The following is a 143,601-nucleotide window of genomic DNA, read 5'->3' on the forward strand; positions in this document are numbered from 1 at the left end:
GATGCCGCAGCATGAAAGAGAAATACCAGCGCGTGCAAACACACACACACAACACTGTATAATCGGTTCAAAGTTCAATTTTTTTTAATGTTTAGTTGAGTAATGCTCATTTCTCTGCTCATTTCTCCGTTAAAAAAAATCTTCAAGTTGAGGAACGAAGCCGTCTTCAAGCCTACAGCGCCATCTAGTGGAGATTATTCAGACTTCAGGCGGAGGAGAATCAGAACCGAGACAAAGACAATCAGAGGTTTTAAACATCTCATCCTTCCAGATGGAGGAGCTGTAGGAGGCGTTTCAGTTCCGACACAGACAACATAACAGACGAGCCTCACGGACATTTATGGTTAATAAAAATACATAAATGCATGAATACGTCAAGAAATACAAATCAGTTTAGTTAATACTTTTTCAATGAGTGTATTTCTATAATTTCATTTGTGCAGTGTTTTCGATGTTCATAGTTCTGTTTAATATGTGTGTGTGTACTGCTGCTGACAACACACTCTAAAAACTAATTCAGGTGACCTTTACTCATTACTCAAATAAACATGTTGTTGTGAAATCAAAAATCAAGTTCTGAGTTGCTGCTAGACTATTTACTTGCAAACGTTATTTTATTGAGCTTGGATGACACACAAATCATGCCTTTTGATTCAATATACTATCGTTGACTTGTCAGAGTGTAAAATTTTCAGTCAGTCATGAAATGATTAGATTTTAAGTTCTGCTAATGTAAAATACATTTTGATGACGTGTCAACGGCGCAGTTTCCCTCCGCGTGCAGCGGAAACGTTCACGGCCAGAGGGTGAGCACATGGTGGGCCCAGCCGAAGCTCATTGAAGCGCTGCAGTGAATGGTAAGTCATTTTATGCTTAATTATGCCAATTTTCATTTGCTCAGGATTGAGTTGATGAAACCGAATACTGAAATCTAGAAGTGGTGACTTTGAAATCTGAGCAGTGTTGGTAATGGTCTGTGTGCAGAGGCAGAGTTGGCTAGCTGATGCCAGTCATTGACTGAGGCTTAAATGCAGGAGTAATGGTTTACTTTCGGTAGGTGATTAACAAAATCTAAATCATAGTCTTACGAGGGTTATTAATCACCCATTGAAAAACCGAATTGTCCCGTATTGGATGGTAAGGAATGGTCTTTACGCCGTTTCACCATATTGGAGCAGCGCCGTCATTAACAGCAGGCAGCGCACACTTAAAGTTATCCCGTTCATTTCCGCATTTCATTAACCAGGTAAACATGCCAGGACCCCCATTTCCTCTCCGTTCAGAGTTTCTAAAGCCTTAGCTTGACAGCATAGCGCCGCACGTACGCGTTCTGTCGTTTCAGATTCCGTGCATCATGTCCCTGCACGCTGGGCTTACTGCATGCGGTGCGTGTCCACTGTCCAGACAGCGTGTCCGGAGCTGTGCGCCGTTTTTGAACGGGCGACCACGAGTTTTTTTTTTTGTTTGTTTTGTTTTTTTTCGCGCACTCTAAAAACTTTACCCCCTCATTCCACATTTTCCGCATTCTGCTCCCCCCCTGCAGCAAACAAGTTACTATTGCAATCAGTCGGTTGCAAAGAACCATATTTCATTTGTACATGTAAATAAATTAATATTGACGTTAAAACAGCTAATGTGAGAATTAATTAAAAAAGAGGACTGTACATTTATGTTTGAGTTGAAGTGATAAGTACACAGGCCATAAGAAAACTGGCATTTTGCATTGTATTAGAAAGAATAGTAATTAAGTAATTAAGTTCATTTAAATGTTTTGTAAGGTTTCTTATATGCATGTTTAAAACTGTGCTTTTACTTAATTTACTTATCCTTTATTTCCCTACTTAGGTCTTCAGCCACCTTCCTGTGGGCCTTGCGAGGACCAAAAAAACTGGCTTTGTCTTCACCTGGTATCCAGGTGTTGTGGATTTGGTTATTCTTCTGAAGTGAGTGTGAAGAAGTGTATAACTGTTTTTTTAAACCATTATTTTTCCACTGCTGATTGATTCAATGATTCATGTTTGGTTCTCATCCTGGTGTGCCCTGTAGATATGTGAAGAGTTCAAGAGGATAACAACAATCAGCTGTGAATCGACCTTTCTGGCCAAGCTGGACCAGTGCACCCCAAAACTGATAGCCTTGACCCAATCAAGAGGAGGAGCTGCAGGCATGAAGATAAGACACATTAAGGACATGCTCCTTGAGGTATAATCAACTTTGTTACAAATAGACCTTTATTTTAGATATGTGTCTGCTAACTGTTTCATGTTGTCATGATTTTGGGTGGGGCTTGCATCTTATTTTGTTTTTTTTATCTATTCTGTGAACCAGGACAACATGGTTGAAAAGTGGAGAGAAATTGCCATTTGCTGCCTCATAGTCGATCTTGGAGAGAAGGAAGAGGACCTTTTCAAACAGTACTGCGTAAGTACTTGATGACACTTGTTTTGAATCTTGGTTGAGTTGCTTGTGTAGCGGGTCCTGGTGGGTGTTCACTATCAGATATAGAGGTAATCCTTTGAAAGGAATGACCTGGAAACAGTGAAAGTGTTAGAGAAATCAGCGACACAGGACAACAGTTGCTCATTCTCCATCCATCCAGATTATGAGCTCGCCTTCACCTGGGCATCACTAAACCTAAACGATTAAAAGATCTAAACAGAAGCTGAAACATGAAAAAACAAAAAAGGAATAAGTTAAAACCTGATTCTAACACCTTATTGCTTCTGCAAGGATGTGGAGGAGCTGGACGAAGACCTCTCCATGCATGTGTAACCCAGGTTACCAGGCCTCATGAACAGTCCAGCTCACCAATTGATTTATTAGATCAATAAATTAATAAATTCATATTTTTCTTCATGTGACAAATAAGTTACAGTCCTGAATAAATAGTGAATAAATAGGATTTATGGGTAAAAATCATAAATATGTTAAAAGATTAAAAAGATCAACACAGAGAAGTTTATTTGTTTAAAAAAGAGTATTTTATTTCATTTCAAGTGTGGCAAAAGATGTGTGTAAAAGATTCGGGTGACATGAGGAGATGATGTAATGGTGTAACCAATCAGACGACAGCAGGGCGTACGTGCCTGAGAGCTTCCGGTTTTTTCTCTCTGTCTGCCGCATCGTGTTAGAGGCAGCGCTTGTTAGCTTCTGCTGCAGACTACGCCGGTTTTTTTTGTCTAAAAGAGCCAGATTTTCCAAGTCTAAGCCACTTTTATGGTTGGAGCAAAGAGTGGAGCCCTTCTCTTTTCATGGTAGATGAGCGGACCGTGTGGTTAACAACGGAAACGGAGGAGAACGTGAGTAGCATTTGGCGTTAGCATTCGGCGCTAGCATGCGGCGCTAGCTCCAGTCATTAGCCACATCCCAGGCTAAGCTGTAAAGGTTACACATTACTGAATCCTCATGTCACTTGTTTCTTAAAAGCGTGGATCCTGGACTGATGAGAGCCCTGTATTGTGCCTTGTGCCTGGAGTGTGTGTGAACTGTGAGCCTCTGGTGAGTAAATTTTGTTGAAGTTAGTCTTATGAATGGAGTGAAATGTGCTGTTTCTGTAAATGTTAATATGGATCAATGAGTTACTTCAATGAATGTGGTGGTTAAAATGTTTTGTATGACAGTGTTTGTTTACAGTTGCCCTCATTCTGTGTTGTTTTTTTTGAGTGGCAGTAGGAAAAGATAAAAGAGGGAAATGAAATGTTCAACTATTTTGCTTCATGTTTAAACTCAGAAATGTATTCAGTTCATTGAATTTACAGTAAAAGAAGTGGTTAAATTAATTATAAGAAGCTGTGTTAAAAAGTATTTGCATAAGAATGTGTGTTTGTATCTGTTTAAATTTAAAAGTATATTTTGTTTATGAGAACCACACATTGACCCTGTTCTTGGCCTTTACAGGCCGGGTCTTTTTCTTTTCCTCGTCTTTTCCTTTTGTTTTAATCCCCTTCCTTTGTTATGGACTCCTGTGCTGACCTTGAAGAAATCTTCTACTGGGGACTCATCTTGTGTCTGTAAGGTAACACGGGACCTCAGTGGTTGTGGCGGGCCAACCCAAGGAAAGAACCAGAGACTCTGATTTTGATAGAAACTGATTTATTTGCGGATCGTGGGTCATATTTCATGTTTGAAGAGCTGAAAAGCAGAAAGAATTGTTTTGTTGAATTTATTTTTTTTTTCTTCTTCTTCTTCAACTATTCTTGTTCAATACAATCATTTATCAACTTATCTTTGAAGTGTGTGAAGTTCTTTATTCCGTCACTCATTGCAGTTTGTCAAGCCTCCCTTTCTCCTGTAGCGACCTAGAACCTTCTGATACTGGTCCGTGAGGTAATTGATGCATTGATGGAAAAAATATCTGTATCTCCCAGTTTTTACCACTAACAGTTAGAGCTGAGGCAGGTTACACATGTGATGAAGATTGCCATCATTGGTAATGGACATGCAACCATCGTCAATGAGGGAAACAAGATCCTGCAGGGGATTGATGTCGCCAGATCCTGTGCCTTGCTCATGGGAATAATCTATGCTCTTAATCTTCATCAAGACCAATCTTCAGAGCAGAGTTCATCAACCTTGCTTGAGTGAGATGCTTACATCACAAACACTCACACCTGCTTGTTTTTTATTTCTGCCTGTGTTCTGTGACGGTGTTAGTGTATTTGCTGTTTGCACTTGTAAGGATTTATTGCCACTAAGGATTTATTGATGTTAACTTTAATAAATGTTTCTTATAAATGTGATTATTTCTGTCTGATTTTTTCTTCATTTTGAGCAGCAGGAAAGAATTCCTTAGCTGCTGGCCAGTTGCCGTGTTTTGACATCCCCTTCATGTTTGTAGATACGCCTAATACAACCGTTCAGAAGGTGTTTGTCATCTTCTTGCTGTCAGAGCTATTTTCCCTCACGCTTGCAGAGATCAACTGAATTAAGTTCAATGTACTAAGAAATGTGTTTTACTGTGGCCAAAAAGCTTCTTCAACTAACTTAAAAGATTCTATTGGATCAACTTAAACATTTGCATCCATGTTGACAATTATTAAATTCAGTGTACAAGAAATATGTTTCATTGTGGCCTAAAAGCTTCTTCACCTTACTTAAAACATTCTATTGGTTCAACTTAAATAATTGCATCCATGTTTATAATTATTAAGTTCAGTGTACTAAGAAATGTGTTTTAGTGCGTACTAAAAGGTAATTCAACGTACTCAAAAAATTGCTTTGAATTAATGTAATTATGCCAGCAATTGGTTCAACTTAAAAATTCTAGTGGAAAACGTTAACACAAGTTTTTGTGTTGGCACAGTGCTTTATTTATTAGAGTGCACTGTCACTTTCTCTATTGTGAAACATATAAAGATATAACTAATGCCTTTATATTTTAATCACTCACTGTCATTAATAGAACTATCTATCTATCTATCTATCTGTCTATCTACCCATCTATGGGTTATTCTTTAAATGCGGTGCCTTTTGCGTTCCCAGCCTAAATCCAGCTGTATTTTATGAAAATAATAGAATTAAAAAAACGTTCTATTTTAGTGAAATTTAAATTTCACCAATTATCTTTTAAAAGCACAAGGATATAACTCATAAAAGTTTTTTAAAATACCAGTTGAAAAATTAAAAATGTGCTATTTTGCCATGTCCCCAGTGCCCTTTGCACTGTTTCGTTCAAGAAAATTATGTTGTTGGGTTTTTTTTCCCCAAAATATTTATGGATATTTTTATTCAGCTATAAAGGGTTCTTTATATATTTGATAATTTCATCAGCAAAAAATTATATTTTTGTCCAAAATTGCAGTTTAATATTTGTCCCTGGATTTAGTGTCGACCGTGTTATCCTAAGTTACTGTACATTTAGAAGGCTCCACCCACCTCATCATGATGCAATCTTTTGATGTGATGTCATTCCAGAGGAGGGAAATTCAATAGTGGTAAGATTACTCACTTTTCTTTTGTTAATTTTATTATAGTTACTCTTTTATGATGAAGATCTAATGTGGTCAGTCATAAAATGTCCACCGTGTTATCCCGTTTTCATGAAGAAAATTATCAAATATCATAATTTTAAAAGGTTCCTGGGTAAAAATGTTGGTTTCTTGTCAACTATCCAAAGTCCTGTTAGTTTAAATGCTAATGAAGCTAGGCTGAAAGCTATTTTTGTTGTAAAATGTCCACCGTGTTACTGTCCATCGTGTTATCCTAATTTGGATAACACGGTGGACACCTTCATAACACAGTGGAATGACCCAAATCTTTTCAGAGTATAATTTCAGTAAGTATAATTTTTTTCCTCACGATTTTGAGAAATCATGTTAAATATGAATAAATGGAAGGAACAACTATAGTTATTTTTCTAAAACACACTTTATTTTTTATCACCAACATATTGTTCAGAGTGTAATGAAAAGGAATCATTTTAATAATAATCTTTGCGTTGGAGCAAATCATTGAATGTCATAACAGCAGCAGACCCTCTCATTTGAAATGACAAGGTTCTAATCAGTATAACAAATATCATCCTTTTTATTGGCTGTAAATTCAAACACATTTATGTTGATATTTTTTAATGAACAGTGTGGTTTAATGGGATTTATCGTCTAATACTTTGAAAGAGAAAACAGAAAAGTAATCATGTTGACACCAGACAGCATATTCTTCGTAGTTCATATTCTTCATACCTGCAGTGACGGCTCCTTCATCAGACATCCTGCAGGAAGCAACAGAGACGAGAGACAACTGGAGCATTAAAGAAGGTCTCCCAGCAGGATAAACCGAAATCAGATCAACTAGAAAGTGGTCCAGGGTGACTTGAACCAATCCTTACTGAAAGCTTTATTAAAAACAAAAAATAGCAGTTTTATTCTCCCACACTGAAACTTGGATTTGGTTCCACGTGAGAGGACCAGGTAGCTGAAACTCTAGATCTCATTATACTTAAGCAAAATCTACAAGGCCCCAGTAAGCAGCACTCTGACATCTTAACAATTATTTTTAAGATATGAAGGAGCCTGGTTGCTGGGATGTCTCACATGTGCTGTTCTCTCTTTGAATGGTTTATCAGCCTTATTTCCTGTGATTTTTCTCAAGAAGTGAAGTTACTGTCTTTATGCAAAGGCACACTTTTAGAACTGAACGAAATGTAAATTACAGTGAGAATATAAGCTACAGTCAACAGCTGTAAGTGACCTTTACCTGAACATATAAGAAGAAAACACTGACATTACTGCTGTGCTGCTGCTGTGTTTGATAATGAGTCTGGGTAAGATTCCGCTCAGCTTATAGGAGCTCACATTACTGAACATATTCTACATTGCAACACTATTTCAGATATGAAAAATGCTGCAAAGTCAGAAGAGAAACGGTTGATCACACTGAATATTGATTTGACCTAAACGTTGCCATTATCCCTTCTTTGACTCCGTCTGTACATATTAAAGGGCAACTTCGGTTTTTTGACATCTGGACCTTATTTATAGGTGTGTGCATGCTCATATACTCACTCAGACAAACATCGTGCAGCTCGGAGTCCTTCAGAAGTTACTAAGATCCAACCGATGTAGCCGCACTTAGCGGGGGCCACGGCAATGGAGCTTCAGAGCGGGACATAATCTCTGCAAAGTCGCTCATTTCGGCTGTATTTTTTCCTCCATCGGCGCTGGGTTGCCTTTCGGTCGGAAGAGGGGCCTCCGGCGGTGTCATGCGGCCTGGCTCGGAGCGCGCATCCGTCGGGCGGCGGAGATCTGGATTCTCCCGCTGAGGACAGAGCTCCGGCCGCGGCGCGGCTGGGGAGCGGAGATACGCTTCCTCCCGGCGAGGAGAGACATCCAGCGGCCCAGCGAGCCGTGCATCTTCACCGGTGTCCGGAGCCTCCGTGGAGCAGCTGAGGGCCATTTTCCAACTCGGCCCCTGGAAGTCAGACGCCGGGGCACCGTGACAGCCGAGGCCGACTCAAAGTGCCTCTCTGCTGGGGAGAAGAGCTCCGCAACGTTCCCATCTGAGCTAATTGTGGCTAAGTTAGCGAAAACTGTCAGCTGACTCACCTGAAGACGGTAGACATGCTGACTTTATGATAACACTGGCGATGGATGAAGAAATACAGCCGAAATGAGCGACTTTGCAGAGATTATGTCCCGCTCTGAAGCTCCCCTGCCGTGGCCCCCGCTAAGTGCGGCTACATCGGTTGGATCTAAATAACTTCTGAAGGACTCCGAGCTGCACGATGTTTGTCTGAGTGAGTATATGAGCATGCACACACCTAGAAATAAGGTCCAGGTGTCAAAAAACCGAAGTTGCCCTTTAACTCATTTTCACTTGAACTTGCTGCAGAACTGCGATTACAATTTTCTTTAAACAGTTTTTTAGGATTGTAGTTTTAAGAATAACAGAGACTAATGCAAATGTTAAGATAATGTTTAGGATAAAACCAAAAGTATCTGAGTGAAGACAGTGCTGAGCGGAGGAGATGAGCTTCTTAATGACAGTATTTAAACAACAATCTTGGTGCTCTGATCGTGAAACTCCCTGCACCCCAGAAACGAATAATTAGACCCTCATGAGCTCGACTGGATGTTTGTCTTGTCGAGAGCGCTTCATTTTTTGGAGGACTGTCATCGAGCTCTTGTCATTCATCTTCAGTATCAGTTAATCTAATTTAAGCTGGAGCTGATCTCAGCTGACAGTAAATTCAGACTAGAGCCTCTGCAGGCCAAAGTCTGTCAGACAGAGAGAGAGAGAGAGAGAGAGAGAGAGAGAGAGAGACTGCCACAAACACTTACAGGTACATTTAGGGTCGCCAGTTAAGACAGTGAGAGAAAATGAACACCATGCATGTAAAGAGAGAACATGCAAACTCCACACAGAAAGTCAATCAATTCTTTTTTTTATATGTATACCCTTTGTTTTCTCAGTGAAGTCTCGATTGTGTTTTTTTGTTTTTTTTTCTGAACTACAATGATGATTCAGAAATAAGCATGTTTTCATCTTCAGTGCTTATTTTATTCAACATAAATTAAAAAAAAAAAAAAAACAGAAACCGTTATATCCGTAAAAATCCGACTGATGCTTCACAGTGTTGATAACAGCCACTTTTGAGGGTAAAGGAGTAAATACAAACCAACGCTCACATTCAGAACAGCAACACAACGACAGAATCCGACTGCTTTAAGGTTTCTGTGGCACTTCTCTACTTGGCTTCTTAAAGAGGGAGACACCTCGCACGATAACTGTACTTTATATTACACATTTACACAGCACTGTCGACGTGGCGGTGTGGTACATTCAAACGCAGGAAACAGGGCGACGGAGCGGAAATACTGAGCGACGATTCAAACAAAAAGCTGAACGACAGAAATGATTAAACTCGGCTCAGGAGCATCTCGCTGCAGTGAGACGCCTGAAAGTGCAAATAAGAGTCCAGAAAGGGAGAAATGCTCTTGTTTCTTTTAGCCATCCAGATAAGAATTTATACATAAGAACTTTAGTTTGAGGCAGAAACACTTTTTGTTGGTTTTCTAACAGACTTAAGGCATTTTCATATGGGAGCTACCTTGAACTGGAAGCTTTGATACACGCTGACATCAAAATGATTATTGAGAGCTTCGGGATTTTCTTAAAAGTTTTCTTATTTTTCTGGCACCTCCACAGTCGAGTGCAAGTGTGAACAATAATTTAATTATATAGAATCTGCATTAGAATGCTGCCACAGTCTTCATGTGAATTACAGACAATTATTTAACAGTTGATATGTCACAGATAAAGACGAGGAAAAGTTGTTGTGCTGCAAATTAAACAGCAATTAGTTCAAAACATGGCGCAGATGCTTGTGTGCCTCTTTTAAAGTGATTATTTCCACACAAATACTTTGGGAATTGGACAAAAGAAGCTGGACGTGAGCTTAATTTCATCAAACTTTCTTTTTTTTTTTTTTTTTACCTAAAGTGAGATATAAAACAGGGCACATCAGAACTGATTGAAAACGACTGAACGTGCAGAGCTAACGTGAACAGAACTCTCCTCAGAGGCACTCCTGTAGAAGAAAAGGTGCTTCGGCAGTGACGAAAAACAAAACATCTAAGTGCTACTTTCCAGAAGGAACGCGTGCAGAGGCAGAGATGGACGGAAGTCTGTGATTGTGGCCATTAAATCAAACCATTTCCCCGATGATGGAAACACAAAACAACCGTCAGATGTAGTGACACAGCATGAAACCACAGAAAGAGGAGCTTATGGAAGACTCAAACTGGAAAATTTAAAGAGTCAAACTTCTGAACAGACTAAACTTCAGGTATAAAAATGGCAATAAAAGCTATAAAACTATCAGAAAAAGAGGACTGTCGGTATACTTCTGTGATAAACCTCTGGAATGTTTTCTTCACTGTGTAAAGTGACAGGATAAGGTCTGCGTTTTGGGATATGTTGTTGTACAGCTACATTTCAAGCATTTAACAGTGGGTTTGTTTATTTTCCGTCCCTCTTCAATCCGACTGGCCGTTCTGGCAGCCCTTCAGAGACAGTTCGTCCTGCGACAGCTGCCACTCGAAGGCGTCCGTGTAGAGGCTGCTGGTGCTGCTGCCGCTGCTGCTCAGGAAGGTGCCCACCGCCCGGCCCTGGCGGGCGTGGCCCACCGCGTCGCTGAACACTTTGTTGATCTGCTCCTCCGAAGGCATCCACCAGTCCGGGTTTGAGGCACAGTGCATCCGGATAAACTCTGCCGGGAGAGAGAAACGAAGCTTTCAACTCAGAATCTGGAACGTCACAAGATCTAGATCTAAAACCTGGGTGTCAAAAGGAAAATGAACCTTTAATTCAGGAACAGATGAAAGGCAAATGAAAGATTTTCATACACTAAAAAGAAATCTGTCAGTCAAAACACCACACAACATGGATTATTTTTAATAGAGAGGAAATTTGAATCCCATACTTGGCACCAGAGTGATCATTTAATAAAAAGTATTCTGCATTAAGCTTTGGCCGAAATGACTTTCTTCGATGTGAAACCGATGCTCAACCTGCTCTCACCCCTGTCTTGTGTTATGCCCAGTGATACATGCTTATTCTTCATGATTCATGTAAAGCATCTATATTTTCAGTTTTACCTGTAAAATGTCTTCATATTGTTTTCATAAAAAATACGATTAAGGACTGAAAATCAAACTAAATGATGAATCAAAACTGGACAGTGATTTCAGTTTGAAGTCTGATTGATTCAATGGTACTTTCTTACAGAAACAAAGAGCCAAAACGCTTATATACCCATCAGAAGTCCAGGGCGGGTGTTGTCTTGTTGGAGGTTTCTTAAATTTCTAAAATCAGACTGGGAAGCTGAGTCTGAGTGATCAGGCTTCTCTGATGTGGAATCAGCTCCCAGATAATACTACTTTCTGGGCTGGTTCACGTCATTTTACGTCATTTGCTTTATTTCTGACTTTTTTTGTGGTGATTTTAAAGTTTTGAGGTCGTCCACATCCTATTATTATTTGAAGATTTATGCACGGATTCTACTGTAAAAGCCCAGAAGACAACTGCTGCTCTGACGCCATAACTCACTGAGGTGGAGAGCACTAGTGAGGATGAGTCATGCAACATTTTATATCCCTGAAAAGTTCAGCGAAGTCCATATAATTCTCCAGGCAGGTAAATAAAGCAGGGTGAAGCGGGATGTCGCCTGAGTGAGAGCATTCGGGTCGCTCACCTCTGAGGCAGCTGACTTTGACGGGGTTGAGAGGTCGTCTCTCCAGGCCCGGGTCTCCTGAGTGGACGGAACGCTTCCTTTTGCCCAGACCGCAGGAGAACTTGAGCTCGTCTGTGGTGAAGACGTAGCGGATCAGGTAGCGCAGCAGCCGCCTGCCGTCCTTCTTGGAGGAGTTGACGGCCTCGTCCCACTGCTTGTTGGTGATGAAGAGGGGGTAGTTCTCCAGGAGCTGCTTGCTGCCCTGCAGGGAGAACAGGAAGAGGAGTCAAAAGAAGCTTTTCAAAACTGGATTTGAAGTTATTGCATGCTCTGGGTATGTAGTTTTAATTTCAGAGCATATTATTGTATAAAAGCCATAAATCAAGACACGAACCTCAAACACGGTCTGCCGTTCTTCTTCCTGTATAATAGACTCATATTTTAATTACACATTTTCACACACCACTTGATTGCATAATTATCACCGTGAAGGCATTTCCGAGGCATGATTTATCTAATTCGGTGATTTTTTTTACACCTTTAAATGTGCAACAGATAAAGCACGCTTTAAATAGCTGTGAGAAATGAGGAGGAGGAGGAGGAGGGAGAGGAGGAGGCTGTTTCCTTACCTCGGTGAGCGGCTCCTCTGGTAGAGGCTGGACCAGCTGGTTGTGAAACTCAAGAACAGTCTTGAAGTAGTCAAGAACATTTTGACAGGGAACTGCGCAGAAAAACACAAGCTCATGTGACCGGCAATAAAAACACACGGGCAAAATTCACCCCGCCCCAGAAAAGCAATGAAACACCCCATCTGGTGTGTGATTAAACAATAATAACCCCGAAACACTTTCCTCCCACCTTGAAGAGAAGATTCTGGCTCTAATGTCTGGTAATTATCAGATCGGATGGACTGTGTACAGGATCTCATGTGAGGGTGAAATAAGCTGCTGTGGTGGAAATGAGGTTAGTGTGACACTGGGGAGCTCAGAAAGCTTCGGAGCCTGCACGAAAGTCTGCAAAAATAGAGGCTCTAAAGAAAAATGAAAGCGTTTAGATAGACAGCTGGAGGAAACAGGAATCAACCAACAGTCTTTCTGAAAATTACTGAAAAAAAAAAACCTGCTTAATGCATCAAACTGCTTGATAATTAGTACATTTGAACATTGACAGTTCAAACTGTTTTTGGGCATGAGAGGTGTGACTGTCACTCTGGAGGTGGGAATTTGTTTGAATGTCTCTCTGTGATGGACTGGCAACGTGTCCAAGGTGATTTCTGCCTGGTGGGCAGAAGATAAATCAGATTGGAAGCATCTAAATGAACCGGCTTTTGATTCTTTTGATGCTTTTAATTTTCTCTTGTTGAGTAGCTAATAAATTGCTGAAAAAGCATGATCGTCAGATGTTAAAGGTTGGGGGGGTTTCTGCGTGGAGCATGAATAAAGACAAGCTTGTTAACACAATTAGGCGTGACTGGGTCTGATCTTGTGTCCTTTTCACATCAGTCCTGCGGTTTGAAGACAACCTGTCCATGCTGAGGGGCTGCAATTGGTTAGGTTAGGCATCAAACTGCCTGTAAGGCTGTAAGTTTGATGGGCAGACACTGCTCCGTGTTACACAGTGGATTTCCTTTGACACTGTCTTCAACTATAAGAATATGAGAGAACTCGCCCTATGTTTATCAGTGTAGTTTCTAAGAGGCTGAGGTTTGCTCCATCGTCGACGTGAATTACAGAACCTAAAGTCCCCTGAGAGTTTAACGACATGCTGGGAATCTCCTCAAGGGGGCCTCCTGCGCTCTGATTTATCTGACTGTCAGTTTTTAATCAGCTGAAATTTAAGGGGGGAAAAGATGGATGGATGGATGGATGGATGGATGGATGGATGGATTCTAAACCAGTCTGATCTTTAAGCTGGTATCTCCATTGTCACTGTGTGCCATCACTCCACCTGGGATATTCTCCAGCTTATTGCGCAGCTCCTCGTTTTCCTGCTGCAGAGACAGCACCTCCTGCTCCAGCTCCAGGCAGCGAGGGCAGCAGCTCTCCTCTTCCTCCTCCTCCTCCTCCTCCTCGGGCAGCGTGGACGACGGGTGGCCGTAGGACTCGGACGGGGTCGGGGAGCCCCAGCCCCCCAGGCTGTGTCGTGGGGGGGAAAGGCCCGAGCCCGGCTCCGCTGCCGGACACTGCTCGTCGTCCAGACGCTGCTGCTGCCGCCTGCGCGGCCCTGAGAGCAGGTAGTTCTGTAGAGAGTCTGTGAAGATGCGGAGAACGGCAGAGGTCTGCTGTTGGTTGAGATGGCTTTGCGGCGGCGCCTCCTCCTCGGCGTCCGTGGTGGAGGAGCTCTCCTCAGATTTGGACTTCCCCAGCGACGAGCACTGGGGACCCTGAGAGTCCCCCGGCCCGTCTTCCAGCTTGATGCTGGAGGTAAATGAGGAGGAGGGGGGCTCCAGGAGGCGGCCATTGTTGAGGAGGCTGAGGACTCGACTGCACTGCTGAGCAAAGGCATCCAAGATGAAGCGGTTTTCTACAACAAAGGAGGAACACAGAGGTGTCAGAGAGCCTGAAAACTCTCTAGATCAGCATCAATAAACTGATTCCAGCTGCTTTTTCTGGACTTATGTTCCAGAAAAGTTCATTCTATGAAAACAGCAGCTGACAAAACACTCAGTATAAGGCCCATTTATAAGGCTGAGGCTGAATCGCTGTGTAATCAGCGGACAAAACATCTCATCTCAGGCGGTAATTAATTCTCATTAGCAGCTTCAGTTTGTTCAGTTTCTGCAGGAACTTTTAAATCAACACCAGTGAAAAGTCCTGAAGGGATCTTTCCACAGCAACCAAACTTTAAGGAAAATGTTTTCTTTGGTGGCGACAGAATCAAGATCATTCCCAGCTCAGAAACACAGAACATTTATATAAGCCAAGCTTTTCGCAGTACAGACGTACTCATGTCCTCTTTCTGAAACCCGAACAGATGAAAGAAGTCTTCAGAAGCGTCTTCAGACGAGATGCTGAACCTCAGGTTGAATCTGCAGCAGTGAGACATGCAGTCTTCTCCTACTGGAGCTCATCTCTATATGTTTACCAGTGTGCTGGTAAATTTATTCCCTCTAATAAATGATAATGATCCTGGCTGTTGTGCCAAAGAGAACCCTGGGTTGTTCTGGTTTTCTACTCTTAAAGAGGAATAGTAGGCAGCTCCAGTTTTGTGGAGGGTTTTTTTTTTTAAATAGATTAACTCTCTCTAGGCAGTACGAAGCACTTGTAATTGAATTAGATTCCATTTCTTGAGTTTTCATGCAGGCTTCTTTAATGTTCGTGATAGTTCTAGATCCTCCTCTGAGTTGTTGCTTTTATCTTCAGGGGGGCAACAGAGACGAGGTGAGACTGCTGCTGACAAACTCAGCCTGAGTGGGGCAAATGCTTTCTACTGAATCCACGGCATTGTCGGACGGACATCTCCTGTCAAGACACTAAATCTCACACTGGCCATGATGAAGAGGGAGCAAGTCGGAGAATAGAACAGATGAAAAACAGTTCAAAGCAGCGATGAAGCCAGATTTGGATCTACATACTGAAAGTGCTCCTCTGGTGCATGAAACTCCAGGCGGAAGTTTTAGAACTCATTGAAATTCAGCTGAAAAGTTTAATCTTTCCATCTGTACATCCCAGTTTGCTGGTCATTTTGTCGTTTGAGTGTGTGGGTCTCGAAGCCAGATCACTTCAGAACCACTCATTTAAAATGCAAACTGATTTCTGAATGAATGAGGCGGACGCTGTTGACAACATCACCAACAAAATGTACTGAAACAGAAGTGCTCATTCTCTGTCACGCTATATAGCAACATTCTTACGTTGGTACACATTTCCAGTCTTTTTTTAATTATTATTATTGTTTAACACGCTCATCTGCAAGGCTCTGCTGATTGATTATCATGAAATGTGTTACACATATTAATCCCAGCTGGTTAATTGACTTATTGTGACTCTGACATTCAGCCTTTTCCTGTTGTAACTCTTCATTATATGTCTATCAGTGTGACTGAGTCCAACTTGAAGCTGAGAATCAGATTTGACTTCACTACATACACACTGATAGCATCTGTTATGTCCTTTACATACTTTATCATAATTTCACTTGTGTGTTTACAAAGGTGAAAAACATCACTTGTTATATTTTTTTTACGTGGACCTGAACCTCTCAGCTGTTTCTGGCTGATTCCAGCTCGGAGGTGGGACCGTCCGGACAGTAGCTTCCTGATATCCCAGTGGTGTGAACGCACCATGAGTCCAAGAGTTGACAGTTCAATTAGTCTGAGGAAAACATTTCAAGTGAAACAGCCCACAGAGCCAACTACACACTCTATTTTAACCTGAGAGAAAGGACGCTAGTTTAATCTTTAGTGACGCCTGTTTATACTGTGTTCTTGAGGTTAACTAATAACTCCATGCTACGACCGTCACAGTATCGTTTTTCTTTCCCGGATGAAGCATCTTGAAGTTAAACTTTAAAAAGGAGAGAATCAAATAGAGCTTCTTTGATGAGACTCACGTGCAGCGTGTTTCATGTTCACACAATTTTACTTGCCTTCCTCCCTCCTGTTTGTGTAGCAGGATTACAGCGGCATACAGTACAGTAGGCTCCTGTGTTCAGAGCAATCCCGGCTTGATTATGCTGATTTATTCAGATGTCAATAAATTCCAAAGTCACAGTATCTGCTGAGACCAAAGCCAGCCGAGCAAAGAAAATCAGCACAGGGAGCTATTGTCCACAAACAAACCTCGGTGTCTCTTTTCGCTGGTAGTCTGGGCACGTCTCAATGAGATGAACTCACACACCTCCATGTAATGATTATGAGTCCAGTGGCCTCACACACACACACACACACACACACACACACACACACACACACACACACACACACACACACACAAACACACGCACAGACAAAATGAGTTCTAGGCCGCCATTGCTGCGTTGCCACTCGCTCAGACGTGTCTATCAGCCTGGCGCAGATGTGTCGCATTTATTAATATGCGTACTGTCTCTGTTTACCCGCTGAGATGTATCTGATATCATTCGCCTTCACACAGCCCCCCCTCCCCTCCCCTCTGCCCCCCCACCCCACCCTCGTCTCCTCTCTCACCAGTTCTGTGGCTCTGAGAGCTGAGAGCCTCATAAAATTTCATTAAAAACAACACGGTCGGCAGAGGCAAATTTATGAGACCCATTTATTTTAATCACAACTCTTTGGGAAAGGCTTTTCAATGCAATTTGTGTTATTGTGTGCTGAACTGATTGCAGAGTCCCACGGTCTCTGGTGATTCTCTTCATAAGAAAGGACATCAAGTTTCTTTTTTTTTATTTCTCCCCCTCCTTTCCTCCCCCCCCAGCCAATGAGAGGAACATTAAGTTGTGCCCATTGTGCAGATAAAAACACTCTGATGTGTCATTATCGGCCCGAATGCCCCTCACGTTTAGCTGGGATTGGATGATGCATCTCCGGGCCAGATGAAATACAGCTGAGTGTCATTATTTCGTAAGTGACATTTGCATCACATGCAAACCACGGCTGGATCATCTGCTCGACAACATTGGAGGTTATTTTTTGCACAACTGAGATGTATAAATATATCTTTTTGTTAAGTTCACATGAAGCACAGATTTAGCCTTTCGTTTGTTTATTAGGTGATAACGGTGCAATCTGAGCTCAGGCTGAACACTTGATTGTCTGTAAAGCAACAATACCCAGCAGCAAATTGAGCCTGTGCTGCCAGCAGTGATAAAGAGATTAATATCTGATTAAAGGATGAGATGTCTAATATTTAATTTCGCAACCGCCTGGATTAGGTTCATTGCTTTCATCTTAATGTTGGTTCCCATGGACCCGCCCTCCACATGGGGAACACATTTCTTCCTGTACAGCCCTCTAATGAACCGCAGCTGAGGAGAAAATCTGAACAGGGAACAATGTGTTTCAACAGGATTTTTGTGTGTGTGTGTGTGTGTGTGTGTGTGTGTGTGTGTAACACACAAACACACGCAAGAGAAGGACACACAAGTAAACACACAGGCGCAGACAGACAATTACCCAATGTAATTTTTAGCACATGCACACTGGAGATTGAATCAGGACTGCTCTCATTACAAGAGCAAATCAATCACTGCTGACAGGAAGAGAGAGAGAAAAAAACAAGGGGGAAGAAACAGGAACAAAACAGAAAGCTCAGGTGATGTGGAGAAAACAAAAGAGATGCTGGATTTGTTTTTTGTTTTTTTTTAAGTTGAGTGAGTTTAAGGAGGATTTATACAAACAGATCCTGCTTGAAAAAAAACTACATGAAAAATAGAAAATTGATATTGGCTGTAAAAGTGTCATGACAAAAAGGCAGCTGCAGTCACTCTCCTCACTCACTCTGGATAAGTTTGAGACCCACCTGTGCTGATCCCGTAAGTGCAGTCTGGGGATAACCGGGGCTCCGCTCCGCCGCCGGGCTGGGTACCGGGACCGGTACCGGCGGACGCCGCCGCCGCCGCTGAGGTGGAAGTCGGGACCCTGCTGCTGGGCCGGGCCTCACTGGGGAGCCGATGCCGGGGCGCCTGGTGGTGGTGGAGCTGCTGCTGGCTGCTGCTGATCGCGACGCTGGTCTGCTGGAGCAGCTGCAGGCGCTGCTGGTGCTGATGGAGCGGCTGGAAGTGATGCGGCTGCTCGGGATGGAAAGTGAACTGCTGCTGGTCGCCGAGCAGCGGAACCTCCACCACGGCGGACCAGTCGAAGCGCGACTTGCCCGCGGAGCGCTTGCCGCTCTGGAAGGGCTTCAGGGTGCTGTAGGGACCCCGCTGCTGGCGGCACATCTTCGAGGCGCACGGCCCTTCGTCCGCGGGCTGCATCTCCCCCTCCATCCCGGCCAGGTGTCACCGCGCGGCGGATGGCTGCGCGTCGGCGTCGCGGCGTGCTGGTGTGACAGACAGCTGATGAGTGAAGGGGGGATCGGATCGTCACTGTCTGGCTCGGTTCCCCCCCCCCCCCCCCCCCCCCCTCCACACACACCCACCCACCCCCCCTCACACGCCGTGGGAAGGGTGGGCTAATTCACTGACAAGTCGCCGCTCCAATCCCCAGTCGGGAGCGCCGACAGTGAGACTCATCCGAAGGGAAATGCAGGCGGGACTTGTGCGCCACTGCCTGCCTCCTTTGTAGCCAACATCCTCACGGAGAACAACGGGGCGCTGTGGCAACTGTACAATCTGGAAATTAAAAAAAAAAGGAAAAGGGAAAGAAAAAAAAATCCTACAAAAGAAAAGGCAGAGGCCATTTTGCTCCTGAGCTCAACGCGTCATAGGAGCCAGATGAGCGCAAATAGATGGACAATGTTTACGCACGAAACGGAAGCAGAAAGAAAGAAAACAAATGTGAACAAAACGACTTTTGTCAGTAAATAATAACATTTTAAAAATAGGTAGAGTAAATACATAATAATGAAAGAAACAACCAACATATTTAGTATTTTAACTTCAGGTGAACCAAAGGCCATCACTGACATTTACAGACAAACTCAGTCCAAACGGGGGAAAATAGCCTCGTGCGCGTAATTTTAGAGCGGCTCAGGTCTCCTGATGAGGCTGAGAACTGGCCCCAGGCGCCAAAAGTTTGCAGCGCCACATGAGGGCGCCGCATCAATAGGTTTCACTCAGGAGGAGTGTGATGGATGGAAGGACCTGCTGCTGCTTTACCGCACGCGCCTTCTCCTCTGCTGCTTGGAAAGTCAGATCTCGGACAGGTCGGTGGTTTTGCCGCTGGGGGACGAAAAACACACATTCAGGTGCAGAATCGGTTCGTTTTGCGGTCACGGGTGTTAAAACCTCTCAGTTTGTCAGTATACTTCCCAGTATTGCAGGATTGTCCACAAACTGTAAGACAAACTTTTTAGAATAATTTCTTCTCCAGTGGAAACTTTTGTTTCCAGACAGTTTTTATTTACAGTTTTTTTCAGTTGTAGATAAAAAAAAAGTCTATTTGCACGTGGCTATGGCACAGATTGGATGGATGGATGGATCACATCTGAAACCACACCAAACTACTTAAACCCGTAACAACAAAACTCACGAGTGGACCGCTATGTTCATTCAATTTGTGGCAAATTAAAGGATGGATAAAGTTTGCGTAATGTTTCCGTTTTCTGTCGGAGGTCAACATGTTATCTGAGGACTTTCTTTGCCTTCATCAGTGAACAATTTGCATCCCTGCACCACCATCGCCGCCGGGGAACGTGATCGCGCACGTTCGCTCTATTTGGAGGGGGACGTGCGCGCGCCCCTCGCTCATAAAAACCTGCAGCTCTGCGGGAGGACGCACAACTTCTGCAACGCACGGTACGGACAGCGCGTAGCGCGAGGAGCTCCTGCCGATGACCAGACACCGCAGCGCGGTTTGTTCTTCGACATTTAGTTTCGAGACAGAAGTTCAGTAATGAGATTTTTGGAAGAGGCTGAAAGCAGAGCTTTGGACAAACCGGAGAGGACTCAGCTCAACTTGTTGGCGCGCGGCGGCGGAGATGCGGGGAAGATGACGGTGACATAGCTTCACGCGTTTGGATCGGACTTTCCGGGGTGTGTTTGGTTCTTTGTAAAGTGTCCTCACATGCTGAGTTGGTAAACCCGCTCTGCCTGAGAGGCTCCCGGTGGTCCCGGGGCTGAAGCGGCGCGCCGGGATGGTGCGCGTGCTGAGCTGCCTGCTGCTCGGATATCTGACCTGGAATCTGCGGATATCAGACGCCCAGGGAGAGTACTGCCACGGCTGGCTGGACGCTAATGGGAATTATCACGAGGGCTTCCAGTGTCCGGAGGACTTCGACACGATGGACGCCACCGTGTGCTGCGGCTCGTGCGCGCTGCGCTACTGCTGCGCGGCCGCGGACGCGCGTCTGGACCAGGGCGGCTGCACCAACGACCGGGAGGTGGACAACACCGAGTTCGCTGCACGTAAGAACAGAGTTTCAAAACTTTATTTTTTTATTGCATAGAGTGGAGACTTCACGCATCCTATACACGCTGTGACAGATCTGCCAGGAAGAGGTCAGAGGTCACTTGAACAATCAAGACACAACAGCAGGCTGATTGTCACTGCTTTGCTGAAGCACACTTCAGCTGGTTTTCTACAATCGGACCACCGATCCTTTCAGATGAAGAGAGATTTCTATTAAGTTTTGCTTTTTTTCCATTTAAAAAGTTTGTAACTCAAACTTCAGCAGAAGTTTCCCCTCTAGAAATAACGCCCATTGTTTTGGTGGCTTTAATCCACTTTTGTCTGGTTAAAAGTTAATTGCTTTGACATGATTATTACGCATCTATATTTTGCCAGTGTCTGACAGAAACTTGATTATTATCAGAAAGTTGATTTATTTGTCAAAAAGGTTTTCTTCATGCAGTTTCCCTCACTTGTCACTTTTAATGTCCACTGCGTTGCCTCAGTTTTGAATGTTTGGATCTCTCTTCACCCAGACTCCATCCTTTATCTCTGCACTCTCCAAATTTTCATTGGCCCAAGCAGCAGAACCTGGATGAGCATCTGATGACCCCCGGCCCCGTCAGTCCCTCGGCTCTCCAAACAAATCCCTGTCAGAAATTTTTAAGCAGAAATTAGTTCGAAACTCGATCGAGCCGAGCCGGATTACAGTCCAGGAATGTTTTCCACAGTCAGAACTGCCCTCGCACAAGCAGGCCTATTGTGCTGCCAAATAGAAAGCAACAGTCACTTTGACAGCTCGCTAATTTTCAAGCAGAAGTAATCACAACATCATGAGAAGGCAGCTCATTTCTTTAACCCTCTGTTGGTTGTGAAGGTTTTAATAATGGCCTGCTTTAACCCAAGAGGTCTTATCAGTTTTCTTTAAATTTCCTGAATAGATAAGCTCATAAGCGTTTTACTTAATGGACGGCACGCTCAGAATTTCCTATTTTCCCCACTGTGAAAATAAATAAACCGGTGGGTTTCCTCCCGGAGTGTGAAGGGGCTTCATGAGCTGAAACTGGAGATGTTTGTGTTTGCAGCAGGAATGCGTCTCTGCTTTGTTCAAAGGATTAAAAATCAATGAGGTGATTTGAAATGTTTAGTATTACGATTATATCCAATATAAATAACAGCTCTAGCTTAAACAAATCAAGACCTGACTTCTTCCCTGTGCGTAGGATTTATAAGCACTTTAAAAACTACCTGACGTCTCCTTAACACTAGGAATACCAGGATTTTCTGGCCTCCCTGGGAAACCCAGAGAGGCCAAAGTGGTCCAGTGCTTTTGAATACACAAGTCGTTCTCCTGCAGCCAGCCACCATTCATTTGTAAATGCAGCCGATACCTTCCAGTTAGTTGGTTCATGCATACCTCTGAGGGGGAGGAGGAGGCTTGAAAACAGCCAGGGACTACTTTGAGATGTCCTCCTGAGTTTGGCAGAGAAGATTCTTTCCAAGCACAATTAACTTTTTTACCCATCACAAATTGTGATGTAACTCCCAGGTGTTTGACTGGGACCCAGTTGAGACTGACAGGTTTCCCCCAATCTCTAATGTTTGGAGTTTCTTTGTTGCAAACTGCATTTGGTCCTACAATCCAGGCAGGCACATCACCACAGACAAACAGCTGTTCCCAACAAAATCTCAATGCTGTTTCTTGCAATACATTGCAACAAAACCAGACAAGGTTGGGATAAAGTTCTGGGTGGCATGTGACCTGAAGACTAAATATGTGTGCAACATGACCCCCTATGTTGGGAAAGACCCCAGCCATGCCAAGGGAGTGAGAGTGGGAGAAGATGTGGTGATAAAGCTGATGGAGCCGTTTCTGGACAAAGGCAGAACGGTAACAACAGATACATTTCTTCATGTCTCTGGCTCTCGCCAAACAACTCCTCCGACGGAAGACCGCCATCCTTGGCACAATGAATAAGATTCATCGGGAGGTGCCCGGATCAGCCAGGCAGACTGAATTCTGTGCATCATCAATAAATCACAGGAAGAAATTAAAAACATAAAGTGCGTCGACCTCTTACTTCAGTTTTACATTAGATGCTGATTCAGTGTTTTATTTTCTACAAGCACATTCAGCGCCTTGCAAAAGTATATTTCCCCCTTGAATTTTTTGGCCTTTTGTTAAATTTCATACTTCAAACATAAATATATAAAATTGGCAAATCGGCCAAGAAGGAAGATTCTTTCCAAACTCAATGAATTTTTTGTAATCCCAGGTTCTTCTTTCCTACCGATGAAACTCTTCCCCTTTTCCCCTGGTTTTCAGTGCACAGCTCAGCGGCCACTCACTGGCCTGCTTTTCTTTTGTAAACGCAGCCGATACCTGCCAGGTTGTTGGCTCATGCATACCTATTGGGGGGGAAGAGCCAGGAAGGAAGATTCTTTCTCCAAACAATGGATTTGTTTTTTGTGGTGGGGGTTTGGGGGCCAGAGTGTGAGGGGGAGAAAGGCACTTCAGTGCAGGAGGTAGCCTTATGAAAAGGCCACCTCAAACCTCACCTCAACAGAAGGGCTGATTTTGTGGCAAAGAGAAGAGTGTAGTTTTGCGTTTGTCACATCTGTTCTAAGACTGGATTGCACTCAGACTCTGTTTAGTCATTAGCTCAACATTTGATCATTGAGGAAACGATCAGACAACTTCTGAAGCCACTATGAGAAAATGGGGTGAATAATATTGCACATCCCACTTTTCAGGTTTTTATTTCTAAAAAAAAAGTTTAAATGTTGTACAAATTTCATTTCACTGCACTTGATGTTGGTTCCTCACAAAAAAATGCCAATTTTATAACTTAATGTTTAAAGTATGAAATTGAAGAAAAAGGGCAAAGAATTCAAAGGAGGTGAAGACTTTTTCAAGGCACTGTACATACTATGTTATAACAAATATTGTTTTCATACGCAGGACCCACAGATGCACCGGAAGAAATATATCTTATTTTTTTAACTATGAAATACACACTAATAAAATGTGCAACCCCCCCAATTCTCATTCAAAATGATACTTTACATCCACAACAAAGTTTTCTCTTCTGAAAATGGTCATTTGTGTAAAACTGATACAAACTATCACATGAAGAGAGTTTTAGAAGCATCAGCTGAACATTGGTGTGTGTGCTACACTTCTCCCTCTGTTTGGGCCTCATTCCTGCATGATGCATTGCGTAGTGGCTGCATTTACAAATGAAAGGTGGCTGGCTGGAGGACACCGACTTGTGTATTCAAAAGCACTGAGCCACTGTGGCCCCTCTATGGGTTCTGGGACGGGTTGGGCCAAACCGGCCCCTAGTTGGTAAACCTAGTGTTAATGGTTCAAATAGTGCTTTGAAAGTGAGTTTTGTAATAACTTCACACCGCAGGAAGCTGCCGTTTCTGTGCTGACCCGTTGTTTCCTCCCGCCTCAGAGCCCGTCTACGTGCCCTTCCTGATGGTGGGGAGCATTTTCGTGGCCTTCGTGGTGGTGGGCTCGCTGGTGGCCGTCTACTGCTGCACCTGCCTGCGGCCCAAGCAGCCGACCCAGCAGCCCATCCGCTTCTCGCTGCGCAGCTGCCAGGGCGAGACCATCCCCATGATCCTCACCGCGGCGCCGCCGAGCCTGCGCGCCCCGTCGAGGCAGTCCAGCACCGCCACCACCAGCTCCAGCTCCGCCGGAGGGGGCAGCTCCATGCGGAGGTTTTCCCTGGGGGGTCCCAGTCAGCAGCAGCAGCAGCAGCAGCAGCAGCACGGCTGCCTGGTGTCTGCCGCCGTCTCCTCCCCGGCCTCCAGTCCCACCCAGACCCCACAGACTCTACCCCCGCCTCCCCCTCCGCCCTACACGTCCCCCCCGGCGGCCCACGCCTCCACCCACACGCAGCTGCAGCTCCACCAGCCCTCCCACCACCCCTCCCAGAGCGCCGGCTTCCTCCTGCCCCAGCAGTACTTCTTCCCCCTGCAGCCCGACGCCTTCGCGGCGGCCAAGGGCTTCGCCGACTTCGGACAGAGCTGACAGAGCAACCGGGGGGGGCTTACCAGCTCTTTAGGACACGAGCTGGTGAGGACACACACACAGACACACACACACACAGCTGGAGAAGCAGAGCTGAAGCCTGATGCTTCAAATTCAGTGCACTTTGGCACCACTGAAGACCTCGCTGGTGTTTTCAGAGGGGATGTGGAGGAGCCATCATCGGACCTGAAGTGTGTGAGACTTTGTTAACAGGGACGTAATGGGATTGTTTTTGTTTCTTTTTAGACAATCGAATGAGACACGGAACATGTATGGAGCAAATGTGAACTTTTTCTGTTGTACAGACATTTCACCCAGATCAGGGTTTTATCGTATTGGTTCCTTAATTTACAGTCAATAATGTCAGTAACTTGCGTGCACTGATATATGTAAAAGTTTATTAAACGACATCCAAGCCAAACGCCGTACGGCCGTGAGTGGGACGGTGGGGGACGGGGAGAGGGGGGAGGAAACCGGAGCGGAGCTCACTACCTGTCGCTCATTCTTGCGCCAGACTTCCCAGCAGGAATGCGGCGCTGAGATCAGTCATTGTCAGTGCTCAATGAGCGTGGCGCCGCCACAGTGTTAGAAACAACTCGCCCCAGAAATAGAGGTTTGGGTTGCAACCCGGCAGGTATGGCAGAGTCCCAACAAGGCCGGCTCTGTTTTTTAAGGTTACCTGACTGTGAAATAGACTTGGCCCGTCGGCACGAAGGACGCTCGCAGTCTTCTTCGCTAAACAGGACGGGAGTTATTTAATTCCTCGCAGATGCGCCGACTTGCTCAGGTGCTGTTTATACTGTCAGCCTGAACGTCAGTATCGCGTTCCACACTGATTAGAGACGTTTCTAAATCATTCGGATGGGCCGGATTCTTTACATCTTCGCCAAGATTAAAAGAAGGGAGGGGAAAAAAAAAAGTTTCCAGCTTCTTTTCCAAGTTATCCTTAAAAGTATGATCCAGGTTATAAACTCCAGATACTGAATGTTTGTACGTCAAACAGTCATGATTCACTTCTGTTTTTGGACTTTTAGAAAGCCATTTCAAGAAAAACGAAAATCATTCTTACTCGATAAAGACATCAAAAACACACTTAAATTATATCTTTGATAGGATTTTTAAGAAGTCAAACACAAAATCTACGATTATAAGCAGTGTCAGGATAAGAGGCTTATACACAGTAAGCGTACGACTGCTGCTTTTCACTTTTCATTTCACCTTTATTTAACCAGGAAACCCCTTTCAGATTAGGATCTGTCTCCCAGCGGAGGCTCGGTCAGCGTACCGGCAGCTTTAAGCGACTTCTTTATTTGGTTCCTCTGTAATCAGATACAATCACAGGCTCCTCTGCTTCTTAGCAAATGTTTGTTGGAGCGAGAAATTGCACCGGCAGCCATCGCCTGTAACCGGAGACGCGTCAAACCCACAGACGGCAAAAATATTGAAAACTCTGAGCGGATTTTGGAATAATCTTCATGATTACCGACAAATTGTGAAGTCGGTGAAATCTTTAGATGGGAACGATTTGAAAAACAGAATCTTTGATATACTGATTCCTAAGGAAAACGGCTCTTTGCTGAACTGAGTCAACAGGAACCGGCTGGGAAGGATCCCAGGAGCAGAAATCTGACTGAACTCCACAATCATAACACATAAGGACTGAATATCTTGTTGTTATTCATTTGTTTGTCCTGTTAGCAGTCACAGTTGTCCCTGCCTTTTCCTGTTTACATTTTCTGCCCACCCCCCCCCCCTCCTCCCCCCTTCACATACACACATATGGATCTGCGCACACACGGGGAAAACAAATCAGCCCAGACGTTCACGTTGTTCCTTGATGATTGTAAAGTTTATTTCAGTAGTCCTTCATGGCAGTAAAAGACAACACTTATAAGTTTTGCAGTCCCAACATGCAGAACAATCATTGAACAAAATGACAGAAAAAGAAACAAATATTGGAAGAAAAAAAAAGAAAAGAAAAGTTAAAGGTGCATTTTTTTTCCTCTTTTGTAAAGTGATCAACACTCGAGGGAGAATCAAAGTAGTACAGTTAACACTTCAGAGAACAGTTTGTGTTTTCCATTCATGCAGCCGACGACCTTCACAGACAACGACGTGTGTTTTTATGTTTTTTTCCCGGAGAAAAGAAAGCAACAGTCCAGGCCTTCCACGAGGACGACATTCACATTCAGCTGTTTGGAAAGTGTTCGACGAAAAGTTGACAACCGAGCCGAGTTTCCACGCCGGAGACCGGCGTGAAAAAAAAGTAAAGGATAATCCTAAAAACGCAAGAGAGCTTTCCCGTGAAGCAGAGGTACACCGCGTGAAGAAAACAAGTTACAAACATGAACGACCGGAGAGAAGAAATCAGATAATACCAGAAGTCCACAGCTGGAGAAGGTACATGGAGTGCATTGTGCAACATCTCCTGTCGGAAGCAAGCTGAGCATCGGAGGACCGCCACGGTCTGGGCCGGGCCGGGCCGAGAGACCGGGTCCGGGTCCGACCGCCAACACACACACACAGTCACACCGGACGGCCACGCTCCCGTGTTCCCGTATGGGCCATGCATCAGCACACAGTAATACACCATAGCTATACCTGGAGTCGTGCAGACGGACAACTGGAGCAAGCGTCACTACACACACACACACACACACACACACACACACACACACACACACACGCACACGCACGCTCACAACAACAGAAACACACAGAGGCCCCAGAACTCCCAGTCTTGTGTAAAGGACACAGACATGCAATGCATACATTGAAGTTATCCACAGTAGAGGTGACTCACACACACACACACAAACACACACGCGCGCACACAAACTCTCCCCATACGTACAGCACATGCACATGCAGGCAATAAACCGAGACGCGCACACACACACACACACACACTCAAACCATCAGAAATCTGATCTCCCATAGGGAGAAGAAAGCAATCCCACAGACATTAAGTAGTCAATTATAAATAAATCAAGCTGTAACAATATTAATATTAATAACAAGACATTTAAGAAAGCTCCGTTTTCTTGTTACATCTATCCTGCCAGTTTATCAGAAGAAAAAAAAAACAAAAAAACAAAACAAAACTTAAAAGTTACAGACGAGTCATTACAAAGCCAGTCAATGCAAAATTCATACATCTCCAATATAAAAATACAAATCCACAAAATAACTATAGAGACAAAGTAGTTTCCATACTGTTGTGGAGATTCCTGGCTAATATTTTTTTCTCTCCCTTAAGCTAATGGCACTTATGTTAGAAGGATAAAATCTCCATTTTGAGGGAAACACTCCTGCCAGTGTGAGCTTGAAGGAGACCGTCGGAGAGCCTGCAGCCCGCCTCTGCAGGAACTGATCCTGCTCTCAGCTTCTGTCGTTTCCGGTGGGGAGACACCGACGCTGTCTTCGGTAAGTGTGTGTTTGTGTGTAGCACTGGTGTAAGCTAACTGGCTTTACTACTCTTGGCTATCTTTTTTTTTTCTTCTTCTTCTTCTAAGAGGGAAAAGTTGTACTTAGGCACCGTTGTGATTGTTGAGACAGGAGTGATGTGTGGAATGCAACTGTACTGGTGGAGAGCAATACTTATGCTGTAGAAACGGTGGAGAAAGGACGAGTGTAGGTTGCAGGAGGCAACTTCTTAAAATCCTAAACCAAAAAAAATACAACGAACGAAAAACCAGGCACGATATCTAAATACTTTAAAACGACGAGACGAAGAAGGACAAAGGCATGAGCAAATGTAAGGCTTTACACAATAGATGCTTCTTTGAGTGCAAAAAAAAAAAAAAAAAGAAAGAAAATGAAAATATTACAAACATCTGCTCTGAAGTGGCCTGTTGAGTGCTGGAATACACGCAGGAGTTTAATCACATTTGGTTCAATGTTTTCCGAATTCACGAGTACTTGGACGATTGTATCCGCGACTGCTCTTTGGCAATCCTTCACAGGTTCAAATCCTCAACCACGACTCGCTGTCCAGTGTTTTGACTTTAATAACAGTGTTTTAAGATTTTGATTCAATAATGATTTTTTTTTTTAAATTTTTTTAAAATTTATTTAGGCATTTTGGCTCAGTGCTAAAAGCTTCCTTAAATCAACAGGAAGGAGACGTTCACAGCGAGAACAGTGAAGAACTTCAGACCACGGACCGCTAAGAAAGCACAGTGCTCATCATGTCTGCTGGACACACAACTACAGCTGATAGTGAACACCGTTGTCTTTTGTTCCGTGTGGGGGTTTTTCTGTGTGTGTGTGTGTTTTTCTTGTTTTTTTTTTAATTTCTTCTCCCTTTTTCAAAGACTACACAACGTGACTCTCTGTCCGTTTCATGTCCATAAACGCCTCTCGGTGCTGGAGGCTCGGGAAACGGCTGCTGCTGCGGCGGCGGCGGCTCCGGGCTGGCCGGCGGCTCACCACTCGTTGGTCCTCTGTTTGGTGGTGTCGTACGCTCTGATGACTTCAGACTGAGACACCACTCCGTTCTCGTCTTGAGAGAAGGCGTAGCCGTCTGGGAACACAAGGAGGCCGTTAAAACGACGGTCCGACGGCAAGAAATGCGACATCAAAATGAAGAAATGAACAAAATAAAACGATGGAGGTTGGAAATTTTGCTCAAATAAAGTTCATAATAAAACCAAAAAGCTCATCGTTTAATCTGAAATAAGCACATTTCCAACCATTTTGATGATTAAAATAAACACATAAGCATGACTTCCCCACAGTTGCATCTGTTTTACAAAAAGCTGCGCTAAAATCTTTCACCTAAACTTTTCTACAGCATCTCCCCTGACCTCTGACCCCTAAACTCACCTTCAGGTGTCAAATGACTCGCTCAGTACCTGGAGGCCAGCGGGCAAGTTCAAAGGACCCCGCTGAGACCGAGTGCATTGTGGGGGAATAACAGCGCAACATTTCGTCATTTGATCGTTATCTGGCTCGACCGAGCTCGAGTCAGGAAGCAGCAAGGCACACGAGGGGAAGGACAGGAAGTCAACTACCAGAGGGGGGGCGGCGGCGGCTATAGAGGGGCTACAGAGAACTACAGAGGGGCCGGAGAGCTTAAGGAGGTGAGGTTTGAGTAATGAAATGAAAAAAAAAGGAATCACACAACAACGGTCTCATCCCCACCTATGAGACAAACAAACAAAAAAAACAAGAAACAAACAAATCAGACAAAAGACAGAAAAAGAACAGAGAAAAACAGAAAACACCAAACCAAACACATGCTGAGAAGAAGAAAAAAAATCACTCAAAGGATCAAATTCTGAAAAAAAAAAAGAAAAGGTCAGAATCGGCTGTGGCTTTAAGCTCCGTTCAAATGGGATTTACGGCCGTCGACGCGGTTTCAGTAACCGCCGCTCCGGCCGGTGGATTAATCCAGTGAGGAGCGCTTTTGTTTTCGCCTCCAGCTGAGAAACAACAGCGGCTCTCATTACTGACCGATTACTGACAGACTGACCGGGCCTCCGGTCCCGGGAGCTCCTGATTCTGAGCGCAGTGGGACAACAGACGGAGAAGAAGACCGCAGATCACAGCGTCGCTCGCTACCTTTGTTCACGGCGGCCAAATCGGTTTTATGATCAGCTGAGTGTCTCGGACTCAGTCTGACACCAGCAGAGAACCAGATGTGAAAGAAGCTCCGTGAACACGCCCGTGATATGAAGGTAAAAATATAATCCAGACTGTATCAGTTCATCTATCTTCCTAAGCTTGAAACAAACCCCTTAAATCATGCGAGTACTGTGTCTGATAGATTTATGACAGATTACAACACGGGGAATTTATGAGGCCGTTTGCTGAGCGGTGAAAGAAAAAAAAAAAAAAAAACATTATAAGTGAGATGAGCAGAGTGTTGCCGTCTCCCTGCAGACGAAAGACGAGCTACTCGTTCCAGTGGAGGAATAATCATGCTCCATCTCCTCCCCTGACGGCGCAACAACACAGTGCATGTGGGAGCAAATAAATCAGAGAGAGAGAGAGAGAGAGAGAGAGAGAGAGAGAGAGAGAGAGAGAGAGAGAGAGAGAGAGAGAGTGAGAGAGAGAGAGAGACAGAGAGAGAGACAGAGAGAGAGAGAGAGAGAGAGAGAGAGAGAGAGAGAGAGAGAGAGAGAGAGAGAGGGTGAAGAATAGAGGGACGTGTGAGGAATGATGCAGACAGATTGGTTGGAAGGAAGAGAAGAGGAATGAAGGAAAGAAGGAATGTAGGGAGGAATGAGTGAAGGAAAGTGAATTGAAAGAAAGAAGGAAAGAGAGGAGGAAAGTTTGTGCCACTCACGGAGCAGGTTCTGCTGCATGGATTCGGAGCGGTACAGACTGACTGTGCTCTTCTTGAAGACGTTCTTCAGGAGCTGGGCTCTCTCTGTCAAACTACACACACACACACACACGCGCACACAGAAACATGTAGTGTGTTAGCGGCACACTGCGCACCACAGGCAGATTTAATGACTCATACATCAAGGCTGTCCGAGCTCCTCCTGAGTGTCAACATCTCTACCTGCTGCTGCAAACACCATGTAGGGCGAGCGAGGGAGAGCGAGCACTTTACACTGCGCCAGGACCACGGTGCATTCACGGAAAGCTAATAAGAGAGTGTGTGTGTGTGTGTGTGTGTGTGTGCACTACATGCACATATGCAGACATTATTTATGTATTTGAGTGTATGTATCTCTCTGTGTTTGTTTCTACAGGCGTGTGTGCGTGTGTGCGTGTGCGTGTGTGTGTGTGTGTGTGTGAGAAGCCTGCTGGGTCTGGGCCTGCAGCCAGGCAGGAGGATCGCTTTCAGCCAGTGGAAGATCTCACACTGATGCCTGCTGCAGGCCTCTGACTCCAGAGAGCAGAGCGGACCTGCATCAGCTAATGCTTTTTCTTTTTCCTTTTTTTTTTTTTTAAATACGTATAATGTATGGCTTTAATATAGGATGACTGCTGCTATAAAATGAGACGTGCAGTATTTCAGACACAACCAATCTTTGGACATGATTGCTGATATTACAGTCAAACGTCTGCAATTTAGCAGCAATTTTGAGCTTTTTTTTCTCTTCCACAGAGGAATACAGCTGGCAGCGGAGCCCCGAGGATTTCAGACATCTGATGGATTTAGAAGGACACGCGCGATTCTCCCTCCATTCTGATGTTGAGAAAATGCCTCACATGTTGTGAAAGACAGGAGGGAAGATCGACCGTGCAGCCGTGATCAATTTGGGAGACATGATACTCAGAGTCAATACCGGTTTGTCAGCTGGCCGTCGTGTTAACGTGAGCCATGTGAGCAAATCAGACTGTTTTCAGAGGAGCTTCCCATCCACGCAGTGAACTACGTCTACGTTTGGACAGTTTTGTTCCAACAAAATATTTCCCATCACATTAAAAGACGAAATGCAAAACTCAGCAACGGTTTTAGATGTAATTAACAAATCTTCCAGCAATGCAAAAGCGAATAACTGCTCCAGGAGAAACAGTTTCCCAGTCTGTTTTACAGTAAATATAAACCATAAACCAACAATAGCTTCTGCTTGGTGTACTAAAAATAACTGTACTGGCACATTTTGTGGAAATCAATGTTACATCCAAACACAGAAGCGGTAAAATAAATGGAAGCTGTACCTCTTCCCATGCACCACTGCTCCAGGATCTTTGGATAAAGCCTCAAGCTCCTGAACTTCATCGACCAGGGTCTTGAAACACGCCTTCTTCACGCTGTGAATTTGGGAACATTTCGCAAAAACAGGATCACAGATAAGATGTCACAGAAAGTAAAACTTCAGCTTTTCTAAATCGTCCCCGACTCCATGAATATTCTGTCGACTGGAGTTACAGCAACCAACACTCCCCGTACAGGAAGATGCTCGAAGTCAGAACTCCTGTAGGAATTTCTGGTGCAGATAGAAGAGATTCTGGAGGAATTTCCTGTATCTGATGTGCGTCGGGCAGCCGGGGAGCAAAGAGGGTGTGGAGAGAACTCACACTTTGTAGGCCACGTCAAAGACCAGCGAGGTGACGGGGATGAAGAACAGGCCCATCCAGAAGACTCCTGACGAGAACATCATGTCCGCCTGTCACACACACACACACACACACACTCACTATTCAGCGGTCACTGTAGACAATGCAGAGTTCAACCAGCGAGGAGATAAAAAGAAGAGCTTTTAAAGAGAAGAAACGCCTGATAAGAGGAGCCATCCGCCGAGACGCCGCTAAACAAAAACAGCCCAAAACAAACTCCGCCGTTGTGAAAACTGATAGAAAACGGCTCCAGACAGTGTTCCCGTGGTGGTTCAAATCCACCGTGACTAAATGATACCATGTTTGTGTTTGGAGCGTCTCCGCCGCTCGGTCCTCCGGGGCAGAGGAAGTACCTGCCATGTGTTTGGACGGCGGTATCTCTTTCAAAGGGAAGCGGCTGAGTGTGCGGCGCGCTGAGAGTTCCTGTCACTTCATCGCGGGACGCCGAGGGTCGTCATCCGAGAGCCCTCTAATGATACGTTCGGTGCGGCAGCCGCTCAGCGTGAGTGAGTGTTGATGAGGTGTGAAAGCATGTAATTACCAGTATTTAAGTTTAATATTGGATTTCGGAGACGTTTCACAGAGAAGAAGCAGTTAGAACCCCTGAAAGCCAAAGACGAGCTGAGGAACTGTTTCGGCCCGGGTCCAGAACAATCGGTCAGTATCTGACATATATATTGCTTCGCAAACCAATCTGTAAATTCTTTTCTAGATTAAACGCCGTCCTAAATATGTCAATACTACACGAAGAGCCTGCTGCTGTTTCCCCGCACGTAGACACAAAGACCATGAAGAAAGTCTTAACAGCTCACTGTCTGCGGCGTTTCGTCATTGCGGAGTTGACTGAAAGTTCAGGCCGAGATGTTTTACTCCGCTGTCACATGCCTCCTTTAAATTACAAAGCGCTGTTTGATTCCGGCACAGTAAATAACAAATGTTCGCTTCTGACTTCTTGAGCGATGAGGCTGTTTTGGGTTCAGAGCGGCGGGGAGACACCGCGCGGTCTCGGCGGGGGCGAAGCGCCGTGTTTGCTTTGGCTCGCCGCACTGAAACTATCTGTCATTACATGTCAAAGTGCAAAAACTCACACTCCTCGCACTGCGGCGAGCCACTTCTTTCAAGCCCGGGCCCCTCGACGGCGTCCTTCCTGTAGCGCGACCCTTCGGATGCGCGCGGCGCGGATCAGCGTCGCGACTATCAAAGCACTCCGCTTCGGTCTAATGAGCTAATCTGTTCGCCATTACCTGTAAACGGACTTTGATGTCTGACAAAACACGGCGAGCGAGGGGAAATCCCAAATGACAGGAAATCAGTATTGCCCCCCCCCCCTCCTACAGTCTGAGATGGGACCCGAATGAATAAAGCTTCTATGCGTCACCTGGAGCCTGAAAATATATTAACAGGGATATTTTCATGTCAATTTTGAAATTACGCAGCCCCCGGTGGAAACATCTCTTGTAGGGAGCCAGTTTAATTATTTTCGTTTTCATTCAGTGTATCATGCATTTTAATGGGGCTGTTTAAGCTGTCTTGAGAGTCTTTGGAAAATAAACTCGGGGTGTATGCTCAGTATATTAAATCAAAGTCAAAGAGCTTGAAAAACAAACCATTTCAGTCTTTCACAAGCTCAAACCATGAACAATATTTATATGTCTCCTACAGACCGGCTGGGCTACAAATGATGTATATACAGGGTTGATACAGATTTATCAGAAAAAATAACTTTTGGTCCTCAATTATATGATTATTAGATGCAAGCTATAGAAACGGCGGAACGTCAACACAGTAAATCCACTTTCATTTATTGTTGTTTCTCGAATTTGACGTCAGTTTTCAAAAAATCCAAACGAATCCAGTAACAAATAACAAATGTTTGTCCTCAGGCATCTGGCCGGGCTCCGTGACTGCGAGCGGGGCCCACGGTGCCGGCGGACGTCGAGCGGCGGCGTTTCATACCAGGGGGCCCCTGGGAGCAGGACGGGGTGAGACAGGTCCGGGGAGCTCGGCTGTATTTTTAGGACAAACTAATAAACTTGTCTGGCCGGACAGACAGTAGTGTCCGCTGGCGTGGAGGGGAGTGTTTTGACAGGCCGTGACCCCCTCACGGCCACACACACACACGCAGACAGACGCGCACGCACGCGCACACGTGCGCACACACACAAATCTCAGCCGGTGCAGAAACTGCTTACTGCTTAACATCACTGAACAATTTTATTCAAACATCGATGGAAAAATGGGAAGGAATTCCATCCTTCTGACAGATGACGTTACTGAGACCAGATCTTTTCACTTCTTTAAAGTCGCCTCTGCGGCTGTGGAAAATAAATCTGATAACTTAACATCAAGTCACGCCACAACAAATTTTAATCTATGTTTAACTTCTCTGACATGGTCAAACAAACTCAATGTAACAATTCAACGTGAACGATTAACCCCCTATATTCTGAATTATGATCATTGAGGTTGAACACACATTAAGTGTTTATTTATGGGTTGTCAGTCAAAATATATCACCTGATCCAAGTGCAGCTAATGTCATGCATGGCTAAAGGCAAAAGCTTTCTTCATTAAAGCCCACTGTTGCTTTTTCGATTTCTCGCAAACTTTTGAGTGTAAAAGTATTCGTACACGAGGCATCTGACCCCCATTTACCTCAGAAAGCTTTTCAGTGGTCAAACAAAGGACTGAGGCTCTGTACTGAATGTTGCTGGTGTCTTAAGGAAAGAGGAGAATCCCTCATGTCTGATCATTTCAACACTGTGTAAGTAAAACCTAAAAGCATCAGAGGCGCAACTTTATTAAATGACATAAATCTGTTATGTATGGAAGAAAACTTCAAGGGGATTATTGTTACCAGACTCTCAAACGTTGAGTTTTTATGCTTCCTTTTCCAGGAAGACTTGATCAGCAGAATGCGGCACCTGCAGCCGACCGGGCCTCAGAAAGCCCGGAGTCTCGGCCGCTCGCTTTATGCTAATGCCGGCTATTGTGATGGTAAATGTTGGATGAGGACATTCACAACTTCACTATTCACTCCGCAGAGCCGGTGCATGCTATAGGTTTAGCAAACGAGACTGAAGAGAGAAGCCAGCCGCACAATGCTCTGGCAGCTGTACAACATCCCGGAGTCGCTCACATCCAGACGGGAGTCCCTGAAGCACACAGGGCTTCTTTGTTGAGGCATTTTTTTTTTCTTATTTGGAAAAGCACGAGGATGCTTTGCCCAACTGGCTTAACCAGACGACACGACGCATGTTCGCTTCATGCAGAGAAGGGAAATTAAAGGTGAAATTGTACATTTGGCAAAACTGGGCTCCGATCCCCAACAGCCTGCTCTGTGCAACTACGTTAGGTTCAACCTTGTAATGAATAAACGTCTGCCAAACGCAGCCCACTTCTGAATGACCAGTCAGCCGAGGATGACAGAGGAAGAAAAATGGAAAGGGAAGCCAATAAAAAGGGTCAAACAGGCAGCTTTCGCAGGATGACGGCAAATCCGCAGATTTGTAGAAACAGACCAGCCAATAACTGCGACTGAAAAAAGATCAGTGCAGAAAACAATGAGCGCTTCAGGTGGATTTATCTAAACGACTACAAGATACTGACTAAATATAAATACCGTGCAAATACTCTCTTATCACTTGTGTGATTTACGGTGTGTGAATACAGAATGTCAAACTTCTTCCTCCACACACACACACACACACACACTGCAGTCTAGGTCAGCTAGTACACTCTATTCACCATTAGTTACTACAGACTTAAATATATATCAAACTGATCTGAATAATAATATAATCAAGTGAAATAATCTTAAGTTCCAGTGTTGGATGCTTGTTTCAGTTCTAAACAGAACCCCGTAAAAAAAACTATGCAATCAGACTGAACAATAAAGCAAATCAGTGCTGTTTCCCATCTGTCCGCTGTTCAAATCTCTCTTTCAGAGTTAGTGTAATATAGCTTATAAAGGCTCTCATGAGTACAAATTCCTCCCCGGAAGCTTCTCTCGCTGGCAGGATTCTTGCGGAAAGGAGTATTTCTGCCAGATATCGCATTTCAAATACACTTTCAGGTAAAATGCAAACAAAAACAAACATTTAACTGAAAACTAAACAGAGATGATGGATAACCTTTCTCGAGCTGGTTTCAGCTTTCTAAGGTTTACAACACAGAAATGTACAGGCACCAGTGAGTAACACTGTTTAAAGCATGGAAATGTGGAAAACCACTGAAAAAGCTTTGGAAAACAGTCAACAATAATGGAATCAAAACGCTAAGTTAAAAGTCAAATATATTATGCACGGCTGGGTTTTTACCGATTCATATCCAGTCACCACCGACAGAATTCATCATAATCAGAACTACTCCATCGTCTTTGATATCTACAAAAGTCAAACACTAACAGAAAACAGAGAAATGAGGCTCGGCCCACTGGAATTCCTCAGCATCCACTCATGAACCACATTCACCAGCACGCCACATTAGTAACACGGACTTTTCAGTAATGTCAAAACACAAGGAAGAACAGCCAGATGTCAAAAGATGAACCCAACTTGGAAAAAATAGCAGAAGGACTCACTTTTTTCCCCACAGTTCTAATCTCTTGAAAAGGTTCAATAGTGTTAAAATGCTTTGTGATGTTTGTCTTTGTGAGTTTGCATGTTTTCCCTGTATATGTGTGTGTGTGTGTGTGTGTGTGTGTGTGTGTGTATGAGAGAGAGAATTGTCTCAACAGTCTCTTCCCATAGTCCAAAACCTGCATTTTCACTTGACAATTGTAACTGAATTTAAACAGTAAATCAGCGTTCACTTTAATTGAAACAATATTTCCATGTATGCCTCGTCTTTCTGATCTATATCCAACATGAAGCCATAAACACAGAAGTATTTATTCCTGGCGTGGAGCATTACCGTCGACCTTCTCGGTACACGGATTCCTTTCTGAGAAAAAGTTTCTTATCGCCAAGCAGGAACTGTGGAAGAACCTGAAGCGCTGGCCGGGTGCAAAACCCACATGCTGATGACAGGCACTCCAGTCTGACAGAGTGAGAAGTGCTTTGCTGCAGCTTGCATCAGAAACTGGGAAAAAAAAAAAAAAAGTAGCAAAGGTGTGCGTGAAAAGTGTGAGAGGACAGACGAGCCGCGGTGCAGACAGCTGTGCTGATAGCGGAGGCCGGGCGGCGGACGGCAGGTCAGCGTGACCGAGCGCGCCTGAGACGTCTCCTGAGGTGCGGCTAAGCCTCTTAGCGCGGCAGATTACAGAATAATCTGACGTGCTCTTTTGATACTTGTGTCAGACTTCTGTGAGGTGAGAATGGGATGAGATATGTGTTTTTGGGACCCAGCCAGTCTGAGAGCACCTTCTGAAAAGCAGACCAGCTGTTTTGGGAGCGATTCTGCCACCGGGCCCTGCACCTGCCTCGTCAATCGTCCCCCACCCCACCAAAAAAAAAAAAAAATATCTGGCCTGACGTTGATGAATGCGTCTTGCGTGAAGCCGGGCCGCTGCTTAACATCTCTTGTGAAAGGCGGCGAGCTGCGTAACGAGCGGGAGCAGAAACAGGAGGAGAGGAGCTGCTGTCTGCTGCGCCGTCGGCCCTCGGGGCGGTTTTTCGACGGGGGCAAGCGAAGAGAGAACAGAGGCAAAGAAAGTAGATGGGAGGACGGGGAGCGCAGGTTTTTTTTTTTTAAGCGAAGATCCAGGCACACTTTGGGGAGGCCGGGTGGAATATGTGGGGCTACATCGGGGTTGGGGAATAATCCCGCTCTTCAGAGGCTACAGGGTCTTGGAAGCAGAGGTTCGGCCTCTGATGCCTTCTCGGGTTTCAGAGAGATGTGTCCCTGTTTGATGATGTGCTGGCATCCCTGAGCTGGAGCTGGGCATAGGGTTACCAGCTACCCACAGGACACCATTACTGTCTCCAGTCAAGTGCTGCAGGGCATGGATGAAAGCACCGGGCTTCACAGACAGAGGAGAGGACAAAGCTAATACACCTCTCCTGTGTGTGTGTTGGTGTGTGTGTGTGTCCCAGAGTGAAGAACAGAGAGCAAAACAGTCAGTATTTCTGAGCATGTGCAGCTAGTTATGTTATTTATCGTGTCATGCACATACAAGCACCAAGTTAAAAGAGTCCAGGATCAAACGGGGGAGAAAACTTTTGTCAGACTGCGACAAAACTTACAACTTGATGTGATTGGCTACAAAATCTGTTTTTTTTTCCAAGCTGCAAAAAAAATATCATCATGTATTTGGCCAACACAACAAAAAGTCTCAGTCAAAATTGTCAGAAAATCTCAAGTTTTCATGTTCACGAGCAGTTTCTAGCACACAAAAATGAGGAAATTCTTATTTGGTAGAATATGATTCCTTTGAGGCAACAATGCAGCTTGGCAATGAATTCTATAGCATCGGAAAGTCTGATTATTTCCTTATGGGGAACATGCATTTGTGGGATGAGCAGCATCTCCTCCGTCAGCCAACAGTTGTGTTGGTCATTCTGGTGGTCTCCCTGTAAAGGTTGAATTTGATCCCAGACGGCGGAGACATATGGATCGCCACGGTTTGGAGAGGGTCGTCTCCATATTTCTCCACTCTGGGAGGTGCCAATTAAAATCCTGACAGAAGTGTTTGGTTTTACGGTTCAGAGGTTTCAGCTAATAAACCGAACAACACACACTGTGCTAATGAAAGAGCTTCAGAGGAGCTGGGACGTAATTATGTTACTGGCGTACAATATCACAACATGTTGGAAGTAATGATGCTAAACTTCAGCCAAAGCGTGTAAACATGGAATAAAAAGGGTTACAGGCCAAGGTTTCCAGCAGAACGGAAAAGCTCCTCTAGTTGAAAAAACACTTATGATGTTGGCTAATGGACCATCGTTCCTGTTTTATAAGAAATAATTGGAGTTCACCTTCATCTGAACTGGGCAGAACAGAGATGCGGTGAGTTGATATGTTCGATCACAGCAGGGTGTTTTCTCCAAATATTCTGGATTTCTCCGGTAGGTCAAAGACATGAAGGCTTATACTCCGACTGCGGCTGAGATCGTTCCTTGTTTGTGACCAGCAAGTGAACAAGCATGCTGAAAAGGCTTCTTCTTTTCTTTTTTTTAGAATATTTCCACTTTAAAGAGGCGATGAAACTACAGCGTGAAGTGATCCGTTTGCACAGCATCCCTGCAAAGACAATATTTGCTCTGAGAGGTTATTTTCCTCAGCAGCAGGCTGTGTAATGCCAGCCTCTCTCTTTGAATGGCTCCCTGCTGAGTTCTTGTGCGCCTATGAAAAGATGCCTCGGTCTCGGCCCCAGAATGCACTGAGAGATGTCACCTGTTTAATAGCTTCCTATTGGCCACATGTGGTGATCCAAAGACACATTAGTTACATTCACATGTAAATAACAGCTTCTGAAAGAAAAAAAAAAAAAAAAAAAGAGTACACAATACCTTAAAGGGCCCATTTGTGTATTTTGCTCTCTTTTTAAACATGTAATGAACTTCTACGGGCATTTTGAAGTAAATCTCTAATCCTGTGATGGTGCGGTGGGTTTTCAGAGCATTAGTCACCCCCAGCTCTCAGACTGCCCCGCTGTTTCAGTGTCACCTGTGGATACTCAGAGCCCAGGGAGGGAAATGCAACACAAACACTGGGCAAATTGGCCCAATTAAGTCATTACACAACACAAGCCAGAGGTCTGACAGTTTACACTCCTCCGGTCCTGCTTCCAGTGTAAAGTCTGAATTTTCCCACAAACACCACCGCGAAGAAAATGAATCGCAAGGTGCTACAAGTCTGTCAGTGACGGATGATTGTATCAGCAGTTTCTTTTAGTAATTCAGGGGGGAGGCTGTTGATGTGGGAGCGTTGGTGTGTGTGTGTGTGTGTGAGAACACGCCGACGTGTGTGTGTTTACCTCGCCTGACATGTCGGGTGCCAGAGGAATGAGGGGCCACAGAGAGGAGTAGATGATGAAAAACACCACCCACAGCCCGATGCTTCCCCAGATGGCGATGTGACTGAACTGTTGGAGGAGGCAGACGACTGTCAGTTCACAGAAAATGTTAGAATTTCGCTTTAAAAAAAACAAACAAACATTACTGCCTTTCCTAGAATGAAGCCTTTACATTGAGTGTCTTCTGATGGCTTAAAACTTTCACAATGCATGTAATGTCAGGGGGTTTACAGTTAGAAGACCTCAAGATCAAACCATAAAGAGACTCCGAGATAAGAAGAGGATGTGAAATATGTCATAAATATCAGCAAGTCTCGTAAAAAAAATGGAGAAACCGAACAGGGACAGCCGGACAGCTGTCCACTCACCATCGTCCACGACGAGGTTTCGAGGCCGGCTTTAAGACAGACCGTGATGACCACAAACTGCAGAGACATAAATCACACCGTCACTGAACCGGCTCCACGGGAAACACATCAAACACAGAAGATAGGTAGAGAATGGAATACACATGATGTGCAATAGAAGAGTGGGACTGACCGGCAGACAGAAGGAAAGGCAAAAAGACAACTGGTGTTTATTCACAGAAACCGGATCGCGCTTGGCTCCGACTCATGAACTCTCCAGCACAACAAAAACAGAGCCTGTCAGGAAGATTGGTGCACTTACTGTGTAAACCATGTTGCCCAAGAGGAGATAGTCTGGAGTTCTTCCGTTGCCAAAAACCGTATCTGCGAAGAGAATCAACAACAGGAGGCGTCTGGGGTCACTGCTCCCTCCTTCTTCCGAGCTCTCAGGGTTTCAAACGGCGCACATAGGATGTGACTTTAAGTACTGCTCAGTGTGAACTGTGCTGTAAAGTGATTGGAGTGGAACGGGGAACTCGAAGTGAAACCCAGCGTCAAACGCCTCTTCTGCAGTCATCAATCAAGAGAAGCTGGGAGGTTAATTCCTTCACAACGATTAGGAAACAGGGTTTGTATAAAAATCCATCAGTGGGAATGAATAGTGGAGTGCGTGGCCGAAAATGAAACTTTCTGGTTGATCTTTTTGCTGAGAAAAGGGCAGATGACGAATTCATGAGTAATGCCAAAGTTGAAAAGTTCCAACTGCCGAGTGAGGAAAATGCACTTGAAGGTCATTAAACTTGGACAGCGGGACATTTTGGAGCGCTCTAAAGTGTAAACTGAATGATGCTGAGTTTGTATTTTTGTACATGGAAAACAGCATTTCTTAAATTTGTCATTTGTAGATGAAATGAAAACAGACAATAACAAAATGATTGAAAATACATATTTTCATGCATGTGTTGCCCACATGGGTGGATTATATTATTAATATTCATTTACATGTGCACATTCAGAATGTGCTAGTTAGACTTTCAGAATTTTCCAGCTGCACTAACGCCCCTTTTTCTTTATTTTATTTTATTTTACTTTCCCAGACAAATTCAATCATGCTGACTTTAAAATGAACCCAACATTTTACTTGGAGCTTCCAAAATTAATACAATGGAAAAGCATATACGGGTTTGGACTGCGAGTATCATCAGGGTTCGACTGCCAATAAAGAAAGAAAAGAAAGAAAGAAAAGAGAGGCTCCTTTTCCTTTTACTTCCGGCTGGTCACATGTCCTCTGTGCGCTGAGGCTTTGCTGACAGGCTGTCAGTCAGACTGAAGGGGTTTGGCGCCTTTGTTTGGAGAGCAGGCCCAAGCTTGTGTGGTCCGCGGCTCCGGCCAACCAAGACTTACCGCCTCAAAGATCGCTATTCTCGGGGCGCGCGTTCACTCCGGCACACACGCACAAACCTTGCATCTTAATGTGCAAAAACATGCAGAGTCAATACTTCATCTGCATGGATCAATGGAGGTTTTGTGAGCTACATTTGAAATCAAGTGCAGAAAAAAAAAAAAAGTGACGTTTATCTGTTGGGATTAAAATATTTCTGCACGCAGAGGACACTGATCTGAGTGATTTATGAAAAAGGGGAGAAGTTCTTAAAACTACATCTAAAAGCTGTTTTCTTTCTTTGGTGCAAGCATGCGCCTGCTGGTGTCGCTCACACCGGGGCACACACACACACACACACACACACATGTTTGCAATTCATGACTGGACGGTTGAAGAGAGGAGTAATTAAGACAAAGTATGTGAGTTTGACTGTCCTCCCTCTTTATCCTCCGGGTCCGCTGAGAGCCGTGGAGCAGTCCCTGGGAGCTACTTACCATGCTGGAAGGCTTTAAGGGGGAACCAGAAGAGGATGACGGAGTGGAAGAGGCCGTTCAGACAATGGGCCCAGAAGACCTGCAAAAAAACAAGAAAGAGAGAGAAGGATGGAGGGAAAGGAGGAGGAGGAGGAGGAGGAGGAGGGGGTTGGGAGGCGGCAGGAGATTCCAGGAGGAGAGAGTGAGAGGGAGAGACGGAGAGAAGAAGAAGAAGGGAAAAAAAAAGCATGTGAAAAGGGTGTGGGGAGCTTCAGCTTTCCAAGTGACCCCTGACCCGGGCTCTTTGTGCCAGCCCAGCGCTGGGCTAAGTGGCGGTTTTGTCGGGGCCTCCTGGCTGAATAGCCACCCCGCTGACAGACACGTTGTATATCCTCTGTGTGTGTTATGGGGGAGAGAGAGGCTGCTGAGTGTGTGTACCGGGAGTGAAAGGCGAGCGGACAATATCGGCGTGCAGGTTTTAACTTGTAGTTTTCTCTCGAGATCAGCCGGTTTAGCAAAACAAAATTAAAGAAACCAGAGGGTAAAGGAGCAAAACCCACGTGCTTGACTCGATATTCAGAACATTGAACAGCGTCAGTGCTGCCAGGGAGCGGCATTCATCTCGTTACATTTCAGTCGGCTTCTGCCCTTTCATGTGAGAATTTTAACCACTGCAGTAATAAATGAGAAATCCATTCAGAGACACACATGGAGACTGACAGGCCTGACAGAGATTTAACTGCTTTCACTGTAATTATTAAGGGCCTGGAAAACGGCGGCGTGGACCGCAGTCTGCATCTACGTCTCCGTGCTAACTTTGGATGAGGCACTTAAATCAATACTCCCAACTCCGAAACCGTGTTGCTTCAAATTTACATTAGGATACGCCACAGCCAAACCAAACACTAATGGGCGATGTAGCATGAAACAGCCGTGAAATCTATTCTGCCAAAAAAATCCCTCCACGTTCGCGCCCCCCCCCAAATACCAACCCAGACGTTGGTGCTAACTTTAAAAGATGAAAATCTGTCAAACCCGGCGAGAGAGCTGCTTGTGGAAGTCGAACCCATCGCATTTTTAATCTCTGGCTTCTTTTTAATCATCGGCTCTTGGCAGACGGCGAGTTAGAGGCTCGCTTTCTTAAACACACACCTTTTTCACCAGCTTCAGCAAAGCTGTCAGTGAAACATTAAACACGGTTTATTCGAGACAAATTAGACATCCTGAGATGTGAAACTTCTTCGGATGTCTGCAGGTTTGAGTCATTTTGGAAGAACAATTACTGCTGTGGGCCGACGCCAAATATTCTGCCAGGAAAAGGGTGTGAGAGAGGAGGCGAAACAAGAGCCGGGCGAGGCAGAGCGGGGGACGGTGAATGAGAAAGTCCTGTTTCAATCTAGACTTTAGCTTAAGGTCTTTACAAATCCACCTCTGGCCGAGTGGCACAACTTCTCACCGCATCGGCCAACGAAACAAAGTCCAACAGCCCCACTCACACCCCCGCCCCGCACAGACACACCCCAGATTACCTCACCCTCCCGCTGTGTACACAAAACCCAATACACCGAGCGAAGGGGTGGCCAAAAGCTAAACCCCCACCCCCACCCCTCTGTCTCAGCGGTCAAACGCGTACTAAATCATCACTAATGTTACAGTCACATGTTTATCCCAATTAGCCTCCCACTGACAGGCTGAGCTCTCCATCAGCCTCCTGCCCGACTCTCCCGTCACCAACACCGCGGGGAGCGAACCAGCCCGTTTCCTCTCTGCGATAATGAATGTTAATGAAATCAATAAATGTTCATAACCGTTCGTCACAGTGGGATTCTGCTTTTCAGCCCTACAGCCGCCCGGCTCTCTCTTCTGTCGCTCTCATGTGGCCCGGCTGAGGATCCTCTCCCTATGAATGCGCGGTTTGTCCGGTAAAGATTCGGCCCTTTGTGAAAGCCCTAATTGCAAAAAAAAAAAAAAAAAAAGTGAAACGCATGAAAGCCAGTAATTAATATCGAGCCAAATATTTCCAGAGCTGCCCACTCCTTCCTGTTTCTATTTGAACGAGCAAGGTAAGCAGAGGGAGAAGGGAGTGGAAAAGGTGCTTCATAAGACGTGACAGTTGCTGGTGCGCTGCTGAAATTACTGCAGCCACTTAAAGAGAGCCGTGGTTTTATTAGGGCGGCTCGAGTGTCGCCGATATGTAATTAAAAGCCCGAGGCGTGGCTTCGAGCCCCGTCGCTCGTTCACTTTCCGTGCCCTCACTCTCTCCCCTTCTCGCGCCTCAACACAAACAGCTTTAATTCACAAAGACAGTATCTGTTGTGTACAAAAGAGCCAGGCGTGCAGAAAGAGCGGCTTCGAGGGGCCAAATTCCTGCTGGATTTTCTCTTCTCGCCTCGGGCCAGCTGCAAGGAAAATATCTCGGGAAAAGAGTGGACAAGCCAGCAAAAACAGCCCGCTGACCTGGCCGAGTCATCATTTATGGGACTTGGAAAATGTGGCCCAAACAAACGGGAGTTCATTTGCGTCTAACTATCAGACACATATTTGGGTGATTCGCTTTTGGCACACAAAAATAAAATAAGACTTGAAAAAGAAAAGGCGATGAAAGGGAAAATTCCCACAACAGCAGAAATATTGGATGATTAAACAGAAGCTGTGTGGTCATAACTTTCAATCTACTTTGAATAGAGTTTGTTCAGACATTTATTTTGAGTTTGGAAATCCCTTTGTGGTATTTAAGTAGAAAAAAAAACATTAGATGATTAAGCAATACAATGAATTTGAATAAGATTAATATTGTTTCTGCAAAGTTCCACTACTTCATTAAAAGTCCTTGTCAAATATGGAAATAATATATTCATACAAGGAAGACAAAATTAAATGGTTACACTATCAAAAAGGATTCAGGTGTTTCAAACCCATCAACGAAAGTTATTCATTGCGCATGAATCAAGCAAAACAAACAGTTAACATCTCAGCTCGGATTGTAAAGGTGCTTATTTGATGTTTTGTCATTTCAGCTGTCAACAAGGTAAATTGTGTCTCCCTCTGCAGTGAAAAAGTAATTAAGCATGGGGTTACGCAGAGCAGAAAGGGAGTATGTGCCAACATCTCATCGGGTAAATCGAGTGCTGCTTCTTAAAACTGCTTCTTGGACTTAAACAGAAAGCTGTTTATGGCTTATAGTGTCACATAATAAAGGCTGTCTGGTCCTGAGTGTTAAATGTGATCTGTTTGAGAACAAAACCTCCATTACTTCAACAAATTGCAATATTTTCCCTAACAAACGACATGACACAATGACAGCACGCTTCTTATCCCCCCCGCCCTGCTCCGATTCTTTCTGCTACATCCCCCAACCCATCTGACCCCGACTGCCCCCGACCACCATGGCCAATCCGCCTTTAATCCAGCTCCATGTGGCACTAACCAGGTCACCACGCCTGTGAGGAGGGTCCAGGAGTCTGTGGCTCGGCATGGAGAAAGGCGGAGACGACTTTATTACCAGCAATGGAAAGCTAGCAGACAGCCGGGGCAGCTCGACAGGACAGGTCAAGCCAGGCCAACGCCGGCTGAGAGCGGAGACACATGAGACCCTCGCCGCAACACAACGGTAACATCTAATACAAGTTAACCAGACATCAGGCGGTTATCGGCTTTATGACCACTTCAAATGGAGCAGCTGAAGAGTAAGTTCAAACTGAAGGCAAACTGTGAAAACATCACAGGCAGATACAGATAAGAGCTTCAACAAGTAGCATTTGATTATCAGTGGTGAAGAGACAGAACAAACACAAACACATATAATACATGTAAACATGTATCTGATAGATAGTAAAGTTACCTTGGTGTTAAAGCCCATTGCGTTCTGGGATGTTTTGTAGAGTTCTGGGTATTTCAGCATATTTTCTTTCCTGCAGGAGCGCTCGAATATTCCCAGAGTCAGAGGTGGCAAAGCAGTGAAGATCTACATGAAAGACGAACACAGAAAAACAGCAATGATTACTCTATTAAAGGATCTGACCTTGAATCATCTGAAGTGAGTCTGTATGAACTAAAACTTTAGCTGCATTTTACCATTTCCAACACCTCCATGTGTTAAACTGGTTGAGGGATTTTCTTCAGTCGGTTCTCCACTTGCTTCACCCTCAGGTTCACATCGTAGAAGAGCCTTGACCTCAAAACCCTTTGGGGTTTGTTATTTTGATTTGTCATGCTTCACCTCTGTTCATATGCAAAACCCATCTCCAATGAACATCTGCGACTTTCTTGACTAAGAAGCAGGTATTCAGGTCTGGCTAAAGTGTCATTTCTCGGCGGTGGTGTAATGTTCTGTGTAACAGCTGCTGGGAGAGGAGTGATGGTATTGTGTGGCCGAGGGGCTGAGCGGCTCGGGCGGTGCGAGCTCCCTGCAGGCCCATCTGGAGTGGGAGTCTGCCTCAGTCCACAGGACCGGCGGGCCACAGGACATGCTCCACTGGACTCCTTTCTTATTGAGAGCCGAGCCCAGGAAGATCTCCATTGAGGGGCGGATTTAGCCCGCTGCCTCTGACAGACTCCCACTGAGCCGGAGGAATGCCTTCACTTTTCAGATAATGTAAAAGACCCCGGTCTGGCTCCAGCCACCCAAGAAATACAGTTTAGCTCCTAATTTATGATGGTTTATTATGAAACTAATGTAAAGAAGCCCGCTTTGTGGAAATGCTTCACAGTTTGTCCCTCTCATAAATCACTTCCACTTGAGGCCGATCAGGAGTGCGAGGAAAACGTCACTTCACACTTCTCTAATTCATTTCTGCTGATAGAAGTGCATTTCTTTTAATAAACAGTTTAAAGTTACATCTGTGGTCGTCGTAGCTTGGTGTTAAAGATCAGAACACAGATGCACCTTTTTTTTTTCTGCAACTTAACTCATGACAGATATGAAATATGAGTTCATTAGGAGTGGTCCCATTACAGCGCCCTGTGGGATTCCCTGCCAGCACGCTTGCTGCTCCAGTCTTCCTCTTCTTTTTTATCATTCAAACAGAGCAACTCTGCTAACTACACTCTTTGGGGCAAGGAAAGCTGTTGCTCTTTCACATTCAGCGCATAGTTTCGGACACAGAGGGAATACGGACCTGACAGGAGGCCATAAATAAAGATGAACATTTTCAGGACGTGGATGACATAATCACGCAATGGAGAGATCCGTTTGGGGGCAACACGGGAAAAGCCGAGTTCCTCTTCAAAGAGGATATAAAAGTGAAGGAGTGAAGTGAAGCTGTGAGTACTCACCACGTTGTATAAGCCAATGCACCATCGCTCAAACAGAATCTGACCGGAGAATCCATTAACGAAAGCAAACCAGATCTAAAAGACAGAAAACACACAGAAAACAATTTGTTGACATAATTGTAGCATTATCAGACATAGCTCAGGGGATTGGCAGATATTTTAAAGTCGCATTACATTATTCCCTGTCTTGTGACTCTGAAACAGTAGACTAGTATCTACACAACAACACTCTCCCTATGAAACACAATGGAAGGAGAATGGCTCCTGCTGGTTTATCTCTAAAACAAGCCGACGAGGAAACATGAATGACGGTGGGAAAGCCGGGACCTCCAGATACCGCCTCCACGATGCAAATTACACACCGGATTCATCACAGGATTACCTTCAAACATTTATCTTACCAGCCGTTTCCCACTGTGATCTACCTGACGACATGTGGGTGACAGATGAGGTTAGCTGCAGGGCCAGAGTCAGGCCGCGCGTCTCTGAACGACGGACACTTTGATATATTGTGTCACGAAAGGGAGGCAGAGATAATTTAAACCATCTGTTGGATGGAAAGGGGGCTTATCAATCTGCTGATTAGTCATACTTATCTATACAAACATGGCCTCTGAGATCAGGACAGGAGCAAAGTGTTCCTAAATGAATTATGTGAATAAGTAAGCAGACCAACCGATGCATACAGTTTGAAAAATGTGAGCAAAGTACAATTTGTTCTCATCTCTAAGGGGATTTATCTGTGAGCTGAAACTAATAATAAAACTTGAAAATTGTTTCCCTCGTCTGAATCAGAAGCCTCCCTGCACAGAGTCAACAGTTGGCCGCGCTGCGGTCCGGGACGGGCTCTTTCCGATGCTAAAACTGTCAAGGGAACATCAGGGGTGCTGTGTTTTGGCCGTGGCCAACCAAGCATTTCCTCGCTTCATTTAACTTCATTATGAAAGCATGAACTGCTACAAATTCTGAGAGGGCCCCGCCCGCTGCTGCCACTGTCTGCACCACCAATACCAATCTGCCACTGGTCGCTCCCATTTAATGGTGTAAGTGTATGCATGAAGACAAACGTCACCACCCCCACTCTTCGTCCTCCTCATAAAGGGGGGGGGGGGGGGGGGGGGGCTGGAGGGGTGCAGTAGACGGAGTCTGAGTTTCTGTGCAGGCCCTCTGATGCTCCTGCCCCTCCACCCGCCCCTCTTCCACCACACCCACACTACACAGATCCCACCTTGTAGTCCATCAGCTGCACTCTATCACGTTTTTTTCGTTTTGTTTTTACACAACTTTTACCAAATCCGGGGCTTCGTGGCTTTAAATCCAAACACCTCAAGTATACAACAGTTTTAGATGTTTTAGCTTTGGCTTGTTGGGAAATACATTCAGATGCTGTTGCCATGGGTTATGAGAAGACGAAGTCCGAGCCATGAGGCAGGTTCAACCATTAGTGTGGTTCAAGCAACGGTAACGAGAGGCTAGCGAGTAGGTCAAACTGCTGAATTAATTAAAGCTCTGCTCAATGTGAGGCTCTGGGCCGATATATTGTTGTGCTAAGTTAAAAAAAGGCTCCTATTCATAGCATGTGGTAACTGCTTCTGTGTGAGTGTTTTGGCCTGGTCTTTTGGGTTCCCAATAGCTCCTCTCTCTTTCTCGCTCTTTCCGTCTCTTGAGGGACAGATGCATTGATTTGCTCATTAGGGGAAGTACCAGGCAGGATTTTTTCTTCCCCTTTTCTTCTCCTCATTGAGTGCCACTCAGTGGAGGGGTGTGGCTGGCCTCTATCCCCCACTGCACATCGTGAAAAACAGTGATGGAAGAAAAGCGAGAGCTCGAGAAAAAAAAAAAAAGGGGAGGAGGACTGGGCAGGGGCTAGCCGATAAGAAGACTTGCATATTCATCAGCGAATGGAAAAATCATTGATTCCAGGGGTACTCTGCAGCTTTGCTCTATTGTCTAGAAGTGGCTGGGGGGGCGGTGGGGGGAGTATGACATTTGTCCTCAACAATGTGAGCCCCGATTCTCTGAAGCTGAGCGCTGCAGAATCACCAATGGCATTTATGCAAAAAGCTCGCAAAGAAGGAAAGAGGAACGCAACGCAAAGCTGATAAATATGCTGGAAATATGTGGCGAAGCAAACAGAGGCTGGCTCACCACGCCAGACGGGGCGTGTGGTTCCATTCAGCGCTTCTTGTCGGCGGGCTTTGCTCTGCTACGCCGAGCCATCTCTGACGGCGCTGAGCCCCACAGTGAATGAGCTTTCATGTAATTGCCTCGTAAATGCCACTTGTCCATCAGGCCCTTCTGTAGCACCTTGGCAATGTGTCAATCAAACCTGAGAGGGCCAGCTGGATCGCCCGTTTGAATCGAGTTGCTATGGCGTCCTTTAGAAAGGTCCCTCAGCTTTGATGTGTCTGAATTCCACCCTTTGTGAGGCTGTGAGTTAGTTTTCAACGTAATTGGTAGCAGAGTCAAAGTTAGAAATGTCCGAAGTTCTTCCTCAAGTTTATTAAGCAACTGGGCACAACGCTTCAAAAATATTTAAGTCATTACAGCTGCCATTTTCAGTTACGTGTAACGTTATGCTTAGAGTGTGACCATGCTTCAACTGTTTTCTCAATTTTTTTTGGTTTTAAAAAGAAAGAAAATACAAAAACCGGGAAGAAAAGGATCAAAGAAGGGAAAAGAAGTGCTGTGAAGGAGTTCCATCTGTCATTCAATCAACCACTGGAGTGACAGCCTCACAATTAACCCTCAGTGAGGCTCTGAAAATGCTGCACTGCTCCAAGAGTTGCGCTCACATTCACATCTTTCACAATGGCCCAAGAATCCTGCGCCCTCCTACTCTATGTCTCTTATAAGGAAGCAAAGACTCAGTGGATGAAAAGAGGCTTAAACACAGAGTCTCCCAGCGAAGGCATTCAAATTGTAACGCACACTGTACGGGACAATGGCGCCGCCAACAAAAAGTTAAAATTCTCCTCAAAATCTGCGATTCTCTTTTGCAAGGTAACCCTGAGAGTCGGCGAGAAAAACATGCACGCTCTAAAGTAAACCCATTATTGCAACAAATGCAGCTTTTACTCATAGCCCAGGGTTGCTGGTGTGTAAGATGTCAGGTTCTTACAAAACAGGGACATTTGAAATACTGAAGCAGCCAAACAGTAAAGAAATGTCCTATTATCTCCTTCAGTCCCCTGAAGGAGTGCAGCACAGGGGAGGAGGGGAGTTATGTTTTCAGTCAGCAACAAAAGGTGAGCTGGAAAGAGGCTCGCCCTGCAGACAGAACTATAGATGTTATGTTCCAGTTGTTGAAAAAAGGCCTTTGAAAAGGGACCTGGAGTGTTTCAAATGGAAGCTGCGGTTGGACTGAAAAAAAGAAAGAAAAAAAAAAAAAAGAAGAAGAAGGATGCCGAGAAGGATTTTGACCCAAACTTTTATGTGATAATGAGCTCAGGTCGATTTAGAATTCAAATGAGGAATGAGAAACGGTGCGATCTGCCTTGAATCAAGCTGAATATATGAATTTCAAGTTGTTATTTTTAATGGACCTACACATCAAAAGCAGAGAGAGAGAGAGAGAGAGAGAGAGAGAGAGAGAGAGAGAGAGAGAGAGAGAGAGAGAGAGAGAGAGAGAGAGAGAGAGAGAGAGAGAGAGAAATAAAAGCACAATAAAGATTACAGATGATTTTAAAACAGGCAAACAACAGTAATTCAATTTCCTGGGAAGAGCTGAGGAAAGCTGAAATGTCAATTGGTTTTGCCAGTCGAGAATTAAATTAGCATCAAATTGAATTTTACCGTTAATTTGCATATGTGACTGGTATTTTACCTTATCTGGTAAAAGGGGAGCGCGATCGAACTGTTGCTATGAATTTATGGCCACATTCAAAGCCTGGCGAGAGACCAGTGACCCTCTCTGACTTCGGGCGGCGGAGCGCCAGAGGCAGACACGCTGGAATGCAGAAGGTAGTCTACTGATTTTTCATGGCATATAAACCAGAACAACTATGAAAAAGGGGATCAGAGGTCAGGTGTCGCAGACTGAGGATGAACACGAGAGAAGTTTAAAGGGCTCATATTTCTAATGCGAGGTTACGCGGTGATGATATTCTTAAAACGAAAAAACTGTGATTCCTTTCTTGAGCAAAGACACTGAAACAGTCATTTCTTTTTAACAGCTTTATCCTCATGAAGTGCTGCTGCTTTTCAGATCTTTACCCATCTGGATATTCTTAAGTAACGTCAGAAATGTGAAGCACTATTGATTGATGACATGGCGGGTTCCCTCCTAATGAATCCAAGAAATTCAAAGGCGTTTTGATTGTCAATAAGAGCGTATCAATTTTTTACAACTACATGACTTCAAATATTCAAAGCAGCACAGCACCTCATTAAACCCTCTGGCTGCGGGGCGTGCCAGGGAGAGAAACGCTCATCACTTGGCAATATCAGTATCTGATTTTGAGTTTTTCGAGAAGATTCAAAGCTTAAGTTGCTACTTTCATCAGACAAGTGCAGCGCCTGTAGATCAAAACATCCGAGCACCGCCAGCGATAAAGCTGCCGCTGATAGGAAGCACTTAACCTGTCTGGTCACCCTTGGTTATAGCTCTGAGGCTGCAATCTGCACTGGGTCTGGTATCTGTCAAACGCCATCAAACCCACCCCATGCAAAATGACCGACGCTGGGAGAAACCTACAATGAAATGAGAATCCGTTCAGTGACGAACTGAAGAAAGTCTGGAACTGAGTGTCTCTGAACTGATATCCTCATCCAAATGATTTTTAATGTTTCCAGAAAAACTCCAAAAAGTCTGACACTGCCTGAATAATTATCACCCGAATAGTGATAAACAGGTGCAGAGCTTAACACACCTCTTCACAACAACAACATGTAAGGATTCTGGGCTGCTGCTGCTCGGCGGGCTCTCCTGGTGCCTGTGTAACGCTTCTCAGAGTACTCTGACTCCTGTGAATTGGCGACTCCAAATTGCCAGTAGGTAGGTGTGTGTGTGTGTGAGTGTGTGTTTGTCCCATAATGGGTGTACCTTGGCCTTTGCCTAATGTAAACACCTTCAGGCTCTTGCCTCTGTTAGCCTGAATAAAGCAGACAGAGAAGACGGGTGGAAGATGCCAACCCAGCGTGAAATGGCGAAATATTATAGTTACAATGTGAAGCCTCAACACGACAGGGCGAGGTGTGTAATTCTGAGGACTTAGTTTCTGGTGAGTTCTTCCTAAAGGGCGGCCCTGCTGTTAATTATACACACCTCCCCCTTCATTACTGTGTTTCATTACTGTGCCAGTCAACAGAAATATAAACATGGAAACTGCAAGTCAGAATCTTCCCCTTTAAGGAGCAGTGTTATTCGAAACATAAATGAATCCACATCGTGTTAAAAGCTTGGATTTGAGTCTCGACGGCGTCCGTTTGAGGCTCACCTCGATGATGTAGAGGACGATGTTCTTGTAGAAGCAGTACAGGATACACTTGGCCACGCGGTTGTAATTCCAGGCTCCGTGGACGAGCAGCAGATTTTTCAAGTATTTGAACTGTGAGGGGAGTAAATGGAGGGAAAAAAAAAACAAAAACGACAAGATGAATGGACAGCGGCGGTCTTTGTGCATCGGCTGGCTAATGGCTCCTCATAATCAGAGATCGGGGTTGGAACAGTAAAAGCAGTTACAGGATGGCCAAGATTAAAGAAAGTCTTTTGTCAGTGTCAAGCAGGGAGCTAAAGAACTGATGATCCATTGTGGCTGCAACTCAAGCTAACACATTCCAGCCACGTCGAGTCAAAGACTGAGAGGCCGAGCTTTAAACTCCTGAAATTAGAAGGGTTGATATCAGGGCGGTGGTCTCTGAGGGGTAAGTATAACATCTAAATGGATACATGATTACGCCATGAGGCAGTGGAGTAGAATTGAAGCTGAGCTTTGGAGAGGAACACAGCTTTGTTTATTTTTGAGGCCTGCTCATCTTTCAGCTTCGCCGCGATCCTCCCGGGTGAAATAAAAGCACGGTGGCGGCCCCCAGTTTGTGTGACCCCTCAAACGTCTGGATCAAACATCAGTTCACGCAGACGGAAGCTGATGACAGACGGACAGCAGAGGTGCCTCGCTCCTCCTTTGCTCTCCTCTGAGCTTTAACAAAAAAAAAAAAAAAAAAAAAAAAAACTGACAGTTTGCAAGTTTTAAGTCTTAGAAACCAGCTGCCGAACATCGGCCCGGCGGCGTGCGGCTCATCTGACACTCCAGGGTATCAATGTAAATCATGCAATACAACAGGAAAAAAAACATATATACAACCTCAAGGGATTGATTTCAGTTTGCAGGAAGCAAATAACAGTTAAAGTACCATTACCTTTAATATATGGAAAGTACCAGTGGAAGCCTGGAAGTGTAATTTAATTTAATGCTGGGACCACGACCTAAATGGATTATAGGAGGCCACCTGACTTCGAAAGACACATATTGTGGATACGTCACGTGGACAAAATGAAGCACTTAAAGAAAAACCGAAATCTCCCTGAATAGTAATTGCATAGCAAAGTGCAGAGAGCGCACTCTCTCCTCGTCAGCTATTAGTTTTCCGAACTCTCCGGCCCCCCGGCTCAGAAACGGAGCCACGATGCCACACAGTTTGAGTTACAAACAGGCATCGCATATCGATCCAAAGTTGCAGACAAACTGGTTACTACAGTGTCATTAAGCATTTAAATAGCAGAGTGTGTTTTTCACAGTCATGGGGGGGATAAGGTGTCGCCCGATGCCTGTTTTACAGGTGTTACTACTTCGTTGCATGATCTGAAGCCCTTTAAGACTTCTGGCCCATTGTCCGGAGGAACAAAGCAACAAGCTATCAGTAACATGTGTTATACTTGAGAAAACAGTGGCAGGTCAATCTGTGGAAGCTCAGTTTTATAGGGCAGGGAATGAAAATCCCTGCAACGATGCCAAATTAAAGACACTTACAGACCCAGAGGAAGCACATTTTGATCAGTAAATGTTTATCTAATGTCTTTCTACTTGGTGATCAAGTCTTATTGTGGGATGATCAAAGCGCTCCGGCCGAGCGCTCGCCGTCACACTGACCTGAGCAATAGAGTAGTCCGAGGAGTTTGCAGCCTGCAGACCTTCGTTTCCTGAGATTCCCACTCCGACATGAGCCGTCTGGATCATTCCTACGTCGTTAGCACCGTCTCCGATGGCCAGCGTGATCACCTTCACCTGCTTCTTCACCATCTCCACCACCTCCGACTTTTGAAGAGGAGACACTCTGGAAAGGAATGAACGTCCCACCATATGCAATCAGTCAGATTCAAATAAAATCTGGAGAAGAATACTAACATAGCCAAGTTAAATACATAAGATGACGCTGAGGTGAGCAGATATTTACAATAGTAGTGCAAAAGGTAAGTTAAATAAACAATAAAACTTGGCAAACTGAAGAAATACACAATACTCCTTTTTTCTTTGGCAATTATGAGCTGGAAACAAGTTAAAAAAAAACCCTGACGTGATTGAACACCATAAACTCACCAACGCTTGTAACTTTTGCTATTTCTGAGCAGAGCACAATGCTGGCACACATATATAAAAAGACGGACAGATGGTCACGGCCCAAACCTGCCACTTCTCCTCTTGGTGCTCTCACTTCATGTGCCTTGAAATAAAAAACTCCCTGGAGATGATGCAGTAAACTGCATGTCTGTCTTTAGCTGTGAAGCGGTTAATGTTTATGTTCGCCGCGGTTTAAGGGGCCTCATTCATCTCTCGGAGTATCTCACTGCACGAGGCAAAGCCAGGTAGAGGTGGGGGGGGGGGGGGGGGGGGGGGGGGGGGTGACAGAGTAAATAAAATAAAAAATAAAACAGGGACACAGTGTGGCACCGAGAGGCTTGCTGCTGTTGTGAAAACCTGGTGCTGAGTTGTGGCCTCGGACCTCGTCACGGCTGCTTGAGCGCTTAAGTACTTGCTATTATTTATGTGGCCTGTTCAGGTCAACAGTCCACCTTCATCATGTTGAAAGTTTCCATTTAAATTTATGACTATCGTGCTTTTTAAAAGCGCCGCTGTAAAAAAAAACCCTGCTGAATGATCTCTGTGGCAAAGACGTGGGATTTTATAGTTTGACCACAAAGTCCTTCATTTCATTTGGGTTTTTTTTTTTTTTCTTTAAATCTTACCTGCAGCATATGACAGCTTTACAGGACAGGGCGAGGTCGAGGAAGTACTGTCGCACTCCGAACGTCAGGGCGTATTTGAGGGTCTTCCCGTCGATAATGAGAGCAAAGTCGTTTTCCTTGTAGAGGGCATCTCCCAGCATTCCACAGTGGTGACTGAGCGTCTCCCTCGTCGCCTGCGGGATGAGAAACGCAATTATGCAAACGCGCATTAGCAGTCGCAATCAGCTGAATTATTACAAAACCATCGCGTTGTCGAAGGAAATGTTCACTCTGGCCAGATAAACGTTTGTGTTTTCCTCGAGCGGATTGGCATTCAAAAACTTTGATTATGATTAATCAGAATTTTTCTTTTTAAATCTATAATAAAAACGACATCCGTTCTTGCATTAAGTAATTAAGTGTACGCACACGTCTATATGAATCACACATCAATCATGTCTGTAAAGTTAAATGAGAATTTTCATGAATAATGAATCAAAATGCAACGGCAGAATGTGAAACGCGTTATGAAAACATATTCTGGGTTTCAACTGCAGTATATTAGAAATAACACATATCAGTTTTTTCCCTGGTGAGATCTCACAACACGAGACTCCAGTTTCTGAGTTATGACGGCGTATTTTCTGATATAAAGGAAAACTGAATTCAATGTTTTCATTTCATTATTGTGGGAAATTCTCTTAATATCTTCTGAAATCCAACAGTGAAACGGCATCTAAACAGACCTGCATCACTGCCAGCTTCTGGCAGGATCGAATGACTCCACGACATTTTTATCTCCCAACAATGCCCAAATTTTACAGTCTTAATGCATGATAGGAAAATCTCCCACTGACAGCAGTGTAAAGTTGGCAGATCTCTTCGCCTCTGCAGAGCAGCTGCGGTTCATATTTCACATATTTATTTATCGTGATTCCCATATTTATTGCGCCGCAGCCCGGCCTATGGGCCGACAGTGCAGATGAGCCTGGCGAACGGATGGTGTTTGCTTTCGCGGTGTACGCGGCTGTGATGGTGAGTGATGATGATATTATATAAATATCAGACTTACAGGAAGATTAACCGTTTGCGGGCATGTGGGCCGGACGGATGGATTTAGCGGTGAGATCATTAATTTACTCTTTATTCAATCATCTTCGCCACAGATGGCGAAGTCTTCAGCTAATAAAACCAAATTCTGTATGCGACCATTATTTATGAGACTTCATAGATTTAAAAAAAAAATATATATATATATGTTTGAGAGGAATTTAGCGAACACTGTGCACAGTGAATATATATCGGGTGTAACTGCATTACACAGAATTATTAAATTAATAGAAAGATTGACTGTAATGTGTCAAGCAGATGCCCAAACAGCTGAAATCATTAAAATAAAATGGAGGCCGTTAACGGGAGCGAGCGCGGGAGGGGTCCGGCCCGGTGCCGAGGTCAGATGTGTCAGGCCAGTCGTATTGTACCAGGGGGACCGCGCACTGTTCGCTTGGCATAACAAAACTCTGAAACCCCAGCTTAAAGGAAATATTTGGAGAAAGGGGCTTTACGTTTCACAAAGCGAGAGACGGAGGGTGAGAGACACGCACAGAGAGAGATGATGGATTAACAGAGGAGAGAAACCCAGCAAGAGGATACAAGCGGAGAGCAGCTGTGAGGACTTAGCCATCCCTGACGGGGTCTCCGACACAGCACGAGATGGCGAGCGCTGGGCAGTGTGTGTGTGTGTGTGTGTAGCTTCTGATAACTATATTCAACTACAGCTCCTCCATCTGAGTAACCAGAGAGCTTTAAGATTACATCTCAGTTTCGGTGCCTGTTTAAAAGCTGGCAAACTAGAAGTACGGGAAGGAATTCACTTTGTTCAGAGCGCAATCTATTCATCACACAGACTGATAAGCAGAGTTTACCATTTCCTTAAGTAGAACAGCCATTTACCCCCTAATTTCCGCCGTGGAATTTTAGCAGTAATGCTGCATGTCTCTTCCTAAAGCCTCTTTGTTATGGCTATAATGACCAGTTTAGCCGATGTGACTGGCGAGTGTTTAGTTTTGGAGCGAGTGTGTGGCGTCCGTTCAGAAACGCAGGAGAGCTTCCCATCCAGACTGAGCTCTTTTGTTGATATAGACCCTTGAGTACAGCGAACAGGACATGACAGTCATGATGGGGAATCTGGACATTTGGATGTGTGTAATGCCATCATCGGTCTTGATGCGGGGTCAACAAAATGGGTTTGAAAAGAAGTTCCACCTCAGACGTGTGTGGACCAATACCAAAATCCACCTGATGTGTTGTTCTGTATTCCATGTAAAAGAAAAAAAAATCTAATCACATATAGAGTAATAATGGATGTACTCCAACTACTTTTTTTTGTATTAAATGCTTTTACAAACTAGTAATATTCTATTTATTGCAAAATCATTAAATTTTTTGTATAATCAGATAAAGCTGGACCTGTGAAAAGTGGTGGCAGATATTTGTGTATAAAGGAAATTATCCCAAAACTACACATGAGAATGTTCAATTTCAAGATCAATGTTGTAATATATATTAAAACAAGGAATATTACAGTATTTGTCACTGCTCCATCAGGTGTATCCCCCCTGATAGCTGGAAAAAAATCAGGCTGCAATAACTTGGAGTTCCTCAACTCACACTGCAATGGTGTTTTTCCACATGTTTGCAAGAAACATACAACCACTTCTACATACTGTCCAAAACGTGCAGACTGTTGCTTGTTTCTGGCAAATGAATGGATTCACAGTGAAAGCTACTGAATGTAAAGCTACTGTTTTTCTGTCTTCTGAACCCTCTTCCGGGAATCTCAGTGGGTCAGATTACAAGGCGCATATGCGATCAGTCAGATCTGACAGTTTTCAGTGCAAACACTGACCTGATCGACATTCTGTCATTTCCTAGGTGAAGATAACATGAAGCCAGTTACTAGTTCACCATTATTTACTATCTTCTTTTACCAGATGAATTTCAGGATTACTGTGTGAGTAGAACATATGGAATAAAAAAAAAACTGTCATACAGATATATATCAGCAAAAAAAAAAATGGCTGAAACTGTATTAATGAATCTGGTGCTACACTGGTTTCCAGTGAGGAGCGCGGTGGTGCAGTGGGCCGTGGGTTTTCTCAGGGTACTCCAGTTTCCTCCCACAGTACAAAAACATGCATTTAGGGTTAATTAGTCACTGTAAATTGCCCACAGGTGTGAATGTGAGTGTGTGTGACTGTCTGTCTCTGTCCGCCCTGTGATGGACTGGTGATCTGTCCACAGAGTATCGTGAACAGGGATTGGCCGCGGCGCCCCGTGACCCTGACTGGGATAAAGGGGTTCAGAAAATGGATGGATTGATGTCATGCTGACTGCCTTCCAATGGGGTGGGTGGTTTCTGGGCGTTACAGCAAGAGAGAAAACATGTATGTGCTCATTCAGTTTTACAGCTCATGACGTTTTCAAGAACTTTTTCATATAATATATATTCTATAGTAGAAGTAGACGTCAGTTCGGAGTTGTGAATAAACAATTCTACAAAGTGGTTTTTTTTTCCTGCTTCAGGAATTTTAGTTCAAATGAGATTCAGTATATTAAACATCAATAAGTCTCGCCATCTTTTAATAATAGGTTTGAAATGGAGCACATAGTGAAGACATGCTCCAATTACTCTCCCTCGCAGCACGAGAGCAGCCGGCCTGAGCCCCGCTGCCCGAGCCCTGCTCGGTCCTGGTGGGGAACTTTCTCCTCTTGTGTTTTAACAAACTGCCTTATGTAAGCATCTGCTCAGCCACAGCAGAATGGGACCTGACATTTCAAAGCGCCAGTCCGTGTGCTTTATGAATGCACTGTGCCCAAGTTTCTACCTCGGCTCCATTCATCATGCATAACGACTGGCTGACAGAGTGAAGGCCGTCCGTCATCACCTCCAAACGCCCTCCTCCTCCTCTTCCTCCTCCTCCTCCTCCTCCTCCTCTTTCATCCACTTTTTCCTCACCGTTTCCGCCCTTCTGCGTACTGAAATGCAGCGGAGTTTCTCTTCCATCGGACAGTCCTCGGCTTAGCTTTTGCAGGGACTTGGCCTTTTCAATTGCAGAAACAACAGACAAGGCTCTCCTGCCGGGGGGGGGGGTCAGCAGACTTCTCTGCTGGGAGTCTTAAAGATGTTGAATGCGGATTTCAGGACATGTGGTGGGTTTAGATGGAAGGCTCCCCGTCGCCTCATCCATTCAGCCTACAGACAGCTTTTTTCATTGGGATTGAGTGAGGATGTTCTCACGTCATATATTTTATTGTCTGAGAGCAACATGTTAAAGTATTTCTGAGTAGCTGCGCTTAAGCCGGAGGGTGTTGGGGTTTTGGCCCGGAGCTGCACATCTGACACCCCTGCCTGAAACTGTGCACAGCTGTACGTGTAGCTCCACACAAGTGTATATTAATAATGCCATACATTGTGTTATAAGTGACTAAAACCTGCCAAAACTTCAACATAAAGGATATTCTTCTGCTAAATGACAAATTTACACATGTGTTATAAAGCTTAGAAAGCAGCAATTGCGTGGACCAGATGAGAAAAGAGTGAAACCTGAGGAGTTTGGTGATTTGTGAGGCGACAATGTGCGTTACTTACGTCCAAAGTGTCTTCATTGATCACGAGCATTCCCATGTTCTTGGTCAGTAGTTTGCAGGAATGTCCTGCAGGAAAACAGACAAGAGGAGGAAAACATCGAGTTAATGCAGAAAATACATCAGAAAATGAGAAGACTGCAAACGTAAGCGCGTAGGTTTAAAGAAGATGTTTACAAGCTTAACTGCTGTTTAATTTCTCCATAAAAATCATGTTTACTCGAGCTTCAAGAACCCACTCAGGTCAGCGACAGCTGACAAAAGACACAAGCACACGGTTCCTTGAAGGAATAAAAGGAGGAAAATCAAAACAACCAACACGTTCGGGGCGTAGCAATTAAAATGTTACTGCTCAGAGGCAGTGTCTCGGCACATGACTAATGAGTTTGGTTTACAAGAGTTTGTCAGTTTCCTGTTTTAATAGGCAGTTACAACTCTGAGTTACCCAGCATGGCTCTCTGGGGAGCGTTCCCCTCAGGTCTTGGCTGGGACAGATGCTCAGGGTCACCAGCAAGGTGGTAGAGGGAGCCTCCCATTGGGGGGGGGAAACAGAAATGTTTCACGGACCCAAACTGAAGCCTTCAGTTTAAAAGCTTTGGCTGCCTGAGAAGGCGGCCATCTGTGGCACGACCGCACGAATATTTGTGGGCTTCAACACTTTGCTTCTGTCTGGAGAGAGATTTCTGTGTCTTACGGGAGGCTGCTGCAGAGCCGCTGAATACATGGGTGGCATTTTCTGTGAGTGAAACCCAGATAAGATTATGCACAACACACACACACACACAAGCGCACACACACGCACACACACAGGAAATGAGTAAGTTTCACCTCTAGAGTCAAAACCAAACAGGGTCTGGGGTCTGCAGGATTGTTTTCTTAAGTGCAAAGGTGCAAATGTCCAGAAATGTGCCAATGTGTGGAAAATGTCTCCAGATCTCAACACTGTCTCTGTTCCCTTCCCCCTTGCTAATTCCTGCCACAGCCCTTCCGCTTAATGTGTTTTTTAAAAATTTCACCAAAGTTAAATTCCTGGGCTTTCTCCAACTCAGGCAGAACTAAACACTGTTCCCATGAGGCTTCGGGAATGTCCAACAATGACATTCATGTCTCAATAATGTGGGATGTTGCTTCAGGAGCAACAATTACAGATAATGGATGGATAACTTGCTGATGAGGAAGAATTAAGGGGCCTGAATTAAACAGCAAGTCATTATAATGGTACGTAGATATACGGTGAGGTCTGGTAACATTTGTTTACCCCTGCTTAAGGGGATGATGCCCAAAACCTGCGCAGCATTAGCGAAGCGAGCAAATGTTTCCTTTCACTGAATTCTGGCCCGTCCCGTGCGTTACCTCCACGCAGCCTCGGCACAAGCAGCAGCTCATGGAGCGTGTCCCAGAGCAAACATTTCGCTTTCCTCAGGCGGCCAGACGCACGGTTTGAGAGGAGGTACTTAACATTGGGTCATGTTGCCTCAGGCTCACGCACAAACTCAAACAATGGCTGTAAATATTTTCTGTGGATACATAAACTCAGCAGGGTCTATGTTTAACTTTCTGTGGCAAAAGTTGCATTTGGGTGGTTTCTGAAAGTTCAAAGGGTTAAAAAAAAAAAAAAAAAAAAGTGTTGGACGGACTTCATTAGTCCAAATTAGTGAAATATGCACCCTTAACCTCAGTGATGGGGATCATCTTTCACTGAAAATAATAAAAAATAAAGTCAATATTGAGCCGAGTTTTTTTAAGAGCGGCTTAGTCAAAAGGCGGAACTGTAAAATAATTCCAGTCAGCGTGAGCATCTGCTGGGATCCTTCACATCTGGGCCCAGTGGGCACAAAGGGCCGATTCAGTCGGGCTGCAGTGGCAGACGTACCTTTGATATCTATATTCCTCAATTATGTGTTGCAACGTTAGCTACATTCAAGGCTAAATCCATCTGAGGCAGTTAGATGCATATAAAACCGAGCAAATTTAATTAAAACGGTCAACCTGCATCAACATCTGCAGGTTTCAAACCTCTGGAGCAGCTGGATCTGGATGCGTGCGAGGTTCCTGCCTGTGTACATATGCATGTTATTTATTTCATGTCAGTGCAGCGAGCCCATAAATCATCTGGCATTCTGCGACAGATGCTTTCGCTGGATACGTGTGACAGAGACACATTCGGCTTGTCAGTACTTTCGCTTTCTGCGTGAAGAATGACGCGGCGGGTCTGACTGCGGCGGCTGAGAGAGTCTGGAAGGGTTTTTATCACATTCACCCGCAACTTCAGTTCAGTGCGAGTCCAAGGCCCCGATCAAGAAATAAACCCAGATCTTCTTGTATTAAGACGAATTATTTCCCATTCATCTTTAAAAAAACAGTACAATTGTTGGTATTAAAACACCAGCATGACACTTTACACGATATACACATACGCTCACCAATATTGATGGCTGTTTCCTGTTTGTCCCCGGTCAGGATCCAGATCTTGATGTCAGCCTTCATCAGAGTCTCGATGGTCTCGGGCACTTTATCCTGAAGCTTGTCCTCGATCGCCGTGGCCCCCAGGAGCTGCAGGTTCTACATGGGGAGAAGTCAGGGGGGGGTAGGAAAGAGAAAAAAGGCCAGTGTGTAGGGATCATAACAGAGGAAGGCCTTTAAAATGTCATGTGTCAGACAAGCATCTGAGCCAGGATCGTGTCACTCAGCCAGTGGTATTTTTCTCCTCATCAGCCGCTCTTGTTTATCACCCAGAAAAACCCACCGCTGGCTTAAGGGGTTTTGGATCAGTTACCGTGGTCCCGAGAGAGAGTTAGTGTGTGTGTATGTGTGTGTGTGTGTGTGTGTGTGTGTGTGTGTGTGTGTGTGCATCTATGGAAAGGATCGTTCCCACACAAACACACCCACAAAGCATGGTTGGTGTTTTTCCCAGGAAGCTCTGCGGTTCGGAGGGGCTGGTTGTGGGCTTGCATGAGCCCGTCACAAGGCCGTGGATTTGAAAAGGCCCAGGGTTAGAGGAAAGACGGGAGCCAGCGGTGGAGGAAAGGCTGTGTGAGCTACAACCTGCGCGCAGCAGGTTGAACGTCTGAGGTCTGTCGCTTCTGATCACTGCGAGAAAAACTGTGCCTGGAGACAAACGTGACGACTTTATCCACGAGGGAACTTGTTGCGGTTTATGATACAAGAACCAGGTTAACAAGATTTCAATCGATTAAGCCAAGAAGGAACTACAATACAAGATCTTGGGTAGATTTCTATTTAGTTAACATAGGGCCATCTGTTATCACTTAAGGGGAGTGTCTCCTACACAGTCAAATACCTAAAACACCGGTAGAAACACACATATTTGCATATAACTCTTGAGATCCTAATTGTCTTCTAGGACAACTCAGTAGGTAAAGGTAATAAAAGTCAGATAAGCCAACCCAGCAGTCCAAAATAAATCAATTAATTTAAACTCTAAACAAAAAGAACCTTTATTTCACCGATACTGTCAAGAATTGCATTATATGAAGTTCAAATTGTAGCAATTATTACAATAAAAATCTATACAGTGACGTAGAACAATAACAGAAGCTAAAACATGCTTTGAGGAAATTAGAATCAAAATTGTAAAATGGGCAATTAATGACAATTCAACTGATCAATTAGGCATTTTTTTCAAATGAATTTAAAAATTTTCTCACAAACTACATGATAACCCTTTCAGATTGTGGTTAGAGACATGATTTGAGGCTGTCCTTTGATAATTGACATCCTGAATCTCTTCAGTTTCATAGTGACTCCACTGCGCCCCCATGTGGCGTCACTGTGTGCAGTTTGAAGTACGGGTGGTCCCCTTAACGGCAACGACGCTCACAAGCCCCCGCAGCCGCAGCGCCACACTCCGCTCATTAAGCAATGCACTTTACATTTTCCTCTCTGAAAGCTTTTATGTTTATTTCGTGATGGATTGTCTCCATTTGTTTTGGCCGGCCGGGAGGAGCCGCGGCGAACGAGCCAAGAGCCTGATTTACAGCTGTGGCTTCCTGTGTTTGACCAACGCCACACGGACCCGGCTCCCAGAAAACCCACTGCGCCTGCTGCTGCTGAAAACATCAAACTGTCACACAAAAACCCTCAGAGCTTTCAACTTCTGTATGTACGCATGTACTGCAGTTTATGCTCGATCTAATTCCTCTGTCGAGGCCTTTTAAAATCCATGATTTGTGGAACATTTGGCATATTAACTGAAGAAAAGCTGTCTCTGCCTTGTCATGCTGACTGCATTCAGCAATAAGATGTGGGAGAAGTGAAGTTTAGAGGACATGAGACCACGGAAGCGATTTCAATCTGTGAACCGGCGAACCTTTTCGATCAGCTCGTAGCTCTCCTCCAGTTTCAGGGCTCTGTTCTGCAGGGAGGTGCAGGCTCTGTGGTGGATCTCCTGCCACTGCTGATAGGACGACTCACTGACGTCTGCCACCGCGAAGCACAGAGTGCGCAGCCCTGGAGGACAGAAAACAGCACCGCAAAACGTCATGGTTTTCTTTCACTGCTTAACATTTCAGAATGCTGATTTTACAGTTCCTCTGTAAGTCAATGTGAGGTTTTCTTCAGGCTTCATGGAGGGTCTACGGCAGTGAAAGCTGTTTGATTTGGGGATGTCTTCATGCTCTCAGTCCATACGCTCTGCTGCTCATCCCACAGGGACATGTTGTTTATTGAAGCCACACTAACTGAATGTAGATAAACAGGATGCACTTCATAGCCAAGAGGCACTGTTACGTTCAATAATCAAATCATATAAAAGTAGAAAAGTCTGTTTACCTTTCTGCTTTTCAAATCGTAAAAACTGATCTGCGATTTAGCTGGTATGATATCCACCTGATTCAAATGAAAGCTATTGTTTTTTAAAAGTTTAGTCTAAATACACACATGCTCTGTATGTGATCAGGTAAAAGTTGACAGGATTTAACAGAACATGTCTGATATCCATCCAGGATAATTTATTTGAATACAGAAGCATCTATCTTAGTAAAGAAAAGGATTATCTGGGTTCTTTGTAAAATGCTCAAAACCAAAACATCAAACATTGAGCCTTGAATATTAGATTCCTTCTCACGAAGCGGAACATTACAGTGACTGACCGTCTTCACAATCTGTCCTGAATGCTATATTTATCCTCCATACAACACCACTAATGACATTACTTTGCTTATGTGTCACAAGGGGGCAGCATTGACACAAATCACCTGGAAGTGTGTGTGTGGTGCAGTTTTCTTCCATTTCACTGCCTCCTCCAGCTATTAATGCCAAACCGTCACACTGAGACTAACTGTACTGCATCGGGGGAAAAAGGTTTGTCGGGAACAAAAACTCATTTTGCTGCTTCAGCAGAGAATCAAGTGATGATTATGAGTCGAAATAAATTAAGTTTTATATTGAAGACATCCTCAAAGATGTTTCCTTTTCGGCCGACAGGGGGCGGCATTCGTCCACTCACCCTCAGTTGCAAACTGCTCCAGGTGCTTCAGGGTGATCTCTTTGTACCTCGAGCTGTCTGCCAGACGGTCATAGATCACTGTGTCCTGAGGGGAAAGCAACACTGGCCGGTTACTGACACCCGGAAAGGAGGAAAGGGAAGCTGCGTTTCACTGCTGATGGAGTTCAGAGCTGGATCCGGACTCACAAACTGCTTCCAAATAGTAACATGAGCTGACTGAATATACGAGAAATGCACCCGAATCCTGTCATTCTGTTGTGATCTTGTATTAGAGTCACACATGTGATCATCTTTAACATATACTGTATATACATTTTGTAAATTCAGCAATTTTTAATCTGAAATAATACACAAATTAAAATACAATTATGAACACTACCATTCTTACATTAAGAACTTTAATTAGTTCTTTTTTTTTTATCAATTTAATCTGTTACTCTGGCAAATGAAAAGACAGAAATAGATTAAATAATAAGTGTACATAACCAAGGTCTTGTTTAATAATCCTAAATTACACATTCATACATGTTAATACAATTAATGGAATTAAAGCCACCGCATAGAAGCATAGGTCAGTTTATTAGGTGCAAATCGAATGTGATCCAGTAAAACAAATCTGCTGTACATCTGACTTCAGTGAATCATAAACTCTGTTGGGAAAAACAGGAACTTTAATCACTGGGGTGCAGAGGGAGGGGCTGCTGCAGCAGAAGGCACTGCATATGACAGCGGCCCTCACACTGCGCCCTCCTTCCTATTTCAAACTGGGTCCATCTTAAAAAACAACGTGATGAAACACAGTCCGGTTCTACGCTACTGCAAACGACAACTACAATAATAAACAGGTTTGCCTGAAGGTTTTTTCAAACAGTCTCAAGCCAAGCTGAGCATCATGACTGTTGCAGCGGCAGGATTTATGGCAGAGCTACTGAGCTGGATCACATTAGGCCCTTCAAGTGTATCAAGTTGTGTTACTGTGAAATGAAGCTTGTCTCCAAGTTTTATAAGCTGTGTTCCTTCGTGTTCATCCTAACGTGTGTGTGTGTGTGTCTGTGTGTGCATATGTGAAATGGCAACGCTTCGTCCTGCTGCTCTCGGAAAAGACTTCCTCACACGAGAAAACGGGCTGTGTGTGTGTGTGTGTGTGTGTGTGTGTAGACGATGGTGACGGACTGTCACGCGTTGCCATGGAGAGAGACAGACACTCACGGCGCCTTTGCAGTAAAGGCGGATCTTCCCAGATGGGGTGCGCATGATGACTGACATCCTCTTCCTCACACTAGGAGACAAAACAGCAGAGAGAGCGAGAGAGTGTGGGGGGGGGGGGGGGGGGGGGGGGGGAGAGAGAAAGAGTGAAAGCAAGTGAGAGATTTCGCATTACAAGGTGTTGCAGCAAATTACAGCATGCTGCATGAGCGCACGACTGCTGAAAATTAGAACTCCAAAAGGTGAGGGACGTATCAGGCGGTAGACACGTCAGTAATTGGTGCAAATCATGTGAGAATAATGAGACGTCAACAGGTTCTTTGAGGATCAAACAGTGAATGTTATTTCTATGCACACCTTGATCCAGGCAGGCAGTGATTTGTTGCATTAATGTCGTGGACTATAATTAAAGAATTACCTTGTGAACTCCAGCACATGAAGCAGTTCGTACTTTTCTTCCGTTCCAAGCTAAAGCAAAGAAACACGCAAGTTAACAATCCACAAAGGAAACACCTCAGCCTCAATGTTTTGAAGAAAAGGGGGGGGTTATGTTACGTAGCACAAGCCAATCCTGCAACCCTCCTCCAATCAGCTGTAATTGCACTTTAAATGTGTTTATCAGTTGCCTGCAAAGAGCTGATGGGGACAGAATAACAAGGTAAAATTCAATTAGCTCCCTTAATTGCAGAGACAGCCAGGTACAAGACAGAGTGATTAAGTAGATGCTGAGAGCTTTGAAAGGTCTAATGAAGATAAAGAAATTGGACGGCTGTCGAGGAGACGAGATGTTCTGACCAGGAAGGAGGGAGAGAAAAAAAATAAAAGAACAGAAATGGTTCTGGCCTTTCCTCTTCGGGCTCTTAAAGTGCAATCATCAGGTTAGCCAATTAAGGAAACAGCAGGAAGGCTGACCCGAGCTTTAGAGAGGACACGGTGCCTCGGCTCACGATAGCAGCACGGCAGATGTGAAATTTTCTATTGTCGTGATCCACGGGAATAAAAGCAGGTCTTCTTGTTAGAATTTTTGTTTTTGAGTTTTTGTGTGTGTGCAATGTGGAAAATATGAATTACTGAATTCATTGCACACAGCTAATCTTGAATATGTCGTTGCTATCAGCAGTTGTTTAGCTTCATAAATATTGAAAACAAGAAGAAGCAGAGGGCCAAACTGCAAAGGAACAAAAACTACCAGAACTTCTTAATCCCTGAATATGAATATATAACGCCACTTAATGATGAATTTATTAAAAGACTGATGCACCGCAAAAGTGTCCAATTTTTCAAGGATTCATGTGGAACAAATTGTGGATGAGATGCAATGATTTCCTGTGATCTCCACGGATTGTCTGGTAGTTACTTACGAGTTATTAAAGTAGATTTTCAAACTACTTTTTTTTTATGATTACTTTCTTGGGAGTCAAACAAACCCATTTAAACAAGGTTCTAAATCTGGTCCAGTTTTTAAGATCTGAATTTGATATCAATAATCACATTTATAGACTTTTGCAAATTCAGTGGCAAATAAAATGGATGAAGAGTCCCACACACAGCTCGCTGTGTTTGAAAATGAACTGAAGAACACATATTTCGGTCAATGCAGGACAGAACATGCAAACTAAACACAGAAAGGTCCCAGGTTCCTCCTGCGATGAGGCGAGAGAGCCTCTAACCCAATGTTCAGACTCATGGCTGCATCTCCAACCGTATTAATTTAATAAATGTGCTTAAAGAAAGGTCAAGTTTTGAACTGGAGGGAGAGAGTGCGGACTGTTTTCTAAACATGGCCTTTCAGTTGTTCAGCCCTTCAGCTCACAAAGTGAGGCATCCTACAATTTGGTTAAAACTTTGTCTTGTTTGAGGTTATATAACATCATAATCGTGTAAATCAGACAGATTAAATGGGCTCATTTATCAGTAGAACAGCTTTCAAGCCCTTCATATCTACAAACTTACCATTTCCACAATGACGCTGTCAGGAGTTCTACCTGAAAACACGAAGCCGAGGTTCCGTGCGGCTCTCACCAGTGCGCCCTCGTCTGTGAAGCAAACACAGAAATGTTAGGGGGAGAGTAAACCTGCCGAACACACGGCTGAGAGCCTCTCGGTTTAAATGAATCCTGACCTGACATTTATGATGGGAGCCGCATGTGATACACAAACCTGGTTTGTTTTGACACATTTTCAGAGTGAGGGCAGTGACTGAAAGCTGCGACCAGGTAACCTGTGCTGCAGCTTGAATGCGGCTGCTGCAGGGCGGAAAAAAAAAGCTTTGCTTTTTTTTTTTTTTTACAGTTCAGTAAACTAGCTTTCTTTTTTCAGACATTCCCCACGCAGCTTCAAACCCCAGAGCACCAGAGGACCATGAGTGTCCTGAGGAATCGGGCAAAACAAGCCGCGTCTCTCCAACAGATGAAGGCCAGAGTGTATGTATTTATTAAAACCATCTTTCCATTTCTGTCATTTCAAATGGCTGACACTCGATAAGTCAGAAATGGTGCTTCATAGTGGCTAAAGCACTAAAATATCCTCAGACAGCCCTTTGTTTCAATTCAGGGCCCACATACAGTCAAATGCCATGTGAGGTGACACAATGAGGAAAACAGTAGCATAAAAGACTCAAACTATTGTAAAAAATCATGAGTACACTGTAGAAATGTTCACATTTAACGAAGAGCAGTTAGAGTTTGCAAAGTCTTTCGTGGGTTGCAAAGTTCAACAGGCTAGATGTGTAAAACCCAGATAAAGGGTGTGCCATTTGCATGAGTTACAAATAATGGAAACATGTTTCTATTTAGCGAATGGATGTAAAGCATGATTTTAAAATGCAATGCTTTAAAAAAGTTATGCTTGGTTTTGTTACTGTTAATGTGAGACGTGGTCATTTTCTAGAGTTGCAGATCCTGTTGAAGGGAACGTATGACTGACAGCTGTCTCGGTGTGTTACATTCAGCGGGGAAACTGATAGACTGAGGGATCAGGGTGAGGCTCCAAGAATCAAAGTGACAGACACCATGCATTCTGTAAACAGGAGATTTGATTTTATATTACCATTCCTGGCATTCCTCCCCTGCTGTTCTGATTATATAAAATGCCTTTCATAAAATGCTGGTGCCTGAAGGCTGCGGGGATGCGTTTCATGTACTCGGGCTACACAGGTCACCAGATAGAAAATTAAACACTACAACGAAGAGGAGTATCAAGGGCACAGAGGATCGCACATGCAAAGCACCTGCACCCGGGTCAAGTCAGAGCCGCAGCACCAGCAGTTTATCACCGCCGCTTTCAGACCCGCGCCGTTGGACCCGCGGCGCTCGGCGGCCGGGGCAGCAGCAGTTCGGACTAACGAAGAAAAGCCGCTGAGCATCGTGTACGAGCAGAAGAAGCCGGCGTTTCTGCAAATTTGACACTTGCGCCACGGAAGGCCGACAACTGTTGCAGGAGCCGAGTCTCTTCTATTTTTAGCTGCAGCTACAGACGAGAGCTCGCGCTGTGCCACTGGGGTCTCAATTTACACGCTGGCTGGCAGAATCACGTGCGTGTGAACATTGTGCGAGGTTCGTGTGCACAATTGTGTTGGAAGTCATTTTGGATTGTGTACCTCTGAGACTGCAATTGTGATTTGCATCATAAAGCCACGAGATAATTTAATAATGTAGCACCAGGAAAAACTACACACCTGCAGGTCACTCGCACTTTAAGGCTTGAAAGCTTTAAACACACACTTTTTTAAGGATTTGAAAAAAAAAAAAAAAAAAAAAAGCAGCATTTCTGTGGTTTCTCTACCAGTTTTCATCATTGAAGTTATTTAGCCACGGCAGAATAATAACGTTCCCGGGCTGTAACGTGCGAACACTCATCCCACTGGTTTAATACCAGCACAGCGTGATTTATACCCGGAGGCTTTTAATCTAGCAGAGGGTGTGAGGTACCTGGAGATGCTGCCTGGTAGGTGATTTTTCCATCCATGCGCTCTGGGACTGCAGTGTGACAGATGGCCATCATGGTCATGAACTCCAGGATAACAGCAGCTGTGGGCTACACCGGGAGGAGAGGGCACCGTGACTTTTAATGTTCTTTAATAAAACATGGAGCAGAAGCACAACAAGCAGAAGGACCTTGGCGATACTGTAAGTGGAGAGCGATCAAGGGCAGAGTGTAAATACTGAAAACACGCGACGATCGGCCTACTTGAACATGAAACTCTTTGAATGCAGTAAATTCACAGTTTGGGTTGTTCTCATTCATTTACTGAAGAAAAAAAATCCATTGTTTGTTTGTGGATAAACCAAAATGGCTTTTTATTTCAATAAATAGAGGATTTCGACACCAATCGAGCAACAACATGTATTAAAAAAAAATAACACCTTCAAACCTTTTGACTAATAAAAACAATATTCTCGTAATTGCAGTAAAATGGCTTCAGGAATGTCCACAATGGTCTACATTATAATTTCCATTTTATTGATAATCAATTACAGAAACAAAACATAATAAGTACTGAAAATGGAAAAGGTGGAACATCAAAACCCAGGATTATGATATTTAAGAATAATGTAGGCTATCTGAAATACCCAGTTATTTCTTTTTAATTTACATAAAATTACTGATTATTAAGTAGTTGTACATTATGTAGTATATTTAGTATTGGGATTCATAATTGATTGAGGAATCACTTGCAACGTCCAACAGAATTATTGGGGATTTTAGGCTGGCCACTGACAAGGGATGATTTTGTTGAAGGCAAAGCATTGGAAACCTTTTTTTTTTTTTTTGCATATTTGGAAGAATTCCTCCCTCCATTATGGAGACACACAATGATATTGAATTTAACTGAAAACATCAGAAAATTGACTCCAGTCCATTGTGGATACAACATCACTTTCTAAGAATCACACTTGAGCCTAATTATTCATTACGGCCATAAAATGTAAGAATAATAGTATCTAAGCAGCCATTAAAGTCTCCGTGTTGATCCACAGTCAGTCTGAGGTGTGTCACTCTCTGAAATTAATCTGGCTTCAGCTCTCACTGCTCAAGTTTGGCCAGACAAACGACAGCTGGTCAAGAGCCAAAAGGATTCCACATAACTTGTCAGCAGCTGACAGACACACTGCTTTTTCGGCCAATACAAATTTGATTTAGTCAAGGGAAAAAAACACACACGCGCACACACTCACACACACACACACACAGCCTAACCTATATTCTGAGGGCTTTTGTCTTTAATGAGGGAAACAGTATGACTAAGTTGCCACGGGGTCGACTCAGACAGGCATCTGCTGAGGCTCCTGTCTGAGGCTCCAGGACCACCAGCTTGTAGTCACTGACCACAGCTGAGGCAGAGATATCAGCGCCCGCAGCTCGACAACAGGACTGAATAATGCAGCGGCGGCACCAACGGCGCTCCGGCTGCGGATCCGAACAATGAGCTCAATGGCAGACGAGCCAGATATATTCTGAGCGAACACGGCTCTCGCAAATCTGTAGTCATTCTGAAAATACACAGCAGATCTGAGAGATATATTTATCTGCCTTTTGAAGTATTGTTAAGGTCTTACAAACACCCCCTGCTATAAAAAGATTACCGAAAACAGCCTCTGTCACTCCGCCGCTCAGGCAGAATGTGTGCTTTCTCAAAGTACCGTCGACTGTGTTGTTTCTGTCGGTGGTGGACGCCGTGATGAGAGGACCCGGGAACAAAGGAGCAAATGATGAATGGAGGGGGAGGAGGAGCGAATCAAAGGGCTTCTGGTAAATTAAAATACACAGAGTCAATTACAGTCCAGGTGGCTGCGAGAGTCTCCTCTGTATCCGGGCAGCATGCTAATCTGGTCTGAGATGACAGGTATCCTCTGAAGGACATGTCAGGGTGTGTGTGTGTGTATTTTTACACCGACAGTGAGTTCACGTTGTTAAACTATTATCCCTTCTTTACTGACTATCAAAAGGTCTCATTTAGTTTTTTCACTGGTTAAAATTACAGTTAAATGTACTTTTGAATAGATTTATAGACGATCGCTTCCCATTTGGCATCTGCGTGCTGTTTTCAGTCGGCCAGTCTGGCCTAATGATGACAAGACTCAAGTAAATAAAAGCCTGCAGTCATTGTGCGAAGCCAAGAAGCGAAGGAGCCAACCAGCACTCATAAATTACTTCTGTTTTCCCAAATTTAACACACAGGACACTGTGTGTTAATTACTGGCTTTAAAGGGATTTTTAGGGCAGCTTTGTTTTTCTTCTGATTGTACAAGGTATTAAGCGTCCAATGTGCCAAGGTAGAGCACACCCTGGATGATCACCAGGTAAAAACTGAGAAAGAAAAACACACACACTCACAATCACGTCATACTTCTGCCTCGAGTTCCGATTCATTGAGAGCTGTCAGAGTAATAGAGGCACATTCGTGTGTGAGACAACTGAGGGCGGTGGGACCCTCGACAGGCTCTCCGAACTTTGCTCTGACGGCAACAATTAGATGTGACAGTTAATCCTGCGCTGGCCGCACTGCCAGCGATCACACCCACACTGACTGCTGGGAAACCTGTGACAGACGCTCATCACTTCGGACGTGGCCAGTGTGGAAAGAGCGGACGGGTCGGGTCGGGGGGGGGGGGACAAAAAAAACGGGACGGAGAACCCCGGCGTGCGAGCAAAACAAACTCCCACTGCAGCTCTGCAGGCGGAGAACATGTCCAGTGACTCAAGAGAACATGAAAAGCAGCCGGAGGGGATGTTTATTTTTGTCGGCACTATTAATTCCCCTCTTCTCTAGACCGCCGTCCCCTTCAACACAGTATCAACATTACGCCTACAAACAGCCAGCAGCCACGCAACACTGTGGTTAATGATCAGGGTAGTGAGGAGGTGCGCCCTGATGGTCATGAGTGTTTATGTTGTGAGGAAATTGGGACTTGAATGAAATGTGTTGCTTTATTCTGATATCAGGACTTCTGTATGATGGGTAAAATCAATATTATTACCCATCTTCTGATCATGGCGCCTGTTGGTGGAGGATATACGTGTTCATTAGCAATTGACCGCTACGTTCACAAAATATGAGCATCAAGATTTTGGATATTACAAAGTTCAGATTCAGATCTTCTCCAAAAGTGCAGTTGTTTCACGATGCAGTGACTAGTGTAGAAAAAGAGATGAACCAGAGAGTCGCAGGTGGCAAAGGCTCATTGATACATGGAGGCCTCAACTCGCAACTTAAAGGATTTCAAAGGGGCAGCTGCGGCTCAGCTGGTGGAGCAGGTCTGATCCTCCATCTCGCTCCATCCGTGTGTCCTCGGGCAATGCGCCGCTGCTGTTGGTGTGTGAACGTTACTAGGATTCACATCAGTGTTACGATGTTAAGAGACGACCACCATCAACAGAGTATTAGTCTGATTATTAATGATCAAGCATCACCACCAGAGATGCAATGAGATTGTGGTTTCAAAACAGCGGTTGTTCCTGCACCATAATTAGAAAGTGGGCGAGATGATATCAATACGAAGCTGAAGCAAATCTGAGAGCGACTCAACGTGCGGAGAGATTCTGCTGTCATAACAAAGCAAATATCACAGAGGGATTACGGCTCTCCCTGGGCGGCGCTACTGTATGTAATTAAATGTGACATTCCGCCTCCCCCACATGGAGCTGCAGCCGAGTGACTCAAACAGCCAATCCATCACGTTCTAACGCGACCACAGGTGGCCGCCGCCGCTTCTTTTCCACAAAACACAAACACATTCGACCGCCTGCGTTTTGGAAAAGATCGTATTACCCCACAATCACTGGCGGTCCCCTGACAGTCTCAGATCGGTGAATGAATGAAGCCGGTCTCGATTTTGCGAACCACCGAAGCATCGTATGCTGACGTGTGTATATATTTTGTAGGGTGTTCCACCACATCCTCTGGAGAATGTACAACAGTGGCTTTAAATTTGTCAAAACTTGTATTTTCTTGGAGGGAGAAAAAGATGAATGTCATACAAAATTGGAGATTTTCCATTAATAGAAAAACACAATACAGAGGCCAACACAATGTATGCAAAACGGCAAAATGGACATAATGTGACGCTCACAATTACGTTCAGAAACCTTCTTAATTTAGTCCAGTTGCTGCAGGCAGACAGCGGGGATCCGCGGCAGTACTTACGTGATTACTTTGGAGGTTTTCCAGTAAGCTCGGGTCATTAAATCCAGCCTCGTCCGACGAGTGTGTGCTGTGCCTGGAAAGAAGGGACGCGGAAGTCAAAACAAGAGAACACACTAACACACACACACACACACACACACACACACACACACACACACACACACTCTTCACAGCAACACCGAACAGCAGACAGCCCGGTAAAAACATGCTGTCCGGAGACTGGGGCGAGACCGAGTGAAGAGAAAATTATCTGCATCATGATCGTATCGTCGGGTAACAACAACTCGACAGCAGCTGTGCGTTACTTTTGTGCACTTAAAGATCCTCAAAGGCTGCGTGGAATATTGGCTTTTACTCCAGCTTTAAAGGAACATTAAATTAAACACGAAATCAAATCATGGTAGCAAATCTAAGACTGAAACAAGCATTTGCTTTAGTTTTACCACATATTTATGTATAAACAAACTATACCCATTATAGTTTACAAAGTCAATTCAGCTCCATGAAGGATTTCTTCACTTTAAACCGTATTCCAAACAAAACAAATTACCAAAGAACAGTGATACCATAGAAGGCAAACTACAATCTGACAAGCTAGAATCAATTCAAATTTGCCAAGTTTAATTGAAAAAAAAATAAATAAAGAAAGCAGAATATGATTCTGAATTCATTAGATGCGAGTAAAACAAATGACTTGCAATCCAAACAAGAGATTAAAATATGGCTCATTTGTATGAATTCCTATAAAAAGATTTACATTAATCCGTTACTGATCTCTTTACAGCTTGGAGTGAAACAACTGATCAGAAAGGAGACGGACACGGAGATGATGTGCTGAAAAACACTGAAACCTCCGCTCGCCAGCTTCCATTCACCCATTGTGACCATTTCTGGCACAGATGTCATCAGTGTGTTCACCAGTTACTGTAAATTCCTGCATACTTTGATTAAATCAAAGGTGCAACCACAGTTTGTCAATGACCGATGCATTCAAAATGTCACAATTTGGCCCTGAAGTGTCCTGAGCAGATACAGAGGAGAGCTTAGTAAACGTTTTGAAACTCAATTTTATGTACCTGCAGACTTCCTTAATCACATTTGTGTGGAGCTCCGATCACAGCTCGATCATTTCCTAATACAGACTTTTGAAAAATATGCATTTGAGCTTTGATCGACACTATAGTAATAGAGTAACTCTAAATGAAATTACTTTGAGTGTGGGAGTACCTAATCAAATGCTGACCAAGTGTTTTCAACGTTTTTTGTTTGTTTTTTTTAGCTGAAGCTACTTGCAAAGAGCGTGGCGGTCTGGAGCGGATGTCAAGCTAGTAATAGCATAGTGAGTGCTGCGTGCTCCCAGTATTGACATCTGTTGAGTGAAGTATTAACCACAACGCAGGCAGAATGCAAATGCCGGCTCCCCTGGGCGTCAATAATATGATTTACAGTGCGACTGTTCGGGATTCTGTCTGAGCTGGCACAAGCAGATCATTCCTCCGAGAAAGAAATGTCCAAAAACGGGACATCATTATTATTTCACGATGCACAAAGAATCCATGCTCATACATTTATTCACAATCCTGTTTATATATCATATTCTCCTTGGTCATTCCCATTAATAATAGATGGCGCCCCCCTTTGCTTGGGAAAAAGGAAAAGAAAAAAACAATGCATGAGGAAGTGTGCACAGGGACAGCAGACAGGCTGAATATCTGGCAGACAAATGAGACCGCAGTACTCATCCATTAATCAAACCAAAGCCTAATAAATGGCTGGAATCACAATTAATCTCTCATACTTGCACCAGAAATACATTTTGTTTTTGGCAAGATGCAAAATAACGGCACGCCATAAATTCTGTTAGAAATACAAAGAAAAGAAGTGTATTTCTCAATGACAACAAAAGACCATGTTCTACTGGAGAAAATCACAATTTGGACAGCAAAAAGGAAAGACTTTTTTTCCCCCCATCCCTTTAAGAGTGGCTTTGGGCAGTGATTTTTGTATGTAGCCACCAGCCGCTCACTGGCTGTCCAGCGCCGATCGATTCATGATTCCGTGATAAATAGAGACCAATAGATCAGGCGGACAGCAGCTTTGTCCACAGCACTGGGGTTTGATAGAAACGTTACAGAGGCTGCCATTAGCAACCGTAAGTCTTTATAATCCCACAGGATATGCTGTTGAGATCCCAGCGAGCCAACCGGGGAGCTGGCTAGTAAAGCTTCCATCTCCCGCACAGAAAATGGAGGTTTGGAGGGAAGGGATTAATGGGAGGGAAGACAGCTGTGCAATTAAACGGCAGGGCTGGTGTCAATATTCTCTTAAAATTGCATCAATGCGTTGGAGGTTAAAGAGATTCATCACACTTCCAGGGCTTAGGATAATATCTCACTGAGGAATCGGAACACAGTTCAGACGTGTGAATGCTTCAACATTAACCCAATAGCTCCAAGAACTGAGTTTGCAAAAAAAAAAACAAAAACAAAACATTACACTCATTTTGAAAACAGCAGATTTGTAAATGTATACCAGACATGAAGACATGGGGGAATCCTGCAAAAACAATGCATGCACAACATCTTCATCATAGATAATCTATAACGGGCGTCAAACTGGTCTGAAATTGCTTTCAGGAAGGTGCAATCAAATCTTCTTGTTTCATGATTTCTGCAGCCTGAAGTGTGGATGTTAGTTGCATCAATTCACTACAACAGTATGGATTTGATTAAATATGCAGTTATAGGTCTGTATTTTTTGTTTGTTTTTGGTCTATTGGTCTTACTTAATGTGGACTGCATGAACAGAAATTGTAACGATGGCCAGTCATAAAAAAACCTGCCAATAATGTAGTAACTTTAGCATCAGCATCCATTAAAAAAGAAACAACTCCTGCTGAAAACACAATAATGCATCAACTGAATTTCTTGGTTTTCTGTGCTTCTGACTAATAGGTAGTCAGACTCAAAGTAAATGTTAGTTGTTGAGACAGTGGATAAAAAGGAGAGACATAATTTGTTCTTTCACATTTTTACACTTTGAAACATCGTCTCACTTTTGGCTCCATATGTTTGACGCCCCTGACCTCAAGTGCCACCAACACTCCCAAATCATTTAGAACGGAGGAGTCTCTGAACCTCCAGCAGTGGCGGAGCGCTCCGTGTGGATTGCCATTGCGAGGCTTGGTAGGGAGGATGCTCAGTTATTGGCTATCTGCCAGCACACGGAGGCCCGGTCACTATGGGAACCAGAGTGCTGGCTGTTCAGTCAATAACCCGGGATCTGCTCCAGATCAAACCCGTGACTCAACATGCCGTCCTGCTCCGGCGAGGCCGAGGAAATTAACTCGCACCAGAGACTTTTAGAGGATCTCACCGGGGATTCATAACACTTGTTTTAAAAAAAAGAACCAAAATTTAAATGACACTCAGATTGTAATTCTAAATATTTCATCCACCACCAAAATACTCTCATCAATCATTCAGCGGCTGCTGTGTCTCTAACCTATGTTGTGGATAAATAAAGCATCTAACCCAGTTTTCCACAGAGGAGAAACAGCAATATCAGAGACATGCTTTCAAGAAAGCTGGCAGATTCCAGAATCAACATTTTGGCGTAATAGGCATCAACAAACAGGCTCAAATCTCCCATGCAAAATAGATGAGACACACCCATGCTGTTACTGCAGGTCTCAAAACTACAGCAGATGGATTCAGGGAGCAGGACTGAGTGAGTACGAGTGTAGCTGCGACCTCCGGAGTTAGTTTCATGTGAACATACCAAGCTGCACAACTTCAGCCTCAACACAACATACGGTGAAACACACTCCTCCGCCAAGCCTGCTCACGTCTGTTAGGAAGCCACAGTATTCTGTCATCCTCAGATATATACAGTTTGGAGCTCACATCAACAGGTATACAGGTATACAACAGCCACAGTCACACACACGTCCCGGGAGGACTGAACGCACAAGGGAAAAGAAAACACACACACACGCACTGAGGTATTGTGCTCAAAGTCACGAGTTCCACGAAGCAAGGCAGCACTGATACATCACAAAAAGCCAAGAGCGCAAAAGAAACACAGAAGAGAGGGAAAAAAAACAACAACAATCATGGTCATTTCACACCCATCATCTTACCAGTCGTCCTCTGTAAAACTACCCTCCTCAGGCTCAGGGACGTGACTGTTGAGGCGAAGGTGGAGAACAAAAAGCAGCTTGTTGACAAGAGTCTTCAGTTTGCATGGTGTGTGAGTGTGCACACGGCGGGGTTGCGGTTCGTACGGGATCGTTTAAGAGGAGTTAAATGTGGCAGGAGGTCAGAGCCGGGTGTTGGGAGGAGGTTGGAAGCAGTGATAACAGCAAGGTCTTTAATTGTCGCTGCGACAATGTCACAGTTTGATCACTGTGGGAAAAGCCTGATTTTTTTTTTCAAATTTTGCAGCATTGTTAGGCTCGACTCAAAGCAAAATTTCTTTCTCACAGCTGGACTAAAGTTAACCAGCTTTGCACCTAATCTGAATGGTGACTGGAATAAATATAACTTTCAACTGTACAAAAGACGATTACTGTATACTAAATTCATTAAGGAAGCATATATTGGTCATTCTACATTCACAATTCATCAGACAAGTGACTTCATAATGCACTGTATGTTTGACTTCCCTGCTGGAAAAAGAAAAGAAAAAAATAGAAAAAGCTAAATATCGATCATGGCAGCAGAAGCAGGTCTTATCTTTCAATAGATTCAAACAAGCATAACAAAGTAAAAAGCATCGTAAGAATCTAAATCTGGTCAGAGAGCACTCCGACATCAAAATCATATGAAGCGTCAATTCTGAGCGGACGGACATCAGAGCAAGATTCTGGGAAGTGTGAGGACGGAGTGCGCTCCACTCAGCGTTGCAGCCCTCCATTTGATTTCAGCCTCCGTTCGGCTGATACGCCGAGCCTCTTGCTTTTGTACGGTCGATAATATTAACCTATTTGTCAGTATGAAGACAACATTACATCAATAGACGCATACAACAACATTTTCAGAATTTCCAAAAAATTTCAAACATACTTTTGTTCATTTTATTATTTTCTTGGTCTTTTTTTTTTTTCTTTCTTTAAACAGAAATTTGCTCAAGTCTTCTTTCTGAGAGCCTTTCTAACCGAAACCGTATCTCTCCCTCAGAGTTGGACTCCAATCCAGTGGAATTAATTAATGTCTACACCCTTGGGGATGGCTTTATTAATTACAGCAGCACTTAATTTGTGGTTAGGAACACATGCGGGCGGTGAAATCGGGGGGTTTGTGTGTGTGTGTGTGTGTGTGTGTGGGCACCAAATTAAGTCACACTGCACAGTAAGAGCTAAACATATGCTTGTTTATTCATTAGTATGAAGACGTGTCATGTTTTAAATCTGGATTTACTTCGTCTTTTCGTTTGCACAACATTACGACACCTTCCTCATGCAGACGGAGACTATATCTTGGGTAAAAAAGGCTAAAAATAAGCATTCAAGTAGGCTAATTGCAGAATTTAAAGTTTAATAAGACAATGACAGCCGAAGAACTACTTTTATATTCATATTTCATGACTAACCTAAGGCGAGCCGAGAGCTGAAAGCATCCAGGATGAGGAGGACTGATGGAGCGGGCGGTCTGGAGTTTGAGAGAGTGCGTCGGCTTCAAGCAAGTCTGTGTGTTTCATTTTTGGGTGAACGCAACAAAGATGAACAAAGAGTTTCATATTATGAAACCATTATGTGGTTTCAGAGATTTCATCAGTGCTGCTTTGTGCTGTGAAAGTGTTACCTTTGTGAGAACTTGTAAAGAAAGAACTGCTGCGGTCCTTCAGTCCCCACAGATATGTATTATATAGAAATACAGATGATTTCAATCATTTTCAATAATGCTGGCCTTTCTCCAACTTATGATTACAGCTACAAAAACACACAAATTTTTATTGAATTCTGGCTTCAGGATTTATTTCCGTACATTTTATATAGTATGTTACCATGGCAACTTCGCCTATGTGGCAGCGTTTCGATATTACTGTGTTTGTGCTTATTAGAAATGTGTGACAGTGGTGAACCCGGTTTAACTGTACAGCAGGACTGTGGAAGCCCTGGGAGTCACTGTAATTATATTTCTTTTCTTTCAAGTAGCTTTTTAATTTCCTTTATCACAAAGTGTCAAGGCATTGCGGATATCAGAAGTGTGCATGTCAAATCCTGTCAGACTCGACTTTAATAGGGTTAAAAAGGGCTGAAACACTGACTGTCTCATGAACAGTTAGAAAAGTGTAGTTTTGTGAAGGATTCAGTTGAAAAAGCTCAAATAAAGAACAAAGAGCAAGTATTCCCTATTCACGTCTTGAAAATACAGTTAGTAATACAGCTATTACCAGTTTGTACGCCCGCACATCTCTTGTTACCAAAAAAGCGAGAAGTAAATAAAAACATTTGAGGCATCATCAAAACAGCCTTGCCTCATTAAAGCCCGTCTTCCACCCTCATGCTACGAAACACTCATCCATATTTATCGGTTGCGTAAGAGGGAGTCCTCATTTCAGAGATTCAAAGAAAAGCCTCTCCACCTCGACTGAAGGGAGGACAGACTGCTGCCCGACTTCAGTCAGGAGGGCGGAGCGCTCGTCTCTGATGTCCGGCTGGACTGACCCAGTTAAATATTAAAAAAAAAAAAAAAAAAAAAAAAAAAAAGGAAAAGACCGTATGTAGCACTGAACATGACGTACCAAAAATGACACAATTTTTGAGTCTGGAGGTATCACGTCAGCAACATGAACGGCACAACTACGCTTCATTGAGAGGTTGGTTGCTGAGCTCAGAGGCTGAAGAAAGAGCGAGTAATGGAGGAAAAAAAAAAAAACCAAAACACTGGTATTTTCCTTCAGTCTGCACTTCATCAATCATGTCCTCAATTGAAAACTAATGGGATTAATCTCGTCCTGTCACGCCTGCTCTTACTTTGGTGCTGTAAAGACACTCGGGCTCCCCCACTTGTTTTCGCGACTGAGACTAATTATCGACGGACAAAAATGAAATGGGGGGGGGGGGGGGGGGGGGGGGAACATTAGCGGCTGATTTAATGAAATGCTACACTGGATGAGTTTTATTTCGCTGGAGCAGAGGAAATAAGTATCAGATTCCACGTTTGTGATCACCACTTGTGGGAAATACTAATCAGTGAAGCCGGGTGGCACAGACACGACAAACAGAGGACGAGGTGCCTGCAAAGGAGAGGGTGAAGCGCCTTTGCTTCAAAAAAAGAAAAAAAAACATCTCTGGCTTTTATTTATAGTTTATGTTGAGAGGAGCACTGATGCAGCTGCTAATGAGAAGGCGAGGGAGGAGAGAGGAACGCCAGATGTACAACGATGCACACTCGGCATTTAATGAAGGTGATGAGGAGGAGGAGGAGGAGGAGGAGGAGGAGGAGGAGGAGGAGGAGGGAGGGAGAGGGAGAGAGGAAGAGGGACGGGCTTCAAAAAAACCACAACGTACCCGTAGGCCACTCCGGCGATGGTGCACTTTTTGAACTGCATTACATTGCAGGTCAGAGTTCCCGTCTTGTCAGAGAAAATGTACTTTACCTGTAAGAGGGAGAAGAGGCAGAGATCAACACCGGCTGCAGAATAAGAGCTCTTTCAAACACAGCGTTGCGTACCTGCCCTAATTCTTCATTCAGATTGGAGGTTCGGGCCATGGCAGGAGTGTTTGTCGGCTCGTACAGCATATCCGTGTCCTTGAAGCAATCGCAGAAGAGCATTAAGACAAATTGTTTTGTACAGCAATTTAGGAAAAAAGGGTATTCAAAGGACTAATATAAACAAGAGCACAATTGTTAGGTAATGATTGATCTTTTCTTCTGACGCTTCACTTCAGTCCACTTTCCTGTCAGGAAATACTGATCCAGCAGGAGCTGTGGGTTGAGATGCCAGCAGAGATCTGCCCTGAATGCTGCTAAAAAAATTACTTGCGAGGGTTTCACTTAAAAATTTAATGAAGAAAAGAAGCCTCAAATAACTCTGGAGGGAAGAAGAAAAAGAAAAAAAAAAAATACTGAACTCCTCCAGCGAGTTATCTGATGGGGTTGTTCTTGGCGCTCTCACACACAAGCAGAAGTCAACACATAATGTTTTCATAAGAATACGTAACCATAGCAACCACGTATTCTAACTGAACGTATTACTTCATTTCTTCCCCCCTAAATAGGCAAATGTTTTATGAAATTATTGGTGCCTAAACACAACAAATATTCCCTAAATCATCAAGATGCTAATGTGTTTTTGATGATTTTGTGGTTATTAAACGGCTCTGAACACCAACTGCTCATGTGGCACGGGGAGTAAAACTCCAAATTAAACACAGAGATCACATCCAAAGCAGCCAGAACGCGTTCTTTCATTACCTCTGTGTTTCATTCCCAGCAGCTCAGAGAAATAACTGACTCTTCAGCTGATAAACGCTCATCTACATTCACTAAATAGAAATTTCAGCCGAATTAATTAAAATCCGAGAAACACTGTCCCCTGAAAAGGTCATTTCATTCGTCCACAGTCGTTCTGACTCACCCAGTTGATGAAAAATGCCTGAATGAACTTGATAACCTCCAGTGTGACCAGTAGGCTGATGGGTATCAGGTTGTTGAACAGGATGATGAAGGTAAGAAAGTTGAGGCCAAAGTTTGCAGCCCCGCCATCTATCAGGGGACAAGTTGTGAACAAAGGGAAGTGATACACAGAACAGTCATCAGAGTTGGCTTCTAAATTAAAAAAAAAAAAAAAAAAAAAAAAAAGGTCAGTTAGTTAAATGAAAATGCCCAAAGCTACTTCCAGCCAATGACCAACATTATCCCAATTCAGGGAATGCGTTGGGCTAATATTGTGCATTAGCTGGAATTAACCATTTCTTCCACCCAACCTCATCCTCTTACAACTCAACCGATTAGCAGTCCAATTGAAATGTCCCAAAAACAGTATCAAAGTAGGGAGTAGGGACTGGAGTATCTCAAATGTCATTAGTGTCACAGCAGCAGCCTTGGCATCCAGCATGATCCAGGCAATGAGTTCCACAAAGCACTATGCAAAATGATGCTGGTCTCCCAAAAGCCCCGGCCAATTGGCAAAAAAATGATCGACATGTAGCCCCACTGACATCAAACATGAAGACAGGAGGGGTGTGATTTACCTTTCCTCAGCTTGCAGGAGGTGCAAATGTTACCTTCCTCAACCCAAGCCTTGATGTTAGCTTTGCGGTTGAGAGGGCCAGCCCTTCCCCATGACACAACGGTTTGCAAAAAAAACAAAAGAACTGGATGGCACAGAAGGGAGTGGCAGAATGGAAGCTACTGCTACAACGACACATGGAGGAGGGAGGACTTGTTCAGGAGTGAGGAGGGGGGGGGGGAGAAGACAGACAAGTCGGATGCTTTCAAGACAACAAGGAGGGAGATTCAGTCCACGGCACATTCTCAACCAAGAAGAAGTGGAAAAGAGTGGGCGGATCGTGCCACCAAAGAGGTTTGGCTGCAAATCGTGATCAATACATCAAGTCGTGTCGCTCGATTCTAGGAGTTAGCCTGATGCGTTAAAACAGGACGTCTGTTATTTGATGAGAGGTTAAAACTAGTGGAGTCAATAAGAAACGAACCTGGCAAGTCAGTACATGCACGCCTCAAACAACTGCAAGACTGAACTGAATGTGTCTACTTAACTGAAATATGATAATTATTTGAATACATAATGTGACCAAAGTGACTCTAAAATAAAGGGTGTGATCTTTCTAAGTAAACTTTACTTGGGTTTCACATGACATGTCGGCATTGAGGGCGAGGGGGGGAAAAAACTCACACTTCTTCAACACCATGCTAAAAGCAGAAGTGTGACAAATATATGGTTACCAAGATGTCAGCCAAGAAAGCAGCCGCTTGCACAGATACTCTGCGGGAGCTCAGCGGTGTGGCCAGAAAACACGCGACGACCTACGAAAACTAAGTAACGGTGGAAGATGGGAGCAAAACTAGCAGTTTGAACATAAGGCTGCCTTCCAGTGCAGTGTCAAATTCAGAATCCAGCTCATGTGCAGGCGTTTGTGGTATGTACAAGCCTGTGTGGTGTGTTGTGGCTTCACACAGTTTGAGCTCTATGTTTTTTTGTGTTTCTTTTTAGAAAAACAAAGTGGTGATAATAAATCAGGCGTTTCATGACAGACTCCCCACCTCTCTCTTTTGTCACAGGTTGAATAATACGCACTGGACAGAGCCTCAACAACTCCTCATGAAGGTAAAATCAGTCTCAAGATGAAGCTTTATAACTTACACTGCCCTCACTTTGACATTGGGTGTTTTAGAAGGTGATTGTAATGTCGCCATGATTAAAACATTTAAAATTGAAAAAAAAAAAAAAAAAAAGTAATGCCAATAAAGTGTTTGAAGAGGACAAGTGTAAGTCATAACGCAAGCTTAAACTGACCAGGGCACAACCTCTCCTTCACAGGCCTATCAGGGTACAGAGTAATGGCTGAAGTGTCACGATAATCACTTTGCACACCAGGTTCAGAGCTTCATCACCACAGATCAAAACCCCCAAACTGAGCCGCTGTCTTTTCTCTGTTTCACTAACTCTAAATACTCTCATTTTTTTAAAAATAATGGTTTAAAAATGCTTGATCAAAAAAAAAAAAACAAAAAAAACAACAACAACTAGAAATCCACCCCCCTCCCCGTCTATCTGTCCTTTGAAAGATCCACACAAGAATGGAGGGCGGCGGAGGCATTTAGAAAATGTCAGCTCGAGCCCCTCGGGTTGCATCGCATGTTGTGTTCAAGCAATAAACACATATAAGCCTCCTGCGATGAAAAGCTTCCTGAGCACAACCTCATCTGCCTTGCAGTCAAAGTAAATGCTGCTATTCATTTCTTGGAGAAGAGAAATATATATATATATATATAAATATGCATATAAATATGAGGGGACAAAAAAAATGACAGTCTGAAGCTTGGGAGCTGCAAAGCGTTTAACGTGGCACAAAAAAATAAATACAAAAAATGGAGGAAAAGTGAAACACTGTTTGCATCAAGCACTGAAAATAACTAGACGGAGGTATAAGAGAGCTGGAGGGGAAAAACCTATTGTTGGATCCCTGGTATGTGCTTGTCCATGGCATGGGCCCATACAAAGTAGGGCAGCCATATAGGGGGCGAGGGTAGGGGGCTTCATTTGCTTAGCAAAGGCAGAGCTTCAGTAAGGGGTTAGTAAGGGAGGGTCATTCACGGATGGCCAAGGCTTTTAAATGGTTGTTACCTGGAGCTGTTAAAAAAACGACAACAAAGAAAACAACAAAATCAAACAGAACATTAGAAATGAACAAAAAAGTACAGCAGCGCAGTGATATTCAACCATTTCTTTTGTTTTGTTTTTTTTTTTCCTCTCAATCAGACTCATTCACAACACATTTATGCATGTCTCAGCTGTCTTCTGTCACTTAACAGGGAATTCAGTGATTCCCACATTGCCACATATTTCACTTGTAATGCGAAACGTACTTTGACTAAGGCAACGCAAAGTAAAACTTAAAAAAAAGAAATAAAACCAAACAAAAACTGACACAACACATACCAGCATTTAGGAACTTAAAGTGACAAATAAATAAGCTGATATGGACAAGTGAGACAAAAATATGTGGAATAAGATGTGCAGCAGGGGCTGGCGGGACTCTTACAGTTGAGGTCCATGTACCAGGCATCATTGCCGTACTGGTACTTCCAGATGGTTTGGCCGATGGAGCAGACCAGAGAGATGGCCAGCAGGCAGCCAAACAGCACCAGGATCTGAAAGTTGGTGATTCGCTCCACGTTGGACAGCTTCAGAGGAGGCCGAGTGGAATTCTGGGACGAAATAAAAACAAAACACAAGAAGACAGCTTTCTGTGAAACGGAATGCAAATCGGTGTTGTGTGGTCTATCAAGGCAACCGATACAATAAATACTCGACATGGCGCCTCACCTGCATGAGCTTTGTGTCGTGTCCTGTGTAGACCACCACGCCATGGACCCACTGCGTGTTTCTCAGCTGCGCTCCTCTCAGCAGGATCTGGTCTGGGCCCAGTGGCACTGTGCTACAACAGCAAGCATCAATGCCGTTAGTCAAAGATGTCACAATTAACAACTAACAACCGCTGTGAAAGAATGGCCTGTTCACAGCAGCACATTTACTAAAAAAAAAAAAAACGTTCCTTTCAGATCAATCTGTGAAATTTTGAGGAATACTATAACTGGCTCTACTGGTTAAGAACTGTGAACTAACAAACATGGAGGTTACCCTTTAGACTCCCACTGATGAAACTGAAGAAAATACAAAGTCATTACTGACATTCGACTCTCTGGATTAAGCCATGACGTCCTAAAAGCAGCCACACAGACACAATCCGTTTTCCTTACAATGGCAAAGCCTCCAAACAGGTTTGAAATTGAATAATCCTGAAGCAGGTCCTTTAATTGATTTAGCAGAAAGATGAAATATTCCCTGAAACCTCATGATGCTCCGATACCGGCTCTGCTCCTGGCTAATGGGCTACTGAGTTGGTAGGAGGGGCAGGGAGCCAGGAGTGGAGCTCTGCGGCTGAGCCCACCTGTGTCCAGTCAGCCGGATGTTTCCAACAAACTCGTACAAATGGCGATTGGGGCTTTCGCACTCCATCCGCCCGGACAGGCGCATCAGGTTGTCAATCTCCTTTATGTCTGCCGTCACTTGGAGGCCCTGCAGACGATGTTAGAGCAGTTTTAGAGCGGTACAGCACTGTGTGGTTTGAAATTCATGAAGAAAATGTAAAAAGTAAAAAAAAAGAAAAAGTCACCTGTCTTATTTTAAGGTTTGTTTCTCCGTCGAGGTTTGATGTTTCAATGTAGCACATACCCTGTGGTTCACTATTGTGGAGCAAGAAGACACAGACACTTGGAGTAGTTCACTAAAATGACAACAGTGAACTCCTGTCTCATAACATGTTACAGAATATGTAACCTAAACTTGTTTTACATACTGTTGTGTAGCAATAAGCAAATGATTAATTATTTCCTAGTGAGGACTTGTCAATATCAAGGTAAATTTAAGGAGATTCAACAGAACAACAGCTTGAGAACAGCGAACAAAGATGCTTGACGAAAGCCAAAGAAAGCCTCTAAACAGCATCAGCGCCTTAATGAAGTCACTTAATGTACAGTAAAGGTCCAGAAGACAGACGTAACATCTTTGTTTGGTGTTCCCCAGGAGCCTAGCTGTCTCTCAAGTGAAGCTAAAATACACAGCAGAGGCACAGATAGTGAAGACAGGGAGAGAGAGAGAAAACATCAAGAGTGGGGCGATCGGGGCGAGCGGGAATACCAAGCACAGCAAACAAAGCAGACAATTGAGCTCTGACAGACTCTGGGCACGAGGACAGAGAGCTGCAGCATGCCGGGAGGTGAGGTGAGCTGGGTCGCTGGTTAGCTGCTCTTTATGGAGTAAATTATTCATACCCAAGACAATGAAGCCCTTCCACAATCACTGAGAGGTTCGGAATCTGCTGCTAGTAAGTATTACATGAATGTTTTGTTGGGACAGAGATGAGCGGAAATCTCAAGAAGTGAATACTTAAACGTCTTGCGTTGTGATTGTGGATTTCTGAATTACTTGTAGGCTGCTCCAGATGGCAAATACTACACATCCAAGATGGGGTTTGTTTTTTTTTTATCCACCTTTTTCATCTTGGAGTATGACTGCATGCAAACTATAATGCATTCAGGGTGCCAGACACGCCATGCAAAGGCAGGAATATGGAGAATAGACTGGGATCTAAGGGAAAGTATTTTAAAAGAGGAGCATGTAGCTCCTGTGGTGCAACACTACAGTCACACTGAGCAGTGTTAGAAGGTTCAGCCAAACATTTAAAAGACTCTACAATGACAAAGTAGATGGGAAAACAAAATCAAACTTAATAAAGTTGCTGTACAAACAGCCAAGTAGGGCTGCCAAAAAGACAACGTGGAGGAAAAGCAGGGGGAACAAAACGAAAGAAAGAAACATGGTGCTAGAATATCTGATCTGACTGTTTCCAAAAGAATCACAGGCCCCTTCTTTCCTTCGGTGTGAAAAATGAACCCGTTCTCAATCGTGTGAGGAGAGCTACAATGTCCCATCTCGGTCGGTACACACAGCCCCTATCTCTCCCACCGCTGTATCGTTGGTAACGTTGCTGGTTTCCTGACCTGGACGACAGAATGACGAGGTCAGCCGGGAGGTGATCCCCGTTTGCAGCTCTGACTACTTCCCCAACAGCCACCTGATGTTACCAACCACACACCAGCAGGGGGCGAGACAGAGGGAGCGTGGCAGTTGTTTGCACAGGGAGGGCAGGAGGGAAGGATGAGAGGGGAAGAAAAAAACAAAACAAAGGAAGGATGGAGAGGGAGGGGGGGAAAAAAGAAACGAACACAAACAGACAAACAGCAAACATATAAGGGAAAAGAGACAAGTGTTTCAGTTTCAGGGAGATGAGAAGAGCACAATGATCAGTCCTGTGTGATCAGAGGAATGGCTGGTCGTCTGTTCACCTTTTCACAAAACCACTGAGGAAAAGAAACATCCCGAAAAAACAAAGAAAAAATTTCAATGGAGGAAAACGTGGAATAAATTTGAAGCAGAAACCTTTAGAAAAGGCGCAGAACTGCCACTGGTAGGAAATTCTCTTCCACTGCACATGGTTTTAGAAAAGGTGAAGGAGGTAGGTAGGTTTATGTTTGATATGATCGGTCAAATCTAATCAAAAATCACGTTACCACAGACCCACCCAGAGAAATGATGGTTGAATTAGCAAATGATTAAAATGTTGTATTTATACACTAGTAATAGATCTGACTTCCGAACTCTCCAACCATCACTTCTTCAGGGAGAGCTGAGAGAGAGCGAGAGGAGGAAAAGGAAAAAAAGAAGAAAAAAAAAAAGAGGGAGAAGTTCCCCACAGTCTGGGCAGAAGAGTGGCCTCCGATACCTGGATGATAAAATGGCAGCATCCGCTGGTACGAAATCACTGCCATTTACTCTAATTATATCGCCCACCTCAACCTGTGAAAATAAACTGGTTACTGCTGCGGACTGCCGAGAAAACAGCATTAAATGAAACGTCAAAGGACGGACTGACAAAGTTCCTGTGAGGAGAGAAAGATAAAAACACTGACAACAGAAGTGGAAGCGTCTTTCCATTACGGAAAATAAACTTTATAAACCAAATACCGATTAAATACATAAAAAAAAAGAAAAAAGAAAACAAAAACCAAACAAGTGAGTTTGAATTAATTAGTGTAATAACTGTCCAAAAAAATGGAACATTAAAAAACACCTGATGATCAACACTTCTGCTTTAAACACAAGTGAAATATTCTGGCCTGATTCCGTTTGCCTCTGAGATTAACTAACTTCAACAAACTTAGGAGGCCAAACAGGAATTTAGGACAGAAGTTGCTTTTACAATATGCATGATGGAGATATAAAACGGCTGAATTATTTAAGGCTCTGCTTTCTGGAGGATCTTTTATGTGTATAAAAGGACACACACTCCAGAAAGCTGCACTGCCACGTCCGTCCACCACGCCGAGATCGATTCTGCGCAGGAACCAAATGTTTTCTTCTCAAGATAAACACAGAAAACAGGTTTTTCTGTTGCTCTTTCATGTAGCTGCAGTTGATGGAATCACCACAACAAGACAAACTCTCTGTGTAACAGATTTATCTCAGATGCACCCATCATGTGAAACATTTCTAGTCAGTTTTAATGCTCGCAGAATTATTCATGTGGGAGGTAAAATTGTAGCACGATGAGTCTACAAGTAATTTAGCATTAAAAAAAAAATGCATCAACGTGAAGAAAACGAAAACAAAAAACAATTCTTAATGTCTGGTGAAAGAGCAATATTACCGCTGATTAAATAGCCTTTTTTCTGGACTGCCCGGTCATTTCTCTCCACACCTTCTGCTTTTAGCCGAACTGCTGCAGCCTAAATAATAACGCCGTTTCATTATGAGGGAGGAGAGGAAGTCCTCCAGCTCAGCCTCCTAACGACCGGCCACATGGAAACACTGGATTAATTAGTTTAGGCTGGACACTGGAAGAGTGTGTGTGCATGTGTGTGTTTGTGTGTGTGTGTGTCCGTGTGTGTGTTTTCTTCAGACGATGGCAGCACGGGAGGCGGTGAAAGGTCACGGAACGAATGATATGTTTTTGGTGCTCCAGAGGAATAAAGTGAGAGCTGGTTAAAATGACAGTCGGTGATGCATTGTGGGTACATACCTTCTCCCAGTGCACAATCTCCCAGGCACCATTTCTCAGTACTGCGCAGGGGGGAAAGCGGAGATCCGGGGAGTCGCGGTGCGACCGGCAGAGGAAGTCAGAGTGATGAGGGGGAGAAGAAGAGAAGCTGTCAGAAGACATTCACTGGATCTGCGACACGTGACTCTTTAGCCTCTCTGTAGCTTCCACAAAATGAAACCGATTATTTAACCAACTAAGAAAGCTCCTCCGGAGCCATCTGCCTGCTGATTCTCACTGCTGGTGAATAATGTGCTGTTACTGCCGACAAGTCTCAGTAAGAGAACAGGAGAGGATGCCAAAAACATGAGCGCTTGTTGTTATGCGTGCTTTCAAGATGTCAAACGTTTTGCATCAAAACGGCCCTATTTGATCCAAATCAATTTAGAACCATGTCGTATGAAGCTTTCACGAAATGCTCTGACGTGTTGTTGAACACGTGATGTTCTAACGCCACACAAAGGAGAGGCTTCTCAGTACCTTGACATTCCTTTTTGTTGACCACATTGTCGGCATTGTGACGTTTCTGGAAAAGCAAAAACATTCACTTTACACACATATTCTATTATACACTCACACATAAGCAGAAAACAAGGGTTAACATTAAAAAGCGTCACGGACTCCACAGGTTAACATGCACCGATGAGGCCGGCGCAGAACCTGACCTTTTGTTGCCGCAAGAGGTAAAAATATCAGAGAAAAAAATGTCCTCTGCTCGCTGCTAAGAGAGATGGTTACAGCTGTGTAACGCTGATTGATTATTCCTTTCATTAACTGGTCAACACATTCCAAACAACTGGTCTCGTGTTGACTGGCTGCTGACCATGAAAAACCAAATAATGAGCGACAAGCCTACGCGTCTTCATCCTGACACTGCGTCTTCCGTTCCGACCAAGTAAACAAACTCCAGTATACTGTGTGTGTGTGTGTGAGAGTGTGTGTGTGTGACCCCATCAAAGTCCAAATCAGCAGCATTAAGTCTCGCCGTGTCGGCTGAACAGTCATGCAGTCAACTGTGACTTGGGCAGCTGATTCCAAGGGACAGTCTGTCAAGCGGCATCACGCTGAGTAATGATGTGTTGCTGCGTCCATCTCATGTAAATAAATGATCGGTGGGTTTCGAAGTCTGCTGGGCTCCGGAAAGAAGGCAGGTCCAATCGGATATCTGTACTGAATCATTTAAGGCTCCTTACAGCTCAATTTCAAGATGAGAAATTCAGGAAGGAAATAAGTCTTCGACCTGCTCATGGAGAGACGGGGAGTGAATCTTGGGTTTGATCAGTCTATTTCAGAGACATCTGCTGTTTTCCTCTCAGTCATCCTTCTTTCCAGACTTCAGAGGAGTTAAATTTGATTTGATATCCCCCACAACATGCTGCGCTGCGCTAATGAATAGGCTGGCCGTGTCACAGGGATCCAGCCTTTCACCGACTTCACAATGCCCAGAAAAAAGAGTAAAAAAAGGGGAAAAAAAGTTTGCTAGAAGAGACCTTTACAAAGATCATTGATCGTCCCCTGTGCAGGAGTTGTCAGCTAATTTAATTCATCCACACTATTAGGTCTGGTGCTAGAAAACTCTACCCTGTTTACAGAGCCATTTCTGACAGTTACTTTCACAACCTCTCCTTCCTCTCATCCTTCTCATATTCGCTGTTCCGGCCTCTCTCACGTCTGGTTTCCCCAGTGGGCGCAGCGAAAGGGAGAGGTGCTGTATTTAGATGATGTGTGTGTAATCACAGTGCAGTGGAGAGGTTATGCATAAACACTGCAGTACTGGGCCTCCACAGACTCCAACCAGAAAGAGAGAAACGGAGAAAAAAGCAGCCTCTGAAGTTTTACCTTGAAGAAACGGCTCATATCATGAATGCTAAACATCAATCTAATGAGACACTGAGCTGTAGTAAAGGACATTCAAACCAGCAAGGGAAGAAACTGAATGTTCTTCAGTTTATCGTGTTTGCAGGTAAATTTTCAGCCAATATGTATTTCTGCTGCAGCAGAAGCAGCCAGCAACAAGGTAATGCTGGTGCTGTAGTGTGTGTGTGTGTGTGTGTGTGTGCGTGTGTGTATGTGTGTGTATCCATAGTGCATGATTCATGAAGTTAGGGGTCGATGTTGCCCTGTCAGGTCAACTTGTGAGGGACAGCCCAGTGCGGGGAACAGACGTGAGCGCAGGTGACCTTCAGCAATAAAGACGGAGTCATCACCACTCTGTTCCCATGTTTTTTTTTTTCCCCCCTACAACAGGCCAAGAGAAAAAGTGCTGCGCTGGTCCCTTCAGCACCAGATAGAGGCAAATAGTATAGAGTAACCGTCCACTGGGACCTGCAGGGAGGATCGCATTGCAGGGTCCCTGCAATACAGTACAATGCAACATTCTCTCACTAAGTTCGGACGGATCAGTGGATTACTCGCGAGCAGCTTTTAATTTAACGGAAGTGAAATTTAGAGTCAAAAATATGTAGATAATAAGTATTAATGTATAAGTAAAATGCTGAAGCATCTTTTTAGCAGCTCGGGCTCGCCTGGGGGCCGACAGTTGTTGTGTTTAGTGTGTACTAACCGCCATTGTACATGAGCGTTCAGTATCTAGGTTAATTGACTGGATGAGTACCCCGGGTGCAGTGTGCACAGCTGTGACCTCTGAAATGAGACTGTGTGTATGCGCGCCGACGTGTGATGCCGCGTCTATATGTTGGGGGAAATCCTGCTGTGGTCGCATCATCGTCACTGATTCGGGACTCGGAGGACACGCCGCGCAGTAAAAGCCCAGCACGGTGGGGGGGGGGGGGGGGGGGGGGGGGGGGGGGGGCAGTCTATTTTAGTGGAGGTGCAACACTTCTACACTTCAAGCAAGGATCTCTGACCTACTTTGTCAAGAAATACAATTATCGAAAATGTGCTTTTTTTGGAGTCTTTCATGAACTCAGATTATTTGTAGAGGGCACTGTGGGCAGTAGACTTGGATAAATGGAGCTTTAGTAAAACACTGAAGACTCCATCAACAGAGACACAAGCTCAAAACCGTTTGGCCTTTAAGCTTCCAGTTATATGGAAATAACAGAGCAGAAGGAAATTTTGTAAATGCAAATTTAACCTTTAAATAAATCCTGATGGCCTTATTTTCTTTTAAATAAGGATTTTTGTCTTGCACATGCAATGATTATGTAAGAAAACGTCATTTTAAGGTGCTACATCAAAAGACTTAAAGTGGTAAATAATCATGAGCAACGCCTGTTTACCTGATGATTATATGATCACAAAATTTTCTTCAACACAAATCAGAAAACTGGAAAAAAGGTTATGTGGTTTACGCCATAGAATTAAAAACCAAAAGTCTGCAATGTCTTGTTTTCTCTTAAATTGAGTTGTCTGTCCATCCAGCTACCTTGAAAATAGTGAAAAGAAAATGACCACTGATTAACAAATTTACGAATTCACTATCTCGATCAGGGGGGTCAAACACATTTTAATTCAGGAGCCACATACAGGTCCATTTCATCCTGAATGGGCCAGACCAGGAAAATACTGCTTTGCTTTAATAAACATTAAATTAAAATTTTAAAGTTCTTTTTGTAGCTGTGGTGCAGAGTTTAAACTTATATATTTTCACAAACCCAAATAACTACTGAAAATTACTACAGCCTCAACATAAAACCAACATAAAGCTGCTGTATTGTGCATGTTTTTACAAACTCACACTGACAGCATGGCTCATGTTGAGGCAAATGCTCCTTTGATGGGAACAAGGTGGCTATCTTCATAGTGGCTATCTTCATATCTCAGCTCATGTCTCAGTGTTGTGTCCACAAATCTTATGAAATTTTTCCTAAAAAAAAATAGCTGAGAAAAGAGAGAAACATCTTGCACCAGTACCACACTGAGTGCGTCTTACCAGGTCCTCGATGATCTCTTTGACAGCGGCCACCACGAGGATGAAGAGCAGAGGCACCAGCGTGGTCCAGCGACCCGTGGGAGACACATCTGGAATTTGCTAAAAGGAAACCACAGCATGTGACAGTTTGATCAGATGTTCCCTGCAGTTTTCTTTACAATAAAGTTACAGCTTCCATTCTTGGAAAGACGCAACAGCGTGCAAACGAGAACAATGGCCAACAAAAAAAAGTGCTGCGCTCCACGTTTATGTTCTTCTGCTGAATTAAATTCCCAATTCCCCCCCTTGCTGGTGTTATTTATAGTGTCAAAGGCTAAGCTGAGGCTGTCTGGCTCCAGAATATGAATCACACCACCAGCTCAAAACCTGGCAAACAGAGTTTCACTTATAGAATGTGTAGAGTCTGAGATACATCCAGCACACACAACTTCATTATTTGGCCACGCTGAGTCTCTCAAAATTAACACTGAAATGGCAGCGTAATTAAAGCCAAACCAGGGCCACAGGAGACCGCTGCACTGCTCCCAGGAAACTCGAACGAAATGGATCTCCCGTCTCTCTCATATGCATAGATGTTTTATTCAAGGTCGCAGCATCGACAGGGCAGGTAATGAAGATTCACACTGGCTGCGTTTCAAAGCAGCAACTTCAAGGTCAGTGGAGGGAGAGGCCTTTCCCATCCTCGGCTCTCATTAATGCGGGATAGTCTGTCACTACAAATATAGGTGAGGACAGAAGCTGGGTGCGGCGGAGGCTTCTTTTTCTCCTCCATTTAAACTATCCTGAGATTTCAATTTCAACTTCTTTGAGTTGAAGGTTGAGGAATTTAAAACTCTCTTAAAAGCGATTCATGTTGGTATTTACATGTGAAATGCTGCCAAACTGGGAAAACATTAGTTATGTCATATCAAAACAGCACAACAAACACAGTGACGGGAGCTCCAACTCCGACAAGACGACTTCAAATTCATCTCTAGTTTCCTGCTTGTGGCTCTCAATAACACGTTATTTGTGTCCTGTGTCACACTCAAAGCACAATGCGGTTCCTGTAATGGAGTTTGGCGGCATGGGTGCTATAAAAGGAAAAAAAAAAAAAAAAATACAGTCATCCTCGACAGAGGAATACATATTTCATGCGTCTCCGAGTCATGTAATACATAGCGTGTTGAGCCTCTAGGTGAATCTAGTTTCCTTTTAAAGTAGGCACACATAGTATTGTATGCATTATTCATAATCAGGATATATATAAAGTCTTGTGTTGAGTGTGTGTGTGTGTGTGTGTGTGTGCGCGTGACTGTGTGCATATGAAATTACAGACATGACCTCGGGAAGTTACGTCTAGGTCATGACAAACTCATTTGCACATTAATGCCGTGATTTCTCAATAGCGCGGCCAAAACGCCGCTGTGCTTACCTGCAAGAGTGCAATGAAGAGAAAGAAGGCGTTGGCTGCCCTCCTAAACTGTGAGTAGAGGAATCGCGGGAGGAAGGTGAGGACGTTATATTTGGCTGTGCTGAAGGCCGTGGCGGACGGCAAAGCGAGGAGATACGGTGGAGGCAGAGTGAGAGGAGACAAGAGAGAGAGAAACACCGGTTAGTCACAGAGTATGGCGATGGAACAACACACAAGAACAAAGACAATGTCATTAAGCAACCTAAATGGAGAGTGAGTGAATGTTAAGGCTTTATATATTATAAAAAAAATAAAGCCACATTCCTGCTCCTCAGCTCAACCACTTTCTGAGGGTGTGTGTGTGTGTGTGTGTGTGTGTGTGTGTGAGACTGATGAACAGCCGAGGCCAGTGGACCTAATGATCATAAAGAATAATCAGGAGTGGGAAGGGAGCTGGCAGAGGGGGCATAAAGGCCTCCTGGCAGACGTGAGCTATGCCTCCGGCGCTGCGACGGCGCTGATGGTGGGACTGCGAGCTGAAACGGGCGGAGCTCCCAACGGCCCCACCGCCGGGCCGCCACCGACCTGATTTACAGCCGCGTTAAAGGGCCGGTCAGAACAGCCACTTTGGAAGAAGATATACTCCACGGCATGATGTAAGCCAGACTGCTGGCGAGGCTTTGCTTACTCACATGCACACAAAAGCTGTCTCACACACACACACACACACACACACACACACACACACACACACACACACACAAACACAAACACACAAACACACAAACACACACACACACACACACACACACACACACACACACACACACACACACACATACAACAGCATATTGACTGTCGACTTCAACTCATTTAAAAGCGTCAGAGCTTACGGAGCTTAACATCAGCTATTCTAATGTTTTACTCCAGTTAGAATGAAGTCTTGTTTGAACAACTGGGGGTTTTTTTTCTTCTTTTTTTTTTTTTCCCTCGGTGGCACATTTTCAAGCACAATGTAAAGTTATCGAAAAGTGGACCAGGCTTGAAATGAGTACAAAAAAAAAAAAAAAAGTCTCTGTCATCATGGCTGAACGGTACAGTGGAGTTATCTGGGACAGAGTGATAGCTGGTGAGTAAGAGCCTGGCATTGTTCTGACAGCAGTACAATGTGATACCAGCCTCGCTCAGGAGCTCCATGGAGAGCCTCAGCAGAAAAAAGGGTCAGGAGAGGAGAGGAAGGCTCTAATTAGTCCATTCTCCATCAAGTACACAAACTGTAATCTCAGGTTAACCTGTAAAAACTAAGATGGTTATTAGAGAGTGAATGAGCCAGGGAGCACATATGAATTGACCTGTTTTCAAAATAAAGTGTATTATATATTCTCACTTCTTTTTTTCCCCCCCAAATCGAGGCATGCCATCCTCACAAACCAAAACTCAATGTCTGCTACCATAAAGGCCAACAAATAAACCAAGAAGGAATTTGCAAATATCAAGAAGTAGAGCATCAACAGTATGAGAGAGAGAGGAACAAAGAGCCGACTGTACGCCACATAACGTGCAGTGTCCTCATTATTTCTGACCTGAAGAACATGCGAACCATCCAGAGCTTCATTAAACTCAGCTGTAGGTGTGATCTTCTCCTGTTCGATCCTATGAGAGGAGATAATCGGCCGCTTTTCACTAAATGCATTTCCATACATCATCCCTGGCTGGAGGCAACAGCATGAGTGCTTTCCCATTCATAACAGGGCGAGCCCTCTGGGTATTAAACACCTAAGTGCTAATGTGTAGTTATCACCACGGTTATTCCCTGGAGATGTAAAGATATAGTGGCTGGGGAGCTGCGATGTAGGTTAGCCTGAAAGCCCTGATGGGCTTCGTCACTGATCTCCAGGAGACCATCTGTAATCCTTTCCTTTTTTTCTCTCTCCAGCATTTTCTCCATGTTGGCTTATTGTTGTTGTGTTTGATAATTGCATCCTCTTACAACAAGAAGTTGTAGTAGGAATCCATACAAATACCACTCAGTGAAATGAGCAGCTGCGTGAGTCAGTGAGGCAAATTAAGACACACTGCCCGTGACAATTCTAGTAATTTGTGTGCGTAGGTGGGGACAATGTGCGTCCGACGTCTCAAACCCGCTCCTTGCTTTCCACACGAGACGTCAGGATTTCATGGACGCTCAGCAGTAAAAAGGTTTTTGCGCGGCCACTCCTGTTTGCCACGGGATAAGCCGTCAACAACTCCGTGATTAATCGCCTTTACATTACAGCCAGATCTGACAGCAAGTGCTGCAGCTGAATAAACAATTCGCATCAACTCTCACACATAAAGAGCACGATCAGGGTGCATGTGCAGCCAAGGTGACAGGTGTGTACAGCAGTGTGCAGCAGGAAAATGAGATCAGGAGACAGAGGGACGGGAAAAAAAAAAAAAGCAAGTGTAGCCTGCATTTTCTATCTGCTTGTAAGATTGGATTCACCAATTGTCACAGGACCTGCTCCTGTAAGTGTGTCCACAGGTCACTTTGAGACAGCCACCAATCCTGTTGAACAAATTATATCTTTACAGCAGCGTGCAGCTCCACACCTACAGGCCCCGAGGCAGAGGCTTGGCCACATCAGGAAATAAAAAAAAAAAAAAAAAAAAGCTACAAGGACAAGAACAGACATACGCAAAAGGAAAGAAAACGGCCAACAGTATGCGCTGGAACAATACAGTAGCTGTTCTTCACTTCAAACACACTCCTGGTGAGACTGTTGTGGGTAAACTGGACTGTGGGTTTTCTCCTCTGGTTTCCTCCCACAGTTCAAACACAGGCATCTAAGGTTGTTTGATGACTGCAAATTGCCTGTAAGTGAGAACGGGAGTGTTTGTTCTATGATGTGCTGGTTTACCCTGCATGTAACTCGTCACGTCAGCCGGAATAAACTCCAGCACCACGCGACCAACAGTCAAACCCAGCAGCTCATGCAGGTGCAGCTATTGTTGCTGTCATGGTCCAGTTCCGCCTGCTCCTTCCATAACCTCACTGAGGCCGACATCCAAGACATTTGATAGGCAGCATTTTTAGGTCTGTTCATTGTGTACTCTTGACCTTTGACCGGCTCCGTCAAGTGTTTTGTTTCCCCACAACACAGTCAAGAATTTATGTCTTAAGCCTGTAAGTAAAATAATACTACTTAGATCTTCAGTGTCCTTATGTCAGAGCATAAAAGAAACATGGCAACACACATGAGTGCTATAAACTTAAATTATGGAGTTTTTTCCTCATTTACTGCTCCTGTTTACTCCGTTTCTGTTTAAGCACATTCATATCTCAGGCTGCTCATGCAGCAGCAATGGTAACGGTAATATTCCTTGACAGAGGACGGCCTGACCCAACAATCTTGACCTTTAATGCTAAAAGCAGCACTCTGACTCCACAAGGAGCTACAGGATGAAGAAGCCAGTTTGGAATACACGCACTAACCCGGCACTTGAGCCCAGCGGTCCAAATCTTGTAGGTATTTATCAAATATCGTATGTCTGAAGTTAATGTCACGGCTGCACCTTTGGGGCAGCTCTCTCCACTGAAGAGGCACAGGATACTGTTTCACCGCGGTGCATCTTTCCAGAAGCCAGTGTAGGAAAGCTGAATATGAGATTTTGAGATTAAATTGAAGATCAGTCTATTTACTTTCTGCTTTGCTGTCTTTTTTTATAAAAGGTGCAAACCTTGCAAATTATGTTTTTTTTTTCCTCTTCATTATTCTTAGTTAGCAAATGCTTTTCACAGCAAATTGCCAATCTGAAACAGCTTTTGCTTTTGACAAAATCTTACCAAACAGATATTTGACTTTATTCAACAGTTTTTTTTTCCTGGTGAATCTGAGGGCTGAAGCAGGTTTCTGTTGTGGGTGACAACAGAAACCATGGAAAGTTGCCAAAATCAAGACCAAAAGCAAAACTCTCCATTGAGCAGTGGTGGGCCGTCAGGGCCTGCAAAGCCTTCTCTGCTGGCCTAAAAAGTATCTGAATTACAGACTGATGTAAATTATATTTTGTCCATGAACACTTACTAAATGATTCCAAATGGTATGTTCTGGTTCCTTTCATAGTTTTCTCGTGGTTGCGCTGCTTCCAGACATGTTTTTTCATATTAAATCATTTAACCAATCAGATTTCAGGCATCATCTGTTGCTAGGGTCAAAGAAATCTGCCCGAGGCCTTCACTGTCCGTTCCTGATGGCGCAGTAAAGTAAAGTGAAGCGTCAAACAGACAGTTGCTTCAACCAATCAGACAGTTGCTTCAACCAATCAGATTTCGAGTTGGGGACTCAGCGCCTTCTAGCTAGCGTACACTAACAACAGCATATCCAGGCCTTCTGATTTACATTCACCAAGAGATACAATAAGTGGCGGTATGCACCTAAATTGTTGGTCGCCACCCGCAATTATTCCAAAGAAGAAGATGACCTGAAGTGAAATAAAACTTACGCCAGAAATCCCACAGGGCAGGCTGGACTTTCAGCCCTGGCTTTATGGAACTGAAACGCACGGATAATCTATATGACAGAGCAGTTGAACTCTTTTTGAGGAATGAAAGGAGGATGTATTTTGTTTTCAAATAATCGGGATTTTGGTGAGTAAAATGTTCCTCTTTTCCTAAATAATATTGCTGTTGTATTAAGTTGTTGATGCTCATTGTATGTGCATAGATGTAGTAGGAGACTTGTGCACTTCAGCAAAGGCATTTATTCTGGCTGCACAAGTATCTATCTGCTGTGCAACACCTCTTTATGTGCATATCTGCATAATAAGATTTCTTTTTTGTAGACAAAATAGTTATTGAGAGGTGGATTGATTCAGGTGGATCTGTTCTGAAGGCCTTAGTGTGAAATGCACGGTCTGCCACTGCCATTGAGTATGACTTGGGATCAAAGTTCTGGCAGCTGAGATAACATTCCATTCAAACTGCACAGGAAAGGTCACTCTGCCACTGGAAACACTGGATGGGAAATAGCAGAGGTCAACAGCGTGCAGAAGGCAGGACGCCTTTTCTGTTGATTTCACAGAGAATATTATTTGATCATTGTGGTTAGGGGTGCATACTGATGCATGCTGGCACACATGTTCATTCACTGTATTTTTCAAGGCAACATTTTGCATAATTTGTTACATAACATAACAGTAGGAGACATGTTTTTAGCATTTTGCTGTAATTTGCACCACAACATATCATTAAAATTGACTCTGCTGAGATTGAAGTAATTTTTGGTCGTAATTGTTTGGTTTTGCAAAAAATACAGTACAGACATTTTCATCATGCACACACTGCAACACAACAAAGAAAAACTTTAAAGATTGGGGCACTATTTTACCCATCCAGCTCACTCCAGGTTAAACTGGGCTGAATGTAGCTTCAGAATTAAAATGTTTGACACCCTTGAATTCGAGGCTTCGAATGGATCTCAATGTGCAGAATATACATTGAAAACAATGTTTACAATACCTACAATATTGAATAATTTTTTAGCTTTTTCCTTCTTTTTTTTAGACCAGTCAATTAGTTAAATTGACTAGTTAAATTAAATAAATTTTCGTTTATTTCACAAAGGAAATGAGTCAATAGAGGAAAACCCTTTTGCGTGACTGTCTGCCTGTGTTGGTCCGGTGACTGGCGGCCTGTCAGAGGCTTTAAACATGCTGCTTTGATCTTCCTGTTCCACTCAGAGCCGTACTTGCATCCTGCCATCAGTTCGCTTCCCATCATGTATGACGCTCAGTAAAGGAGACTTCCTTACCTGACTCGGTTGCTGCAGAACTTTGTGAACTGCGGCTGGTTGAGGTATATCAGTCGGGCATCTTCTTGGTCAGCCAAGGATGTCTTTTCTGATGTGTCCTCTGTCTTTTCATAACCTGTAGCAGACAAGGAAAGAGATTTTCTAAGTTTCAAAGGAAAGATCTGCTTTGAGCACAAACAAAAGTGTTCCAGTGAAGTCAGGAAGAGGTGAGTTAGTAACTCTGAACTCTGCTGGGAGCTCAGCTGACCTTCACGCTTTAGACAACTTACACACACAGTTCATATCCAACTTTTCCAAACATAATAAATCCAGGCGGAATACCTTCGTGATGAATAACGCTGCCTTTGCAAAAGTGTGTCAGGCAAAGTGTGTTTAACTCTGATTCCTTTATTTAAGTGCATCTCTGATGAACTGCACATTGCATTCGCTGAACTATTAGAGGTGCAGCTGCAGCCGTTCCAGTCTAAACAATGCATTGAGAAGACGTTTGTAAAGTAATGTAGGGTAAATGTGTCTCGGCTCTTGAGCAATCGTCTGATGGCAGCATAATGCTCAAATTATTATCTTAATGGAGAGAGCGGGTGCTTCAGAAAGAATAACAGCGGGCTTGCCAAATGACAAGTCACTGAGAATATGTATTTTATTACTACCCCCACAGCGATATACCTAGTCGGAGAAATCCTTCTTCAATATTAATACGGGGAACCACATTTCTTTATGCTATCGGCGTGATTCATAACTCTACGGAGGAAGACAACATCGATACTCCTCAGCTTGTGTGTGAAGATGCAGCCCACATGTTACCTCTTCTGGATACTTTTGAGACATTTACACTCAACTACGGTCACAACTGGGGAGTAGTCTCATTACGCAAGACGTGTTCAAGAAAAAAGAAACAGAACACATTCATGCAGTTCCAAACTACTTTGGGGTATCTTGTTGCTGGAAATGAGTGGTTAGAGCTGGAATATTTCCTGTCTGCAGTGACATCCTGCCGTCTGGAGCACACAGAACTTATCTGCAAGGATCAGCTGCAGCACTGTAGTGTCAGATGACTGCAACAACCGGAGACGCCAGGCGTACCACCGCTTCGTCTACCTAGATTCATTATTATTATTATCATTATTATTATTGTCACCAACAAACCCTGCTGCAAAGGCCTACAGTACAGTAACACTATCAAAAAAAGAAATCCATGTTTAATCTTGACACAGGAAAGAGTCTTGTAAAGCAGTGCTCCTCAAACAACCGGTTTTAAACAACACTATTTTTCCCGGCAGGAAGGTGTATAAAAATGCCCTAACAAGGGCTTAGCGATGATGGGGGGGGGGAAAGAAGACGGAGTAAAGTGAAGGAAAGACACACTGACTGAAGTGAAGCATTTTACATAATAAAACCCAGAGCAGAGTAATGGAAAGTTAAATATACACTTTGAAAATAAAACTTTTTATTCCCTCTTTGCAGCCCGGTACCAAGTGATCCTGGTGGTTTTCGGATCCCTGGTGTAGAAAAACCCCTTCATTTCACAATTACTCTCTCTGCTTTATTCTGAGTGAATAAAACAGAAAGACATAGCTTTGCCTTGGGTGTATAAAACTTCTTTTCTAGAAAAGGGAGGCACTGTTCTGCTCCCACCAAGTTCAACGGAGTGGGAGGAGCTGTGTTGGCCAAATCCACTCTGCCGAGGCCTGCCGAGCTCTGCATGTGGGTCGCAAATTCAAGGAACAAATTTAGATTTGATCTTATTTATGTGATTGCAAAGAGCCTCGTCTCCGTCTTGCTCTGCCATTACCGGCAACATATTAAACCTGCCTCAACAGCTCAGCTAGGACATTAGCATGCATGCTTTTGCTTCTGGAGGCTGCATGCTGCTGCTGCGTCATGCAAAAAAACCTGTCCAGGGACGCCGCAGTCAAATCCCAAATCTGCTTACTGCAGAAGTGGATGGATGGCAGATAAAGTATCTCACGTCTTGACAGCAACCAACTTGAGAAATGAATGCTGATATGTATCAGTTCAAGGAAAAGTACAACGAAAGTAAAGAAAAACTCAGTATTTTCAGGGGATTTTTTTGAAGTTGTAATTAGTCACTTCAAAATTTGTTTTGAGCAAATCACTTTACAAATACACTTTGGAAAATGATGAAACTACAGTCAACTGCATGTTTGTAGAGATTGCTTACATTTTTCAAATTATTTCAGCCAAGTTTAAACTTTAGTCGCAGTGACATGAACCATAAGAAACCCGACAAAACACTGATACGATTAAAATCGCCCCATGTAAACGTTTACATCTTAGATTAGACTGGATCAATCCAACCAACTGAACACACTGCTCTTATGGTCGGACCAACGAAGAAGGTGAAACCCTGTTTGTGATCAGAACATCAGATCGGTTTTTGCTATGCTGACCTTTGTGTGTGTGTGTGCTCGTGACATGAATTGAGCAGGTGGTGCTTCACACATGGACTTTTTAGAAAAATTGCAGCGGTAAAGCACAGCTGGACATAATGTTGCTCCTTAATACATTCAAAGACTATGAAATAGTCTCAACGTTTATCAAAACGCGATTTGGTTAACCAAGTTCATGAGATGCTAACAGTGTGGAGCTAACAAATTCATCCTCAACACTGTGGCGGGCTTCTGTGGGATCAAGTGCATGTCACAAAGCATGATGGGATTGATCCAGTTGAGTGAACTGAATGGGTTTTGGTACATGTAAACATGAACGTGATCACTTTGTTCGATGTTGAAATGCAAACTGGACAATCTGATCTTTCAGCTGGAAAGAATTTAATCAAGTTAACAACCGAGTGACGCAGCAAAGTGTCGCATGCTACACTGACTGCAGAGGATAAGATCTCACCAACACATGACTACAGTGCACACACACACACCTCACACCTCTTAGAGAGCATTTAATCATTACTTTGAACCTGCCATGAAAGCTAAGTCGACAACTGACACCTTTTTTTTTGACTCATCAGTTGATATTTGATATGATAAAAACAGATGAACTAATCTTCCACGAAACTAAAATTTCATTTGAAGCAGCAACATCTGAAACTGCCAAAGAGGGCGGATGAGAGAAGGATCATTCTGTTGGTGAGATGAGAACATGAACCCAAAAGAAAAAGAAACGTGGGGGCTCCTGGGGTTCGCATTTCCTTGTTCTCTTTTTTGTAATTGACATATCTAGATTGAAGCTGTTAACACTGCCAGGCGAGCGCCACAGTAAAACTCGAACGTCAACAGTATTCCTGGAGTCTCAGGTTGCATGCATGTGATCGTGTGTGTGCTGAATGGCCTTCCCTGACGTGTCGTGGTAGTAGCATTGGGGTGGGGAATGGAGTAAGACAAGCACGGCATAGCGTCCAGGACTACGGATATAGTAGACCCTGAAGTTTAAAATGGAAAGACGTGCCTTTCTGACGCACAGACGGAGAGTGACATGAACGAAGGAATCTGCCTTCTGGAGGCACCGACAACAACAGCAGCAACAACAACAACAACAAAACGCACAGTCATGAGCTCCCGTCACAAGAGCCCTGGCGGGACGTGCCCCAGTTGCGACCCACACCGCGAGTTCCTGCCAGTGGGATTTCTTTCTTGTCACGACGAGGCAAAAAAAGGAAGCAAAGTTCAAGACTGACATCGTACTCAAAGTCACACTTTCGCTGTTCTTCATTTTCGCTCTCATTCTCACCTTACACCCGGCACTTTCTCGTTGCTGTTAAACAAACCCTGAATCTTAAATTACAGCTCTTGTTATTTTAATGATCCACTTGGCTTTGCGCAGAGGATTACTGAGGAGCGACTGCCAAACATCATCTCCTCAAACTTTCTCGTCTTTGCATGCGCTCCCGGGCTAAAAATAACCCGCCTTAGTGGTTTGGTCAATAGGGGAAACATAGGTTGGCTATCTCGGCTCTGTTATGCAAGACATCAGATCACCATAGGTGGTTTATTGGATTAGCGTGAGGGCAAAACAGCAGTTAGACACCATAACAGGAGATTAAGGAGTAATACCTGTACTCAAAGTAAAGAACTCACTTCCTGGTTGCCTACTGTACAGGTTGAAGATAAAGCAGCTCCGATCGTGTGGCTCACAGCAAGCATATAGATTTTTTTTTCCTCAAAATGAAGCCTCGCTGCAGTGTAAAACTGTGAAAAATGGTGAGCAGTCCCATAAAAACGCTGTACATCTGTCTCTATTATTAATCCCCACTTCATTTTTTTTTTTTTTTTTCAGAACGTACTTCTCCTGGTTGGTAGCCATGTCCAGTGGCACTGCCCGTGTCGTCACTCTCTTAGAAACATGACACCCAGTCAGTTGATGCAACATTTGCACCAGTGCAGCAACCATAAGTGTGAACACAACCCGAACTAAGTATAACCTATCAAATTTACATGTTGTTCCACAGTGACAGTGCGCTCTGAATCACACCACCAGGTGTGAAAATACAATAAAACTCAATTCCAAGAAGGTTTACTGTACCTTCTTAATGACAGAAGACGTGACAGAACTGCATATGATTAGGAGGAGCTGAACGTTCTTGCACAATGTTTATTTAAACTCTTTGTTGAGAGGACGTAATGGAAACCTTGTTTTAACAGACATCCGAAGCAGTGGCTTAATAACTGTCACGCAAACATCACCAATATTCCACAGAACTGGTTTTGCCACCTCATTTTCTGTCCATCACATCAAACTTGAGGATCGCTTGTTTAAACAAAGTTATTTTGATTCATAGATCTATATTGTAGATATAAATGTATGACTGTTTTTACCTTGGTTGCCTGTTTGGTTAAAACATGTGTTATTCATCATTCTAAGTTTTCATTTTCAATAACTGTGAGAAAATGGTCAGTTAGAGCGGATCATGGCTTATACTGTTGATTTTAACAATTGTCAAATCAATAAACATGACGTCTACTCAAATAAAATAAAAGGTTTGTATTGTTCACGTTTACTACCGACATGCAAATGAGACTAGCTTGGCCTGGACTCTTCTATCCTAAATTAAAGGTGAGCTTGCAGCCAAAAGCTCACCTGGTAACACTGGGACGACAGGTGTTTAGCGATGAGTAACAGCACTGGGTAAAGGTGAAGGAAAGGACGGTGACTCCAAGGCAAGCTGCCTCCCTGAGACCGGAGTGGATGAGGACGGGGACACTCGCTGCAACGCTACTAAATCATTACAAGTTTTGTGGTGTTGCACCTCCTATACCACATTATTTGCTGGGTGATTTCAGGACAGCGGCACAAACAAGACGTCGACCTAGTAGAAAGGAAATCGATTGTTCATCCCAAAGCACTCTGGACTTCTATGAACACCTGTATTATTACAAATGACGGCTTCGGTGTGAGACTTTAGTATAAAAAGAATCACAATATTGCACGCTGGCATTTGACTTCCGCTTGCATGTTAATCCCACACCTTCAGTGCTTAGATTCTCACCCCTAAGAAAGAAAAAAAATCTCTCAACAATTATTACAGGAAATCACAATCTAGGTTCTGACTGTAATGACACTTTTTGAAGCCGGCAGTCGACAAAATACAAAAGCCTCGAGACGACATAATGAAATGTCAATGATAATCATTTATATGCCAAAGAGAGATCTCTGACAAAACCAAGGAACAAATCCTGAGTTAGTCAAGAAGCTAAATCTTTAAGCAGCTTGGGTAATCAAGGAATTAATGTCTCCGATGACAAATTGAAACAGGGGACTGGCGTGGCTGGTGACTGCAGCATAAGGCCCGAGTGAAGCAGCAGGCCGGAGGAGCTGGCGGAGCCGCTGTGATTGATGCTGTGTCTCTGCGCTCTGAATGAGTCTTCGCAGCGGGAGCCTGAGCGCCGAGGTAGGCCAGGTGCTGCAATGCACCAGTTGCAGCTGGTGCTGCTTCTGCTTAACTCGGTCCGATACCTCTCTGCTTTTAGCAGCTCTGGCACAGGGGACTGCTCGCAAAGTTCAAATAAACGCTGACAACAAATAACGTGTCTCACCATATGTATCCTTTGCTGCTGTGGTTCAAAACCATGGCAATATGCAGTAGCATCTTTCGAAAGTCATGATTGATCAATGAATAAGAAAAAAACAAACAAGAAATGGGGCTGGAAAAAGACATCAAAAGGTTTCTTTTTCCACCAAAACGTATGCATTTCTTGACTTGAATGTGCCCTATACTTAATTTAGATCTATAAGGATACACTGCGGCACAGAACATGACTACTGACATGGAAATAATGCATTGAACATTGCATAACAATACAAGTTTAGTGATATTTAATTTATGCAATGCTGCAATGGAAATCATAGTTTTATAACCAGAGTTCATCAATGCTCTATTCACCCTCTACGGGGGTTTGTGGCGATATGGAGGGTAAAGAAGCCCAGGCATGTTTGTTACTTCCTCCAGTTCATCCAGGGGAACCCAAGATGCTTACATGCCAATCGTCGCATGTAAGTACAGACACTTAGCCGTACTTCAGACTCAATAGCAGTTCACGAGGGCCAGTGACATCTGCTCTAAAGTCTTTGGCCGCCCTTCAGGATCTCCGTTATTGCTGTATGACCAGATCTGCAGGAAAGCCTCAGGCATCACCCTGCGCACATTCTTTCCCCTGCATTACAGTGGCTCCCATCCAGAGGACCTCGATGTCACCCACACTGCAGGAGTAACAGGAGGAAACCTGTGTTTGTTCCAATGGCAGTCTGACTTTTAAACCAGAAACCTATTACTGTTTATTCTGTCATCTAGCAGCAAAGTGTTTCTGCATTTCATCAACTCACCATTTTTACATTAGGTCTTTATTTTTTTTCCATTGTCTGTGTTTGTTTTCCTATTTTACCCTCAAAGAGGGTTTTCTTTTTTCAGATTCTGAAACATGAGATATGATCTCTCCAGCTGTTCCTGGGCTTACACCTGTGCCAAAAACCCTGTTAGGCTCCAACGGGAGGCGACCCAGAGGCGTCCTAATCATCATTCAAATAGCTGGACTGAATGCCAATGAGGACCATGCTATGTCACACGCGTTTCTTCAAAGCATGGAAAGCCTTGCAGTGAGCTCACTCTCATGCATCCACGATCATAGTCCGTCGGGCATGACCCAAAATTCGTGGCCAAAGGTGACAGTGGAGATGTAGACCGACCCGGATACCATCTTTGCCAGGGGAGAGTTGCGTTTCACAAATCCTCAGAAGCCCATAGCGTTTTCCTCACGGCGACTATTCTTAAACACCTGATCCACTTAAAGGCTACATGTAAAAACTTTAATTGGATTTGTGGACAGAAGCAGGGCTGCAGCTAAAAAGTGGTCAAGCAGAGCTTGAGAACTTGAAATGGAAACATCGTGCGAAACTCTTTTATGAGTTAGAATCAAAAACGTCAGAGTCTCAATTAAATCAATCAGGCGAAACATTCATGCACAAACCCTCCTGTAACTTTATGCATATTTGTAAGTATTGCAAGAGGCCATCAGGCCAACGCCACAATTCAAAATGTTTCCAGTGTAAGAGGTGGAGAAAGCCATTAAAAGATCTGTTCCCCAGCTTGTGCTGCAATAGGCAGCGACATGCTCAGTTCATTTCCTCAGTTTGAACCACACTCTGGAAAATGTACTGTGCCGCAGCTGTTTCAGTGGGAGCTGCTCTTAATAGTCCCTAGTGGACGACGCGCATTTTCTCGGCACTAATTTCATTAACCGCAGACATGTCACAGCTCGGCTACCCTGACATCACTAAAGATGGCTGGAATGGGAAACTGGGCGGCTGCACCCAGTGGCTGTAATTGTTAATCTGTGTTACATTAAACCTCATAGCAACACCTTTCATCTATTAATTGAACCGCCACATTGCCCACATAGACCAGCCATATAAAAACAACTGAAGAGGCGTGGAAACAGAGGAGGAGAAGAAAGAGTGACAAGAAGCCAAATAAAGCTCCGGAGCAGCGGAGAGCAGTGGCACACGGCTCTGGAGGGGAAGCCTCTGGAGGAAGGATCAATGCCACCGAGTGTCGTAATGAGTTTGGATGCAGGCCAGATGTCAGGATTATTGCTAGTGTCAGCCAACAGACAGACGGGTGGAACAATAGTCAGAAGGGGGCATGTATTTTGGAGAGGGCACCAACTGGGGGGAAAGTGGGACTGGAAAGGTGCGGCCAAGACATGCTGGTCCTCCCCCCCGTCTGCAGAAACAAAGAAAATTCATACTACATACATACATAAGTGGACGACAAAAACCCTAATCGAGACTTTTTACAAATATGGAGAAAAACATCTCTCTCCAGAAGCATGCAACATGTAGTCCATCATTTGAGGTGAGACATTTCATTCTGCTATTCCTAACAGCTCATGGTTTGTATGGTGGAACAGTGTTCGTCCGCGCAAACAGGTTCGAGATGAATGCAACTTCTCCCAGATTTATTATGTCCCGGGTGGTAATGCAGGAGCTCAGGTCAGGTAGACGCACTGGGGTGAAAAATTATTGCAGCCATGACTGTCAACACCGGCAAGATTAAATGTATCTAATAGGGGTGCAATGACAGGAGCGATAATGACCTGATAGTCAAGCACATTATCGAGCACTGCATCCTCTGATAGGCAGGGTTAAACATCCTATAGAACAATACGGGGCTCACTGCGATTCGAAGCACATGAGAGAACAATGCCGGTGGTATACTGTCGCTGTAACCCAGCTAATCCGTGCTTTTAAAATAGTAACTGAAAAACGACCACCTTAGTCTAAATATACATTAGAAGCAGCACTACCCTATTAATGCGTTTCCTTAAATAAAGTTTCATGATACAAGTCATAAAAGAAATCGTGTCACATACTGGCTCCAGCTTCAAACTACTCGGCACCTACTGTGACTTTGATTGCACAGAGAGGATTCAAGTGGATCCATGGGTAATTCTTCAGAGGGCCCCATCAGTCAATTCCCAAGTGTCCAATAAAAATCCAGGGGAAAATCAAAATGTAAAAAGCCCTTTGTTCTTCCAGAAATAGGTCCGCGAGCAGCATCCGGTCTGACTCCTGAGGTAGAGAACAAGCACTAATGAGCCTGAGACTTGTAGGCTCGTCAATAAAGTGTAGATGAGCCAGCACGTGACCCGGCCAAATCCCTGCTCCCACACGATTTAGTCAATGATGCCAGGATAGGTGGGGGCAGGCGGCTTGGGGCTACTGACATTGATCTAACACGAGCAAACGAATCGCTGCCAAACCACAGTCCAGAAGCTTAGTGAAGAAAAACTGCAGGCGGTGCTCCACGGAACAAAATACTGAAGGACTACTGAGACAGCTTGCATACAAAACTAATCATGTAAACTAGTAAAAAGAAGCCCGTCCACCTTCACACGAAGCTGCCAGAAGCAGAAGTTAGAAATCTCCGAACTTTTAAACTAGTGAGCCTGATGTGGTGTTTATATCTGCTCTTGGCCACCAAAGAAAAATCGCTACATGATTCTTTTATGGCGGATGAATATTTCAGTAGACAGAGCAGCCACAGTCTATTCATGGGAATCAACGTCCCGGAGATGAAAGCCTCCTCCCCATCTCCCACCATTTGTGAATGGAGAGCAGAGCTGGAGGGGAATGTAGATACTTCCTCACCCCAAGCAACGGCAATATCTATAAGGCGCTTATCAGATCACAATGCTGTAACCAGCACTCGCAACAACAACAGGGCAGCTGCAGAATTAATCCTCCCCCCCCCCCCCCCGGCTTGGCTTCGTCTGGCTCCTCACAGGCTCAGGCGGACTACAGTGGGACAGACAGTCCAGGGACAACGCGGCGGCAGCTGGGGCTCGCAGTGACATCCCAGAGCTTAGCTCAGCCGGGTACGAGCTGCGAGAGAGACCTTCCCACTGAGCGCTACTTTATGAATGATAAAGAGGAAGGGCATATGTTGCGCAATTCAATTCGTCCGAAAACAGGAAGTAGACCTTGTGAATGTCGGTCACCCGCAAATATCGCTGAGATGTACAGGCTGTAGTCTTAAAGAGGCATTAACTGAGTCTAAATATCATGAGAACGCTTTTTTTTTCCCCTGAAAACTGTAACTAATATTTTAATCTCTGACAATAAAAAAAAAAAAAAATGCTTTTTGAGCATTAGATTCAGGCTAGTACAGTATGTCTGGCGTAAATTACAATACAGTGCTCTGCCAACATTGACAGTGTTGCTCAAGTGTTGTTCACTGACAAAACAGCAAGAAAATCAATTACCCCCCAAAAAAAGAATAATACATCACTTGTATTTTCTCCAAAGAAAAAAACACATCTCATTTTACACAACTTTTTTTTTTAAATTTTGCAGCACAAGGAAACAAGAAAAAGCAAACATATCTAGAAAATTGTTGATTAATACAGTGGTGAGAGCCAACTCATGGTGACAACAAGAATGTTGTCTCATGTCTGGCAGGTTTTGTAAGATTCCTTCTGCAGGCAGTTTACACAAAGTGACATCAGTTTAAGTAATTTTTCAAGGAAAGAGACATGCTGACGCATGTTCAACCATGAATGCTATTGTAAAAAATAATTAATGAAACAAACCATTTGTCTTTAAGGAAATGTGAAAACTCTACCAGTGGCAATAGTGCCTCTGTTACTGAGATGAAGTTCTGTTTGGTGAATAAAAACAAAATAATCAAATTCATTTTCTCCACATGACCTCCAAAGACTTTGTTGTGCATTCTAAAAAAAGCAAGTAATCCATATTAAAGCTCAAGAGTGAGATTTAAAATGAGGGCAAAACACTGGGGGTCAGCAATTTCTCTAAAAATAGCTGCAGTATCCAAATGACTGCGCAGTGACAATTAATCCATGCCAGCGTTCTCGTGATGTTATCTGACTTGATGTGATTAAAGCAGTCAATCCACCACCTGCATCATACATGCAAACAGGGTGAGTGGCACATGTGCAAAACACATGCACGCCCCTGAGCCTGACGGAGAAACCAACAATGTTGACGCTATCCTTGTCCGTTATTGATTCAAGCCTCAGTCCTCAAACTGGACCATCTATTTATAACGGACTGTTTTTATTGCAAGAGCTTGAAAATAACAACTTCATGTCTTGTTAACACACCCGTCCACAGAATATGAGCAATATATGTCAAGCTTTCTAGGATCATAAATAGGACATATAGATGAAGCTAAACTCTTTATTGCACCTTCATTATATGGATGCATCTGGAGTATTTTACAAAATGTTGTGTTTTTGGAAGACCCGGCCAATGATCTGTATAGGCGGCGCCGTGGCCTCGTAGCACATAAACTTTCCCGGGACAGGATCTGTGTCATAAAACGCGACAGCACTTGGAGGGAGGGGTCAAGGGCAGCAGCAGTTTCATCTTCCCAGCCATTGATGGTGTTGCTTTCCCGTGGCGTGCCTGCCGACACCTCTCCATCTGACCTCGCCATCCCGCTGTGACACCGTCACGCCGACGCGGTGCGCTTTCCTGCTCGTCCAGAGTGTGGTGCGTCACAGCGCACGAAGACAGCACGGCGAGGAAATGCAAAAAGCTTAATACTTCCTAATAAGCATCGCCACTTATTTCATAAATCACAGGAGGGAGGAAGTGATTTAGTGTCCAGCGGATCTCTAAATTAACGTGCATGGAGGATTTATCTCAATACAAAGACCAATTTGTAGTGTTTCTTCCTGCGATTCATAAATAAGATCCAATCTGTACAGCACTGCTGTGGTTTATCAGATGACCTGAAGATCGGAGGATCTAACCAGCTCCAGAATACGGACAGTTCACGGACTCAGTCAGCCACTCACAATAAGTCACACGTGTAAGGTGCTTTTTCTACAAGAGCAAGCTGAGCTTACATCAATGATGAAGATCTGAAATGTCTTTATTCGATCACACAGTAAAGGCAGCAGACCTTGCCAGGCAGTCTGCCGGCCCTCCACTGGGAGTAGCTTTGGGGTCAGTGTTTTGCGCAACAACACGGTCACATAAATGTGTGGCATTAAAACCTTTATCACTGAGCTCCATGAGGCTCTGCCAGCTGAGCCACGTTTTCCTAGAAACTACGAGAAATGTTGTCGTGTTTTGCACAGTGAATAAATGCAATAATAGATAACGCTTGGGAGAACAGAGGCCACAGCGTGACAACAGAGAGGCTCGATCGCTTCCTGTATAATATAGAATCTATAGAAAACACTTTTCAAAGCAAAAAGATTTACGGCTGTATTTGGGCAAGACTCAAAACAGTTTATCAAGAACAGCCATAAGAACTGAAGCAATTAAATTAAGCTGAAGACATATTTCCTTGGGGAGAAATTTAAAATGATCAAATATCACTGTGCCCATTTAATCAATTAAAAGTATTTTTGTGTTGATTTCAAATTTGGCCTTTAGGTCAGTGAGTTGAACATCATACCTGACGAAAAGTGTGTGTGTGTGTGTGTGTGTGTGTGTGTGTGTGTGTGTGTGTGTGTGTGTGTGTGTGTGTGTGTGTGTGTGTGTGTGTGTGTGTGTATCCACAGCAGCCAAACTGAAGCTGCTTTGCCTCTGCATCTGTCTCAACGGAGGACACGTGCACACGAGCGTTTTCACATCTCCCCTCATCATACTGACCTGCCACATCCAATTTGCCTTGCAGACAGGGGGGAGTCACTGAGGTGAGGCAAATTGAATATCTGAAGAAGCACATATTAGACTGGCTGCAGGTTAGTGATGGAGGGAGAACATGGAGTGGAAAATAGAGGAGTGGAGATGTCCCGTGCCGGCACACAGAGTGGAGGGGCCCGAGGGGACTTGATATGACACACCAGCGGGCCTAGACAGGGGATTTAATGGCGTGTTGGGCTTTTGTGCCACATTATTATCAGGCAGTGATCCGCCAGGCACATGGGCAGCTCTCGATCCCTTCAGAAGAGAGCAGTCTATCCCCCTCCAGCCTCCCTCCCTGTGCTGCCACCACTATTCAGGCAGACTGAGGTTTAGCTGGTGTTATTGAAATGCTACAGGGGAAACATCCTGCCTCACTTACGCTTGGGAGAAAACAAAAAACCTTGAGAGTAACAGAAAGGTAGTGATATGTTTAAAGACACAGGCTCTCTGAAGTGGCTTTCAGACTATCGGACCTTAAAAACATGAGAATCAGATTACTGAAAAGACAGGACTTTGTTTCTCTGGATTGATTCGTCCTTACAGAACAGACCTGCCCGCCCATCTCTTTCGTAAAAGTCAATTGTGAGGGGAGACTGAGCTTATCGGCAGATAAGCAAAGAAGTTAAAATGGCAAACGGGATCCCCGTAGCTATCAGCCCGGCCTTAACTCCCGAGATCGTTTTGTCAATCAGCGCTCTCATCTAGACAGTCGGGGAAGGCATTAGACGTCATCCCGCCATCTGAGAATCTGAAGGGTCCGCCGTCTAAAAGGTGCATGTCCGTCAACGGCAGAATCGCACATTAACCGTGCTGATAGCTGCTGACGTCACCTGAGTCCCAAGTGTCCCAGATAAGATTGTTTTGGCAGCAGCTTCAGCGCCAGGCTGGCAGTGATCGTCGGATGTTTCCACGGCATGGCGGGGAAGAGTGACAAGGGCTGGAGCGGCACGTGGTGGCCAAGTCTGGGGAGTGTGCGGCGGGGAGAGCTGACGGACAGGCCGCTGATGGATTAGGTGGTAAGCCTGGCAGAGGGCTGCCCTTTCTAGATGGACGTCGGCCTGATGTACTGCGGTGATTAAAATATAAAACTGAAGGCTTGGGAGGGGGCTCATTATCCCATATAAACTACCAAAAGAAAACTTCCAGAACAGATGCATGATTGAGCAAAATACTGAAGATATGGAGAGCGGGAAAACAGTAGAAGATGGAGCAGAAACAGAGGCACAGGTCGTCAACGGTGCAGGAGCGATGGAGGTGATCGAATCCACCTTTCAGACAGATGTATGAAAAGAAGGCAGGAAACGGTCATTTTCCCCTGAAGCGCCAGGATAAGAGCAGACATTTAGAGCATCAGCGCTGAGAGAAGTGAAAACCTAAACTGTTTGCTCTCTGTAACCTAAAAAGGTTGTGTGAGGGTGACAGCAATAGCTGCTGCATAATTCATGCGTTCACTCTTGTGACTGCAGCAGCCGCATTGATCAACAACGGTATGAAGAAGCCATATTAGTATTCAATTATTAAGGCATTTACCAGTATGATGCACCAAACAGCACAGTATCTGTTGCAGTGTGCAGGATGACAAAAAAGTTTTGTAGTTTCACAATCTTTTCGTGGGGAAAAAAAACATGAAGGAGATCACAGAATAGAAAATCTGCAGTGGACCAGAATAACATCTTTAGCTTTCATTAGCATTAATCAGTCTACTCCTGAAACAGACATCTGAATGGGACAGAACCTTCACAGAAAACTTGCTCAGCTAAAAAAAGAGGTAAAATATAATCAAAATGATTATTTAAATCAGTGTGATTGTCACTTAAATGAATATGGAAAATCATTAATAGAAGTCCATATGATCAACATTGTTGGCATATATTAGAAAAGCTAAAGGCCTTTATTTGAAATGTTTGGGTTTTTTTTTTTTTTTTAGCTGTACCAGAATGCAATATTGTTCGCTCTCATAATTCATATTAAGAGCCAGGCTTGGTATCTTACACATGGCCACATGCGGCTAACTGAAGCGGCCACCATTAACTTTTATATCGAGCAAAAACACAATTCAACTGTAGATACATCAAGTTAATTTGGTTACTTTTATAGTCACTAATGAAATAAAACATTAATTTCAATCCAGCTTCCATCAACCTTTATGTAGCCTTTTACGTTCACATCCACTGCCAAGTTTAACAAACCACAAATGCATGTTTTTGCCAAAATTTTAAAACAGTATTTTATTTCCTGCTTTTAAACCAGATTAATAAATCAAGGTTGGTCAGAACTGTGAAGCAGAACATGAGAAAGAAAATTCAATACGACGTCTTGACTGGAGACCACCTGTTGGTAATGGAACTATATAAGAAGGTAGGACCACAGCATTTGGAAATATCTTTTATGTTTCTGAGTAGATTAAATTCTGGATGGCAGAGATGCCCGATGGAAGATTAAGGTCAAATTGCATAATGGCAGACTCTGCCATAACTTCCAGTATATGCAGTGCAAATATACAACTTCTCTGCAGTATACATGTGACGTTTAATGCACTAATAGAAAGTAAATCCCTTCAAGTTTTTTTTTTTTTGTCAAATGATGACAGGTTCTCTTTTCACATAAAAGTTTTAGTATTGAAAATATAGTGCAGCAAATCAAGTAAGGATGAAATCAAGGAATTATGAGACTGTTACAATTCAAACTGAACGACTTCTGGTTTTGGTTTGTTTGAGCTTGAATTCAATCTTTAATTTAAACCAATTAAAGCTTATTTCAAGAGACCAAGCTACTCAGATTTGCAGAAAATGCTATACTCCACAGCAATAATACCAATAAGATATGAAACTTTAAATCAACACAAAACTATTCCACACTATAATAAAAATAAGTCACGACAACAATGTTACAGTCACTGTGAGGAAAAAGCAGGACCCGTAGCAGATGTCATAAATAACTGTGATGTCTTATTGATCTCTTGTAGATGAAATCTGCTCCGGGCCCAAGAGGTCGGAGGTCAGGGTGAGAGCGACAAAACAATGAGCGGTTCAAAAACACACACTGCAGGAGTGTGTGCACCTGCAGTCACTACAACATTTACCTGCATGCATTAAGTCACAGACACGCTCATAGACAAACAAACACACCTTAAAGGCCAGATTTACAGAGGCGTACAGCAAACAGATTCCCCTATGAGCATTCACATTATGCAAAGCGGTCGGATCCGCATCCTCTTTCAGGGAGGCAGTGGAAAGTTACTGGTGCAGTGAAGGAGTAGGGGGGTCCCACACACATTACAATGACTGTATTATTAGAGCCACGCTGCTATGGATGCCAGGAGCCTGACACTTGCTGTCATTGCCTGAACAGCTCTGTCACTAAGCTATAACTTGCCTTGCTCCCTGACATGATGGCATGTTTAAAGGCCTGGGTGGGTGGAGGGTGGAGGGGGGATAACCGGGTGAGGTGCACCACCCTCTTATTAAGTACACACACCAAACTGACAGCCTTTGTTTTGAGTGCAGATGTGGAGATGACAGCGGACGAGTCACGTGCTACTTTAGATCACCTCCGCATCAAAATAAGCGGCATCTGATGTGAGACGTTAAAGGGGACTCCTTGAGAAAACTTTCAAGGCCGGCGGAGGGGAGAGGGGTGAGGGGCGGGGGGTCTTCTTCACCGCCTGCACAGGATGTGTTAATCACAGCTTTAGCTAGCAACTTCCCCAGAGCCGCCGGTCGGCCTTATGCATTAACGAGGAAACGTTAGACATGATAATAATTATTCTACATACCCTCCGACCGGGAACGAAGATCTGACATGGTTCTCTGGACGGGCGGCATCCCTCCACCGCAGACCCGGGCGACGGCACCTGTCAAGCGGCCGCTGCTGGTTAGTTCTGCTCCCTGCTGCTGCTGCTGCTGCGGCTGCGGCTGCTTCTCCTCAGCCGTCAGGAAATTCACACAAGCGGCTGAAATTCAGCGGAGGAGCGCCTCTCATGCGGAGCGGACCGCCGCCCGCTCACTGCTAATGACTGGCGAAGACGAGGGACGGCCAACTTTCATGTCCCGGTAGTGACTGGACCATGCTCGTGAGCGCCGGCGCCTCACGGATCCCCCAGCATCCCCGGTTCACGCGGCGGATCGGAGCCGACAGACGCGGGCGGTGCGGCGGGAGGAACGGACGCGGACTTACCATAAACTGAAGTGAGGGGGACGGTGCCGCTACACATTATGGACCGTACCACCTGCAGTCGCAGCGGGTGGGTCCACGCAGCAAAACAATTAATTTTCAATACGATTTTTAGTGAAAGAAGCCGCAGTTATTACATTGTTCATATGCGGTGCAAACGTAAAAGTGCTGTATTTAAATATGAATAGTATTTCATTTTCGAAACATTAATTTTCAACAAAAATGCCCGATAAATTGTTGTTGAATGTGTCCGCCTCCCCCCTCTGCGGTAGCTGCTGTTTACAGGTTGGGAGTTGGCCTATTACGATTTAATCGTGTTTTTGCAGAAAATGTTGAAATATGAGTGTAAAATGTTGTGATGTCCCCAAACAGCAATCTAAATACCTCAACAAGCTAATAATTTTCCCTAAAATAAGTGAGATATTATTGCAGTTTCTTTATGTGTCCAATATACTGTATTTCCAGATATTTTTTTTACAATACATGCCAATTTATTCAAGCTTCAAAATAATCTATTTCTACCTATTTATGAAAATAATAAGTTTGTACGATTATTGAAAAAAACAACATTGCTGTTATTTATACTGCATTGCATTGTTAGACATGCTCTACCACGCCATTCTTACTTTGCCAAAATTATATTTTGAAATCAGACTTGATATAAAAATATTTAATTAATTTATTGTTAGCTGGTTCACACAGTGAAAATATATGAAATCTTAAACAGAAATTATTTTTGCTATAAATAATTTGAAGAGCCTAATTTAATGATACCACTCTGTGTTTCCTGGGATGAAAAGTCTTAGTCTTGTCAGCTTAAAAGCAATTTCATTGTAGCTATCAAAGTGAGTCCTTTTTTAAAAATGTGATTTGTAAATCTGTGATGTCTCTTCACAAATGATACATTGTGGGCTCATAGTATCTGTGTCATTACTGATTTGGAATTTTTTATTTGCATTTATTTATTCAAGACTCTACTGAAGGGAATTAAACCCTGACTACAGCTTAAATTTATAATATTATTAATGAATGTTTTCATTAGGATGTAATTTTATTGGCGAGAACAAGATAATATCACGATTACAACTGTGATTTCACAGCAAGTGAGAGTTTTTATGAGTTTGCCTCCATTACTTTATCTTCCTCAAAAAAGTACATATAATCTGTGGCACCAACTTATCTGCAGGTGCAGATGTGTGCACAAATCGGTCCTGTGCATAATGTCAACTACAACTCCAACTTGATGGATAAAGAGGACAGATATTACATTCATCTTGCATGTAGCTTATAGTTCTGCAGTAAGCATAGTGACAACAACAACAACAGCGTGAAGCAGTTGTAAGCAGACACTACTATCACTCACTGTCTAATTATGTGATTATTGTCTGGAGACGAGCTCAGCAGAAGACCTAATCCAGGGTGACTTACTCAAGCTCACAGTTTCCTCTATATCCCTCATCAGTGTGTCAGTCTACTGTCATGAATCTGTTCTCACGTTGTAATCTAAAGTAGGGCACATGGAAAATGAAAAAAAAAAACAAAAACCCAGCAATATATATGTGCACAGAAGAAAGAAGGAGCATCAATGTGATCTCTGCTGCTGCCTGTCTGCCGTATATACAGTAAATCAAAGTGTGTTCTCATTCCCACTGCGGTTGAAATGCAAATCACACCGGAGAAGGCATTTGTACAGCAGCAGCACCACTGCAGTTGCTTGAGAGAACTGCAGACACGCTACAGCTGTCTGATGTGAACGTTTCACCAGCATGTTTTCACCATGCAGGGCCTCCTGCATGAGTGTATCCGCAGACAAATTGTGTATTTACTGCTGCCAGACCTCTTGCATATTTCATGTGAGCCGACACTGTTTGCTGGGGATGATTTAGCAGACTCTCCTTCTATTTTTACCCATATTCCCCTTTAAAATTGAAATGTTTTCACTGCAGAGGGGATTAGAGGAAAATGAGATTATGCTTCTGCTCCTGGAAACAGTCAGTAGGCTTTGTGTGAGAGCGGTGCTGCAGAAGGTGTTGTTTTCCTGTTTCTTTAAATCTTTGACTCCTATTCTCAGCGCCCAAAAAGGCAGAAAAAAGAAGACAAAAAAAAAGTAACAACAACAAAGACACAGGTCAAGATTCATCGCATCCAAAAATAAGAGAATGAACACCTGAACACATTCGCCTCCTCCTGCACCCACAATGAAGTCTCATCGCTCCCAAAGATTTCTTTTCTTTCACCCCCACTCTTCCTAATTCAACATCAGCTCGCCACCACAGGGATTTGGCTCCGTAGCTCCAGTGGTTGCTAAGCAACAGTGACAAGAAGCCTGCCTCTTCGATTATGTGTGAGTTGCACTGGTTTTATAGCGCACCCAGTGCAAACAATGACTCATTTACCAAATCGCTCCAAATCTCCACCACCATCAAAATCTGTGTCAATTGCAAACAGTATGAATATTTGAATTGCTTTATTGACGGTCAGTATCAGAAGGTTTTTCCAAATGCATTTGTTCTGTGATGGCCTATCACTGGGTCAATATACATTTCGTCAGGCTTCCATTAAAATGCAAATTACAATGAGTTTCAGATAACATATTTCTTTATTACTCCCCATAAGTTCACATAGTCACAGCAGCAATGTTCATATATGCATTATATGCATATGTGCAGTTTACATGTTTATGTGTGAACATGTAATCCAAACACATCCTCGCTTAGTCGATTACTGACGTTGAAATACCGTGGCAGTGAATTTGTGATCGTCTCTCTGTGTTTGCCAAATGATGGACTGACCACCTGCCTTTCACTCTGTGTCAGCTGCAATCAGCTTGACGCCCACCGTGACCCTAAATTCGGTACAGCTGTTATCGAAAAAGGACGGATGGAAAATATCACCATCATCCATCCGTCTCCTGAGCCATCGGCAGCTTGATGGACGGGCCGCCAGTCCGTCACACAGCGAACACAAAGAGACATCAGACACACATAGAAATCACCGATCAGCTTAATATGCATGTCTCTGAAAAGGGAAAGGAAGTCTAAGAAATTCAAGCATTCCCATGAGGAGCATCACAGACTGACCCATAATTGAAGTGGAGTACGCTCACAGTGAGGAAAGACCACTAAGCACTGCAGCACAGGGTCACATCAATCCACTCCACACTATTCTTTTTTTTTTCTCAGGGCTCAAGAGGAAAGTGACAAAATTTCACTCATTTCAGGTAGAACGGTGAAATATTTCCTCGGTTTGCAGAAACACAGATACATTTGATGACAAACAGAGAAACAATGAGTGGGATGTAGCTCCACACCAGTGAGGCTTTTTTTCAACTGCAAGGTGCAACAATAGTCTGCCAGAGATTCTGAGAGCATTCCAAAACACTGAAGCTTTCTCAAAATATTCCATTACAGTTTGGTGATTTGTCTTCTGTGGGGTTTTTGTAACTCAGTTTCAACAATCATTTTCATCGTTGCATCTTTTTCCATTGTGGTGTTTTGATTTGCTGTTGTCTTGCTCTCCCTTTCTCTTCACTTTCCTATCATCTGTAAAGGAATTTCAATCATACCTCACTGCACGGAAGGTGCAACACCAATGAAGTGTCACTGACTTTAAATCATTGTTTTATATTGGGAAAAAAATGTGTTCTTGGTTTATGAAGTTTCTACCCATGAATGAATTTAGCCAATATCAAGCCTTACACTGAGCCTTGAAACGCCTCATCAACCTTCCTTAAAAGCCGCCCTGTCACATCAAATCATAATGAATTTCCAGTGTCCTTCAGAGATATTGAACAAAAACCAGGTTTAATAACCAGCTTATAAGCGTTGGTGTGCCAAAGCCCCTGCCTCGGGGGCTTTTTTCCTTCAACGGGAAAATACTTTGAGCCACTTTGCTGCTGCTGGGAGAAAAATACTGAGGGAAGAAGTAATGCAGCTTAAACCCTGCAACGGCTTTACTTCACTGGATCCCGTCCCAGATGCTTTTAAAAAGGTATCTCATTGACCACAGAGGATTAAACATCGGCTATATCAGTCACTGATACATTTACTGCTTTTGTCAAACTCTGATTCTTCAGTGCTTTTTTTTTTTCTTTTTCTTTTTTTTTTATAAGACTCCTGCATTTCTATTATTTCTATCGCTAAATGGTTTGATTAATACACCGACCTGTGTTTTAGGCACACAAACTTAGGTTGATTGGTCATTTTTAATGTTGTTATGTGCCAAACTGTGGTTTTGGTGTACACACACCTGTAGCTACAACAAGCATGTACAATAAATATCAGTCTTTTTTTTTCCTTTTTTTTTTTTTTTTTTTGCTTTTAGGCTACATCTCTACATTGTTTTTTTCATCAATTTGCATCTTAAATTACTGGGTGAGGAGGTTCAATAAAGATGGTTTAAATTGAGCAGCAGGTTGCAGCCATCAGGCCCACTGTTGCATCCTTGCCTACAGCTCTTGAGGGAGTAATTGAACAGTGACATTAAGGTGTAATTGAATTGCATTCTGCCCCCTTGTGGACAGGGGGAAGGGTGAAACGCCTCTTTGGCCAGCTGGTAATCACCAAGTCACTGCAGAGGCACTTGACAAAACACAGCTAATCAATGCAAGCAGCTCATCCTCTAAGACATGTATAAAGACCCATAAAATGGTCCATTGCCGGTTAAACTTTGTCTACATTTTTATTTTCTTTTATGTATTCTCATGCAAAGCTCAGCCTGAATTTCTCGTCTTACAACAAGTCCTGTTCTGCACATCAGTAACATGAAAGAGAAAACATCAATCATGCAAGCAATCTATGAACACATCTGTTTATTCAAGCAGCACAAAATTAAAATCATTCATCACCCTGCACTGCTGGACTTCCTCGGTTCAATCACAGCCCAGCCCACAATCAGCAGAGAAATGAAAGAGCATAAAAAGTATTTATCGTTTCTAACCAGTGTTGCCAACGTGGCGACTTTTTTTTTTTTTTTTTTTAATCAAAAGCGACAAGCAACAAATCTAGCGACTTTTTCTGGTGCCTTGGAGACTCTGACGGGACAGGACACGGAGAAAGCGGAGCTCAAGGTTTCCATTCAGAAACACCTTGTAAATCTTTTCTCCTACAGTCCCTGAACGCGCCTCGAGCTGACAAGAACCTGAGTGCTCTGACTGTGTTTTCTCCCTCTCTCTTAATTTTTTCATCAAAATTTTCTTCTTTTTTGAAAATATTTTGGACCCGAGTGATTATTTAATGTCGTCGATTGCCCAACTGAAAGATTAACTCTTCAGAGAAACAGGACAACCGCTTAGCTAAATACATGTTTTAAAGAAACAAACGAGGAAACCGAGGCTAAGCTAGCGGTGCTAGGTGCTAATCGAGCGGCGGCTTCGAAGTACAATAATGGTAAGTTCTATAAATTAATGATTTAGGTGAAGGCTGTACTTTTGAGCTTGTGGCTAAAGTATTCAAATCTCACTGTTTGGTAGCTAACAAACAATTTTCAAATTAGGGGAACCAGCATTGCTAGTGAGTGGGTGTTTCAGATTGACTGGTTTCCTTGTTAGCTAGTGTTAAACTTCCTTTAGTGTGTCTTGTTGTTGCAGATGTTTAAAAAGAGACTCACAAAATCTATAAAACTTGAAATCTTTATTGCGAATGTGACCTAACAGCGTTCTCTGGTACACCTGCTGATTTCTGTTGAGTTTTTATTCACGTCTGCTCTTGCTAGTACCAGGAAGTTGGTCACCAATTAGCAGGGTAACCAGTTAATCTGAAACACGGATCAAAAGTGGTAAATTTCTGCTGGATTAATTTACAAAACCAGCCAAGTGTAATGGAACTGTGTTTTTATTTTCTGATGTGTTCATTCATTTGCGTTCTCATTCTAAATCACAGCCTGGCAATAAAATAATATCTGGAATTTTTTTTTCCAAATCAACAGGAAGAGATGAGGAACTTTGTGAGTCACAAGCAGGCCTGCCAGCTGCTCCACAACAAATTTGTGGTGGTGTTGGTAAGTTCTAGTGAGTACTAGTTAAATTTACATTACCTCCTATAAATATTCTTTTCAAGTGTTGATTTGTTCAGAGCAGCTTAGATTAAAATATTTTAATTTACTTTCTGTTCATAAATGAAAGGACCGTAGGCTATCATACCTGAACTTGTCACACATCAGCATTCACACCTACTGGCAATTAATGTAACCTTTGTTACATATTTTGAAATGTTAAAAGAACACAGAAGTAGTTTTCTGTTTTAGGTATAACTTCACAGTAAATTGCTTGAGTCTGTGGTGTTTTTTGATTGTAATTTTAAATTCTTTTTTGAAATTTCCCCATCAGATCAGCGAGCAATATATAAGGATCTTGTTCTGCTGCTGCAAAAGGACAAGTTTCTCACCCTAAAACAACTACAAACCAAGGCAAGGACTAAAAGGCAGACACTTGAAGAGCTTTAAACAACTTTAAAAAACTTGAAAAATTTGTTCCTTCAGGCCTTACCTTTCCAAATTCCTCCTAAAGGGGGAGATGAACTTCGAGCAGGACTGCCTGGTGGAGGGAGGCTGTCTGAGCAAGCTGCACAATGGGATATCATACAGAGAAGTCAGGCAGTTTCAGTCTGACCACCACCTTGTGCGCTTCTACTTTCTGACGCGCATCTACTCGCAGTATATGGAAAGTGTCCTGGAGGACTTCCGGCAGGGTTTGAAACCAGACGTGGTCGTCATCAACTCCTGCCTTTGGGATATTTCAAGGTGGGAAGATGGTTTGTACTGTTGCTGAATTTATGGTATGAGATCCCTGTTAGATGGTGCAGGTTGACCTGATGAAGCTGTTTTGTTTTTTGTTTTTTTTTATGTTTTAGGTACTCCCGCAATTGGACTGGTGATTACAAGGAGAGCCTTCACAGATGCTTTGAGGAGCTTAAAGCGATTCTGCCGGAGGAAACGCTGGTCATCTGGAACCTCACCATGCCTTTAGGAGAGAAGATCAAAGGAGGGTTCCTGGTGCCCGAGGTGCGTCCTGCTCCTGTTGGATTAGCTTCACATTGACTGTATGTAGAAGTTGTCTATACCCCTTGGTACTGGGGAATAGCATCTATTTGGAAAGGTTTTTACTTCGTTCGCACGTTTATACATGTTTTTAATGTCTCTGAATCACTCCCCTCAGATTCAGCACATGGCTTCGCAACTGCGTTTTGATGTGATCGAAGCCAACTTCTTCAGCGGGACGCTGGCCGACGCGTATAATCTGGATGTGGTGGACCTCCACTTCCATTTCCGCTTCTCCCTGCACCGTCGGACCAACGACGGCGTGCACTGGGACAACGTGGCCCTCCGCAGGATAACATCCGTGCTGCTGCGGCACGCCGCAGACGCCTGGGGCGTGGCGCTGACGAGTCCACCGGATGCTAGCGGCAAGAACAAGACCACACACACAAATATGCTTCAGATATCGCTCCCCATCTTCCTGGTTTATACTTGGTGTCTTCTTTATACTGACACTGCTCTGGAAAGTATTTTCTTTCCTCTAAAGTGTGTGTTGTTGTTTGCATGCAGAGCACAGTGTGGCAGAGATCAAGCTCTCGGCCAATATCAACAAAAATGGTGCTCCAAAATACCAAGGTGGGCTGAAGTTAATTCTGTTTCGATTATTATAAAACATGAATCAACACAATGACTAACTCAAGTAGAACATATATCTGTTAACAACATACTCTTTAATCTTTTCTCAAGTGTTTACTTTCATTTCATTGCATGGATACAGCAGTATAATCACTGGCACTGACACAGACTGTGATTGAACTTCATTTAAAACCCAAATCTTGTTTGAAAGCGTCTTTAAGGAGCTTCAGTTTTTGGCATCTTTGGCAGATCGGCGCCCAGCGAGGATTCACTACAGCGACCACAGGGAGATCCTCTTCCCTCATTCCCAAGGTTATGGCGACGTCCGGTGCCACCCAGGACCACGGCCTCACCCCCCCATGTACCGACGTGTCCCCCTCCCTCCTCCACCACCCTCACTAAATTACAGGTTTCCTTATGGAAACAGGCCTGCTCGAAGTGGTAAGTTTTCCTCCCAGACTCTTAGTATAATTCCCTACCCTCATGGTTTAAGCTTTATCGTCAGGAAAGTACGATGCCATACATAAGGATTTATAGTCTCGTGAAAATCGGGTTTGTCAAATATAAGGCCTGTGGGCCAAAATCAGCCCGCAAGAGGCTTCAATCTGGCCCTCAACCCCACCAAGCAAATTGTTAAAATTGTAGAGAAAACATTTTTTTTTTTTTTTTTTTTACGCAGAGCTCTCAAAGCGTAGCAGACACGTCACAATGAGACCTGGGCTGAGAGGTCAGTGGTGCGGCCATGGAAGATAGCTTGCTAGCAAACTAGCATTAGCCCCAAAGCCATGCTGCCAGGGTGAGTTTTTAAAGGCATGCAAAATACAATGTTTTTTGGACATTTCACTGTATTTTGCATAATTAAAATTGGCTTTATGTTGAGATTGCAGTCATTTTCTATATAGACCTCCTCAAAACTAAATCTGATCTAAATTAATCTAATAATAGGCAGATAGATTTCATTATTATTGGTAAAAAAAAAAAAGGTGAAAATCCGTAGCTTCCAGTCCTGAGAGACAGCACATTTTGCAGACGGTAAAGTCGGTGAGACGGTGCCGATAACTGTCGTCTTTGCAGGTGAACACATATAATGTTTGCAAACGGCTTGTGTTTAGTCACTTCCTGTTTTTTAAAGGCAAACCTGCGTTACACAGATATCTACCAGTGTTTGTCTTAAAAATTAATACGGGTGACTGGAATATCGATATCGTATCATTTTAATATCGTCATGGAGCTAAGTATCAATATTTGTCTCACAGTCCTAAGATATTCTGTTTTCTATATACTGAAGCTGCTCTGGTAAGTATTTTCCTTGTATTAAAACTTTGCTTTCAGAGCACAATGGGGATGAGATTCAGTACTTGACTAACAGAAACGGAGCTCCAAAATTCATCGGTAAGAACCACATGAAGACGACGTGTGTATCAATGGTAAAACGTTGATAAATATAAAGACTAACGATAATTCTGCAGGGAAGGCAATATCTGTTAATGACATACTGTTTATTCGTTTTTGGGTTTTTTCTCTCCCCTGTCATGCCCCACCAGCACCACAACCTTACTCCCCCATGTACGGACGCATCCCCCTCCCTCCACCACCCTCGTCATCTTTCAGGTTTCCGTATGAGAACAGGCCTGTTCGAGATGGTAAGCGCCGCCGCGCCGCCATGTTGATTTTCGTTTCCTGCCTCAGCCTCTGACCGAGCCCCTCGTGTCTTGCAGACTTTGCCTCCAGGCCGCACGGGGACCTGGGGCCGTACAGGCAGTCCGTGTTGAGGAACCAGTGCACCACCAGGCAGCACTACGCCCCGTACCCCCTCGGCAGATGTAACAGATACAACTACTGAAGCGTTGATGTTGTGCAGTCAGACCTGCTCGAATTCAGTTCACACACTTTCACATGTAGTCCTCTGATACAGATTTGTAATTTTGAGCCATTTGGCTTTTGTTCAAGTACATATATGGAACCTTTTAGACACCGTTTTAATACTGGGCTTTGTCTCAGTTGCTGAAGATCATTAAAGTGATGTTTGTTTATCATTACGTCTCATCATTTATAATGAAGAACCAGGAGCAGATCAAGAATGAACCGTCAGCAACTTTGGATTAATCTAGATAGATTCAGAAGTCCTTTTATAGTTTTGGGTAATGTGCTAAAGAAGATGATTAAATGGTTTTAGGTCTTAATGTATAAGTGATGCATACTTTAATTGTACCTGCAGTCCTGTCATGTATAAAGTACTTATAAATAGAAAACACATCAATTTATTTTCTAGTTCTTAACAGAATTAAACACAGGTGAAATAGAGCTAAGCTGCCTTAACGTTGATGCACTTCAGAGTGAAGCTGAATAGATCTTTTTTTTTTTTTTTTTTTGCAACGTGAAGCATTTACTGCATGCTGTTTGTGCACAAGTTTCTCTTGAAGGTGATGCAGTGAAGTTTGGTTACTGTGTGCCATTCACGTCTCTGTACTCTCAAAGTGCCTTCGTTTCATTTTTGTTGTTGCTGGTGTAGGTTGTAATTTTGTCGGGTTGTTTTTGCACAGTTGCAGTAAAACACACGTCAGTTGACTCTCGCATGTGTTTGGATGTTATTTATTTCACTTCACCCTTAAAAAGCTCACGAAAACCTGTGACTAAAGCAAGGGAGACATGTGATGGTAATTCTGCATTAGCTTAGCTATGGGAGATGAACTCTGACCTATGATGCGTTCTGTGGATTTTAAATCAATCAGCGGACCAGACGGGCTTCTCATTCTCTCACTTGCCACCGAGCAAACTAGTTGGTCCGAACTCACTGAGCAGCCAAGAGAGCCCGTTTTTTCCTCAAAACCAGACTTGTGTTGAATTATCTGTTGCTTATTGTCAAGAGGATGGAAGAGCTGTGCTGGTCCACCATGGAGAACATCCAGCAGGTCATCGGGAGTCAGCTCTTCAATAAAATCAAGGCGGAGTTTCTCTGTACCATCACGGAGGAGCGTATGTCAGCCATGCATCAAAATATGGTTCCTCACGCTTTTGTCCTGATTGGCTGACGGGCGCTCACCTTGAGCAAAGTCAAAGTCGGCTCGCATATTTAAACCGAATCCAGTTCAACATTCTAACTTCCAGACCAGCACCGGCACTGGCAGGATGTCCCATTGTTCAGCAGCGACTCTGGACCTGCTCAAAAATGATGTTCCTCTGTGATGCCTCGGGAGAGATTCAAGACCTGGAACACATGGTGAGAACATGTTCAGAAACGTTTGATAACATGTCACTAGTTGTAGTTTTCAGATTTTATGAGTGCAATGTGCAAACTCCTTGAGTTAAACTTACCAGAACTACAATAGATCAGGAAAATTTTCATAGGACATACAGTGGGGCAAAGAAGTATTTAGTCAGCCACCAATTGTGCAAGTTTAAAAAGACTTAAAAAGCTTAAAAAGATGAGAGGCCTGTAATTATCAAAGTTATACCTCAACTATGAGAGACAGAATGAGGAAAAAAATCCAGAAAATCACATTGTCTGATTTTTAAACAATTTATTTGCAAATTATGGTGGGAAATAAGTATTAGCATAAATGTATAATTCTCATTTATCCATTTATCGCTGTGTTTTGTTGTTACTTTTAGGGATTTCTGTGTTGGCCAGAGGGAAGAAGAGCAGCTGGAACTGGAGGTTTTCCAGTACAGGCAGCAGATCTCTGCTCTTCAGGAGCGACTGGACTCCGTCACCAGGGTCAGTCATTATGACGACAACAAGAGCAGCTGTTTCAATGCAGACCTCAGTCCCTGTTCAAGCACATTTTTTCCTCCTCTCTCCTCTTTTGCGGGAGTGTGACTTGAGCGTTGAGGAGCTCAGTGAGACTCTCCTGCAGATCAACGGGCTCTTCTTACATCCTGATCAAAGTCTAAACAACATGTTTTTTGAGACATTTTAAATGTTAGGGGCAGAAACCAAATCATTTAGTTTTCATTTCAAGAGAAGGAAGAGTGGGAAGAACCAGAAAGAGACAAGAAGAAAGATCAGATTCAAGTGATAGATTATAATGATGACAGTGACTTTGACTGATTATATTTGTTTATGCATTCATAGCTTCATCAGCATTACCAAAGAGAAGGGATTGATCTTTTAGGCAGAAATAAATAGCTGTATGCACCAGTTTGGATATTCTGTAAATTTGACGTCCAGTTTATTTATTTGTAATCCAGGTCACCTACTGTGTATCTTCTTTTCCTTCTACAAACTCAGGACCTGAAAATGTGAATTGTCTTTTTATTTATGCTTAAATTAACTAATAAAACAAAAACCAAGGAGCAACTTTTTTTCTTTTTTTTTGTTTAGTAATTGTGCATAATTTGATAAGTTGACTGGCTTACATTGTATTTATTATCTATGGATAAATGAGTGTTTCTACATAAGAGTTACAATTTATTATTGCTGGGTGACTGAAATGTCGACTTTGTCCAGATTAAAGTCCAGATTCCCAGAAGTGGAGATATCTTCAGATAACAGGTGATATAATTTTTAATATATATATACAATGGGGGAAATAAGTATTGAACGCATTAACTGTTTTGTCATTACATTTATTTCCAAAGATGCAATTCATGTGACATTTCTTCCAGACACTGGTATTAACTCAAATAATCCACACATGAAAAGAAATCACAACATTCAAATCCATAAATAGTGATTATGTGGAATTAAGTGCAATAACACAGGAAAAAAGTATTGAACACACCATGGGAAAGCTGTATAGTTTGTCAAGGAAAGGCACCATACCATCTCACACCTGAAAGTAATTAGTCTTTGTACTTCCTATAAGTGCAAACCAACATCAGCTGGGTTAGTGCTAATTGATGGCCCTATAAACAGGTTGTTTTTTCACCAAGTAGTCAAACAAGACACATCTCATGATGGGTAAAAGCAAGGAGCTCTCTCAAGACCTTTGCAGCCTGATTGTTGCTCAGCATCAGAATGGAACTGGTTACAGACTTATCTCAAAGAATCTGAGTATTCCAGTAAGCACCGTTGGGGCCATTATCCGCAAGTGGAAGAAGCATCACCTTATCATCAACAGGCCGCGCACAGGAGCTCCTCGCAAGATTTCTGACCAGGGAGTCAGAAAGATGGTCAGAAGAGTTCTCAAAGAGCCAAGGACCACCCGGAAAGCACTCCAGCAAGACATGGAGGCAGCAGGTACAAGTGTTACAGAGAAAACGATAGGCAATGCACTCCACCGCCATGGCCTCTATGGACGCTCAGCCCGCAAGACTCCGTTCCTCAAAAAAAGGCAAGTTGAAGCTCGTCTAAAGTTTGCTAAACAGCATCTGGATAAGCCTGTGGAATACTGGGAGAATGTTGTCTGGTCAGATGAGACCAAAATTGAACTTTTTGGCTGTCATACTACACACCATGTTTGGAGGAGAAATGGCACTGCACATCACCCAAATAACACTATACCAACAGTGAAGTTTGGTGGTGGAAACATCATGGCATGGGGTTGTTTCTCATCTCGTGGTACTGGCAGACTTCATATAATTGAAGGAGCAATGAATGGAAACATCTATCGGCAAATTCTTGAGATGAACCTCCTGCCATCCACCAGGATGATGAAGATGAGACGGGGCTGGACCTTTCAACAGGATAAGGATCCGAAGCACACGGCAAAGTTGACTCTCGAATGGTTTAAAAAAAAAAGAAAATCAATGTGTTAGAATGGCCCAGTCAATCACCTGACTTAAATCCGATCGAACATTTGTGGAAAGAACTAAAGATAAGGGTTCACCAGAGGGCACCAAAGAATATTCAGGATTTGAAGACAATCTGTGCGGAGGAATGGGCAAAAATCACACCTGAGCAGTGTGGGCGATTAGTTCATACATACAACAAGCGTCTGGAAGCAGTCATTGCAAACAAAGGCTTCTCCACAAAGTATTAAACGAGTCTCAGATAGTGTGTTCAATACTTTTTTCCTGTGTTATTGCACTTAATTCCACATAATCACTATTTATGGATTTGAATGTTGTGATTTCTTTTCATGTGTGGATTATTTGAGTTAATACCAGTGTCTGGAAGAAATGTCACATGAATTGCATCTTTGGAAATAAATGTAATGACAAAACAGTTAATGCGTTCAATACTTATTTCCCCCATTGTATATATAAAAAAGCTATATGTTTATTTCACTTTTTTAGACGTTAGACTATAAGATATGTGAATTTACTTTTATTTCATATTGAAATTTAAGAAGAAAATACTTCACAGAGTGTGGGAATTCAGGAACACAGAGAAGAAGGTATGAGAAAACAGAGGTCAAGGTTTCCATTCAGAAACACCCAGCAGCTTTTTTTTTAAATGGCAGTAGGGGTGGCTGCTGCGGCTATATTAGCGCTCCCGATGAGCGCAGCGGACAAAGATAAGCTCTCCAGGTTAAAAAGACTATCACCATCACAGCGTTCTCTTGTCTAAATGTGCTAAAGTGAGATAAAATGGCTGCTTGACTCAACATGGCGTGGGTACGTCTCACTGAACTCTAGATAAGCGAGTGTCCCCCCCTTTCCTGTCTTCACAGGAGGCAAATCAACACGGCCGGCTTGTTTTCATGTTTATTTTATCTTAATTCATCTGTTAACGTCATTTCTGCTGGTGTAGCCACGAGAAGACAACTTATGGACAGCGTGTGTGTGTGTGTGTGGGTGTGGGTGTGGGTGTGGGGGGAGGTACTGATTGAGAAACTGCTCCACTTTGATATTTAAAAAGCTAATTAAAATGAAAATGATATGTAAAGACCATGACTGATTTCTTCCAATTATAGGGACAGTGCGTTCAACTGGCAGGCAGAGTAACATAAGCAGCTTTATCCAGACACTGACTGCCAAATGTAAAGCACCAAGTCTCTGATCCGTACAGGACCAAGGAAATATAATATAATATAATATAGAATTTTGATCAATTTTATGCAGTGAAGTTTAGATTTTCCTGCAGAACTGAACCTGTGTGATGCTGCAAAGCTGAAACAACAAATCTTTAACGACCACGCAACCCTTGAGCAACATTCATCACTGGTTTGGGGATCATTAAGACGCTGGAGTTCTCTGTGCTCGACTAACATTAATGACTGCAGTCAAAAAATCTGAACGTCTAAAGAAACGGTGCCAATAAGACGAGTGGGAGAATCAAATCTGCACTGTACGGTGGACTGACCTACTTTTTCCAGAGCCTGCAGAGCAGGAAAGATTTAGGGGGCAGATCCTTTGAATCTTCATCAAGAAATCATTGTCATTACTTTTTTTTTATTATTTTCAAATAGTAAAATCAACATTCAAGAAAACAATCCTACTTGGGATGAGGCAAAGCTTGTGTGATGTGAGAAAAGCTCCACAGTGGCCCATAATGGGCGGCTGTCATTTCAAAACATTTCAGAATATAAGACTGACTCATCAGCCGGTAACTTGAACACAACGTCAGGATTTATTAGCAGCGTTCATGTCCAACAAGTGCTCACAGAGCACACTCTAACACCAGCCAGCCTGTCCTCAGGGCGCGAGATGGTTTCAAGAGATGCGGGGTCACTTTGGATCAATATGACCAGCAACCGCAGTCACACTCATCTCAGCTCTGCAGCCTGAAGATGTCACTAAATCTTAGCTTGACACTGCCCTGATGGATTTTTCTCTAATGATCAGCACGGACAGGTGACGTGTTTGTGTGTGTGTGTGTGTCCTGCCTCAGGGGCCAGACTGTAGCACTCAAACAGAGTGGAGCTGCCACCGCCGTCAGCTGACGTGTCACATCACCGGGGAGCTGCTTCATCACCTGTGACACAGAAAAAAGTGTCCGGGACGTCTCCGGGGGACTCCAGGCCCTATTGTACCGCCGTGACACATTATACAGTCTGGCCCTCTCTTCGCTGAGGACGCCCGGTGAACACCTGCACTCCCCGTTTAGGCGTGACGCAGTCAGAGAGTCGTGGATTTATGATCATGCCACAGTGGAGTTTTACAGTTTCACTTCGCTGCCGCTTTCTGCCCCTCTTTTCTCTGACCCCTTCATTCTTTCTCTCAATACAAAATGACAAAAAATTCCATGGGGACAATATATTGTAAGTGCGTTAAAAATGCTGAATAAAAGCATAACCTCAACAATTACAGTATGAATACCTGCCAAAAGTGTGTATAAAGGCTTAATTGCGTCCTTTATTAAAAGAAAAAAAAAAACACTGATAGATGTGAATATTGTGAATATAAAGTTCCTAACTTGTACTGAATCGATATGGATTGAATTCACTACAGTTTTCAGAAATAATCAAGACACTGGACAGCTCTCACTTTGTAAAAGGAATAGATATAACCTACAACAGAATAAATAAAAAGTACAGCTTTCTATAAATGGAAACAAAAATTCTGCAAAAAAACATAAAATATCTAAGTTACATAAAAAGTAAACATTACAGTTTTAAAAATCTTAAAAACTTTTAGGTGATTTTAATCATCAGTGTTCTCTTTTAAACGCTCTCATACTGTTTAGTGATCAGAACTAGTCGCCATTTTCCATCTTTTGAAATGTGTTCACCTTTGTTTGACCTTTAAATACCAGATCTGCGTACAAACAAAAAATGTGATTTGAAGGCAGAAATTCATCAAAATTTGTCACAATACAAGCGTCTACCCAAATTTTTGTGTGCAGTCGAAGATGACATTTCCAATTACACTGAATGTTTGCACAAAATCAAAGGTTAATAATTCATTCTGCATTGGGATGTTTCAGGACCTCAAGAAGTGAAGGTTCCAATTTCATTTATCTTATCTCGAATTGTATTGTGAGACGCATCATGCAGTTTGAGGTGGTAATCTGCCCAACAATGGTTCAAGACTTGCTCAAATCAAATATGCATCACAACTCAACATGTGACCTGCACATTTTCTCTTTGGCTGCAGCTGAAAAAATAACTATCAATAACTCCAAATACCTTAAATAAAATTTGTCAACAATGCTGGCAGACTTTATAGATTGCAGAGTCAGTGTTGTAGTTTGAATACCCCCATCTCAACCTGTCCATATGTCAGAGTGTGATTAGAGGAGATACTGAACCCCAAATTGCTCCCAATGGAGTAGCGTTTCACACAATTGTCAATAGTTTTAATGGTTTAATTATGATGAAACCAACATAACTGAGAGCAGGGGCTTCAAAATCCATTTCTGATTTTACAGTTGAAGTTACAGACTTACACTTTAAAAGAACAGATTTTTGTATGTTTGCATGGCATGCTGATGGTGAAGCGTCTTTATTCCCATAGATTTTTAATAAAGAATCTTGGAGGTGTTACATAAGTTTCCTCAGTGTCATCTTATCCAGAGAGGACAACTCTGTTGATTAAAGCATATGAAGTCAGGCCACTAAAAGTCTTCTGTCAAAGCTTTTGGTGAAAACTGTGTAAAACTGTGATGAATAATTCAACGACAACTATCGCTTTACTAGTGATTAGTTTGCCGGGTTGCCATGGCGGGGCTGCATGTATAATTCACCGCGTGCGTCCGGCTGCGGGGCGGCTTACAGACTCCCGGCCGGTCATTTTTAGACCTGTTGGATTAATCGTGGCAGTAATCCACGGGAAACACGGCCGCGCGTCTGAGCCGCGTCCTCACCTCCGAATGAGCGGCTCCGAGCCGGCTGCTGCGCGCCATGTAACGCGGCCGAGGGCACGAGGACGATGGAGGGCACGACGCAGGAGAAGCCGCCCAAGCGCGTGAGGTTCCGCGTGGCCTCGGGCAACAGCGGCCGCGTGCTCAAGGAGATGTTCAAAGATGAGGGTCCGGCGGACTCCCTGGACTCGGACTGCACCAGCAGCTCGGACGCGGACCGGGCCAGCACGCCCTCCACCAGCGGGGACGCGCACGGCGGGCACCTGCTCGGGTACCCGGGCTCCGAGCTGGACGACAGCGGGAGCGAGCCCGACGAGCTGCTGATGTACGCCGGGGGGACCAAGGACTGGATGTTCACCACCAAGAGGGTCAACATCCGGAGCAAGAACGGCACCGTGAGGGGGGTCAAGCACAAGGTCAGCGCCGGGCAGACCCTGTTCGAAAACATCTCCACCGCCAGCAGTGTGAGTACACCTGACCGAACCACCAGTTAAAAACAAAACTGATAAAAACTCTGTTAAAAATACAGAAAACTATATCAGCTGGTATTCATGCCTTCCCAAAGTAATTAAATGTCTATTTGTTTACATTGTAAAATGTCCCTTGTACACTGGACTCAAACCCTGGTTACATTCAAGGTCATGGATTAGTGGGATGCTCCACCAGGGGGTACACGTATTTGGAGATATATTTAGAAATGCATCAGAATAGATTCAGAAATGCAAAAAGGATATAGAAAAAAAAAAACATGTGGGTGTAAACAGTGTATATATTCAGTCAGAATTTATTATTTTAGACTTGCGGAAGTAGACTTAACAGACATACTGTATTTATGAATAGGGATAAAGACAGGGAGACAGTGAGCAGCATTATAACCTGGCCAAATCATCTAAAAAAAAGTGTATTTTAAACATAAAAATACAGAATGAATTGAACTCCTTGCACCTCAATAAACTGCATTTCCCATGTGATGAGTGATACAGAAAATGCAATTTATATGTGAAATAAATGTGGTCATGATGAACTCGGGAAACCAATAATTAGCAGATAAGTCCAATATTGTGACTTTTAATGTTGCTTATCGGCTCCCATGTTTGATTTCTAACAACCTGCTGCTTCACTTCCCATTATTACCTGGATGGTTTCAACGCTTGTTTGCCATCAGTGTCAAGTCTACTTACAGGAAGAGGGCTGCATGCACCGTAGCGGTGTGGTTGGGATAAAAGCTCACAATAGAGGACAAGGTCACAGAACAATTAAAGATTAATGATGCATTTCGTTAAGTGTTTCAGGACAAACTAATCAGGTTAATGAATTCTCGGCACTTCGCTTTCTAGTATCTCCACAAAGAGCGTTTGTTATTCTGAGGTAACTCCCATCTGCCTTGCGCCGCTGCAGCAGCGATACAGAAGGTCATATCTAAGAAAGTGCTCGCTGCAGAGTGGCATTAGGCGAAGGCGCAGACGAGACAAGATAAAGCTTCTCATCACGATTAAGCGAGATAATCTTTTGTTTAAGGTGAAGTTTTAACACTTCTCAAGGTGAAACGGTCTGATCAGATCCCAAACGGAGGGGAAATCCAACATTACAGGATGATTTTTCTTTTAAAAAACCAGGGAAAAAAAATTCACAAATCAAACAGGTTTGTTTTTGAACCAAAGACTGACATGCCAATATAAAAAAAAATAAACGTCTTCTGTGTATTAAGATGTCTCACAGCAACTGAAACTTACATATTTGCTTCAAAAAGCTTGTCAATTATGATTGATTACCTTTGTCATCTTAAGTAATTATGACATCCCTGAACATCAAATTAAGTTCAAAATTCTGCTCCAGTCACCATTTCAGAAAGCGTGCATGGGATGCATGAAGAACATATATGAAAGCAGGAAAATACATATTGAACATTTTAAAAAGTAATACATTTCTTGCTATGTATTCCTTACAACATAATGTTCTCACAGGCTACTGTTATACACCCAGTCTCTTCTTAAACAGCTGCTGTAAAACGATAGTTGTCCATATGTCCGATGTTGACTTGTGTTTGAATAAAGCAGTTTAAGTGAAACATGGAAACAGAAATACCAATGCAAACTTTTTTCAAGTATTATTACTATTATTGAAAAAAATCTGATGACTCATAGAAAAAGACATTGATTGTTAGAATACAAAATGTAACGCTGAGACTTTGTAAGAGGCAGTTATTTTACCTCTGTTTAGTCTGTCTAATTCTAATCTATAATTTTAAAAAAAAAGCCAATGACTTCCTCAGATACCTTCATGATGCCTCCTCGCTCCCTCCACAGACGGAGCTGTCCCTGGAGTTCGGTCGGATCGTGATCTACACCACCAGTTTCCGAGTGGTGCGGACGACCTTTGAGCGCTGCGAGCTGGTCAGGAAGATCTTCCAGAACCACCGGGTGAAGTTCGTGGAGAAGAACATCGCCCTGGACAGCGAGTACGGAAAGGAGCTGGAGGAGCGGTGCAGGCGTGTGGCGGAACCTCCTTCACTACCGGTCGTGTTCATCGACGGACACTACCTTGGGGTCAGTTCTTGAAAACATGAGGTCGAAGACTTCGTCATCCGCTCTTGGTTCATCGTTGAACTTCTCTTACAGGGTGCTGAGAAAATACTCGGCATGAATGAATCAGGGGAGCTGCAGGATCTTCTGACAAAGATCGAGGTTGGTTTTCTCAGCGTTTGTTGCATAAATCACATTATGAATAATTGATGTTGGTCAAAATGAGGATTTTCCTGTGTTGAGCCAGCTGCTTGATTCAACCCATGCACATATTGAATTATTCAGATGCTCTCCTCTTGGATTTACTGGAAAATATTATGTGTTGTCACGCATCTAATATTAAAACACACTGTGATTACAACTACAGTAAATTAGCAGATTGTATTCACACAATGCAAACAGGAGCGGTTCAGTGGCCTCCCCCGGTGACGTTATCTTTAAAACATGAGCAAACTGCTATGTAAAAAATGCATGCACATCGATAAGCGGCCATCAATAATGAAGGACTAGTTATCGATTGTACCGCAAACACATTCCTTCAAATACACCAACGTGAAGCTCGTGTCTCAAACTAAGTCTGCAGAAACTATTCCTGCTTCACACTGAGTCACTCTGGGATCGTCATTCACACCAGTACTGGCCTTTTCCCAGGCGCTGGCTGGAATCTGTGGTCCAGCCCCCCCCCCCCCCCCCCAACACCAACAAAAACCTTACATATGAATACAAAGCAGTAAGATGACATTTAGGTGATGCATGCAAGCCACTGCAGGCTATTAAAAAAAAGTGTGCTGTGCTAAAAGGTCATGCATACACTAATCAGCTCGCCACCGGCATGAGTCAAGTATATATTTATGATTGCATAGTTGCAGACCTAAAAGCAGTTAGTGGAAGCTGTTTAAAACAAAGGTTTTGGTTGTTTTAGGTGAATGTTGTTATTAGTAAGCATAGGGTAAGACTGATTCATGGCATATGTTTGTATAGAGATTAGGAAACTAAAGACAAAAATGAAAAAAAAAACAAGGTCTGAAAATAGGTGGAGATGTGTGTGTTGACCTTGTGTTTTATCTTAATTGGGAGTCATTGGAACAATTTGTTAACATGCAGTATTTCTTCCAAAAATTGTCCATATTTTCATCTGTTCATTCACGCTCTGCACCGTTTAGGGTCTCAGAGAGCTGGATCTAGACTCAGGCCATCACATGGGAAACAAATGCACACACAGATGTTACCCAAATAACTGCAAAGTGTGAGAGTCAAGTCGATAGACCCGGGGGGAAAAAAACCTTCATACACAGAGGCTCCAAAACCTGGATGAAGCAGAAATATTCCCACTCTCTGCCAGTCACTGCACTACATTACCTTCAGGCCTGTGAGGACAACATGTCTTAATTTTGGCAAAATAATTCATGTGGAATTTATTTATAGATGTCACTGCCACTAATGAGGGCTTTGGAGTCATTCTGCTAACAGCTTGTTGACATTTCACCACTCGTACATAGTGTTTGCCCTGAAATTCAAAAAAGAAAGTTCAAACTTAAGAACCTCACAGCAAGAAAAAAAACTCCAGCTTTTATTCCAAGTGCTGGGACTTTCACGGTGGAAGAATTTGCATCTTCTGTGCATGTATACTTAGGGAAAGCCCATGCATGTGCAGAATTTGCATGTTTAATGCATACAGGAGGTTCCTCTGGGCACTCTGGCTGCATCCCGCCATTCAAAACCGTGTTTCTTAGTTTGCATGGTGGTTTGAATGGTGATGATGGTCTGATTTGTTTTCTGCTCACTGTTCTTGTGTTTTTTTTGTCCCAATACTTTAGTTTATTCTTAAACTTAGACTACATTTCACCGTACTAAGAGTGTTTCCTGCTCGACGTCCGTTTTTCAGAGGGTGCAGCATCCCCAGACGTGCCAGACCTGCGGAGGCTTCGCCTTCATCCCGTGCCCAATGTGCCATGGCAGCAAGATGTCTGTGTTTCGCAACTGCTTCACGGATTCCTTCAAAGCCCTCAAGTGCACTTCCTGCAACGAGAACGGCCTGCAGCCCTGCGCGAGCTGCAGCCAGTGAGGAAGTAACGTGCCTGAACAAACTTCCTTCTCCGGGACCCGACACAGGAACCTGACCAGGACTGCAACAAAACACGCTGCGGAAGGCAGCGGGCAGCGCGGATCTTATTCCACGGCCATTGTTAGTACAGAAAAGGGGATATTTGTAATAAAACGTGGATTTTTGAATTTCTGTTTAAGTCAAGACTTCATTCTTTATGCGCCATAAGAAACGGGAGGTTTTTCAACCTTTGCCCGGGAAAATAAACAAATCTGCAGGTCTGAACTAGTTTTCCCTGCAGTAAACCTAAGCTTGTTAGTGAATTAGTGAGGAGGCTCCTTCATTAACAATGCTCCCGTTACTAATCCCATATCAGACAGAGTTAAGGATAACAGATACTCAAGACAGAGAGAGGGAAAGTAAAGGGCTCAGTTTGCAGGAGGAGGGAAATTTGAACTTTGTTCACAGCCTGGCAGAAAATACTTATAAAAGCAAGCAGGAGAAATTAGCCAACAGGTATTGCAGAAAAGTTTTAGATGTGACTGAACTTCATTCAGCGTGTGGGGGGTAAAAGGTCAGTGTAAAAATCACAGCAATATTTTATTAGAATTCAAGTGTCACAGGTGTTAATTTCTCTTTTGGAAAAAACAAAATCAAACATTACAGAATCAAGTAAATTGTTTAATGATTAGAAATGATAATGAATGTACATCAATAAGCTCCCCACTTCAACCAATCATCTACTTTCAACATCTGAAACTCCTGCACATTTCTGCATGTTAAAACATTCAAAGGATGCACACATGAATGCAAACAAATCAAGAGAACCAAACAAATGCTTTATTAAAACTTTATACACTTATGTCTCTTTGCACAGCAGGTCTCTGATGTGTCACCATTGCGTTTCACACATAAATATATAATTGATAACTGAGAAAGGAAAAATTCTACAATATTTGAAGTACTTGGACAGTTGTTTATCACACCAGATGTTTTGGGAAGGTTAAAAAAAATTAGATTTTTTTTTCATGGTGAAAACTGTTTTTTTTTTTAGGGACACAGGACAAACCATATGTCCACCTCAAATCAGAGGAAAACATCAACTATTACAACAAAAATTTAAACCAGTTTTGTCACTGTTATTGAATATCTGGCACTTATCCCACAAAAATATAATTCAATAATGTGAAATACTGGACATGTCTCTGGACCAATCACCTGATTGAAATGGCTCTTTTTAAAGAATCTGAGCCATTCCACTGGATTTGTTACAGTGATCTATCATTAAAAAAAAAAAGATGATTTATTGTGTGAATGCATTCAAAGGAGAACATGCACGTGAAGTGGAAACGCTCTGTCCATCTGGGTTACTCCTATGCCTCCAGTGAGATGATTGAAGCCTGCATGACAAACAAAGGCTGCTGTTCCTGCAGCAGCAGCAGCAACATGGTGAAATGTTACTAATTGGTTCAATTATGCATTGGCTGCAGAGATACACTCCGGCTGGCATTCAATTATTCAACCAGAGAGGAACCCCAACATGTTCCAGTTTTCTCTGACCTCGAGAAGACAACAGTGCATGCCCCCACCCCCCCTCCCGCTTTTATTTATTTATATATATAACTATTTTATGTTCAACATGACAATTAAAAGAGCAGTCACCGTTCGCAGCTGGATCGGACGCAGTCCCCGGCGCGTCGGTGCGCCTTTTGGCCGCATGAAGTCATGATGTGGCCGGTGTCCAGGAGGGGGGTCAGGGAGGCGCACCGCCGGAGCAGCACAGCTCTCTATGCTGTCATA

At 43.6% G+C, this 143,601-nt stretch overlaps 5 protein-coding genes and 3 long non-coding RNA genes across 14 annotated transcripts; 6 read left to right on the forward strand and 2 right to left on the reverse strand.

The window, feature by feature from the left end:
• Positions 1-1,844: 1,844 nt before the first annotated feature.
• LOC115401508 (uncharacterized) lies at positions 1,845-2,409 on the forward strand. The gene is made up of 3 exons (XR_003932959.1): positions 1,845-1,943; positions 2,047-2,202; positions 2,329-2,409. It is a non-coding gene; the product is annotated as an uncharacterized LOC115401508 (long non-coding RNA).
• Positions 2,410-2,439: 30 nt separating this feature from the next.
• Positions 2,440-4,739, forward strand: LOC115401501 (uncharacterized). Its single transcript, XR_003932958.1, has 3 exons — positions 2,440-3,299; positions 3,427-3,498; positions 3,898-4,739. It is a non-coding gene; the product is annotated as an uncharacterized LOC115401501 (long non-coding RNA).
• A 4,238-nt stretch (positions 4,740-8,977) lies between these two features.
• On the reverse strand, positions 8,978-18,695 carry bend4 (BEN domain containing 4). The gene is made up of 6 exons (XM_030114617.1): positions 18,109-18,695; positions 13,619-14,194; positions 12,301-12,392; positions 12,066-12,092; positions 11,693-11,933; positions 8,978-10,708 (listed from the first exon to the last, which is right to left on the reverse strand). Exons 1-6 carry the CDS (start codon positions 18,572-18,574, stop codon positions 10,476-10,478), a joined length of 1,635 nt encoding a protein of 544 aa, XP_029970477.1. The 5' UTR covers positions 18,575-18,695; the 3' UTR covers positions 8,978-10,475.
• A 1,349-nt stretch (positions 18,696-20,044) lies between these two features.
• On the forward strand, positions 20,045-25,088 carry shisa3 (shisa family member 3). The gene is made up of 2 exons (XM_030108143.1): positions 20,045-20,653; positions 24,098-25,088. The coding sequence occupies exons 1-2, from the start codon at positions 20,383-20,385 to the stop codon at positions 24,676-24,678; spliced, it is 852 nt and encodes a 283-aa protein (XP_029964003.1). The 5' UTR covers positions 20,045-20,382; the 3' UTR covers positions 24,679-25,088.
• A 3,491-nt stretch (positions 25,089-28,579) lies between these two features.
• On the reverse strand, positions 28,580-120,010 carry atp8a1 (ATPase phospholipid transporting 8A1). Of its 7 annotated transcripts, none has more exons than XM_030115219.1 (38): positions 119,602-120,010; positions 103,194-103,308; positions 97,426-97,525; positions 96,012-96,110; positions 92,597-92,642; positions 92,099-92,139; positions 90,021-90,094; positions 88,634-88,703; positions 88,409-88,536; positions 87,784-87,895; positions 87,500-87,665; positions 87,082-87,087; positions 84,352-84,479; positions 83,445-83,522; positions 83,282-83,370; positions 79,907-79,951; positions 75,766-75,838; positions 71,549-71,654; positions 69,573-69,655; positions 68,038-68,087; positions 67,623-67,692; positions 66,414-66,498; positions 65,277-65,416; positions 63,370-63,508; positions 60,951-61,015; positions 56,321-56,493; positions 55,227-55,410; positions 53,574-53,684; positions 48,136-48,210; positions 46,703-46,825; positions 42,883-42,961; positions 41,327-41,388; positions 41,026-41,082; positions 40,619-40,726; positions 32,662-32,750; positions 32,302-32,394; positions 30,971-31,062; positions 28,580-29,203 (listed from the first exon to the last, which is right to left on the reverse strand). In XM_030115219.1, the coding sequence occupies exons 1-38, from the start codon at positions 119,648-119,650 to the stop codon at positions 29,106-29,108; spliced, it is 3,501 nt and encodes a 1,166-aa protein (XP_029971079.1). In that variant the 5' UTR covers positions 119,651-120,010; the 3' UTR covers positions 28,580-29,105. The 7 variants fall into 7 exon arrangements, with proteins under 7 accessions (XP_029971079.1, XP_029971059.1, XP_029971050.1 ...); XM_030115199.1 differs by lacking the exons at positions 90,021-90,094; positions 119,602-120,010 and adding exons at positions 90,803-90,876; positions 112,065-112,182; XM_030115190.1 differs by lacking the exon at positions 119,602-120,010 and adding an exon at positions 112,065-112,181.
• Positions 44,739-57,863, forward strand: LOC115405617 (uncharacterized). The gene is made up of 3 exons (XR_003933446.1): positions 44,739-44,953; positions 47,286-47,290; positions 57,852-57,863. It is a non-coding gene; the product is annotated as an uncharacterized LOC115405617 (long non-coding RNA).
• Positions 120,011-125,930: 5,920 nt separating the features above from the next.
• On the forward strand, positions 125,931-129,450 carry LOC115405148 (PC-esterase domain-containing protein 1A-like). The gene is made up of 8 exons (XM_030114628.1): positions 125,931-126,006; positions 126,325-126,404; positions 126,505-126,737; positions 126,848-126,998; positions 127,153-127,399; positions 127,542-127,607; positions 129,152-129,250; positions 129,326-129,450. Exons 1-8 carry the CDS (start codon positions 125,931-125,933, stop codon positions 129,448-129,450), a joined length of 1,077 nt encoding a protein of 358 aa, XP_029970488.1.
• Positions 129,451-137,303: 7,853 nt separating this feature from the next.
• Positions 137,304-141,843, forward strand: grxcr1a (glutaredoxin and cysteine rich domain containing 1 a). Its single transcript, XM_030114642.1, has 4 exons — positions 137,304-137,699; positions 139,542-139,781; positions 139,854-139,919; positions 141,643-141,843. The coding sequence occupies exons 1-4, from the start codon at positions 137,304-137,306 to the stop codon at positions 141,820-141,822; spliced, it is 882 nt and encodes a 293-aa protein (XP_029970502.1). The 3' UTR covers positions 141,823-141,843.
• The last annotated feature ends 1,758 nt before the right edge of the window (positions 141,844-143,601 follow it).

This window comes from Salarias fasciatus, chromosome 2, assembly GCF_902148845.1.
Source record: "Salarias fasciatus chromosome 2, fSalaFa1.1, whole genome shotgun sequence".
Taxonomy (NCBI): Eukaryota; Metazoa; Chordata; class Actinopteri; order Blenniiformes; family Blenniidae; genus Salarias; species Salarias fasciatus.

Coding starts and splice junctions, on each gene's coding strand:
- atp8a1 (XM_030115199.1), bottom strand. CDS start 112,128: ATGGGGCCCTCTGAAGAATTACCCATGGATCCACTTGAATCCTCTCTG. Junction 68,088..69,572: donor ACAGCGTCATTGTGGAAATG/GTAAGTTTGTAG, acceptor TCTTTGCTTTAG/CTTGGAACGGAAGAAAAGTA. Junction 65,417..66,413: donor GGAGCAGTTTGCAACTGAGG/GTGAGTGGACGA, acceptor TCTGTCCTCCAG/GGCTGCGCACTCTGTGCTTC.
- grxcr1a (XM_030114642.1), top strand. CDS start 137,304: ATGGAGGGCACGACGCAGGAGAAGCCGCCCAAGCGCGTGAGGTTCCGC. Junction 139,782..139,853: donor TCGACGGACACTACCTTGGG/GTCAGTTCTTGA, acceptor CTTCTCTTACAG/GGTGCTGAGAAAATACTCGG. Junction 139,920..141,642: donor ATCTTCTGACAAAGATCGAG/GTTGGTTTTCTC, acceptor TCCGTTTTTCAG/AGGGTGCAGCATCCCCAGAC.
- LOC115405148 (XM_030114628.1), top strand. CDS start 125,931: ATGAGGAACTTTGTGAGTCACAAGCAGGCCTGCCAGCTGCTCCACAAC. Junction 126,738..126,847: donor TGCCTTTGGGATATTTCAAG/GTGGGAAGATGG, acceptor TTTATGTTTTAG/GTACTCCCGCAATTGGACTG. Junction 127,608..129,151: donor TGGTGCTCCAAAATACCAAG/GTGGGCTGAAGT, acceptor ATGCCCCACCAG/CACCACAACCTTACTCCCCC.
- bend4 (XM_030114617.1), bottom strand. CDS start 18,574: ATGGAGGGGGAGATGCAGCCCGCGGACGAAGGGCCGTGCGCCTCGAAG. Junction 12,093..12,300: donor CAGAGGAGCCGCTCACCGAG/GTAAGGAAACAG, acceptor TCTATTATACAG/GAAGAAGAACGGCAGACCGT. Junction 10,709..11,692: donor CAAAGTCAGCTGCCTCAGAG/GTGAGCGACCCG, acceptor CTCTCCCGGCAG/AGTTTATCCGGATGCACTGT.
- shisa3 (XM_030108143.1), top strand. CDS start 20,383: ATGGTGCGCGTGCTGAGCTGCCTGCTGCTCGGATATCTGACCTGGAAT. Junction 20,654..24,097: donor CAACACCGAGTTCGCTGCAC/GTAAGAACAGAG, acceptor CTCCCGCCTCAG/AGCCCGTCTACGTGCCCTTC.